The following is a 144179-nucleotide window of genomic DNA, read 5'->3' as shown; positions in this document are numbered from 1 at the left end:
GAGTGCCCATGTGGGCTCCAGTACGTGGGCAGGACGGTGAGGAAGCTGAAAGTTAGGATACAAGAACACCTACGGAACATCAAAAAAGGCCTGATGACCCATAGCGTATCAGCTCATTTCAAGCTTATGCATGGAAAGAATCCGCGGGGCTTGAAATTTGCTGGAGTTGAAACTGTCAAGCCACACTGGCGAGGAGGGGATTCGCTGGCACAGATTAATAGAAAAGAGGTAGAGTGGATCTATCAGCTAGGGACCCTACAACCAGGTGGGCTGAACATAGAATTTGATTTGAAGCCATGTATATTGTAAAGTGTTCTCACCAGTAGCGTCGTTCGGTTTTTCTTTACCTGGCTTCTTGAGGACCTTTGAGCTACGTCATGTTAGCCTGACCGTTTAATTGGGCGGCGGTGCTTCGTGATGTGGGTGTCAGAGGGAGGAGGCGGGGTCGAGAATACCTGAATGACGCTTCAGGAGTGGGTGGAGAATACCTGAATGACGCTTCAGGAGTGGGTGGAGAATACCTGAATGACGCTTCAGGAGTGGGTGGAGAATACCTGAATGACGCTTCAGGAGTGGGTGGAGAATACCTGAATGACGCTTCAGGAGTGGGTGGAGAATACCTGAATGACGCTCCAGGAGTGGGCGGAGCCTAGGTGACGGCATTATGAATACTGTAGATAAAGTTTGAGGGATCTAGGATATTAGATGTTACAGTTATGAAGTGGGATAGTAATGCTGGAAAGTAGGCTGGAAATATGTACTGATTGAATAGAATTGCGGTAACCCGAAAGGGTGTATATGTGAATGAGTTCACTCTTCTCTTTTTATTTTTATTTTTGTTTTGTTTTAAATGTGAATGTATAAAAGATCACTAATTGTAATTTTAATATGTATGATTTGTAACGGTTGTTGGAAAATTTGATATATGTTCCGGAATCATACCGGCTCATGTAATGAGATAAGCTGGGCTATTTAAAGGGCCCCACTGCGAACATGCGCAGTCATCGCCCCTGAAGAAGCGAGGCAGCGAAACCCGGGTCGGGCAGGAACGTGACGATTGTTTTGTACTATATGCCTTTTGTCTACCGACTCTTGTGAGTAGAATAAAACCTTTTATAAAAAAGATTGCAAAGGGTGCTTCACTATTCTGCCAATCTTCTTTAACCCTGTAGAGGAGGAGGTCTGGTGAAGATCGGATCCTTTGGGTGAAGAGGAGAGGGGCTGGTGCCCTATGCTATCCACTGTTGACCGAGAGACATAGTCTCTAGCAGCGCGGTTCCAAAACCTCTTTATTTGTATAAACCAGTGTGAACGACCTACCACACTATTCCGGGACCAGCAGCAGCGCAAGTAACTGTCCGTGTTGAGACACAGGACTGACTTTCATTTTTGTATTTTGGGTATACAGTATGTCTGGGCCCCAGACTTCGCTGCCATACAGGAGGATTGGGGCGATGATGGTGTCAAGGATTTTAAGCCAGACGGTCACTGGTGCTTTAAGGTGATACAGACGCCTTCTGATGGCATAGAAGGTTTTGCTCGCCTTGTCTTTCAGTGTTTCCATGGCTTTCTTAAAACTCCCTGATTGGCTGATTTCTAGGCCCAGGTAGGTGTAGCTGTCGGTTTCTGAAATTGGACAGTTGTTTAGCAGGAAGGGAGGACGCCCGGCTGCTTTTCGATTTCTTTTCTGGAACACCATGATGTTGGTTTTCTTTGGATTGATGGGCAGTGCCCACGTGTTACTGAACTCCTCTAGGATTTTCATGTTATCTTGGAGACCTTTCTCAGTTGGCGATAGTAGCAGAAGATCATCTGCATAAAGGAGAAATTTCACCTCGGTGTCATGGAGGGTGAGACCAGGTGCAGAGGAGGACTCCAGAGCCGCTGCCAGCTCATTGATGTAGATGTTAAACAGGGTTGGACTGAGGCTGCAGCCCTGTCTGACTCCTCGGCTCTGCCAGAAATAAGCCGCTCTCCTCCCATTTACCTTCACGCTGCATCTGTTCTCAGTGTAGGAACTTTTGATGACATCATATGTTTTTCCTCCCATTCCGCTTCCAAGAAGTTTCAGGAATAGGCCCGGATGCCACACTGAGTCAAAGGCCTTCTTAAAGTCCACAAAGCAGGCATAGATCTTTCCATGCTTTGTATTGTGGACATGGCTCTTCATGAGGCTCTGCAGGGTGTAGATGTGGTCCGTGGTGCGGTGGTTTGGTATGAAGCCTTCTTGGCTTCTGCTGAGGATGTTGTGCTGGGTGAGGAAGCTGAGGATCCTCTTATTCAGGATACTGCTGAGGAGTTTTCCCAGGTTGCTGTTGACACATATCCCTCTATAGTTGACTGGGTCGTACCTGTCTCCGCCCTTGTGTATGGGGGTGATGATGCCTTGGTTCCAGCTTTGGGGGAAGTAGCCGGCACTAAGCACAACATTGTAGAGTTTTACTAATGCGGCCTGGATACCTGGCGGTCTGTATTTGATCATTTCTGGAAGGATCCCATCTGGGCCGCTGGCTTTTTAACTCTATCACTGAGATCCTCTCTGTTATCTCCTGCAGCGTGATCGGTGTGTCTAGAGGGTTTTGGAAATCTTAGATTTTTTCCTCCATATCCTTCAGCTTTTTCTTGATTTCTTTTTGTTCTGGGTTTTGGTCCTCCCTCGAGATGGCTTTGTAAAGATCCTTGAAGTACTGGAGCCAGATGTTGCCGTTTTGGATGTGGAGGTTGGTGTTCTTGCTGGTTTTGTCCATCTGCTTCAATAGTTCCCAGAAGCAGTTGTCCTGGAGAGCATCTTGGAGTTGGAGGAGCTTGGTTGAGATGTTGCCTTGCTTTTTCTTTCTGATGGTATTTTTGTATTGCCTTTGTACGTTGTTGTAGGCTTCCCTCAGACTGGGGTTGTTCGGATCTTGGTGTTTCCTATTTGAGGCCATTCTTAGCGCCTTCCTTATATCTTTACACTCCGGGTCGAACCAACTGTTGGGTTGTTGCTTTTTTGGCCTTTTGTTGCATCTTTTGAGGTCAGACATTTCCGCCATGGTGCAAAGTATATTATTAAAGTCCCTTACCGCGAGATTTACTCCTTCTGGATTCAGCTCATACACTTTCCTATGGAAGTTATGGAACATCTCCTGGATCTCTGCGCTGTTTATGGTCTCCATATACTTTGGGGTTGACATCTTGGACTATTTAAAAGATGGAGGTAGGTTATAGAGGCCGGTCTGCTGAGATGTTTATGCCGGTAGTTTACTTGTGGATTTTATGTATAGGAGCAGTTGGTTGTGGTCTGACAGGTGTGTCTGTTGGGGGACTATGAAGCCACCAACATTTTTGGGGTCCATATCTGTGATGGCATAGTCTACCACACTGGTGTATATTATACAAGGCACAGAAAAGAAATCAGCGGCACTGCTATTGCTTGCCCCACAAACACTCCGTATTGCCAGACGCAGCAACCACGGCTCAGTCGATGCAGGCAGATTCGCCTGGTGCTCAGCAAAGGCTGGTTCAAAGCAGACACATAATATGGATACAATGGTAGATGAAAAGATTTGCGGGACTCACCACTGTCTTGAAATTATTTCAATGCTTTATTTCACGCATACATAGAAAAGTTCGCAGGCTGGGGAGCGGAATAGCCCTTCAGTGTTGATTGACGGTGACGGCCGTTTCGCGCTTAGTTTGCGCTTCCTCGGAACGCTATAACACACACATGCACAGCCGTGCTGTATATGGGCATTCACCTGACCAGCACTCAGGTAACAGGGAGGTGCTCCCACAGGTGCGCAACATGTGCAATTAAAATCAAGCACTTACACACAGCGCAGCAAAGTATATGAGCAACAAAGTAACATAGTGACATTAGTGACATGGTGTCATCATCACGGCAAAAAGTTACAAATACATAAAACGGGTATAAACAGATATGGAAGCGCATAAATCAGCAAGGTAGTCATAAAAATACTGCCATGTCATTTTTATCATTTAAGCCGTGCGGACCCATGGCGCTGGTTCTGATGATCCACCGGGCCTCCTGTTGCAGCAAGAGGCGGTGGCGATCACCACCCCTAGGGATGGGTCCCACGGCCGCAATGCCTGCAAATGAGAGGCTCGATGGATCGCCACCGTGGACCGCACGGACATGGTCGATCAGGCGGGGGGAACCCCGTCCCGTTCTAATGGAGCTCAAGTGCTCCCGGACCCGTTCAAATAGCGGTCTGATAGTTTTACCAATGTAAAACCGATGACATCTGCATGTAACAACGTACACTACAAAAGACGTACGGCAGGTGATGAAATCTTTTACTTTATATATCACCTCCCCAATATTTAGCATTTTACTCTGTGAGTTATGGGAACAAAATGAACAATTTCCACACTTGAAGTTTCCCTGCGGTTTTCTACTCTGCAACCAATTAGTTTGTTTGGGTTGTCTCACCAAACTATGGACCAATTTGTCTCTGAGAGTGTGACATTTCCTAAACGTTATTAATGTTTTTTTTGAGGCCAAGTCCCCCAAAGCAGAATTAACCTTTAGTAGGTCCCAATTGCTTAACACGGCCTGTCTCACTATGCTAGCAGCGGGACTGAACTTAAACGCAAGAGTGAATCTATCAGTGTCCCTTTGTTTAATCCTGTCACTAAGGAGGTTGTGACGTGTGTAATGGCTGGCGCGATGTAGGGCTTCAACAACGCCCCTCCGTGGGTAACCCCTCTCTAAGAGTCTCTCCTTAAGCTGGTGGGCCTGACTAAAATAGCCCTGATCCGTGCTATTAATTCTACGGAGACGGATGAATTGCCCGAACGGGACCGCATCCTTCACCGCAGATGGATGAAAGCTGGTCTGGTGGAGCAGCGAGTTGGTCGCAGTGGGTTTATGGAAGCCTGTGGTACACAGGGTATCATTTTCTGTGGTGATCCTCACATCTAAAAAATCCAAGGAATCACCACCGAAATTGAGAGTAAATCTCATGTTCATTTTGTTAGTACTGTTTAAATGGTGTACAAACTGCTGACAAACCTCTTCGCTGCCCGACCAGACCAGAAATACATCATCTACATAGCGTAAGTAGAGATGAATATGTCTCAGAAAGGGGTTCCCTGATGAGAAGACGTATGTGTCACGAGGGTATCAAGAGCCACGTCTGACTCCGTTATACCCGGGGTCAGGAAGTCGCAGCGGGTGGCTGCGCGCTCTATATCTAAAGATCACGGTGTTTCTTAGTGATTGTTTTCTGTGTTTGCCTTGCTATCCTTTTTGTCTCTCTCAGGGATCCGTAGCTTCTCCTCCTCAGCTGTTTCTTGTCTGCCACTCCCTACCTCCTTATATTCTCCCCTCACACTTCTCTAGTTGCCAGTTATAGAGCTTCCTGCCTGGACATCTATACTGACCCACTGGAGTGGTTAATCCTGGTTGTCGTTCCTGAGTGCTACCCTCCGGATCCCTGTTTGGCTTATTGTTGTCTCCTGTTGTCGCCCACCTGGGAATATATGTTGAGTCTGTGTTGTCTGTCCTCCCCTTGGTGTTTTCCCTTAGAGTTAGTGGTGCGGACTAGTGTTCCCATCGCCCTGTTCACTACCTAGGGTAGGGAAAGCCAGGGCTTTAGGCACGTGATCGGCGTACGGGTGAGGAACCCGTCTAGGGACGTCAGGGCAGCCAGGTGCCAGCCGCCAGGTGAGTCAGGGGTCACCATCTTCCCTCTCACTTGGGCAGGGCCTTCCTCGTTCCCTCCCTCTGTGTCACGTATGTGATAGCCACGCCGACCGTGATATTATAACTGGCCCTTACTTTTTGAGAAAAAAAATAAAAATAAAATTTAGATAATTTTTTGTTTGTTGTTTTTTTTTTTCTCTCTCTACTTAGAATCCAATATGGATCCTATTGATGCCTTGGCAGAACAGCTTCAAGGCCTGTCTTTGGAGGTGGCAGGATTGAAGGCGTCTGTTCTCCAACAACAGCAGCAAATGCAGCAGACCGCACCCCCAGCGGTTGCTATGGGTAACCAGGTTGTCACTGAACCCAAGGTTGCTCTTCCCGACAGATTTTCTGGGGGAAGGGACAAATTTGCGACGTTCCGTGAGGCCTGCAAATTATATTTTAAGTTGCGCCCTTACTCCTCAGGTCATGAAGAACAGCGGGTAGGGATTGTCATTTCCCTGCTTCAGGGGGATCCGCAATCCTGGGCGTTCTCGTTACCCCCTGGTTCTCAGGCTCTTCGGTCAGTGGAGGGATTTTTTGGGGCTTTGGGTCTCATATATGATGACCCTGACCGAGTCGCCCTGGCTGAGTCGAAGTTACGGAGACTCCTACAGGGAGATCGGTCAGCAGAGGAATATTGCTCAGAGTTCCGTAGGTGGGCTACGGATACTCAGTGGAACGACCCGGCTCTCAGGAGTCAGTTCTGCTCTGGGTTATCTGAAAGGGTTAAGGATGCACTGGCGCTGTATGAGACCCCCCTTTCCCTTGATGCTGTTATGTCCCTCTCTATCAGAATAGATAGACGTCTTAGGGAGAGATCGAAAATTCCGGAGCAATTGGTTACCTCTCCCAAGCAACAGTCAGCCTGTACTGACTTAGATGAGCCTATGCAGCTAGGCGGAACTTCTCGTCAGGTCCGTCCTCCCGAGGTTCGCCGTAGGGGGGGGGGCTTGTTTTTTCTGTGGGGGGAGGGGTCATTTCATTAATGTCTGTCCCTCCTTTCTCAAAAACAAAAGACCGTCGGAAAACTACTAACCCCGGGCTGTGCGGAGGATGTCAGCCGGGGGGTATACGTTTCCTCCATACGAACATCTCAATTTGTGTTACCAGCGGTCATTGTTTTTGGTGTTAAGACGGAGTCTATTTCTGTTTTTCTAGACAGTGGAGCAGGGGTAAACTTGATTGATGCCCATTTTGCCCGCACTATGGGTTTGTCTCTCTGTACGCTGCAGAGACCTATTCCCGTATTCGCTATAGACTCGGCTCCTCTGTCTCAGAGAAACCTCACCCACATTGTTCGTAATTTACACCTTCGGGTAGGGGACCACCATAATGAGTGTCTTTCAGGTTACGTTCTGGAGGGCCTTCCCTCTCCGGTGGTATTGGGTCTTCCCTGGTTGGTAGCGCACAATCCAGTGGTGGATTGGCAGGCCAGGGAGATATTGGAGTGGAGTGAGCATTGCAGAGAGAATTGCTTAAATAACAATTGCTTAATCGCCTCCATAGCTTCCCTACCTACATTTATTTCGGACTTTGAGGACGTTTTTTCTGAAAAGGGTTGTCAGAAACTACCACCTCATCGTCCTTATGATTGCCCAGTTAACCTGATTCCCGGGGCAAAATTACCCAAGTCCAGGTTGTATAATCTTTCGGGTCCCGAGAGACAAGCCATGAAAGATTATATCTCCGAGAGTCTGGCTAAGGGACACATCAGACCCTCTTCTTCACCCGTGGCTGCAGGGTTTTTCTTTGTTAAAAAGAAAGATGGGGGCCTGCGTCCTTGCTTAGATTTCCGTGAGTTAAACCAGATAACCATCCGTGACCCATACCCTCTTCCTCTCATTCCTGACCTTTTTAATCAGATTGCGGGTGCTAAGTGGTTCTCCAAACTTGATCTTAGGGGGGCCTACAATCTGATTCGTATCAGGGAAGGGGATGAGTGGAAGACAGCTTTTAACACCCCTGAGGGGCATTATGAAAATCTTGTTATGCCTTTCGGTCTGACCAATGCCCCTGCTGTCTTCCAACATTTCGTTAATGATATTTTTAGTCATCTCATCGGCAGGTTTGTAGTCATATACCTAGATATCTTAATTTATTCGGCTGATCTGAAAACACATGAGGTGCATGTCAGGCAAGTACTGCAGGTCCTACGGACGAATAAATTATATGCGAAAATTGAAAAATGTGTCTTTGCTGTTCAGGAATTACAGTTCCTGGGATATCTATTATCTGCTTCAGGTTTCCGCATGGATCCTGGGAAGGTCCAGGCAATTTTAGATTGGGATCTTCCTGAGAACCTTAAAGCCCTACAACGGTTTTTGGGTTTCGCTAATTTCTATAGAAAGTTCATTAAAAATTATTCAGTGATCGTTAAACCCCTTACCGACATGACTAGGAAGGGGACGGATTTTTCCAAATGGTCTGACGCCGCTAAAGATGCATTTTCCTCTCTAAAGGAGAGGTTTACCTCGGCACCTGTTCTAATTCAACCTGATGTCTCCCAGCCTTTTATTGTCGAGGTAGATGCGTCAGAGGTGGGAGTGGGAGCTGTATTGTCTCAGGGTCCGTCTCCTGGCAAATGGCGTCCTTGCGCTTTCTTTTCCAAAAAATTATCTTCTGCGGAGAAGAATTATGATATTGGAAATAGGGAACTGTTGGCGATTAAACTGGCGCTTGAAGAGTGGCGTCACTTCTTAGAGGGAGCAATCCACCCCGTCACGGTGATTACGGATCACAAGAACCTTCTGTACCTAGAATCGGCTAAGCGTCTCACCCCTAGACAAGCTAGGTGGTCGCTATTCTTTACCAGATTTAACTTTGTAATCACCTATCGTCCTGGGGCAAAAAATACCAAGGCAGACGCATTATCTCGTAGTTTCCCTGGAGGGGGTAATGTTTGTGATCCGGTACCTATTTTACAAAGAGGAGTGGTTGTCTCTGCTGTACACTCTGTTCTAGAGGGAAAGGTGTTAGAGGCTCAGGGGGACGCCCCGGCCTCTTGCCCCTCAGAGAAATTGTTTGTACCGTTAAACCTGCGTCTTGAATTATTAAAAGAACATCATAATTCGGCACTTGCTGGACACCCGGGTAGTAAAGCAACCTTGGAGCTTTTATCTCGTCGTTTTTGGTGGCCAAGGTTGCGTCAGGATGTAATGGATTTCGTGTCTACTTGTTCTACTTGTGCACGCGCGAAAGTCTCTCATACACGTCCAGCAGGGTCTTTATTGCCACTTTTCATCCCCAATAGGCCATGGACACATCTGTCAATGGATTTCATCACTGACTTACCGTTGTCGGCGGGTAAAACAGTTATCTTGGTAGTAGTAGACAGGTTTAGCAAAATGGTACACTTTATTGCGCTACCCGCACTTCCTAATGCTAAAACTCTCGCTCAGGTGTTTATCAGTGAAATCGTGAAGCTTCACGGGGTCCCTTCCGATGTGGTTTCGGATCGGGGAACCCAGTTTATTTCTAAGTTTTGGAAAGCTTTTTGTTCCCGTTTGGGGGTTCACTTGTCCTTTTCCTCAGCTTTCCATCCTCAGTCGAATGGACAGACTGAGCGTACCAACCAAAACCTAGAAACATATTTAAGGTGTTTTGTGTCTGAAAACCAAGAGTTGTGGTCATCATATTTACCGTTAGCTGAGTTTGCCATAAATAATCATTATCAGGAGTCCACTGGCAAGTCACCATTCCTTGGTGCATACGGTTTTCATCCCCAGTTTTGTACTTTCAAAGAGGGGGGGTCTTCTGGGGTTCCCGAAGAGGAAAGGTTTTCTTCATCTCTTTCATCGGTATGGCAGAAGGTGCAAGTTAACTTGAAAAAGATAAGTGGGAAATATAAATGCATGGCCGATAAGAAACGGTCGCCAGGTCCGGACCTAGGAGTGAATGACTATGTGTGGTTGTCTACTAGGAATATTAAGTTGAAAGTTCCTTCTTGGAAACTGGGTCCTAGGTTCATTGGTCCCTATAAAATAGTAGCCGTCATTAACCCTGTGGCTTTTCGCCTGGAGCTACCTCAGACTTTTAAGATCCATAACGTCTTCCATAAATCGTTACTCAAGAAGTATGTTCCACCTCTAGAACCATCGCCGCTGCCACCTCCTCCTGTTATTGTGGATGGTAATCTGGAGTTTCAAATAGCCAGAATTGTTGATTCTCGTCGGGTCCGCCGCTCTCTTCAGTATCTGGTGCATTGGAGGGGTTACGGTCCCGAGGAAAGAATATGGGTTCCAGCGTCAGAGGTAAACGCCAACAGGTTAATTCAGACTTTCCATGCCTCTCATCCGGAGAGACCTGGTCCTGAGTGTCCGGAGGCCCCTCGTGAAAGGGGGGGTACTGTCACGAGGGTATCAAGAGCCACGTCTGACTCCGTTATACCCGGGGTCAGGAAGTCGCAGCGGGTGGCTGCGCGCTCTATATCTAAAGATCACGGTGTTTCTTAGTGATTGTTTTCTGTGTTTGCCTTGCTATCCTTTTTGTCTCTCTCAGGGATCCGTAGCTTCTCCTCCTCAGCTGTTTCTTGTCTGCCACTCCCTACCTCCTTATATTCTCCCCTCACACTTCTCTAGTTGCCAGTTATAGAGCTTCCTGCCTGGACATCTATACTGACCCACTGGAGTGGTTAATCCTGGTTGTCGTTCCTGAGTGCTACCCTCCGGATCCCTGTTTGGCTTATTGTTGTCTCCTGTTGTCGCCCACCTGGGAATATATGTTGAGTCTGTGTTGTCTGTCCTCCCCTTGGTGTTTTCCCTTAGAGTTAGTGGTGCGGACTAGTGTTCCCATTGCCCTGTTCACTACCTAGGGCTCAGCTCAGGGAAAGCCAGGGCTTTAGGCACGTGATCGGCGTACGGGTGAGGAACCCGTCTAGGGACGTCAGGGCAGCCAGGTGCCAGCCGCCAGGTGAGTCAGGGGTCACCATCTTCCCTCTCACTTGGGCAGGGCCTTCCTCGTTCCCTCCCTCTGTGTCACGTATGTGATAGCCACGCCGACCGTGATAGTATGTCTCCTCAAATACGGCCAGATACAGGTTCGCGAAAGTGTGCCCATCGCTGTACCTAGTATCTGGCGGTACCACTGCCGGTCAAATTGGAACACATTATTAGTGAGTATCAAGTCCAAAGATTCCTGTATAAATTTGGAGAACATAGGGACTTTGTCGGAACGACTCAAAGCCATACTTATGGCTTTTAATCCCAGATCATGCAGGATTCTGGTATACAGACTTTCCACATCTAAGGACACAAGGCGGAATTCCTCCCGCCACTCAAAATTATTGAGGGTGCGGAGGAAGTCTCCGGTGTCCTTAAGGTATGTGGGGGTGCCCCTAAGTAAAGGCCTCATCAACCAATCAATGTACCCGGAGAGGGGTTCAGTCGCTGACCCGATCCCGGCAACGATAGGTCGCCCAGGGGGTCGGGACAGTGACTTGTGTATCTTGGGAACAAAGTACCAAGCAGGATTCTTTGGAAACTTTGGGCTCAATTTTTTCAGGATGTTTTTGGGCAAAAACTGCATATCTATATATTTGTCAAGGAGCGAATGCAGCTTGACAAGTATGGAAGGGACTGGGTTTTCGCCTAATTTCTCATAAACATTTCTGTCATCAAGCTGCCTAGCTGCCTCCTCCAAGTAGTAATCCCTGGTCATCAGGACCACATTTCCTCCCTTGTCGGCGGGCTTTATGACCACGTCATCTAAACCGCTGAGCCACTTCAGGGCTAACCATTCCTCACGAGTAATATTGGGAGGTGCCACTGGGTAAATCAGTGCACGTACATCCCTAAGTACTCTTTTGTAGAAGAGGTCAATGGCAGAGCCCACCGGCATGGGAGGGAGAAAAGTGGACCTGATGCTGCCCAAAAACTCCGTACAGTTGTCGGATATGGTATCAGATATGCTCTCAATGTCAGCAAGGAACCTTACACATTCAATCTCCTCGTGACTAAAACGCTGTTTTAAGTGGAAATCGGCACATGTCATACGTGCAGGGACCTCACCAGGGAAAGGTGGGGGACGTGTTGGATTGCTCTCAGCAAACATTTTTTTGAGAAATAATTTACGTATAGCTCGATATAAATCTATTTCAAAGTCCACCACATTGAATTGTTCCACTAAGCTGTATCCCAGCCCTCGACGGAGGAGTGAGAGACAGCTCGGGGGCAATTCATGTGGGGTGAGATTAATTACAACATTGGGAGAGTCCTGTGGGGAAGAGTCAGGAAGGAGGGTCTCTACTGTTTCCATGAGACCTGCCTCCTCCTTCTCATAGACTTGCGAATCTGGTTGCCTTTTTCTTTTGCAGCACCCTCGCCCCCTTCGCTTTCTTTTCCTAAAGGGGGGCCGCTGCTGGCCAGAATATTAGCACCACTCTCTGATTGACTCGAATCCGAGTCCGTTGTCCAAAAGTCACTCCAGGTTCAGCGTAAATTCCGTCTGGAGCGGCCTCTCTTTTTGTTCCAGTCAAAGACTTTATCATTTTCATACTCGTTTTTATCTCTCAGGAATTTGTCCCTTTTGCATTCTTTAATTTCCATTTGAGTCACAGTAAGTTTTTTGCTCATTCTTTTTTCAAAGTTGGTGTATTGTGTTTCAGTTGACCTCATTTTACGTTCAGCCTGCGCTTTCTCTAAATCCTGTTCAACCACGGTGTACTCTTTTTCATCCCGTGATAGGACCAGGGTCAGTACTTGCTTAGAAAAGTCCAAATGCATGTTTTTCCACATTTCTGCAAAATTGTCATCCTCCTCATATTGGTGCATTTCTTTATAGACTCTCAATCCACGGGGGACGCTATTGCATTCCTTATATGAGGTCAAAGATTTAATAGTCCAAAATAGGCGTACTTCCCTGTCCGCTAGTTGGAAGATTTTTGCCTCCAAAGACTTGGTGCTCATAGAGTAAACATAGTCCTTTTCATTGCAAACAGTGAAAAAGGCATCCGCTCCCTCTCTGCCTCTGTGTAGACTGGAAGCTGCTTCTTCGGTTGCGTTAAACGGGGGTGGCGATTCTGCATTAGCGTGCTCGGCTGTTGTAGACATATTGGTGTATATTATACAAGGCACAGAAAAGAAATCAGCGGCACTGCTGTTGCTTGCCCCACAAACACTCCGTATTGCCAGACGCAGCAACCACGGCTCAGTCTACCACACTGTTGCCTACATGGGAGTTTAGGGTATATCTACCAAGAGAGTCTCCCTTGGTGCGGCCATTGAGAATATGAAGTCCTAGGCTTCGACATAAGTTCAGCAATGTTCTGCCACTTTTGTTTACTGTGCTGTCATAGCTGTTCCTCTCGGTGTGCACTGAGCTGTCACAGTCAGTGTCTGCTCCGAATATATAGACATTTCCGTCAGTTGTCAGGTAGTCTCTCTCCCTCCCTGTTCTTGCATTGAGGTCTCCAAAGATGAGAACATTGCCCAGGGCCTGGAAATGGACGGCTTCCCTCTGTAGGATCTCAAAGCTGTCGGGATTGTAGTATGGAGACTCTGGTGGAGCTATGTATGCTGCACAGAGGTAGACGTCAGCCCGAGAGGTGAGGATGGAGTGGCCTATCCTTACCCAGATGTGGCGTTCTCCTCTCTTTACTGGTCTGATCTGCTCATGGAGCTCCTCTTTATACCAGACTAATATTCCTCCTGAGCTCCGGCCCAGCTTGACGCTTTGGTTTTTCAGAGCAGGGACAGAGATCTCCCTGTATCCGGTGGGCACCAGGGATTTATTCTCTGTCTTAGTCCATGTTTCTAGGAGGATCTGTATGTCAATGTTTTTTAGTCTTTGGGTAAAGTCTGGATCGTGCGTCTTACATCCGAAGGCTGAAGCGTTCAGGCCCTGAATGTTCCAGCTGCTGACAATAAGAGATGTCATTGTTTGTCCGTATACCTTATAATGAGCTGTCCTGTGTAGGACAAGCTGGATTATAGACTGGTGGCCATATTCTAGCAGTTTGGTCCAGTCAGTGCTCTGCGCAGAGTACTGAGCAGGGTCTTTATCTCCTCAATGTCTCTGCTCTGCATTACTCTGTGTGAGGCAGGTGGATTCCTCCATGGTTTGTGCCTCTGATGGCCATATTTTGGGTAAAGGTCACCATTTCCAGTTTGTTGAGGAGGGTATGAGGTTTCAGGTCTATTTGTTGTTGGTGACTTTTCCATTGGCTTTTGTCTTGTGTAGGGTCTGGGCCGGGGGTCTCTGTTGAGCACTATGTCTTTGAATTCTTTGGCTGGAAGGCTGACTCCTTGGTTATTGAGGTGTTTGTTGTCATATAGGTGATGATGGTTTATGGAGGGGTGTTGTGCCAGGGAGATCTCTAGCATGGCACTGATTTTAGCTGCCAGCTCTGTGTTGATGCTCTGGATGATGTGTTCAGGGATGTCCTTTCTTGGGAGCAGAGATGACAGGATGATTTTACAGCCGGGGAACTTCTGCTGTGCCGTCCCTGCTAGCTGGCTCAGTTGCCCTGCTATCTGCTGGTGCTGGTCCTGGAGGTTATTGGTGCCCGTGTGTATGATAATGTGGTTGGGTTTGATGAAATATGGATTATTGATGATGGCTGCTGCTTGTTCGATAGTATAGCAGCGAATTTTACTGACTCTTTTTCCTGGGAAAAGTCGCTTTGTGTTCAAGTATTTACCATTGGAGTCTATAATCAGAACAGTATCAGGGGACTGTGTCTTACTGCTCATGACCGTGCCCTGCCTGCTGCTTGGACTTCTTGTAGGAAGCTGCTGTGTTGGGGTTCTGGGCCGGCTCTGTTGTTGGGGTCTGTTGTGGTTGTGTTTTGGGGGTTGTCAGCTGTGGCCCCCCTTTTATTACTCTGCTGTCCTTTGCTTTGCTCTCATCTTCTGTTAATTCCATTTGGCAGTTCATTGATGTATACAAATCAATGCAGTATAATACAGGATATAACTCTGGATCAGTACAGGATAAGTAATGTAATGTATGTACACAGTGACTCTACGAGCAGAATAGTGAGTGCAGCTCTGGAGTATAATACAGGATATAACTCTGGATCAGTACAGGATAAGTAATGTAATGTATGTACACAGTGACTCTACGAGCAGAATAGTGAGTGCAGCTCTGGAGTATAATACAGGATATAACTCTGGATCAGTACAGGATAAGTAATGTAATGTATGTACACAGTGACTCTACGAGCAGAATAGTGAGTGCAGCTCTGGAGTATAATACAAATTGTAACTCAGGATCAGCTTGAGATAAAACATTTGTAAGCCACTGTGCGCAAACTAGAATGTTCTCATTCACTGACAGTAATCATAGATCTTGGAAATGGTGCAGATTTGAAACATAGTATAAACATTTATTTTATTCTACAATGATTAGACTTTATTAACATCAGTATATTATGTCTGTCACATCAGAAGAAAGAAGCTACATAATGAAAGCTTCAAAGACATACTGTACTTGTGAAACCTCTCAAATCTGTGCCCCCCCCCCCCCCCGGCAATTCTACAGATGAGTCACTGCTGACAGAAACTGTAGAATATAATGTATAGAATGCTAGAAATGGTACAATTCTCACAAAAGGCTTTGCTTGATTTAAAGGGCTTGTAAGAATTCTCTGCATTCTTTAAATGCGTGGACTCTGAACTCTGTGTACACGACGAGGTTTCCTTAGGTTCATTGTTAATCTGGGAGGTGACACTTGGTCACATAGATCTGTGGACATAATAAAGCATGCATGAGGCGCTCAGAGGCTACATGGTAAAACTGACTTACTGCCCCTTATGAAGATATTGAATGTTTCAGGGAACTCACAATCACAAGACTCAAAAATGAACCCCACCCAAAATGTACACATATAAAAACATAGCATTTTATTTTTTTCAGAAACAGTGCCACACTTGTTAGGGGGTGGCATCTGTTATTACAGCCCAGCCTCATTCACTGTTGAGGAGCAATACCAGACACAGCCCATGGAGAATGTGGCATGCTGTTGCATTTAGAACTAAACTTGACCTATATTTGTTTTCACGGTCAGACAAAAAGATTTGTGGACATAATTGTCCAAGGCTATGTCATACTGGGACCCAAGGAAAATGTAGCTGCCTCATTAGCTTGATGTCCTCATGTATGGTCTTGCTGATCTCCATATGGACTTCCTTTCCTCTACTAATCTGGCTACACCACCAGCTATAACTACTGAATCCATAGGGATGAAAGCTAAACCGCTGGATCACCTGAAATGGCAGCTTAACCACAGGAACAGTGGGGATGAAGGATCAACCACTGGAGCACCAGGAATTGAGATGTACACCACTGGATTCTGAGGGATGGAGGCTAAAACACAGAATCACCAGGTATGGAGGCTAAGCTACAGGATCCCCAGGGCTGGGGTCTAAAACCCAGGATCACCAGGAATGGAGACTAAATCACTTGATCACCAGAAATGGAGGCTTAAACTGCTGGGTTATCATGGATGGAGGCTAAACCGTAGGATCACCTGATATGGAGGTTAAACCAAAGGGTCACCAGAGTCAGGGACTAAACCAAGGCATCACTTGTGATAAAGGCTAAAACACAGGATCACCAGGGATGGAAGTTATACCCCTGGATCACCAGGGGTAGAAGCTAAACGCAGGATCGCCAGACATGGAGGCTAAAACACAGGATGACTTGATATGGAAACTAAACCACAGGATCACCAGTCAGGAAGGCTAAAACACAAGATCATCTCATATGGAGACTAAACCACAGGATCACCAGTCAGGAAGGCTAAAACACAAGATCATGTCATATGGATACTAAACCACAGGATCACCAGTCAGGAAGGCTAAAACACAAGATCATCTCATATGGAGACTAAACCACAGGATCACCAGTCAGGAAGGCTAAAACACAAGATCATGTCATATGGAGACTAAACCACAGGATCAACAAGGACAGAGACTAAAACACAGGACAGGATCAACTGATATGGAGTGGAAACCACAGGATTACATCGGATGGAGAGTTAAACCGCTAGATCACCTGGAATGAAGGTTAAACCACAAGATCACCAGTGATGGATGCTAAACCACAGAATCAACTTACCATATATGGAGGCTAAACCAAATGTTCACCAGGGATAGAGGCTAAAACACAGTATCAACTAGTATGGAGGTTAAAATACAGGATTACGAGAGATGGAGACTAAAACCAGTAGATCAACAGGGATGGAGGTCAAACCACAAGATCTCCAAGGATGCAGGCTAAACCACAGGATCAACTGATATGGAGGCTAAATCACAGAATCACCATGGATGGAGGCTAAACCACAAGATCACTTGATATGGAGGTTAAACCACTGGATTAAAACCGATAAATCGCAGGACCACCAGAATTGGACACCAAATCACCTTTGATGCACTGCCAAAATTTAGAAGTATTTCCCGGAAATTAAACTACTGGAAACTAAACCAGTGGATCATCATGGATCCATCACTGGACCAATGAATGAACTTCATGGACCTGTACTGCTACATGTAACCAGAGCTGTGACTGTATGACTGTCACCTGAGCGCCCACAAAGCACTGCTCTACAGTTAGCTTTGGCTAATAAAGAAGGGACCTTGGCCCTCTTACTACTGCCAAAATATAACCAAATTGGACATATGGAAAAGAGCTGCAAGTGTTGCTCGTAACTTCTGTGAATGCCTCCTTCCTCCATAGTGTTCTAAATAGTGCACAAGTAGCACAATCAGTGTGAGTGCAATCTCTGGGTAATTTGGGACTAATGATACCTCCTTTAGTAGTGACTGGTGATGCACAACACCCTAAAGCCAGCCTCTCACAGATTTATCAAAGAATAGAGAAGCAACTAATAAAATTCCAGCACTAATTTTTCCAAAACCCTGTACAATGTGAAATCCCCAGTGATCAGCCAGGGAAGCTCCATGTGGCTGTACAATTTCTTTGTGGTGACCTCAAATGAATTTCAGACCATGTAATCCAGTGAGTCCTCCAACCAGGCCAGACTTGGAATTTAAAGTGGCCCTGGAAAAAAATTAATGGATAAAAGTGGCCCCAATTTGTAGGTGGGTTAATATTGACAGAAAGTGGGGCCAACAGGAGTCAACTCAAGTAGGTGAGGCCCGCAATACCATAGAGACACAGCACAATATACTTCCCCAGCAGACCATACTATTCTGCCACCAATGTACACGAGAAGTCTCTGCTGAGTATGAGAGGCAATCTCTTGCATAATCAATGGAAGACAGTGAACTTGCCATACACATTTCCCAAGTGACACCAGTTGCGTGTAGAATTAGTGAGTAAGATGCAGAAGATATGCCTTTACTTAATTTATAGAATTTACCTTGAGATATGATGATAGAGGTCAAAAGAAAATCCTCTCTCCAGCTCTGTGATGCATGTCTGACAAACAGGAAAAGACTGTAGAACACAGGATATGAGCTCACAGAAAAGGAGGCGTTACAAGATGAAGTATAGCCATAGATAACTTATATAAACAAAATATAACAATGACCATTAGATAGCAGCATCTGGGACAGTACACATACCTCTCACGTAGCGCTTTGGGGCAAAGATTTTTAACACTAAGCTACACTTCTAACTCTACCCAATGTCTTTCTATACACCCCACAATCCTGCCCAGGCCCCTTTGTGCCCCCACCCAGTTGACAGTAGAGAGGGAAATGCCACAGCTCGTGACAGCCGCCAGGTCCGGGATGGTTGGAATGTATCCGAAATACCACATTGAGGCACAATATACTGCCAGGGGAGTGTAATGAAATTGCCACCTGTGTCTGAATGATGGACAACAAAACTGTGAAGCTGCTCACGCTTGTCGGCGGATTAAACAATCCTCTCTACTAGTGGTCTGTCTGGAGCCTGTTAGCTGTGTGTCCCAACACCGTCTAACACTTAGGTCAGAATGGCCTACATGATGGGCAATTCATCTAAATGACCATACTGCTTCTCGCAGTCCAATGATGACCTCCTCTCAAAGTCTATCAACTGTGCAAAATGTATTCAAGTGCAGCTCAGAGGCATGTCTAGCAGTAAATGTTCTCTCACCAAGAGGTACACGACCCAAAAGTAGCCTCTGAGCGACTTTTTATAGGGCAGTGGGGGAAACACTTTTATGCAATCTTGTGTCAAAACCAAGTGTCTAATCAGACCTCACCTGTAATCATTGACATATCTACCTGAGACATAACTGCATGCCGAGTTTGCAGCAATCCAACCTTTCCGGGTTCCTCTTTTCTTTCTTTTTTTTTCAATGAGTGTATTAAAATGCCTCTGATAATACCCTTATAGTGTCCCCAGTATTAAAATTCCCCCATAGTGCCTCCAGTTAGTAATGCCCCCTATAGTGCTACCAATAATGCCCCCAGTGACTAATGCCCTTTAGTGCTGCCAGCAATGCCCCTTATATTGCCCTAGTAATGAACCCTATAGTTCCCCCTCTGAGGAGCATTGCCCCCTATAGTGCTGCCTTTAATGGCCAAGTTGACCGTCATGGTGACATCATTGGACCACCTTGGACCCAGCACAGGCAGTTGCGATGATGTCATTGCTTTGCAACTGTCTGAACCGATACAATGCCACATTGGCCTCTGGCAAAGTAATCTACTGTAGGTCTGAGGCCTGTGAGTGTGAATGGTGTTGCATCCATGTCCCATGACCCTTCTTCAAACCCCTTTCGAAATTCAACTGCATCGCCCTCCTGATGGCAATACTGTAGAATCCAGGAGGTGGACATTTGGCTGCCAGAATTTTCCTTGAGGGGTCTATGGCCAATCCACCCCTTCCTCCAACAGAAAACCACCGTCACAGAGTCCAGAGGGTGAATTCAACCAGGGGCAACATCCACACGGAGATGTCTGCTTTCCATATGAGTTTCTCAGGTTTCTTTCTACACTCCCATCAAAGATCTAATGACTTTCATGAATTTATCCTTCAGGTCACAGAAATGGTTCAGCGCTTGGCGATGCTGCTGCTATGTAGATAATAGTGATTATATCATGACATACATGTTATTACAGTACTGCCACATGTTTACTCCTATATTGTTGCGTGTTTGGTTTTTCCTGCAGACTGTGTCATGGGAATTTAGGAATCAAGTGGGTGTTTTTTTTTTTGCTCGTTTGTGAGACAAATCAGCCGTGACAAGCATTTGGCACGGGAAAGCTCTTGCCATACGTGAGTGGTTACTAAGAAGCCTCTGAGGGATTTGAAAGTTCCTGGCATCTATAGAAGTTTTATAAAATACAAGATGCTCCAGCGCCCTCAGCAGGTCACTGAGAGAATGACATCTGAGACTAGATAGCATTGGGGCAGATTTACTATTTTGAGCCTGCTATAGTAGTTCCCCTTTAAATCTGTACATGAAAACTACGTTTATTTATTTAGAGTCTGATCTGAGGTCAGATGGGGGTCTGAGCATCTGATATGGGGTCTGAGCATCGATATGGGGTCTGAGCATCGATATGGGGTCTGAGCATCTGATATGGGGTCTGAGCATCTGATATGGGGTCTGAGCATCGATATGGGGTCTGAGCATCGATATGGGGTCCTGAGCACTTTTATGCCCTCTTGCAGCAAGACTAAGTGCCTAATCAGACCTCACCTGTAATCACTGACATAACTGCATGCCGAGTTTGCAGCAATCCAACCTTTCTGGGTTCCTCTTTTTTTCTCTCAATGAGTGTATTAAAATTCCTCTGGTAATGCCCTTATAGTGTCCCCTCCCCTGTATTAAAATTCCACCATAGTGCCCCCAGTAAGTAATGCCACCTATAGTGCTGCCAATAATGCCCCCAGTGACTAATGCCTTTGCCCCCTTTAGTGCTGCCAGCAATGCCCCTTATATTGCCCCAATAATGACCGCTATAGTTCCCCCTCTGAGCAATGCCCCCTATAGTGCTGCCATTAATGGCCAAGTTAAAACATAAATAAAATAAAATAAATTATGTCATCATGCCTTGTGGGTCCCAACGCAGGCATTGGGCCGCCTGGGACCCAGCACAGGCAGTTATGGTGACATCATTGGGCCACCTTGGACCCAGCACAGGCAGTTATGGTGACATCATTGGGCCACCTTGGACCCAGCACAGGCACTTGCGATGATGTCATTGCTTTGCAACTGTCTGAACTGTTACGCTGCCACATTGGCCTCTGGCCAAGTAATCTAGGCCTGAAGCCTGGGAGGGCGAATGGTGTCGCATCCGTCTGCTGAGTCTGAGCAATGTCCAAGTTCCTGTAGTCCGTTCCTGAATTTGTTGTGTCCATGTAAGAAGACCATATGTCTGGGTTCCTGATCTATCCAGCCATGTTTTGTCTCATGCCTACAGCCATGTATGCCTTGGACTCGCCCGTATTCTACCTGGTTCTGAATTGGGCCATACCTGTGTCTCTGGTGCTTTGCTTTAGTGTTCTTGACCCCAGCAGGTCAGCTGTCAAGTATACCGGACCATCCCAGGAGGTAGCAATCTGTTTGTTAACCCACAGCAAAGTCCCCATCCCTGTACAGGGATTAAAGGATTAAAACCGGGGAGGCGCCAGAATAACTCCCTTAGTTGGGCCAAAGTGGTTACTTGGCACAGTGGTTCCACAACCATTGTCTGTACACATGTCCGTAAAAACTATAATTGGTGTAATATGGTGTCTGATTCTCATTTTTTATATTAACACAGGATATAGCCTTTAAATCCATGTTTGATACAGCAAGTGTACTGTGCCTTTTAGCTGATGTGAGACACCAGCAAGGTATTGTAGTAATATGGGTCTGGTACCACTGAGGAATGCCAGTGAGTTGCTTTCAAAAGGTATTGCACTAGGTGGGTAATGCTTTTCAATTTTATGACAGAATTGCACTTTAAGCAAAGAATAGTGCCTCTGTAAAGAAAAGTAATAGCAAAGCATAGTGCCTCTGCTATTACACTTCTTTACAGTCACTATGCTTTGCTATTACACCTCTTTACAGAGGCACTATGCTTTGCTATTACACTTCTTCACAGAGGCACTATTCTTTGCTATTACACTTCTTCACAAAGGATAGTGCCTCTGTAAAGAGGTGTAATAGCAAAGCATAGTGCCTCTGTAAAGAAGTGTAATAGCAAAGCATAGTGCCTCTGTAAAGAGGTGTAATAGCAAAGCATAGTGCCTCTGTAAAGAAGTGTAATAGCAAAGCATAGTGCCTCTGTGAAGAAGTGTAATAGCAAAGCATAGTTCCTCTGTAAACAAATGTGTCAGTCAGTAAGCCAGCATCGAGAGAGGCCCCAAAGTTAATGGCCCATACAACAAATTCATACTGACTGATTTCTTCTACCTCTATACATACAGAGTGTGCCACAATTTTTTTGTCAAATTCCCCACCTCTATATGAAATTGGAGGCATGCGTTGAGGGCTCATGAAACCACTATGGCAGTTCTTTTGGTAATACAGCCATGTGCATAATCCTTAAAGGGGATGACTAATGTAAGTAATTAAAATCAGACATCGTATAGCACATGACAATCTATAACAAAGCTAGAACCAGCCCTGAACCTCACATGGATCCAGAGATTGCCACATTTATTATTCTGGTAGATTTATATCAAGCTGGCAGCTCAAGGGGAGTGTCTTTTCTGCTGTAGTTAAGGGGGCGTGTCTCAGCTCTCCCTATCACAGCTCAGGAAGCAGCTGAAGGATAAAACTGAGCATGTGCGTCCATCTCAGTGAGCAGGACAAAGATTTGATTGAATAACTCAGAGGCTATACAAAATTTCTAATTTTATTTCAAGACACGGAGGCTCCTATTGAGTAATCTCTCTTTACTGACAACCACAGCAGCAAAGAAAAACTCTTCTGAGATTAACATATCTCCATAGCAACAGGCCCTCCCGTCTAGAGCCCCTATATAGTGTCCATGAACCAGGAAATCCTCCTCTTTCTTTGCTGCTGCCACAGATAAGTAACCATCTCTTACTGTTTAACTTTACTGTGTCATGGAGTGAATTTTGTGTTTCTTGCTCACTGTACTCCCGATTTTTGTGTTCTGGGCTTTTATGCCCTTGTTGCCTGTCTGCATTTAGATATTCTTGGGTTTTTCCTTCCCCTCAGGTTTTTTCCTCTTCCCCTCTGGGCTCTCCTTCCTATTCTGTGGCCAGTTGCCCCCCCCCCCCTTTTTTGTTCCGCCTTCTACCTTTTTCCTCTTGTTCTCTTCGCCTCTGTTGCCTCTCCTCGCGTCCCCGTCGCACCGTTGTTCCGGCCCGCCCGTTCTCCATTGCGACCTCCATTTTGGCGGCCATCTTGTCCGGCGCATTCGCCGGCTATTCGGCTCTCTCTTCTCTCCCTGCAGTTTTCTTTCGCGCGCTTTGCGCTCCCTCTTGGCCACGCCCCTTCCGCTTCCCCTCCGACCTGGATTCGGTCAGCGGTCCCTTGTGCGCACTCCGGTCCGTTAGTCAGGGTAACTCACCCTAAATTAACCCCTTGCCCTCCTGTCTATCGTCCCCTGTTACCAGGCTCCCCCTTTTTGCCAAAGGCTTTAGTGTTACTCAGGCTAGATACCATGTCCCACCTGCAAAGATCCCCCAGTCCTCAGGCTGAGGACTCAGATTTGGGCACCCGCTCTCCCCATCTACCCCCTCTTTCTGAGGATAGAGGTGCTTTGTCCCTCCCAGACATGTCCCAAGCGGAGGCCTTTCAGCGCTCCGTCTCGGACGCCATTCTTGCGGCCATGGGATCCATGTCCCAGTCCCTATCTAAGTCTATTTCAGAGGCCCTAAGAGCTCAGCCTTCCACATCCAGGGACCCGGCACAATCCCTTCCAGCAACACTACCGGTCCCTCATGCCTCCAGAAACCCAATGATTGGTGTGTCTTTTGCCACCCGTGATGGCGCGCCTGAGCTTCAAGAGGTAGTCACCTGAAATGGTCTTCCAACAGTCTTGAAGGAGTTCCCAGAGATGCTTAGCACTTGTTGGCCCTTTTGCCTTCACTCTGCGGTCCAGCTCACCCCAAACCATTAGGCTCAGGTCCGGTGACTGTGGAGGCCAGGTCATCTGGCGCAGCACCCCATCACTCTCCTTCATGGCCCTTACTTTCAAAGTTTTCCCAATTTTTCGGCTGACTGACTGACCTTCATTTCTTAAAGTAATGATGGCCACTCGTTTTTCTTTACTTAGCTGCTTTTTTCTTGCCATAATACCAATTCTAACAGTCTATTCAGTAGGACTATCAGCTGTGTATCCACCTGACTTCTCCTCAACGCAACTGATGGTCCCAACCCCATTTTTACAAGAAATTCCACTTATTAAACCTGACAGGGCACACCTGTGAAGTGAAAACCATTTCAGGGGACTACCTCATGAAGCTCATCAAGAGAATGCCAAGAGTGTGCAAAGCAGTAATCAAAGCAAAAGGTGGCTACTTTGAAGAACCTAGAATATGACATATTTTCAGTTGTTTCACACTTGTTTGTTATGTATATAATTCCACATGTGTTAATTCATAGTTTTGATGCCTTCAGTGTGAATCTACAATTTTCATAGTCATGAAAATAAAGAAAACTCTTTGAATGAGAAGGTGTGTCCAAACTTTTGGTCTGTACTGTATGTCCCCCTGATCGTCCCACCCCTATCCCTCCAGGTACCGCTGCAGGAACCTCCGGTTCTGAGGCCATGTCGGTCCCATCAATCCCTTTAACAGACCCATCAGGTGAGCCTCTCTTTGACCTGGACGTCCTTCACCACCCCAGGTCTGCCGAGTGGCTCCCTATGGACCATGTGGCCCAATATCTAGAAGCTCAAGTACGCTGCCCTCTCAGCAAAGAGGCATGTAATAAATTAAGGGCGGAATGCCCTAGGCCCCTTGTAGCCAACAAGGTCTGTGAGACTCCGGTCGTTGACCCCAAGATGGCCCACTTTTTATCAAAATCTGTCTGGAATCCCCGCAAGGGCTTGGAATCAGCCCTCAAGGCGTGTCAGGATAAGCTCCTGGACGTCTTCTGCCCCTTAGCAAAAATATTTGAATTAGCCGAAACCGCTAGGGCGGCGGATGAGTTGGTGGATCCGGAGGAGCTCCGGGGTAGGATCCAACGCGCTATATGCATTACCAGCAATGTGAACACGTCACTCTCTATTGAGAGACGTAAGGCCATATTGTTCAAAATAGCACCCAAGTTGGCCAATTTGGCGCTCTCTGAGGCTGGACGGAACGCACAGGGCCTTTTATTTGGGGATTCTTTCAAGGATTTAAGCCAATTTGTGGGCGCTTTCACGGCCTTGGATAAGGCCCAATCCTCGATGAAGAGGGTGTTCCAGGGTAGGGTTTCCACCAGGGTCGGCAGTTCTAGGGGCCGTCTGTCCGGGGTTCTGGTCGAGGCACCTACGCCCATCGCTCATTTGTCCAGGGATCCGCCTTTCAAGAGGCCAGGCAACCGGCGAACTTCTTCCCCTCCCGTGGAGCTCCAAGCCGGAGAGGGTACAGAGGGTACTCTGGCTCACGCCGACCATTTGGTAAGTGTCAGTCCTCTTCCTTTTTCTCAGGTTTGTGTAGGGGGCAGACTCCGACATTTTTCTCATGCTTGGGCCGACATCACCACGGATCGTTGGGTCCTGTCCACGGTCCTCGGGTTCCACGTAGAGTTGGTGTATTCCCCTCTCCACTTACCCTTTCCTCACCCTCAGGTCCTGTCGGTGGCCGCTCAGAGCTGCATCAACAGAGAACTGTCGGACCTCTACAGGAAGGAGGCGATCGAACGTGCTCCAGTTACGCACGCTGGCGTTCTCAGCAACATCTTCTTGGTTCGGAAGAAGGGCGGACAAATGCGCTCTGTCATCAATCTTCGTACTTTGAACAGTTTTGTCCGCTATCGACATTTCAAGATGGAGGGCATCCACCTCCTCAGAGACCTCCTACTTCGGGGAGACTGGATGGTGAAACTCGACCTCAGTGACGCGTACCTCACTGTTCCTGTAGCGGAGTCCTCCAGAGACCTCCTTCGCTTCCGGTGGAAAGGGGAGATTTGACGTTTCACTTGCCAGCCCTTCGGCCTTTCTTCAGCCCCGTGGTGCTTCACCAAACTGATGCGTCCGGCGATGGCTTGGCTCCGCAGCCGAGGAGTTCGGTTGATTATCTACCTGGACGACATCCTCCTGTTAGCACAGGACCCTGCTACCCTTCTCCAGCATCTGGACTCGACCATGTCTTTACTGTCCCGCCTAGGTTTCCTCATCAATCAGGAGAAGTCGGTCCTGGTTCCGGCCCGTACCATGGAGTTCCTCGGTTTCTCTGTGGATTCCGCGACGGAGACTCTCAGTCTACCGCCAACGAAGATTCTTGCGATACGCAAGGAATTACGCAAGACGCTGGCCATGCCCCGGTTTTCCCTTCGGCACCTGGTCCGGATCATCGGTCTTCTTTCTTCATCCATACAAGCGGTGTTCCCGGCCCCGCTCCATTACCGAGATCTACAACGCCTGAAGACCGCCCATCTCCACGGGGGGCCTCTTACGCAGACCTGATCTCTTTGGATTCGGAGACCAGGGACGAACTAAGTTGGTGGATCCACAATCTCGCGGCATGGAACGGGAAGGCTATCTGCGGCCCCCGGCCGGATTTCACAGTGGATTCGGACGCCAGCCTACACGGCTGGGGAGCGCACTGCGAGGGGGTGTCCACCGGAGGCCGTTGGTCGGATCAGGAGTCCTCTCTCCACATCAATGCACTGGAGCTTCTTGCAGGCTCTTTTGCCATTCGCAGTTTTACGAAGGGCATTGCCAGAGCTTGCATCAGGTTACGTATGGACAACGTCTCTGCTGTCCGTTATGTGAGTTTCATGGGGGGTACTCACTCAGCCATGCTTTCACATTTGGCCAAGGAGTTTTGGTCTTTTTGTCTGTCTCAAGACATTACAGTGATCGCGGAGTATCTTCCGGGCCTGCACAACACCCAGGCGGATTGGAGCTCTCGCTATCTCACGGATGGCAGCGACTGGAGATTGGATGTGCAGGTGTTCTCCACCATCTCGTGGCTCTGGGGTCCCTTCTCTATCGACCTCTTTGCTTCCTGCCTGAATACACAGCTTCCCCGATTTTTCAGTTGGCGTCCAGCACCGGACGCAGAGGCGGTCGACGCTTTTCTCCAGGACTGGTATGGTCCTCTGCTTTATGCTTTTCCCCCCTTCTCGATGATTCCTCGGGTCCTGTATCAAGTTCGTCATCAGCTAGCCGAGCTGGTCCTGATCGTTCCCCTTTGGAGCTCCCAGTCTTGGTTCCCTCTTCTTTTGGAACTAATGGTCCTTCCGTCCTTGCTTCTACCAGGGGGTCCAATTCTCCTCCGGGTCCAGGGGGGCGTCTGCACCCGCTTCTCCTGGAAGGCTCCCTTCGTCTGTTAGCATGCAGAATCTCGGGTGTTCCGGAGTCGGTGGAGAATTTTCGGAGGCAACTAGACGACTTCTGGAGGACGCATGGGCTCCCGGCACAAGACAGGCCTATAGAGCAGCCTGGAGATCTTGGGCTAGCTGGTGCTTGGCTCGGGGTTTGGATCCCGTTTCAGCGCCTGTAGCGGAGATCTTACACTTTTTGACATCCTTATTCGAGGACGGTAAGGCCTACCGAACCATTAACCTCTTCAGATCCGCCATTTCCTCTCTTCATCAGGGGTTCGAAGGGGCGTCCAGCAGGCCAACATCCATTGGTTTGTTGCCTGCTTAAGGGTTCTCGGTTGTCCCGGCCGCCTAGACCTAATTTTTCCTCTACATGGGACGTCTCGTCCGTTCTATCTTTGTTCTCCTCATGGCCCACTAATTCTGATCTCTCTCTGCGTCAGTTGTCGGCCAAGCTTGTTACCCTGTTCTGCCTTATCTGTTGGAAGAGAGTGTCCGACGTCCGGGCGCTAGATTATGACGCCAGATCCTTTACCCCTTGAGGGAGTTGTCTTCAACATCACTCGCCGGACCAAGACTCAGATTCGCTCTGTCACTTACCCGAGTTTCCCTGCTGTTCTGGCGCTTTGCCCAGTGGCTTGCCTGCAGGAATATGAGACTAGAACTCTTCAGTATCGTTTGAGGGACTCTCCCCAATTATTCCTTTCTTTTCGTCAGGCGTTTGCTCCGGTCACTAGCACCACGTTAGCACGTTGGGTTAAGTGGGTCATGACCTTGGCAGGAAGGGATACGTCAGTTTTTACAGCCCACTCTACTCGAGGTGCATCTTCCACTTCTATGGTTATTTCGGGTGCCCGTTTGGAAGATATCATGAAGATAGCGGATTGGTCCAGGGTTTCCACTTTTAGGGAGTTCTATTTTCGTCCGCCACAACACGCTTTTTCATCGATCATTACCAGCTTTGAACCTGCAATAGGAGCCTCCGTGTCTTGAAATAAAATTGCATGATTTTCCTAGTCTATGATGTAAAGTCGTGATTATATGAAAGACACGGAGGCGAGTATTGCCCACCACTCTTTCTGGGCTCCCTCCCTTTTGTATAATTGCTTTTGTTATTAATTTATGCTATTGTTATTACTGTTATCTATTGCTACTACTGGTCATATGTGTATACTTCCTTATTGCCTTGGTAGAGTCTTTGACCCCAGTAGGACTATAACATCCTCTTTGTGTCCTTTATGTTTTCGCAGGATGAGTAGCCGATTTTTCCTATTTCTGAAGAACCTCCCTGCGGTTGTCCGTTTTTCAATTCCAGTGTGATTCTCCGAGTTTTTCCTTCTTCAGTTCAGTTGGAGTTTCCGTGTTCAAGCAGAAGTTATGGATGGCATCCGCCAAGAAAGAGGAGGATTTCCTGGTTCATGGACACTATATAGGGGCTCTAGAGGGGAGGGCCTGTTGCTATGGAGATATGTTAATCTCAGAACAGTTTTTCTTTGCTGCTGTGGTTGTCAGTAAAGAGAGATTACGCAATAGGAGCCTCCGTGTCTTTCATAAAATCATGACTTTACGTCATAGACTAGGAAAATCATGCAATTACAAACATATTCAGATCCAGGTGCTTGTTTGAAAACTGTAGAATATTTTTCGTGGGACAGGGACAACCCCTTTATGCGTATTATAGTGGCAGGTTTAAAATGTGTTATGTGTATTATAGTAGCAGGTTTAAAATGTGTTATGTGTATTATAGTGGCAGGTTTATAATGCACAATGCGTGTTATAGTGGTAGGTTTATAAAGTGTTATGTGTATTATAGTGGAAGCTTTCTAATGTGTTATGTGTATTATAGTAACAGATTTATAATGTGCAATGTGTATGATAGTGGCAGGTTTATAATGTGTTATGTGTATTATAGTGGAAGGCTTATAATGTGTATTATAGTAACAGATTTATAATGTGCAATGTGTATGATAGTGGCAGGTTTATAATGTGTTATGTGTATTATAGTAACAGATTTATAATGTGCAATGTGTATTGTTGTGGCAGGTTTATAATTTGCAGATTCTATACTGACAGGGAATGTCCCACAGGATTGGCGCATGGCAAATGTGGTGCCAATATTCAAAAAGGGTCCAAAAACAGAGCCTGGAAACTATAGGCCGGTAAGTTTAACATCTGTTGTGGGTAAACTGTTTGAAGGTTTTCTGAGAGATGCTATGTTAGAGCATCTTAACGGAAATAAGCAAATAACGCCATATCAGCATGGCTTCGTGAGGGATCGGTCATGTCAAACTAATTTAATCAGTTTCTATGAGGAGGTAAGTTCTAGACTTGACAGCGGCGAATCAATGGATGTCGTATATCTGGACTTCTCCAAAGCATTTGACACTGTACCACATAAAAGGTTAGTATATAAAATGAGAATGCTCGGACTGGGAGAAAACGTCTGTATGTGGGTAAGTAACTGGCTCAATGATAGAAAACAGAGGGTGGTTATTAACGGTACACACTCAGATTGGGTCACTGTCACTAGTGGAGTACCTCAGGGGTCAGTATTGGGCCCTATTCTCTTCAATATATTTATTAATGATCTTGTAGAAGGCTTGCATAGTAAAATATCAATTTTCGCAGATGACACTAAACTGTGTAAAGTAATTAACACTGAAGAGGACAGTATACTACTACAGAGGGATCTGGATAGACTGGAGGCTTGGGCAGATAAGTGGCAGATGAGGTTTAACACTGACAAATGTAAAGTTTTGCACATGGGAAGGAATAATGCAAGTCACCCGTACATACTGGAATGGGGCAACTACAGTACCCTGAAAGATTATCAAAATTAGGGTTATTCACGTTAGAAAAAAGACGACTGAGGGGAGATCTAATTACTATGTATAAATATATCAGGGGTCAGTACAGAGATCTATCCCATCATCTATTTATCCCCAGGACTGTGACTGTGACGAGGGGACATCCTCTGCGTCTGGAGGAAAGAAAGTTTGTACACAAACATAGAAAAGGATTCTTTGCGGTAAGAGCAGTGAGACTATGGAGCTCTCTGCCTGAGGAGGTGGTGATGGTGAGTACAATAAAGGAATTCAAGAGGGGCCTGGATGTATTTCTGGAACATAATAATATTACAGGCTATAGCTACTAGAGAGGGGTCGTTGATCCAGGGAGTTATTTTGATTGCCTGATTGGAGTCGGGAAGTAATTTTTATTCCCCTAAAGTGAGGAAAATTGGCTTCTACCTCACAGGTTTTTTTTGCCTTCCTCTGGATCAACTTGCAGGATGACAGGCCGAACTGGATGGACGGATGTCTTTTTTCGGCCTTATGTACTATGTTACTATGTTACTATGTAATATTATATAACCGTTTTAAATACCTATTTTGGCCTCTCTGCTTCCATAAAACACAGCTCTTAGTGGAGTGAATGTCTGTTCAGCTCCTCTCTCTGGTGTAATAAATCTAGCAGCTTCTGCTAGAGGGATTTCCCACACAGGCTGTGTGTGAGGCTGGCTGTTATTGGTCAAAACTCCTGCTGTGTGTGAGGCTGGCTGTGATTGGTCTAGACTCCTGCCCAGCAACAACAGTTTAACTCTATGCTTTCTGTTGTTTCTGCTGTGTCATTGAGCTTACCTCACATTCATATAATGAATCTTAAAGGCATACTATCTTTTCTGCTTCTGTGAACACAAAATAACAGTTATATGACATCCAAACATGAAGTCACTGTAAATAACTTTGCTTTTGTCTTTAACACACAAACATAGGAACTGTATTAAGGTTATTGGCAGGTCTAGCTGTATAAACACACAAGCTATATTAGCAACCTAGGACAGGTCTTAGCTGGCCAGCTACAGGCAATTAAGCCTAATCTCCCCCAAAAGTCTCTTATAAAGTAGTAGAACTTTTCATTATAGAACTGTATTTATAGAAAATAATTTTAAAGGGGAAATGAGCCCTATATGCCCTATATAGACACTATGAGATGCATATGCCATGCTTGGACCCCCTTTTAGTTAGCCATAGCAGAAAACCTCTAGTAAAGATCGGCTCCCTTTCTGGTAAACTCAGCCTTCCCATGTATTACATGGTCTCCCATATAATATACAATATATTAAATATGTGCCTTGCTGCAATATCAGCTGTATGATTACTCTGACTTGGTAACGCCTTCCAATATGTCCTTTTAGGGTATATGTAAATCAGAGGGCGGGTGCCCAGTGTAGGACCGCCCCCGAAGAGCCATAGCAGAGAGACCTTAACTAGGAGACCTCATTAATGGTTGTAGTGTGACCACCTCTTTAAGGTTTTACAATGCAATTTCTACTCATACAGAAAGTTTGGTGCTTACTGTCCCTTTAAATGTATCGGGTAGTAGCAGACGTTCCTCACCTCCCCTCAGGAGATGAATGAAGAGTAGTAGGTTTTGTACATCTCCCTTGAGCAGGATTTCCAGATATTCTGGGCAGATCTAGATTTTTTTTTTTCTCTTTCCAATGCTGTACAAAGACCAAGAATGTAAATGACCTTTTTATGGTAATTGGAGCAGCGCTAGGAAATAGGTAAGGGGTTCCCTGTCCCCTGCCCTCCTGGCATCACCAGCGTATCTCATACTGTGGCTATCACACAGCTTTTCTAGGCTCTTGAATGACAAAGTGCACCGCCTAGTTGTGCAAAAGGTGTCGTTCTGCTCCTTGTTTGCTACATAAATAGGTAGATTTGCAAAAATAAAATTCTAATAAAACTCTGAGACAATCAACGCCAACATTATGGCTTGGTATATCATCGCTGGAAAAGCTGGGTCGCTATCGGTGGTGTGGCTAGCAGCTGACACCAGTTGCCTATGCCCTTGGTCTTTGCTTCTTGGCACTAGTGACCACCACATTCAGTTATACCAATATATCCCCACCCCACTTCTGCCTGTGCTCCAGCCCCCAGGTATCCTCAGTCATGTGTGTGTGAGCTGTATGAGACACAATGTAGGATGTATGCATTTGGCAAGTTGGTAAAAATGGCGTCAAATTTAGCAGAATGATACCAATGGCATGATTCCGGTTTGCACAACTTGCTTTGTTAAGCCATATCACGACTGTTGTTGGGCCCTATAGCAAATTTTTGAAAGCCCCCCCTCCCCCACCTAAGCAACTTCATCACTTCATCTTGAGAATAAAAGGTTCATGCAGTTGGAACCTAACTGCACAATTCTTATTCTCCCCCCCCCCCCCCCCCCCCCCGCCAACTGTCTTCAATTGAGGATTGGGCCTCCCATATACATTGATTGACATACAATTTTTTTTTTTCTTAACTTTTTTTGGGGGAAAAAGTATATGATAGTGTTTTTTTTGTTTTTGTTTCTTTACAAAAATTTGCTGGAAAAGAGATGGAGGTTGGTTGTGATGAAATCCCACATGGTTATACCATGTACACATTAATCCTGTAATGCCCACGTGGCCGGACTGCACAAATCAAGATGTCCATAAAAATTCCAATTTACAGTCAGCTGTTGATTCTGCAGACAGAACAATGGTTCCAAAGTTCAGGGTGGATATTTTATTACTGCAAAACCAACAACTGTGTGTCACATACTACCAGGGACAGGAGATTTATCACCTGTCATGTCAAGAATCTTGAACTTTTGAAAGTTCTTCATAGAAACATAGAAACATAGAATGTGTCGGCAGATAAGAACCATTTGGCCCATCTAGTCTGCCCAATATATTTGAATCCTATTAATAGTCCCTGGCCCTATCTTATATGAAGGATAGCCTTATGCCTATCCCATGCATGCTTAAACCCCTTCACTGTATTTGCAGCTGCCACTTCTGCAGGAAGGCTATTCCATGCATCCACTACTCTCTCAGTAAAGTAATACTTCCTTATATTACTTTTAAACCTTTGCCCCTCTAATTTAAAACTGTGTCCTCTTGTGGTAGTTTTTCTTCTTTTAAATATGCTCTCCTCCTTTACCGAGTTGATTCCCTTTATGTATTTAAAAGTTTCTATCATATCCCCTCTGTCTCTTCTTTCTTCCAAGCTATACATGTTAAGGTCCTTTAACCTTTCCTGGTAAGTTTTATCCTGCAATCCATGTACTAGTTTAGTAGCTCTTCTCTGAACTCTCTCTAGAGTATCTATATCCTTCTGGAGATATGGCCTCCAGTACTGCGCACAATACTCCAAGTGAGGTCTCACCAGTGTTCTGTACAGCGGCATAAGCACTTCACTCTTTCTACTGATTATACCTCTCCCTATACATCCAAGCATTCTGCTGGCATTTCGTGCTGCTCTATTACATTGTCTTCCCACCTTTAAGTCTTCTGAAATAATTACTCCTAAATCCCTTTCCTCAGATACTCAGGTCAGGACTGTGTCAAATATTCTATATTCTGCCCTTGGGTTTTTACGCCCCAGGTGCATTATCTTGCACTTATCCACATTAAATTTCAGTTGCCAGAGTTCTGACCATTCTTCTAGTTTTCCTAAATCCTTTTCCATTTGGCGTTTCCCTCCAGGAACATCAACCCTGTTACATATCTTTGTGTCATCAGCAAAAAGACAAACCTTACCATCGAGGCCTTTTGCAATATCACTTATGAAGATATTAAACAAAATTGGTCCCAGTACAGATCCCTGTGGAACCCCACTGGTAACATGACCTTGTTTTGAATGTTCTCCATTGACTACAACCCTCTGCTGTCTCTCACTCAGCCACTGCCTAATCCACTCAACAATATGAGAGTCCATGCTCAATGGCTGCAGTTTATTGATAAGTCTTCTATGTGGGACAGTGTCAAAAGCCTTACTAAAATCTAGATATGCGATGTCTACTGCACCTCCACCGTCTATTATTTTAGTCACCCAGTCAAAAAAATCTATAAGATTTGTTTGACATGATCTCCCTGAAGTAAACCCATGTTGTTTTTCATCTTGCAATCCATGGGATTTTAGATGTTTCACAATCCTATCCTTTAATAGGGTTTCCATTAATTTGCCTACTATTGATGTCAGACTCACTGGTCTATAGTTGCTCGATTCCTCCCTACTACCTTTCTTGTGAATGGGCACGACATTTGCCAATTTCCAATCTTCCGGGACGACTCCTGTTACTAATGATTGGTTAAATAAATCTGTTAGCGGTTTTGCCAGCTCACCACTAAGCTCTTTTAATAATTTTGGGTGTATCTCATCAGGCCCCTGTGACTTATTTGTCTTCACCTTAGACAGCAAACTTAGAACATCTTCCTCTGTAAAGATACATGCATCAAATGATTTATTAGTCATCCTTTCTAGTGGAGGTCCTTCTCCTTCTTTTTCTTTTGTAAAAACTGAACAGAAGTATTCATTAAGGCAGTCGGCTAGCCCTTTATTCTCTTCTACATACCTTCCGTCCTTTGTTTTTAATTTAGTTATTCCCTGTTTTAATTTCCTTTTTTCATTTATATATCTGAAGAATGTCTTATCCCCTTTTTTCATAGACTGAGCTAGTTTTTCTTCTGCCTGCGCTTTAGAAGTTCTTATAACTTGCTTGGCCTCTCTCTGCCTAATCTTGTAGATTTCCTTATCTTCATTGCTCTGGGTTTTTTTTATAATTACAAAATGCTAGCTTTTTATTTTTAATGATTTGGGCCACTTCTGCTGAGTACCACAGTGGTCTCTTCCTTTTTTTGCTTTTACTGACAAGTCTAATGCAATTTTCTGTTGCCTTCAATAATGCACCTTTTAAGTAGTCCCATTTCTCCTGGACTCCATGTAATCCGTTCCAGTCTGATAAGGACTCATTTATGACTAATTTCATTTTTGAAAAGTCTGTTTTTCTAAAATCTAAAACTTTTGTTTTTGTGTGGTGGGACTCTTTCACAGTTCTTATATTAAACCACACTGACTGATGATCACTAGATCCCAAGGTTTCGCCTACAATGACATCATATACCGAATCCCCATTTGTGAATACCAAATCCAAAATGGCCTCCCTCCGGGTTGGCTCCTCAACCACTTGTTGTAGAGATAACCCCAGTAGGGAATTTAGAATATCTGTACTCCTGGTAGAACTTGCTATTTTGGTTTTCCAGTTTATATCTGGAAGATTGAAATCTCCCATAATGATAACTTCTCCTTTCATTGTCATTTTAGCTATTTCTTCAACTAGTAGATCATCTAGTTCTTTAACTTGACCAGGTGGTCTATATATCACACCTACACGAGTTACTGCATGGTTAGCAAACTGCAACGTAACCCAAACTGACTCTATGTTGGCCTCACCAACTTGTATTAGGTTAGATTTAATGCTATCTTTCACATACAGGGCCACTCCTCCTCCTTTCTTGCCTTCTCTGTCTCTTCTGTATAAAGAGTACCCTGGTATGGTTATGTCCCAGTCATTTCTTTCATTAAACCATGTCTCCGTAACAGCCACTAAATCTACATTCTCAGATGCCATTATTGACCCAAGTTCATTGATTTTTTTACCTAAACTGCGAGCATTTGTAGACAGGACTCTGAGCTTATCATTTCTTAACCTCTGTGCTTGTGACCTGTTCTGGCATTGTTTCGGGGGGCAATTGGACTCTTTTATTTTCACTCTTTTGCCCCCCCCTTCCTAGTTTAAATACTCTTTCGCAAATTCTTGGAGTTGTTCACTGAGTACATTTGTTCCTTTGAGAGAAAGATGCAAACCATCTTTTTTGTACAGTTCCTTTCTATTCCAAGTAGAGCTATCATGAGAAACAAAGCCAAATCCTTGCTCTTGACACCATTTACCAAGCCATATGTTGAACTCCTTTATGCGCCTCTGCCTATCATTCTGAACATTATGCACAGGCAGAACTTCAGAAAATGAAATGGTGGATGCAAAATCCTGTACGTCATTACCAAGTGTGATAAAAGATTTTTTCACCTCTGACACTTCATTGCAAGCCAGGTCATTTGTCCCTAGATGGACAAGAACATCCACGTCCCCTTCCTGCTTTGCTTGCTTAACAATATTAATAATACGTCTTCTATCTCTTCTTGCAGTAGCCCCAGGGAGACATCTCACAAAACCATTTTCTTTAAGCTCCACACTTCTTATGATTGAATCACCCAGCAACAGCTGCTTCCTTTGAGACTTCACTTTATCCTTTTTGTTGCATACATTAGACATAGGAGTCGATGGTTTCACACCCTCTGTGCTTGAGTCCATATCCATGTTGTCCTTACATTCTGAGAGTGCTGCAAATGAATTATGGAGAACCACCGACTGTGGGACATGTCTTCTATCCACCACTCTAAGTCTTCCAGAACCTACATTAACCCATCTGCCATTTCTGGGGGTCCTCTGTGGCAGTGGCATTGCAGCAGTCCTAGCTGGAGTTTGTTTAACAGATAATTTAAATATTTCAGATTTCAAAAATGAAATTTCCTGCTGCAGTAAGGAGAACTGTCTACAGATCTGACAGCATCCGAATCTCCAAAGAGTGGAACATGAAATAAATGCACAACAATTCCTGCACTGAACCAAGTCTGCCATTTTTAAAGAGAAAAAAAAAAAAAAAAAGAAATTAGTAAGTTTAAATCAAACAAATCTTACCTTTTTTCTTTTTTTGTATTGTTTCCACCTTCCAGCCTACCTCCTGACTATCTCCTGCAATATCTCTTTACTGTACTTAATGTAGTAATTGAAGGTAGTACTTCAGAGGTGCCATTAAGGAGTGGTTGAACTTGTGATGGAAGAATCTTTTGTCCTGAGGGAAGAAAGGGCCATATGGTCCAGTTAATTGTTTTTATGAAAGGGTTTTCTCCTGTTCCAGAGCCCAACATTGATCACTTGTGGAGATACAGAAGGTTTAGTTGGATTTTACCTGGCTTGGAAGATGAAGGTTTGAAGGCTTATGCACAACCAATCATTTGCATATCATAGTGACAGGCTTATAATGTGTTATGTGTATTATGGTGGCAGGCTTATAATGTGTTATGTGTATTATGGTGGCAGGCTTATAATGTGTTATGTGTATTATGGTGGCAGGCTTATAATGTGTTACGTGTATTATGGTGGCAGGTTTATAATGTGTTATGTGTATTATGGTGGCAGCACTGGCAGGCTTATAATGTGTTATGTGTATTATGGTGGCAGGCTTATAAAGTGCACCGCACATCCAGTGCCCCTGACACTAATAGTGTAAACATAACGTCCCCCAAAAATTATTGTGGTAAGCTGATACTGTGCCAAGGTGCCCCCACAGTAATAGTGCTCCCAAAACTCCCACCAATAGGAATAATTCTCTGCTAGAGCACACATGGTGGTAATAGTGCTCCTACAGTGCCCCAACATGTCCCCATTGTGACCCAGAAGTCATAATGCTCCCATAGTGCCCATACTAGTAACCATTTTCCCCATAGACCCCCAGTAGTAATAAAGCCCATCATAATGCCCCCAGTAGTAATAATTATTCTTGTAATGTGCCAGTGCAAAAAATACCCCCTTTAAATGCCGCCAGTTGATCTAATGTCCTCATAGTACTCCTCTCCCCCCTTCTTCCTAGTGCCCCCCATAATGTACCAGTATAAAATGCCCCTATACAGAGCCCCCCCATATAAAATACCGCTTCTTTGTGGCCTCAGTAGAAGCCCCCATAGTGTTCCTCTCACCCCTTCCCCCATATATAATCCCCCTTCTTTGTGGCCTCAGTAGATGCCCCTATAGTGCCCCCAAAAATGTGCCAGTAAGAAGTGCCCCCATAGATGTCCCCATAGTGCCACCTAATAATGTGCCAGTAAAAAGTGCCAGCAATAATGTGCCAGTAAGATGTGCCCCCATAGATGCCCCCCAATAATGTGCCAGTAACAAGTGCCCCCATAGATGCCCCCCAATCATGTGCTAGTGCTAGTAACAAGTGCCCCCATAGATGCCCCCCAATCATGTGCCAGTAACAAGTGCCCCCATAAATGCCCCCCAATCATGTTCCAGTAACAGGTGCCCAAATAGATGTCCCCCAATCATGTGCAAGTAACAAGTACCCCCATAGATGCCCCCCAATCATGTGCCAGTAAGTAGTAACATATAAAAAAATGAACACTTATACTTACCTCCATTAGGCTGGCAGGGATGTGATGCAGGCCTCTTCCGGCCTGTGTCGTGTGCTGTACGGCTCAGGCGGCACGATGACGTCATCGCACCGCCTGCACTGGCCTCTCCCTTCCCTGCCCCGCCGCAGCATCCATCTGTATCGCTGTCTTGAGAACGGCGATATAGATGACTATGGAAGCACTCATCTCCCTGTGCCCTGCCGCCGCCCCCCACTTGTCACCAGGGCCTGGGGCCATTGCCTCACTTTGCCTAATTGGCGATGGGGCCCTGCTAGCGCCCCCTTGAATTTTGCGCCCGGGGAAACAGCCCCACCCCCCCTCACGCTACGCCACTGGCCAGCGGGGCTCAAGAGGCCGCTGCCTTGGGCCCCCCAAGAGCAACTAGGCCTGGGGCAGCTGCCCCTTTTGCCCCGCATTAAAGACGGCCCTGGGACCCCTGCCCTAGTAATCGTGGAAGGAGAGGGGGCGAGGGTTCCAGCGATCAGATGTTTATCACCTATCCTGTGGAAAGTTGCAGAACTTTTTGTTATACAGTGATTACGCTTGATAAACCCCAAAAATGTTCTTTTTTTTTGGTGCGATGTGCTGCAGACTATCCAGCCCCCGCAAGGTTAATCACTACATCTCCGGTTCTTTCTCTACCTTGATCTTTTTAGGTCATGAAGTCGGCAATCGAAAAGATGATTTACTAATTGGAAATTTTCTTGCACGATTTGACAGGTGCCTCCGTATTGAGAGGCCTCCGTGTAGATATCAACCAGCCGTGGTTAAGAGGTGGACAACGTTCAACGACATGTACCATGATGCTCTTAAAGTGAAGTTCCTACCCCTGTCATATTGAAACCCAACATTCACCACTGATCTATTTCTCTATAGCTTTATAGTGGGTCAGAGCTACTTTTTATCTATTACACAGCTACAAATCCTCTGCATAGGTATAGAGATAAAATTCTGGCTCCCGTAGTAACCACTTGACGGAGACACCTACATACTAGTTATTATTGAGTTTAAAAGCCCAGACGGCTTACCCTCCCTCCTGGCCTAATTTAGGAAATCTGACTTGTCATTTTATGTGGTAATAACTTTGGAATGCTTTTACTTATTAAACGATTTTGAGAATTTTTTTTTTATAACACATCATGCTTCATGTTAGTGGTAAACTTGGGTCCATATATTTTGGCATTATTTATAAATAAAATCCCAAATTTACAGATAATTTAGCAAAATTCGTTTTTTTTTTAAATCCCAATTTCTCTGCTTTTAAGACAGATAGTGATACTTTATAAAATAGTTATTCATTAACATTCACTGTATATCTACTTTATCATGATATCATTTTGTAACTGTCATTTAAATAATTTAGGACATTAGAATAGAAGGCTTAGGGGGTGATTTATTAAGATCGACGTTTTAGACGCTGGTCTAATACCACTTGTGCTGGCGGTGGGTTCGCCGAACTTATGTAGAGGCACCACCCTCTACATAACTTCAGCTCATCCACCGCTGGTATAAATCCACGATAGCTCCCTCGCTGGCATAGATTTAGAAAATGATACATGAGATGGCCCTGCCAGCCTGCCCCCTTCCCTGCCCACACCATGCCACCTTTTTTAGACCTCACGTGAGGGGTAAAAAGTCTCAGATTGCGGCACAAAGGTTATAGAAAACTGCCGTATATCTGATAGTAAATTTAGAAACAATTTTTCACATTTTCAGGAAAATTTCAGAAACCAACTTTTTTTTAAGGACCAGCTCAGTTCTGAAATCACTTTGAGGGGATTGCATCATATTAACCCGCCTATAAATGACCACATTTTATAATTTACACCCTTCAAATTATTCAAAGCTAATTTTGGAAACTTTGTTAACCCTTTAGGTGTTCCATTAAAATTGAGGTGAACGTTAAAAAAAAATTTTTTTTGCATTTTCTATTCTAATCCATTTTTCCTGTAACACAGCAAGGGTTAACAGCAAAACAAATCTCAGATTCATTACCCTGATTCTGCAATTTACAGAAACATTCCATATGTGGTCATAAACTGCTGTATGGGCACACCCCAGGACTCAGAGAGGAAGGAGCACCATATGGATTTTGGAGGACAGATTTTGCTGGAATAGTTTTTGGTGCTATGTCACATTTGAAGAGACCCTGGGGTGCCCCTACACTGGAAACCCCCAAAAAGTGAACCCATTTTGGAAACTACAGCCCTCGAGGAAATTATCGAGGGGTGTAGTGAGCGCTTTGACTCCATTGGTGATCTATAGAATTTAGACACTTGGCTGTGAAAATTAAAAATACATTTTTTTCCCATAAAATGTTGAATCAGCCCCAGATTTAGCATTTTCGCAAACAGGAGAAAATGCAACCCACCCTTTCATTTTCTGAGACCTATATTTTTTTTCTGGTGATGGTATTGTGTGGGGGCTCATTTTTTGTGGGATGAAATTACGTTTTTATTGGTACAATTTTAGGGTGCTTACAACTTTTTGATTGCTTGATATTATGTTTTTTTGGGAGGTGACAATAAAGCTGTTCTGGCATAGTTTTTATCTCTTTTTATGGTGTTCATCTGATGGGGTACATCATGTGACAATTTTTTTTAGAGCTGGTTGTTACAAAAGCAACAGTACCAAATATGGTGTATCTAATCTTGTCATGTGTAATACTGTCTGCTGAGCAGTTATATCCATTCCTGTCATGTGTGATACTGTCTGCTGAGTGGTGTATTTATTCCTATCATGCGTGATACTCTCTGCTGAGCTGTGTACTTAATCCTGTTATATGTCATCCTGTCTGCTGAGCTGCTTAGTCCAATACTATGAAGTGTGATACTGTCTGTTTTACATATAGAATATCATGGATGGGGTCTTCACTCCTTTAGACTATAAGTTCTTATTTTAAAAAAAAAACTTTTCTACGCTGACAGCAAGCAGAGTTCTTACAAGTGATGAGGAATTTAACCACCAAACACATAGGACAGTTGCAGACTTTTGTATCGAACAATGGTTTAGCTTTAATATGTGGACTGGCCCTTTAACAGCCACTGCGAAGATTTAAAGGGGTTCTAAAACATCCGCGTACAGTGTAACCAGTGTGGCGTGACATGTCCTGGGGTCTGGGAAAATCGCAGATGATGGCGGAGGAACAGGTGCAGTTCACCACTACTGGTACTACACAAAGAGGGAGAGGGGGAAGCATTATCATCTACTGGGGGCACAGGGAGGGAAAAAGGGGAGCATTATTATCGGCCCAGTCTGAGGTCCAGTGTGCTCTGAATGAGGTTTTCATTAACAATATCTCTGTACTTTTGTAATACGCTAACTTATGTCATCCAAATGTATTTTATGTCATCCCTGTATAATGTGCATATTTATTCTTGTGTAACTGTTCATGCAGTGTGCCTCGTTCACCAGCAGGTGGCAGCAACATTGGCAGTGTGATAGTTTCCCTGGAGAGGAACCTTCCTGTTCCTTCCAGCCCTCTCTAGAGAGGGAGGAGTTTAGTGTTAGTGAGTCAGTGTCTAGCATACCCTCCTAAGGGAGAGGTTGTGCTGGCCAGCAGAGCACTGTCTGCTCTGCTGGGCCTGCAGGCCCTGCCTGCAAGAAGTCATCCATGGTTGCTTGTCCCCTCCTGGGCTTGCAATGCCTATAACCCCAAGCCAAGTAAGCTTGATGCCAGGAAGAAGTTCCTAGGATTAAAGTAAGAGACAGACTATAGCTAAGTTAAGTTCCAGCAGAAGAGGAAAAGTTCCTATTTACTCCAGCTAGCATGGCAGAGCTGAGATTGTTGCAGAAGTGTTTGCCTGCCAGAGTTAAGCCAATACCTGCTGATGACCAAGATACCGTTTGGATTACCGTTTATGACAAGTAAAGTTGTGTTGTACGCTAATACAAAGCCTGGACTCCGTTTATTCTACTCCCTTCATCATCCAAGTTATTTATCCCTTTTTGCACTGCTTCGGACTGTGGGGGCACAGACCCCTTGCTCTAATTTATGCTGAGTTCCAAATCATTATTGTCCATAAATTGAGTACTCATGGAGCATTGATTGACCGACACTCAGTGATCAAACAAGTCTCTCTTTAATCAAACAAATAATATTATACTGTCTTGGCGATGGGGGATGGAAAAGGCAGCCACACACGTCTCATGAAGGTCATGACCATATTTGTACATATATATATGCTTAAAGAAAATATAAATGTCAATTAACAGCAGATGCATTCAATTCAGAATACAGGAAATAAGTGTTACAGCTAACAGTTTCCATCTTTTGAAAATAGCAAAGGTGGGGGCTAAGTTACTTCCTGCAGAAACTTTGACATGCAAAAAGTCCCTGATCTATTAACTTCAAAAAGGTCATACAATGTAAAATGGCTGCTGCAGACACAAAGATGGAGTCTCATCCCTCACACGGACCACCACGTCTGGGATCCAAGGATTTACAGGTAGGAGCACCATGACACGCACTTATAACATCTACAGAGACACTGTAGGGCACTCTACACCCCTCTGGCAATCCTAATCTGGGTACCAACACTACCATCTACAAAGGAGGCGCCATGTCCTTGTTGCTTAACTGCAACTGGCGTCATAATTACTTGCTCTATAAGAGGGACATATTTCGTAGAAACCTCCTAAGGGGCAAGGGATACCCCAGACGCCCCCGGTGGGCCAGTTGCACTTTGCTCCATTCAGTTTTTCCTCAACCCTGACCAGTCTCACTGTCCCCCTAGCATAATGCCGCCACCATGCTTCCCTGTAGGGATGGTATTGGACAGGTTATGAGCAGTGCCTGAATCAGGGCCGAGAGAAGGTTTCTTGGTGCCCTAAGAGGAGCAGGCAAATTGCACCTACCAAAAAAAATCTATTTAAATTGACCTTACTTCCTAGTAAAAATATTAAAACACATTTGAAAAGAAGCAGTCAAAGGCCGATGCAGTGACTTACATGTGATGTCTCCACAGATTTCAGTTCTTCCCTTCCCTTCTCCATTTGATCCAGACTATCACAGGCAGGCATCTTTGGTCAGGGTTGTACAGCAACTTCTGCCACATAAGAAGACTCCTTTGTGCCCCTAATAGATGATGCCCCGCTCTTTAGGGCCAGTTATAAATAATGCACCCCCCTTGGTGCCCCCGGTAGATGATGACCCCCTCTTTAGCACCAGTTAAATATAATGCTCCCCCTCCTTGGTGCCCTGATCTTTAGTGCCAGTTATATATGATGTTTCCCCCTCTGACCCTTGGTGCTCCCAGTCGTGGTGACTTTTAGTGTAAAAAAACAAACAAACACCTCACTCCCGTTGGCCTTTGTGCCACGTCTCGGTGCAGACAGTCCTGATGACATCACCACTCCTTCGCTGGGTCTCACGCAATGACGTGATCACTAGATACCCGGCACAGGAGGTCACGGTGATATCATGGTGATCTCTTGCGCCCATCTACTGCTTCATAGGCTTCATTTCCAAATGCAGCTGTGATTGCACCCCCCATCATGGGTAGCGAGTTGGCACCCTAGGGAGGCATGATGCTTAGAATTGAGTTTAAAACAAAATCAATCTTGGTCTCATCAGACCACAAAATCTTGTTTCTCACAGTATGAGGGTCCTTTAGGTGCTTTTTTGGAAACTCCAGGCGGACTTTCATGTGTCTTTTACTGAGGAGAAGTTTCTTTGTGGCCACTCTGCTATAAAGCCCAGATTGGTGAAGTGCTGCAGTGATCGTTGACCTTCTTGAAGTTTCTCCAATCTACAGGGTGGGCCATTTATATGGATACACCTTAATAAAATGTGAATGGTTGGTGATATTAACTTCCTGTTTGTGGAACATTAGTATATGTGAGGGGGGAAACTTTTCAAGATGGGTGGTGACCATGGCGGCCATTTTGAAGTCGGCCATTTTGAATCCAACTTTTGTTTTTTCAATAGGAAGAGGGTCATGTGACACATCAAACTTATTGGGAATTTCACACGAAAAACAATGGTCTGCTTGGTTTTAACGTAACTTTATTCTTTCATGAGTTATTTACAAGATTCTCTTTGTTTACAGCCATTGACATGTCGCCGAGGTTAACATGTAAGGAGCGGATAGAAATTGTGTTGATGTCTGGTGAACGCAGTAACCGGGTCATTGCAGCAGATTTCAATGCAAGACACCCTACGAGACCACCCATCTCCCATGCTACAGTTAGCAAATTGCTTGCTAAGTTTCGTGAAACTGGTTCAGTGTTGGATTTGCCAAAATGTGGACGCATGAAATCTGTCTCTAATGAAGAAACATCAGTGGCTGTCCTAGCTTCATTCAGCAAGAGCCCACAGCGTAGCACTCGCCGCATGTCACTGGAGAGTGGCATTAGTCGAACATCCCTTCGACGGATATTAGCTACTCACAAATGGCACCCTTACAAACTCCAGCTACTGCAGCATCTCAACGAGGATGACCCAGATCGGCGCACTGAATTTGCAGAATGGGCAAAACAAAAATTGGAACAGGACCCTCAGTTTACGCAGAAGATTTTGTTCAGTGATGAGGCAAAGTTTTATGTGAATGGTGAAGTTAACAAACAAAACCACCGCTATTGGTCTGACACTAACCCACATTCGATAGATCCCTCCAAGACTGTTGGAACAAAAAAATTGAAGGTATGGTGTGATATATGGGGTACAAAGATAGTGGGGCCATTCTTCATCAATGGAAACCTCAAGGCCACTGGATATGCGAAATTGCTACATGATGATGTGTTTCCCTCTTTATGCACTGAAGCTGGCACGTTCCCTGAGTTTTTCCAGCAAGATGGTGCACCACTACATTATGGGTGTCAGGTCCGAGCATTCCTAGATGAACAGTTTCCTGGAAAGTGGATTGGTCGTCGTGGGCCAGTTGAATGGCCCCCAAGGTCTCCCGATCTGACCCCCTTAGACTTTTATCTTTGGGGTCATCTGAAGGCAATTGTCTATGCTGTGAAGATACGAGATGTGCAGCACCTGAAACTACGGATGCTGGAAGCCTGTGCTAGCATTTCTCCTGCGGTGTTGCTATCAGTGTGTGAAGAGTGGGAGAAGAGGGTTGCATTGACAATCCAACACAATGGGCAGCACATTGAACACATTTTATAAGTGGAAACTTGTAAATAACTCATGAAAGAATAAAGTTATGTTAAAACCAAGCACACCATTGTTTTTCTTGTGTAATTCCCAATAAGTTTGATGTGACTCTCTTCCTATTGAAAAAACAAAAGTTGGATTTAAAATGGCCGACTTCAAAATGGCCGCCATGGTCACCACCTATCTTGAAAAGTTTCCCCCCTCACATATACTAATGTGCCACAAACAGGAAGTTAATATCACCAACCATTCCCATTTTATTAAGGTGTATCCATATAAATGGCCCACCCTGTATACACAGGATCTTTGGAGATCAGCCAGAGTGACCATTGGGTTTATGGTCACCTCTCTTACCAAGGCCCTTCTCCCCTAATTACGTCTTAGAGGCGGCCAGTTCTAGGAAGAGTCCTAGTCGTTCCAAACTTCTTCCATGCAAGAATTATGGAGGTCACTGTGCGCTTGGTTTTTGCTCTGATATGTATTGTCAGCTGCGAGATCTTATATAGACAGGGCTGTCTTTCCAAATCATGTCCAATCAACTGAATTTACCACTCCAATCAAGGTGTAGAAACGGAGGCCCTTACAGTGAAATTTCAAGTGCCATAGCAAAGGGTCTGTACCTGACTCCAGCGCTCTTCTGAATAAGACTGATGCATGAAATAAAAATCTTAAAGGGTTATTCCCATTTGGGACACTTATTGCACACCACTAGGATTTTAATGTCTGATAGGTGTGGGAACTACCTCCATCTCCAAAACAGGGCCCCAAAATAAAGAGACAGCAGCCATGCATGCACAGCCACCCTCCTATGGGACTTCTGATAAAATCTGAGTGCACTCACTTGATTTTTGTCAGAAGTCCCATAGCAGTAAATGAAGTGGAGACTGCACATGCGCGGTGTGCTCTCCATCCACTTTAAATCCTGTCTGTTATGTACACCCTTAGGACACCTATAGAAAACAGGGGCCCAGGACAAATTGCACAATTTGATATTTAAGAAAAAAAACACAACATCCGTTTGTTTTTTTAAGAAAGACACACACAAAACTTTATTTATTATAAAATGTTCTTGGATTTCTGTGGCTCTGGCCCTTTAAAGGTGGTGACAGCTCATTCTTCGCTTTCTCCTGGATTCTTCAGAGGATGTCAAGCGTGGCTCCTCAGGCAGATTTTCAGGGGATGGAGAGGGTCACACCATGTTCCTCACGTTATTTTGAATACAACAAAAATCCAGATCAGCAAAAATTCCAAAGTCCATGAGGAGAGAAGGGGTCAAACTTACCGGATCTAGTGGGAGCCAGCCAGAGAGATTGAGGCCGGGGTCAGTATGTCACTCTAGTTTATACAGCCGGACCCCACCCCCAATTATTACATCATAAGTGGATTAGTGGGTCCCGATTATGATGCATTCAAATTGTCTAGCTGATGACATTAGAAAAGTTTTTCTAAGGAAACCATGGATCCCAGATGATAACATCACAAGATGTGTGACTCTGCCAAGATACTAATGATGACATCACAAGCAGCTCTTTGACAGAGGCCATATTGGATGTAATAAGGTATTACTTTATAAAATCAGCTCAGAGAATTCAAATGCACTCAATTCTGGTAACTTTACAAATTTTGAAAAGTGCTAATAAAACATGAAATCCACATTTACATACGTGATCAGATAGTATTAGAAAATCTACCCACTTTCAAATAAGCAAAACCCCTTGTTGGGTGGAGCAGAAAAAATGTCTAAAGCTCATGATAAATATGATTCACGACGTGTGCACCAGAAGTCTGGCTCGGTAGTAATTCTCCCCATTAAAAGTTTTTTTGGGGTAGGCTCACCACAGAAAACACTGGCTTAGCCAGTATTTGTGGCAGGAGGCCAGTGTCAGTATTTTATTTCTACTGGCTCATTGAGATGCTGGTAATTTCCCTGAAATGCGAAGAAGTCCCTGCTTTGCTTTCTGGGAGTCCTATGCTTTCACTCTTCTATGGAGTTAGTAGTATCTCCAAGCATTCTGACCTAGTGATACCGCTGTATATTTAAATGCTATTCTGTTTCCTCTTTTAGATTGTTGTTGTCAGGTCTTGAACCCAGGACTTTCTGTAGGGTAGGCAGACCCTGTAAGCTGAGAACCGCAGAGCCCACTTTTGTTAACAGGAGGATTTTCTCTGACTAAAAACCTCAATAGTATTCTTCCCATGTACTGCTATCAACACATACATTTCTATGCACACCAGTATATTGTATGGGTGGTTTTCTTACAGGATAAAAACAAAAGTATAATTTTCTTAGTAACTGCAAAAAATGTAATGGCTCAAAATAAGTGACAATATTCACAAAACTGATGGTTATAGAAGGAGAACAATTAAAATAATTAAAATAATGAAAGTGCCATCTCCATCAAATGACGGATATGAACGCCTCCTGACAGACTGCACTGACTATAGGATGAACGCCTCCTGACAGACTGCACTGACTATAAGATAAACACCTCCTGACAGACTGCACTGACTATAAGATGAACGCCTCCTGACAGACTGCACTGACTATAAGATGAACGCCTCCTGACAGTCTGCACTGACTATAAGATGAACGCCTCCTGACAGACTGCACTGACTATAAGATGAACACCTCCTGACAGACTGCACTGACTATAAGATAAACACCTCCTGACAGACTGCACTGACTATAAGATGAACGCCCTCTGACAGACTGCACTGACTATAAGATGAACGCCTCCTGACAGACTGCACTGACTATAAGATGAACACCTCCTGACAGACTGCACTGACTATAAGATGAACGCCTCCTGACAGACTGCACTGACTATAAGATGAACGCCTCCTGACAGACTGCACTGACTATAAGATGAACGCCTCCTGACAGACTGCACTGACTATAAGATGAACGCTTCCTGACAGTCTGCACTGACTATAATATGAATGCCTTCTGACAGACTGCACTGACTATAAGATGAACGCCTCCTGACAGACTGCACTGACTATAAGATGAACGCCTCCTGACAGACTGCACTGACTATAAGATGAACGCCTCCTGACAGACTGCACTGACTATAACATGAACGCCTCCTCAAAGTCTGCACTGACTATAAGATGAACGCCTCCCGACAGACTGCACTGACTATAAGATGAACGCCCCCTGACAGACTGCACTGACTATAAAATGAAGGCCTCCTGACAGACTGCACTGAATATAAGATGAACGCCTCCTGACAGACTGCACTGACTATAAGATGAACACCTCCTGACAGACTGCACTGACTATAAGATGAACACCTCCTGACAGACTGCACTGACTATAAGATGAACGCCTCCTGACAGACTGCACTGACTATAAGATGAACACCTCCTGACAGACTGCACTGACTATAAGATGAACACCTCCTGACAGACTGCACTGACTATAAGATGAACGCTTCCTGATAGACTGCACTGACTATAACATGAACGCCTCCTCACAGTCTGCACTGACTATAAGATGAACACCTCCTGACAGACTGCACTGACTATAAGATGAACGCCTCCTGACAGACTGCACTGACTATAAGATGAACACCTCCTGACAGACTGCACTGACTATAAGATGAACGCCTCCTGACAGACTGCACTGACTATAAGATGAACGCCTCCTGACAGACTGCACTGACTATAACATGAACGCCTCCTCACAGTCTGCACTGACTATAAGATGAACGCCTCCTGACAGACTGCACTGACTATAAGATGAACGCCTCCTGACAGACTGCACTGACTATAATATGAACGCTTCCTGACAGACTGCACTGACTATAAGATGAACGCCTCCTGACAGACTGCACTGACTATAAGATGAACGCCTCCTGACAGACTGCACTGACTATAAGATGAACGCCTCCTGACAGACTGCACTGACTATAAGATGAACGTCTCCTGACAGACTGCACTGACTATAAGATGAACACCTCCTGACAGACTGCACTGACTATAAGATGAACGCCTCCTGACAGACTGCACTGACTATAAGATGAACGCTTCCTGACAGACTGCACTGACTATAAGATGAACACCTCCTGACAGACTGCACTGACTATAAGATGAACGCCTCCTGACAGACTGCACTGACTATAAGATGAACACCTTCTTACAGACTGCACTGACTATAATATGAACGCTTCCTGACAGACTGCACTGACTATAAGATGAACGCCTCCTGACAGACTGCACTGACTATAAGATGAACGCCTCCTGACAGACTGCACTGACTATAAGATGAACGCCTCCTGACAGACTGCACTGACTATAAGATGAACACCTCCTGACAGACTGCACTGACTATAAGATGAACACCTCCTGACAGACTGCACTGAATATAAGATGAATGCCTCCTGACAGACTGCACTGACTATAAGATGAACGCCTCCTGACAGACTGCACTGACTATAAGATGAACGCCTCCTGACAGACTGCACTGACTATAAGATGAACGTCTCCTGACAGACTGCACTGACTATAAGATGAACGCCTTCTGACAGACTGCACTGACTATAAGATGAACGCCTCCTGACAGACTGCACTGACTATAAGATGAACGCCTCCTGACAGACTGCACTGACTATAAGATGAACACCTTCTTACAGACTGCACTGACTATAAGATGAACGCCTCCTGACAGACTGCACTGACTATAAGATGAACGCCTCCTGACAGTCTGCACTGACTATAAGATGAACACCTTCTTACAGACTGCACTGACTATAAGATGAACACCTCCTGACAGACTGCACTGACTATAAGATGAACGCCTCCTGACAGACTGCACTGAATATAAGATGAACGCCTCCTGACAGACTGCACTGACTATAAGATGAACACCTCCTGACAGACTGCACTGACTATAAGATGAACACCTCCTGACAGACTGCACTGACTATAAGATGAACGCCTCCTGACAGACTGCACTGACTATAAGATGAACACCTCCTGACAGACTGCACTGACTATAAGATGAACGCTTCCTGACAGACTGCACTGACTATAACATGAACGCCTCCTCATAGTCTGCACTGACTATAAGATGAACACCTCCTGACAGACTGCACTGACTATAAGATGAACGCCTCCTGACAGACTGCACTGACTATAAGATGAACGCCTTCTAAAAGACTGCACTGACTATAAGATGAACACCTCCTGACAGACTGCACTGACTATAAGATGAACGCCTCCTGACAGACTGCACTGACTATAAGATGAACGCCTCCTGACAGACTGCACTGACTATAAGATGAACGCCTCCTCACAGTCTGCACTGACTATAAGATGAACGCCTCCCGACAGACTGCACTGACTATAAGATGAACGCCCCCTGACAGACTGCACTGACTATAAAATGAAGGCCTCCTGACAGACTGCACTGACTATAAGATGAACGCCTCCTGACAGACTGCACTGACTATAAGATGAACACCTCCTGACAGACTGCACTGACTATAAGATGAACGCTTCCTGACAGACTGCACTGACTATAACATGAACGCCTCCTCATAGTCTGCACTGACTATAAGATGAACACCTCCTGACAGACTGCACTGACTATAAGATGAACGCCTCCTGACAGACTGCACTGACTATAAGATGAACGCCTTCTAAAAGACTGCACTGACTATAAGATGAACACCTCCTGACAGACTGCACTGACTATAAGATGAACGCCTCCTGACAGACTGCACTGACTATAAGATGAACGCCTCCTGACAGACTGCACTGACTATAAGATGAACGCCTCCTCACAGTCTGCACTGACTATAAGATGAACGCCTCCCGACAGACTGCACTGACTATAAGATGAACGCCCCCTGACAGACTGCACTGACTATAAAATGAAGGCCTCCTGACAGACTGCACTGAATATAAGATGAACGCCTCCTGACAGACTGCACTGACTATAAGATGAACACCTCCTGACAGACTGCACTGACTATAAGATGAACGCCTCCTGACAGACTGCACTGACTATAAGATGAACACCTCCTGACAGACTGCACTGACTATAAGATGAACACCTCCTGACAGACTGCACTGACTATAAGATGAACGCTTCCTGACAGACTGCACTGACTATAACATGAACGCCTCCTCACAGTCTGCACTGACTATAAGATGAACACCTCCTGACAGACTGCACTGACTATAAGATGAACGCCTCCTGACAGACTGCACTGACTATAAGATGAACACCTCCTGACAGACTGCACTGACTATAAGATGAACGCCTCCTGACAGACTGCACTGACTATAAGATGAACGCCTCCTGACAGACTGCACTGACTATAACATGAACGCCTCCTCACAGTCTGCACTGACTATAAGATGAACGCCTCCTGACAGACTGCACTGACTATAAGATGAACGCCTCCTGACAGACTGCACTGACTATAAGATGAACACCTCCTGACAGACTGCACTGACTATAAGATGAATGCCTCCTGACAGTCTGCACTGACTATAAGATGAACACCTTCTTACAGACTGCACTGACTATAAGATGAACACCTCCTGACAGACTGCACTGACTATAAGATGAACGCCTCCTGACAGACTGCACTGAATATAAGATGAACGCCTCCTGACAGACTGCACTGACTATAAGATGAACACCTCCTGACAGACTGCACTGACTATAAGATGAACACCTCCTGACAGACTGCACTGACTATAAGATGAACGCCTCCTGACAGACTGCACTGACTATAAGATGAACACCTCCTGACAGACTGCACTGACTATAAGATGAACGCTTCCTGACAGACTGCACTGACTATAACATGAACGCCTCCTCATAGTCTGCACTGACTATAAGATGAACGCCTCCTGACAGACTGCACTGACTATAAGATGAACACCTCCTGACAGACTGCACTGACTATAAGATGAACGCCTCCTGACAGACTGCACTGACTATAAGATGAACGCCTTCTAAAAGACTGCACTGACTATAAGATGAACACCTCCTGACAGACTGCACTGACTATAAGATGAACGCCTCCTGACAGACTGCACTGACTATAAGATGAACGCCTCCTGACAGACTGCACTGACTATAACATGAACGCCTCCTCACAGTCTGCACTGACTATAAGATGAACGCCTCCCGACAGACTGCACTGACTATAAGATGAACGCCCCCTGACAGACTGCACTGACTATAAAATGAAGGCCTCCTGACAGACTGCACTGAATATAAGATGAACGCCTCCTGACAGACTGCACTGACTATAAGATGAACACCTCCTGACAGACTGCACTGACTATAAGATGAACACCTCCTGACAGACTGCACTGACTATAAGATGAACGCCTCCTGACAGACTGCACTGACTATAAGATGAACGCCTCCTCACAGTCTGCACTGACTATAAGATGAACACCTCCTGACAGACTGCACTGACTATAAGATGAACGCCTCCTGACAGACTGCACTGACTATAAGATGAACGCCTCCTGACAGACTGCACTGACTATAAGATGAACACCTCCTGACAGACTGCACTGACTATAAGATGAACGTCTCCTGACAGACTGCACTGACTATAAGATGAACGCCTCCTGACAGACTGCACTGACTATAAGATGAACACCTCCTGACAGACTGCACTGACTATAAGATGAATGCCTCCTGACAGACTGCACTGACTATAAGATGAACGCCTCCTGACAGACTGCACTGACTATAAGATGAACGCCTCCTGACAGACTGCACTGACTATAAGATGAACGCCTCCTGACAGACTGCACTGACTATAAGATGAACGCCTCCTGACAGACTGCACTGACTATAAGATGAACACCTCCTGACAGTCTGCACTGACTATAAGATGAACGCCTCCTGACAGACTGCACTGACTATAAGATGAACACCTCCTGACAGACTGCACTGACTATAAGATGAACGTCTCCTGACAGACTGCACTGACTATAAGATGAACGCCTCCTGACAGACTGCACTGACTATAAGATGAACACCTCCTGACAGACTGCACTGACTAAGATGAACGTCTCCTGACAGACTGCACTGACTATAATATGAATGCCTCCTGACAGACTGCACTGACTATAAGATGAACGCCTCCTGACAGACTGCACTGACTATAAGATGAACGCCTCCTGACAGACTGCACTGACTATAAGATGAACACCTCCTGACAGACTGCACTGACTATAAGATGAACGCTTCCTGACAGACTGCACTGACTATAACATGAACGCCTCCTCATAGTCTGCACTGACTATAAGATGAACGCCTCCTGACAGACTGCACTGACTATAAGATGAACACCTCCTGACAGACTGCACTGACTATAAGATGAACGCCTCCTGACAGACTGCACTGACTATAAGATGAACGCCTTCTAAAAGACTGCACTGACTATAAGATGAACACCTCCTGACAGACTGCACTGACTATAAGATGAACGCCTCCTGACAGACTGCACTGACTATAAGATGAACGCCTCCTGACAGACTGCACTGACTATAACATGAACGCCTCCTCACAGTCTGCACTGACTATAAGATGAACGCCTCCCGACAGACTGCACTGACTATAAGATGAACGCCCCCTGACAGACTGCACTGACTATAAAATGAAGGCCTCCTGACAGACTGCACTGACTATAAGATGAACGCCTCCTGACAGACTGCACTGACTATAAGATGAACACCTCCTGACAGACTGCACTGACTATAAGATGAACACCTCCTGACAGACTGCACTGACTATAAGATGAACGCCTCCTGACAGACTGCACTGACTATAAGATGAACGCTTCCTCACAGTCTGCACTGACTATAAGATGAACACCTCCTGACAGACTGCACTGACTATAAGATGAACGCCTCCTGACAGACTGCACTGACTATAAGATGAACACCTCCTGACAGACTGCACTGACTATAAGATGAACGCCTCCTGACAGACTGCACTGACTATAAGATGAACGTCTCCTGACAGACTGCACTGACTATAAGATGAACGCCTCCTGACAGACTGCACTGACTATAAGATGAACACCTCCTGACAGACTGCACTGACTATAAGATGAACGCCTCCTGACAGACTGCACTGACTATAAGATGAACGCCTCCTGACAGACTGCACTGACTATAAGATGAACGCCTCCTGACAGACTGCACTGACTATAAGATGAACGCCTCCTGACAGACTGCACTGACTATAAGATGAACGCCTCCTGACAGACTGCACTGACTATAAGATGAACACCTCCTGACAGACTGCACTGACTATAAGATGAACGCCTCCTGACAGACTGCACTGACTATAAGATGAACACCTCCTGACAGACTGCACTGACTATAAGATGAACGTCTCCTGACAGACTGCACTGACTATAAGATGAACGCCTCCTGACAGACTGCACTGACTATAAGATGAACACCTCCTGACAGACTGCACTGACTAAGATGAACGTCTCCTGACAGACTGCACTGACTATAATATGAATGCCTCCTGACAGACTGCACTGACTATAAGATGAACGCCTCCTGACAGACTGCACTGACTATAAGATGAACGCCTTCTGACAGACTGCACTGACTATAAGATGAATGCCTCCTGACAGACTGCACTGACTATAAGATGAACACCTCCTGACAGACTGCACTGACTATAAGATGAACCCCTCCTGACAGACTGCACTGACTATAAGATGAACGCCTCCTGACAGACTGCACTGACTATAAGATGAACGTCTCCTGACAGACTGCACTGACTATAATATGAATGCCTCCTGACAGACTGCACTGACTATAAGATGAACGCCTCCTGACAGACTGCACTGACTATAAGATGAACACCTCCTGACAGACTGCACTGACTATAAGATGAACACCTCCTGACAGACTGCACTGACTATAAGATGAACGCCTCCTGACAGACTGCACTGACTATAAGATGAACGCCTCCTGACAGACTGCACTGACTATAAGATGAACGTCTCCTGACAGACTGCACTGACTATAATATGAATGCCTCCTGACAGACTGCACTGACTATAAGATGAACGCCTCCTGACAGACTGCACTGACTATAAGATGAACACCTCCTGACAGACTGCACTGACTATAAGATGAACACCTCCTGACAGACTGCACTGACTATAAGATGAACACCTCCTGACAGACTGCACTGACTATAAGATGAACGCCTTCTGACAGACTGCACTGACTATAAGATGAACACCTCCTGACAGTCTGCACTGACTATAAGATGAACGCCTCCTGACAGACTGCACTGACTATAAGATGAACGCCTCCTGACAGACTGCACTGACTATAAGATGAACGCCTCCTGACAGACTGCACTGACTATAAGATGAACGCCTCCTGACAGACTGCACTGACTATAAGATGAACGTCTCCTGACAGACTGCACTGACTATAAGATGAACGTCTCCTGACAGACTGCACTGACTATAAGATGAACGCCTCCTGACAGACTGCACTGACTATAAGATGAACGTCTCCTGACAGACTGCACTGACTATAAGATGAACGCCTCCTGACAGACTGCACTGACTATAAGATGAACGCCTCCTGACAGACTGCACTGACTATAAGATGAACACCTCCTGACAGTCTGCACTGACTATAAGATGAACGCCTCCTGACAGACTGCACTGACTATAAGATAAACACCTCCTGACAGACTGCACTGACTATAAGATGAACGTCTCCTGACAGACTGCACTGACTATAAGATGAACGTCTCCTGACAGACTGCACTGACTATAAGATGAACACCTCCTGACAGACTGCACTGACTATAAGATGAACGTCTCCTGACAGACTGCACTGACTATAATATGAATGCCTCCTGACAGACTGCACTGACTATAAGATGAACGCCTCCTGACAGACTGCACTGACTATAAGATGAACGCCTCCTGACAGACTGCACTGACTATAAGATGAACGCCTCCTGACAGACTGCACTGACTATAAGATGAACGCCTCCTGACAGACTGCACTGACTATAAGATGAACACCTCCTGACAGACTGCACTGACTATAAGATGAACGCCTTCTGACAGACTGCACTGACTATAAGATGAACACCTCCTGACAGACTGCACTGACTATAAGATGAACACCTCCTGACAGTCTGCACTGACTATAAGATGAACGCCTCCCGACAGACTGCACTGACTATAAGATGAACGCCCCCTGACAGACTGCACTGACTATAAGATGAAGGCCTCCTGACAGACTGCACTGAATATAAGATGAACGCCTCCTGACAGACTGCACTGACTATAAGATGAACGCCTCCTGACAGACTGCACTGACTATAAGATGAACGCCTCCTGACAGACTGCACTGACTATAAGATGAACGCCTCCTGACAGACTGCACTGACTATAAGATGAACACCTCCTGACAGACTGCACTGACTATAAGATGAACGCTTCCTGATAGACTGCACTGACTATAACATGAACGCCTCCTCACAGTCTGCACTGACTATAAGATGAACACCTCCTGACAGACTGCACTGACTATAAGATGAACGCCTCCTGACAGACTGCACTGACTATAAGATGAACACCTCCTGACAGACTGCACTGACTATAAGATGAACGCCTCCTGACAGACTGCACTGACTATAAGATGAACGCCTCCTGACAGACTGCACTGACTATAACATGAACGCCTCCTCACAGTCTGCACTGACTATAAGATGAACGCCTCCTGACAGACTGCACTGAATATAAGATGAATGCCTCCTGACAGACTGCACTGACTATAAGATGAACGCCTCCTGACAGACTGCACTGACTATAATATGAACGCTTCCTGACAGACTGCACTGACTATAAGATGAACGCCTCCTGACAGACTGCACTGACTATAAGATGAACGCCTCCTGACAGACTGCACTGACTATAAGATGAACGCCTCCTGACAGACTGCACTGACTATAAGATGAACGCCTCCTGACAGACTGCACTGACTATAAGATGAACACCTCCTGACAGACTGCACTGACTATAAGATGAACGCCTCCTGACAGACTGCACTGACTATAAGATGAACGCTTCCTGACAGACTGCACTGACTATAAGATGAACACCTCCTGACAGACTGCACTGACTATAAGATGAACGCCTCCTGACAGACTGCACTGACTATAAGATGAACACCTTCTTACAGACTGCACTGACTATAATATGAACGCTTCCTGACAGACTGCACTGACTATAAGATGAACACCTCCTGACAGACTGCACTGACTATAAGATGAACGCCTCCTGACAGACTGCACTGACTATAAGATGAACGCCTCCTGACAGACTGCACTGACTATAAGATGAACACCTCCTGACAGACTGCACTGACTATAAGATGAACACCTCCTGACAGACTGCACTGAATATAAGATGAATGCCTCCTGACAGACTGCACTGACTATAAGATGAACGCCTCCTGACAGACTGCACTGACTATAAGATGAACGCCTCCTGACAGACTGCACTGACTATAAGATGAACGCCTCCTGACAGACTGCACTGACTATAAGATGAACGCCTCCTGACAGACTGCACTGACTATAAGATGAACGCCTCCTGACAGACTGCACTGACTATAAGATGAACGCCTCCTGACAGACTGCACTGACTATAAGATGAACACCTTCTTACAGACTGCACTGACTATAAGATGAACGCCTCCTGACAGACTGCACTGACTATAAGATGAACGCCTCCTGACAGACTGCACTGACTATAAGATGAACACCTTCTTACAGACTGCACTGACTATAAGATGAACACCTCCTGACAGACTGCACTGACTATAAGATGAACGCCTCCTGACAGACTGCACTGAATATAAGATGAACGCCTCCTGACAGACTGCACTGACTATAAGATGAACACCTCCTGACAGACTGCACTGACTATAAGATGAACGCCTTCTGACAGACTGCACTGACTATAAGATGAATGCCTCCTGACAGTCTGCACTGACTATAAGATGAACACCTCCTGACAGACTGCACTGACTATAAGATGAACGCCTCCTGACAGACTGCACTGACTATAAGATGATCGCCTCCTGACAGACTGCACTGACTATAAGATGAACGTCTCCTGACAGACTGCACTGACTATAATATGAATGCCTCCTGACAGACTGCACTGACTATAAGATGAACGCCTCCTGACAGACTGCACTGACTATAAGATGAACACCTCCTGACAGACTGCACTGACTATAAGATGAACACCTCCTGACAGACTGCACTGACTATAAGATGAACGCCTCCTGACAGACTGCACTGACTATAAGATGAACGCCTCCTGACAGACTGCACTGACTATAAGATGAACACCTCCTGACAGACTGCACTGACTATAAGATGAACACCTCCTGACAGACTGCACTGACTATAAGATGAACACCTCCTGACAGACTGCACTGACTATAAGATGAACACCTCCTGACAGACTGCACTGACTATAAGATGAACGCCTTCTGACAGACTGCACTGACTATAAGATGAACGCCTCCTGACAGTCTGCACTGACTATAAGATGAACGCCTCCTGACAGACTGCACTGACTATAAGATGAACGCCTCCTGACAGACTGCACTGACTATAAGATGAACGCCTCCTGACAGACTGCACTGACTATAAGATGAACGCCTCCTGACAGACTGCACTGACTATAAGATGAACGCCTCCTGACAGACTGCACTGACTATAAGATGAACGTCTCCTGACAGACTGCACTGACTATAAGATGAACACCTCCTGACAGACTGCACTGACTATAAGATGAACGTCTCCTGACAGACTGCACTGACTATAAGATGAACGCCTCCTGACAGACTGCACTGACTATAAGATGAACGCCTCCTGACAGACTGCACTGACTATAAGATGAACACCTCCTGACAGTCTGCACTGACTATAAGATGAACGCCTCCTGACAGACTGCACTGACTATAAGATAAACACCTCCTGACAGACTGCACTGACTATAAGATGAACGTCTCCTGACAGACTGCACTGACTATAAGATGAACGTCTCCTGACAGACTGCACTGACTATAAGATGAACACCTCCTGACAGACTGCACTGACTATAAGATGAACGTCTCCTGACAGACTGCACTGACTATAATATGAATGCCTCCTGACAGACTGCACTGACTATAAGATGAACGCCTCCTGACAGACTGCACTGACTATAAGATGAACGCCTTCTGACAGACTGCACTGACTATAAGATGAACGCCTCCTGACAGACTGCACTGACTATAAGATGAACACCTCCTGACAGACTGCACTGACTATAAGATGAACACCTCCTGACAGACTGCACTGACTATAAGATGAACGCCTTCTGACAGACTGCACTGACTATAAGATGAACACCTCCTGACAGACTGCACTGACTATAAGATGAACACCTCCTGACAGTCTGCACTGACTATAAGATGAACGCCTCCCGACAGACTGCACTGACTATAAGATGAACGCCCCCTGACAGACTGCACTGACTATAAAATGAAGGCCTCCTGACAGACTGCACTGAATATAAGATGAACGCCTCCTGACAGACTGCACTGACTATAAGATGAACACCTCCTGACAGACTGCACTGACTATAAGATGAACGCCTCCTGACAGACTGCACTGACTATAAGATGAACGCCTCCTGACAAACTGCACTGACTATAAGATGAACACCTCCTGACAGACTGCACTGACTATAAGATGAACGCTTCCTGATAGACTGCACTGACTATAACATGAACGCCTCCTCACAGTCTGCACTGACTATAAGATGAACACCTCCTGACAGACTGCACTGACTATAAGATGAACGCCTCCTGACAGACTGCACTGACTATAAGATGAACACCTCCTGACAGACTGCACTGACTATAAGATGAACGCCTCCTGACAGACTGCACTGACTATAAGATGAACGCCTCCTGACAGACTGCACTGACTATAACATGAACGCCTCCTCACAGTCTGCACTGACTATAAGATGAACGCCTCCTGACAGACTGCACTGAATATAAGATGAATGCCTCCTGACAGACTGCACTGACTATAAGATGAACGCCTCCTGACAGACTGCACTGACTATAAGATGAACGCCTTCTAAAAGACTGCACTGACTATAAGATGAACACCTCCTGACAGACTGCACTGACTATAAGATGAACGCCTCCTGACAGACTGCACTGACTATAAGATGAACGCCTCCTGACAGACTGCACTGACTATAACATGAACGCCTCCTCACAGTCTGCACTGACTATAAGATGAACGCCTCCCGACAGACTGCACTGACTATAAGATGAACGCCCCCTGACAGACTGCACTGACTATAAAATGAAGGCCTCCTGACAGACTGCACTGAATATAAGATGAACGCCTCCTGACAGACTGCACTGACTATAAGATGAACACCTCCTGACAGACTGCACTGACTATAAGATGAACACCTCCTGACAGACTGCACTGACTATAAGATGAACGCCTCCTGACAGACTGCACTGACTATAAGATGAACGCTTCCTCACAGTCTGCACTGACTATAAGATGAACACCTCCTGACAGACTGCACTGACTATAAGATGAACGCCTCCTGACAGACTGCACTGACTATAAGATGAACACCTCCTGACAGACTGCACTGACTATAAGATGAACACCTCCTGACAGACTGCACTGACTATAAGATGAACGCCTCCTGACAGACTGCACTGACTATAAGATGAACGCCTCCTGACAGACTGCACTGACTATAAGATGAACACCTCCTGACAGACTGCACTGACTATAAGATGAATGCCTCCTGACAGACTGCACTGACTATAAGATGAACGCCTCCTGACAGACTGCACTGACTATAAGATGAACGCCTCCTGACAGACTGCACTGACTATAAGATGAACGCCTCCTGACAGACTGCACTGACTATAAGATGAACGCCTCCTGACAGACTGCACTGACTATAAGATGAACACCTCCTGACAGTCTGCACTGACTATAAGATGAACGCCTCCTGACAGACTGCACTGACTATAAGATGAACGCCTCCTGACAGACTGCACTGACTATAAGATGAACGTCTCCTGACAGACTGCACTGACTATAAGATGAACGTCTCCTGACAGACTGCACTGACTATAAGATGAACACCTCCTGACAGACTGCACTGACTAAGATGAACGTCTCCTGACAGACTGCACTGACTATAATATGAATGCCTCCTGACAGACTGCACTGACTATAAGATGAACGCCTCCTGACAGACTGCACTGACTATAAGATGAACGCCTCCTGACAGACTGCACTGACTATAAGATGAACACCTCCTGACAGACTGCACTGACTATAAGATGAACGCTTCCTGACAGACTGCACTGACTATAACATGAACGCCTCCTCACAGTCTGCACTGACTATAAGATGAACGCCTCCTGACAGACTGCACTGACTATAAGATGAACACCTCCTGACAGACTGCACTGACTATAAGATGAACGCCTCCTGACAGACTGCACTGACTATAAGATGAACGCCTTCTAAAAGACTGCACTGACTATAAGATGAACACCTCCTGACAGACTGCACTGACTATAAGATGAACGCCTCCTGACAGACTGCACTGACTATAAGATGAACGCCTCCTGACAGACTGCACTGACTATAACATGAACGCCTCCTCACAGTCTGCACTGACTATAAGATGAACGCCTCCCGACAGACTGCACTGACTATAAGATGAACGCCCCCTGACAGACTGCACTGACTATAAAATGAAGGCCTCCTGACAGACTGCACTGAATATAAGATGAACGCCTCCTGACAGACTGCACTGACTATAAGATGAACACCTCCTGACAGACTGCACTGACTATAAGATGAACACCTCCTGACAGACTGCACTGACTATAAGATGAACGCCTCCTGACAGACTGCACTGACTATAAGATGAACGCCTCCTCACAGTCTGCACTGACTATAAGATGAACACCTCCTGACAGACTGCACTGACTATAAGATGAACGCCTCCTGACAGACTGCACTGACTATAAGATGAACACCTCCTGACAGACTGCACTGACTATAAGATGAACACCTCCTGACAGACTGCACTGACTATAAGATGAACGTCTCCTGACAGACTGCACTGACTATAAGATGAACGCCTCCTGACAGACTGCACTGACTATAAGATGAACACCTCCTGACAGACTGCACTGACTATAAGATGAATGCCTCCTGACAGACTGCACTGACTATAAGATGAACGCCTCCTGACAGACTGCACTGACTATAAGATGAACGCCTCCTGACAGACTGCACTGACTATAAGATGAACGCCTCCTGACAGACTGCACTGACTATAAGATGAACGCCTCCTGACAGACTGCACTGACTATAAGATGAACACCTCCTGACAGTCTGCACTGACTATAAGATGAACGCCTCCTGACAGACTGCACTGACTATAAGATAAACACCTCCTGACAGACTGCACTGACTATAAGATGAACGTCTCCTGACAGACTGCACTGACTATAAGATGAACGTCTCCTGACAGACTGCACTGACTATAAGATGAACACCTCCTGACAGACTGCACTGACTAAGATGAACGTCTCCTGACAGACTGCACTGACTATAATATGAATGCCTCCTGACAGACTGCACTGACTATAAGATGAACGCCTCCTGACAGACTGCACTGACTATAAGATGAACGCCTTCTGACAGACTGCACTGACTATAAGATGAATGCCTCCTGACAGTCTGCACTGACTATAAGATGAACACCTCCTGACAGACTGCACTGACTATAAGATGAACGCCTCCTGACAGACTGCACTGACTATAAGATGAACGCCTCCTGACAGACTGCACTGACTATAAGATGAACGTCTCCTGACAGACTGCACTGACTATAATATGAATGCCTCCTGACAGACTGCACTGACTATAAGATGAACGCCTCCTGACAGACTGCACTGACTATAAGATGAACACCTCCTGACAGACTGCACTGACTATAAGATGAACACCTCCTGACAGACTGCACTGACTATAAGATGAACGCCTCCTGACAGACTGCACTGACTATAAGATGAACGCCTCCTGACAGACTGCACTGACTATAAGATGAACGTCTCCTGACAGACTGCACTGACTATAATATGAATGCCTCCTGACAGACTGCACTGACTATAAGATGAACGCCTCCTGACAGACTGCACTGACTATAAGATGAACACCTCCTGACAGACTGCACTGACTATAAGATGAACACCTCCTGACAGACTGCACTGACTATAAGATGAACACCTCCTGACAGACTGCACTGACTATAAGATGAACGCCTCCTGACAGACTGCACTGACTATAAGATGAACACCTCCTGACAGTCTGCACTGACTATAAGATGAACGCCTCCTGACAGACTGCACTGACTATAAGATGAACGCCTCCTGACAGACTGCACTGACTATAAGATGAACGCCTCCTGACAGACTGCACTGACTATAAGATGAACGCCTCCTGACAGACTGCACTGACTATAAGATGAACGTCTCCTGACAGACTGCACTGACTATAAGATGAACGTCTCCTGACAGACTGCACTGACTATAAGATGAACACCTCCTGACAGACTGCACTGACTATAAGATGAACGTCTCCTGACAGACTGCACTGACTATAAGATGAACGCCTCCTGACAGACTGCACTGACTATAAGATGAACGCCTCCTGACAGACTGCACTGACTATAAGATGAACACCTCCTGACAGACTGCACTGACTATAAGATGAACGCCTCCTGACAGACTGCACTGACTATAAGATAAACACCTCCTGACAGACTGCACTGACTATAAGATGAACGTCTCCTGACAGACTGCACTGACTATAAGATGAACGTCTCCTGACAGACTGCACTGACTATAAGATGAACACCTCCTGACAGACTGCACTGACTATAAGATGAACGTCTCCTGACAGACTGCACTGACTATAATATGAATGCCTCCTGACAGACTGCACTGACTATAAGATGAACGCCTCCTGACAGACTGCACTGACTATAAGATGAACGCCTCCTGACAGACTGCACTGACTATAAGATGAACGCCTCCTGACAGACTGCACTGACTATAAGATGAACACCTCCTGACAGACTGCACTGACTATAAGATGAACACCTCCTGACAGACTGCACTGACTATAAGATGAACGCCTTCTGACAGACTGCACTGACTATAAGATGAACACCTCCTGACAGACTGCACTGACTATAAGATGAACACCTCCTCACAGTCTGCACTGACTATAAGATGAACGCCTCCCGACAGACTGCACTGACTATAAGATGAACGCCCCCTGACAGACTGCACTGACTATAAAATGAAGGCCTCCTGACAGACTGCACTGACTATAAGATGAACGCCTCCTGACAGACTGCACTGACTATAAGATGAACACCTCCTGACAGACTGCACTGACTATAAGATGAACGCCTCCTGACAGACTGCACTGACTATAAGATGAACGCCTCCTGACAGACTGCACTGACTATAAGATGAACACCTCCTGACAGACTGCACTGACTATAAGATGAACGCTTCCTGATAGACTGCACTGACTATAACATGAACGCCTCCTCACAGTCTGCACTGACTATAAGATGAACACCTCCTGACAGACTGCACTGACTATAAGATGAACGCCTCCTGACAGACTGCACTGACTATAAGATGAACACCTCCTGACAGACTGCACTGACTATAAGATGAACGCCTCCTGACAGACTGCACTGACTATAAGATGAACGCCTCCTGACAGACTGCACTGACTATAACATGAACGCCTCCTCACAGTCTGCACTGACTATAAGATGAACGCCTCCTGACAGACTGCACTGAATATAAGATGAATGCCTCCTGACAGACTGCACTGACTATAAGATGAACGCCTCCTGACAGACTGCACTGACTATAATATGAACGCTTCCTGACAGACTGCACTGACTATAAGATGAACGCCTCCTGACAGACTGCACTGACTATAAGATGAACGCCTCCTGACAGACTGCACTGACTATAAGATGAACGCCTCCTGACAGACTGCACTGACTATAAGATGAACGTCTCCTGACAGACTGCACTGACTATAAGATGAACACCTCCTGACAGACTGCACTGACTATAAGATGAACGCCTCCTGACAGACTGCACTGACTATAAGATGAACGCTTCCTGACAGACTGCACTGACTATAAGATGAACACCTCCTGACAGACTGCACTGACTATAAGATGAACGCCTCCTGACAGACTGCACTGACTATAAGATGAACACCTTCTTACAGACTGCACTGACTATAAGATGAACGCCTCCTGACAGACTGCACTGACTATAAGATGAACGCCTCCTGACAGACTGCACTGACTATAAGATGAACGCCTCCTGACAGACTGCACTGACTATAAGATGAACGCCTCCTGACAGACTGCACTGACTATAAGATGAACACCTCCTGACAGACTGCACTGACTATAAGATGAACACCTCCTGACAGACTGCACTGAATATAAGATGAATGCCTCCTGACAGACTGCACTGACTATAAGATGAACGCCTCCTGACAGACTGCACTGACTATAAGATGAACGCCTCCTGACAGACTGCACTGACTATAAGATGAACGCCTCCTGACAGACTGCACTGACTATAAGATGAACGCCTCCTGACAGACTGCACTGACTATAAGATGAACGCCTCCTGACAGACTGCACTGACTATAAGATGAACGCCTCCTGACAGACTGCACTGACTATAAGATGAACACCTTCTTACAGACTGCACTGACTATAAGATGAACGCCTCCTGACAGACTGCACTGACTATAAGATGAACGCCTCCTGACAGTCTGCACTGACTATAAGATGAACACCTTCTTACAGACTGCACTGACTATAAGATGAACACCTCCTGACAGACTGCACTGACTATAAGATGAACGCCTCCTGACAGACTGCACTGAATATAAGATGAACGCCTCCTGACAGACTGCACTGACTATAAGATGAACACCTCCTGACAGACTGCACTGACTATAAGATGAACGCCTTCTGACAGACTGCACTGACTATAAGATGAATGCCTCCTGACAGTCTGCACTGACTATAAGATGAACACCTCCTGACAGACTGCACTGACTATAAGATGAACGCCTCCTGACAGACTGCACTGACTATAAGATGATCGCCTCCTGACAGACTGCACTGACTATAAGATGAACGCCTCCTGACAGACTGCACTGACTATAATATGAATGCCTCCTGACAGACTGCACTGACTATAAGATGAACGCCTCCTGACAGACTGCACTGACTATAAGATGAACACCTCCTGACAGACTGCACTGACTATAAGATGAACACCTCCTGACAGACTGCACTGACTATAAGATGAACGCCTCCTGACAGACTGCACTGACTATAAGATGAACGCCTCCTGACAGACTGCACTGACTATAAGATGAACACCTCCTGACAGACTGCACTGACTATAAGATGAACACCTCCTGACAGACTGCACTGACTATAAGATGAACACCTCCTGACAGACTGCACTGACTATAAGATGAACACCTCCTGACAGACTGCACTGACTATAAGATGAACGCCTTCTGACAGACTGCACTGACTATAAGATGAACACCTCCTGACAGACTGCACTGACTATAAGATGAACGCCTCCTGACAGACTGCACTGACTATAAGATGAACGCCTCCTGACAGACTGCACTGACTATAAGATGAACGCCTCCTGACAGACTGCACTGACTATAAGATGAACGCCTCCTGACAGACTGCACTGACTATAAGATGAACGTCTCCTGACAGACTGCACTGACTATAAGATGAACGTCTCCTGACAGACTGCACTGACTATAAGATGAACACCTCCTGACAGACTGCACTGACTATAAGATGAACGTCTCCTGACAGACTGCACTGACTATAAGATGAACGCCTCCTGACAGACTGCACTGACTATAAGATGAACGCCTCCTGACAGACTGCACTGACTATAAGATGAACACCTCCTGACAGTCTGCACTGACTATAAGATGAACGCCTCCTGACAGACTGCACTGACTATAAGATAAACACCTCCTGACAGACTGCACTGACTATAAGATGAACGTCTCCTGACAGACTGCACTGACTATAAGATGAACGTCTCCTGACAGACTGCACTGACTATAAGATGAACACCTCCTGACAGACTGCACTGACTATAAGATGAACGTCTCCTGACAGACTGCACTGACTATAATATGAATGCCTCCTGACAGACTGCACTGACTATAAGATGAACGCCTCCTGACAGACTGCACTGACTATAAGATGAACGCCTTCTGACAGACTGCACTGACTATAAGATGAACGCCTCCTGACAGACTGCACTGACTATAAGATGAACACCTCCTGACAGACTGCACTGACTATAAGATGAACACCTCCTGACAGACTGCACTGACTATAAGATGAACGCCTTCTGACAGACTGCACTGACTATAAGATGAACACCTCCTGACAGACTGCACTGACTATAAGATGAACACCTCCTGACAGTCTGCACTGACTATAAGATGAACGCCTCCCGACAGACTGCACTGACTATAAGATGAACGCCCCCTGACAGACTGCACTGACTATAAAATGAAGGCCTCCTGACAGACTGCACTGAATATAAGATGAACGCCTCCTGACAGACTGCACTGACTATAAGATGAACACCTCCTGACAGACTGCACTGACTATAAGATGAACGCCTCCTGACAGACTGCACTGACTATAAGATGAACGCCTCCTGACAGACTGCACTGACTATAAGATGAACACCTCCTGACAGACTGCACTGACTATAAGATGAACGCTTCCTGATAGACTGCACTGACTATAACATGAACGCCTCCTCACAGTCTGCACTGACTATAAGATGAACACCTCCTGACAGACTGCACTGACTATAAGATGAACGCCTCCTGACAGACTGCACTGACTATAAGATGAACACCTCCTGACAGACTGCACTGACTATAAGATGAACGCCTCCTGACAGACTGCACTGACTATAAGATGAACGCCTCCTGACAGACTGCACTGACTATAACATGAACGCCTCCTCACAGTCTGCACTGACTATAAGATGAACGCCTCCTGACAGACTGCACTGAATATAAGATGAACGCCTCCTGACAGACTGCACTGACTATAAGATGAACGCCTCCTGACAGACTGCACTGACTATAATATGAACGCTTCCTGACAGACTGCACTGACTATAAGATGAACGCCTCCTGACAGACTGCACTGACTATAAGATGAACGCCTCCTGACAGACTGCACTGACTATAAGATGAACGCCTCCTGACAGACTGCACTGACTATAAGATGAACGTCTCCTGACAGACTGCACTGACTATAAGATGAACGCCTCCTGACAGACTGCACTGACTATAAGATGAACGCTTCCTGACAGACTGCACTGACTATAAGATGAACACCTCCTGACAGACTGCACTGACTATAAGATGAACGCCTCCTGACAGACTGCACTGACTATAAGATGAACACCTTCTTACAGACTGCACTGACTATAATATGAACGCTTCCTGACAGACTGCACTGACTATAAGATGAACGCCTCCTGACAGACTGCACTGACTATAAGATGAACGCCTCCTGACAGACTGCACTGACTATAAGATGAACGCCTCCTGACAGACTGCACTGACTATAAGATGAACACCTCCTGACAGACTGCACTGACTATAAGATGAACACCTCCTGACAGACTGCACTGAATATAAGATGAATGCCTCCTGACAGACTGCACTGACTATAAGATGAACGCCTCCTGACAGACTGCACTGACTATAAGATGAACGCCTCCTGACAGACTGCACTGACTATAAGATGAACGTCTCCTGACAGACTGCACTGACTATAAGATGAACGCCTTCTGACAGACTGCACTGACTATAAGATGAACGCCTCCTGACAGACTGCACTGACTATAAGATGAACGCCTCCTGACAGACTGCACTGACTATAAGATGAACACCTTCTTACAGACTGCACTGACTATAAGATGAACGCCTCCTGACAGACTGCACTGACTATAAGATGAACGCCTCCTGACAGTCTGCACTGACTATAAGATGAACACCTTCTTACAGACTGCACTGACTATAAGATGAACGCCTCCTGACAGACTGCACTGACTATAAGATGAACGCCTCCTGACAGACTGCACTGAATATAAGATGAACGCCTCCTGACAGACTGCACTGACTATAAGATGAACACCTCCTGACAGACTGCACTGACTATAAGATGAACACCTCCTGACAGACTGCACTGACTATAAGATGAACGCCTCCTGACAGACTGCACTGACTATAAGATGAACACCTCCTGACAGACTGCACTGACTATAAGATGAACGCTTCCTGACAGACTGCACTGACTATAACATGAACGCCTCCTCATAGTCTGCACTGACTATAAGATGAACGCCTCCTGACAGACTGCACTGACTATAAGATGAACACCTCCTGACAGACTGCACTGACTATAAGATGAACGCCTCCTGACAGACTGCACTGACTATAAGATGAACGCCTTCTAAAAGACTGCACTGACTATAAGATGAACACCTCCTGACAGACTGCACTGACTATAAGATGAACGCCTCCTGACAGACTGCACTGACTATAAGATGAACGCCTCCTGACAGACTGCACTGACTATAACATGAACGCCTCCTCACAGTCTGCACTGACTATAAGATGAACGCCTCCCGACAGACTGCACTGACTATAAGATGAACGCCCCCTGACAGACTGCACTGACTATAAAATGAAGGCCTCCTGACAGACTGCACTGAATATAAGATGAACGCCTCCTGACAGACTGCACTGACTATAAGATGAACACCTCCTGACAGACTGCACTGACTATAAGATGAACACCTCCTGACAGACTGCACTGACTATAAGATGAACGCCTCCTGACAGACTGCACTGACTATAAGATGAACGCTTCCTCACAGTCTGCACTGACTATAAGATGAACACCTCCTGACAGACTGCACTGACTATAAGATGAACGCCTCCTGACAGACTGCACTGACTATAAGATGAACACCTCCTGACAGACTGCACTGACTATAAGATGAACACCTCCTGACAGACTGCACTGACTATAAGATGAACGCTTCCTGACAGACTGCACTGACTATAACATGAACGCCTCCTCACAGTCTGCACTGACTATAAGATGAACACCTCCTGACAGACTGCACTGACTATAAGATGAACGCCTCCTGACAGACTGCACTGACTATAAGATGAACACCTCCTGACAGACTGCACTGACTATAAGATGAACGCCTCCTGACAGACTGCACTGACTATAAGATGAACGCCTCCTGACAGACTGCACTGACTATAACATGAACGCCTCCTGACAGACTGCACTGACTATAACATGAACGCCTCCTCACAGTCTGCACTGACTATAAGATGAACGCCTCCTGACAGACTGCACTGACTATAAGATGAACGCCTCCTGACAGACTGCACTGACTATAAGATGAACACCTCCTGACAGACTGCACTGACTATAAGATGAATGCCTCCTGACAGTCTGCACTGACTATAAGATGAACACCTTCTTACAGACTGCACTGACTATAAGATGAACACCTCCTGACAGACTGCACTGACTATAAGATGAACGCCTCCTGACAGACTGCACTGAATATAAGATGAACGCCTCCTGACAGACTGCACTGACTTTAAGATGAACACCTCCTGACAGACTGCACTGACTATAAGATGAACACCTCCTGACAGACTGCACTGACTATAAGATGAACGCCTCCTGACAGACTGCACTGACTATAAGATGAACACCTCCTGACAGACTGCACTGACTATAAGATGAACGCTTCCTGACAGACTGCACTGACTATAACATGAACGCCTCCTCATAGTCTGCTCTGACTATAAGATGAACGCCTCCTGACAGACTGCACTGACTATAAGATGAACACCTCCTGACAGACTGCACTGACTATAAGATGAACGCCTCCTGACAGACTGCACTGACTATAAGATGAACAACTTCTAAAAGACTGCACTGACTATAAGATGAACACCTCCTGACAGACTGCACTGACTATAAGATGAACGCCTCCTGACAGACTGCACTGACTATAACATGAACGCCTCCTCACAGTCTGCACTGACTATAAGATGAACGCCTCCCGACAGACTGCACTGACTATAAGATGAACGCCCCCTGACAGACTGCACTGACTATAAAATGAAGGCCTCCTGACAGACTGCACTGAATATAAGATGAACGCCTCCTGACAGACTGCACTGACTATAAGATGAACACCTCCTGACAGACTGCACTGACTATAAGATGAACACCTCCTGACAGACTGCACTGACTATAAGATGAACGCCTCCTGACAGACTGCACTGACTATAAGATGAACGCTTCCTCACAGTCTGCACTGACTATAAGATGAACACCTCCTGACAGACTGCACTGACTATAAGATGAACGCCTCCTGACAGACTGCACTGACTATAAGATGAACACCTCCTGACAGACTGCACTGACTATAAGATGAACACCTCCTGACAGACTGCACTGATTATAAGATGAACGCTTCCTGACAGACTGCACTGACTATAACATGAACGCCTCCTCACAGTCTGCACTGACTATAAGATGAACACCTCCTGACAGACTGCACTGACTATAAGATGAACGCCTCCTGACAGACTGCACTGACTATAAGATGAACACCTCCTGACAGACTGCACTGACTATAAAATGAACGCCTCCTGACAGACTGCACTGACTATAAGATGAACGCCTCCTGACAGACTGCACTGACTATAACATGAACGCCTCCTCACAGTCTGCACTGACTATAAGATGAACGCCTCCTGACAGACGGCACTGACTATAAGATGAACGCCTCCTGACAGACTGCACTGACTATAAGATGAACACCTCCTGACAGACTGCACTGACTATAAGATGAATGCCTCCTGACAGACTGCACTGACTATAAGATGAACGCCTCCTGACAGACTGCACTGACTATAAGATGAACGCCTCCTGACAGACTGCACTGACTATAAGATGAACGCCTCCTGACAGACTGCACTGACTATAAGATGAACACCTCCTGACAGTCTGCACTGACTATAAGATGAACACCTCCTGACAGTCTGCACTGACTATAAGATGAACGCCTTCTGACAGACTGCACTGACTATAAGATAAACACCTCCTGACAGACTGCACTGACTATAAGATGAACGTCTCCTGACAGACTGCACTGACTATAAGATGAACGTCTCCTGACAGACTGCACTGACTATAAGATGAACACCTCCTGACAGACTGCACTGACTAAGATGAACGTCTCCTGACAGACTGCACTGACTATAATATGAATGCCTCCTGACAGACTGCACTGACTATAAGATGAACGCCTCCTGACAGACTGCACTGACTATAAGATGAACGCCTTCTGACAGACTGCACTGACTATAAGATGAATGCCTCCTGACAGTCTGCACTGACTATAAGATGAACACCTCCTGACAGACTGCACTGACTATAAGATGAACGCCTCCTGACAGACTGCACTGACTATAAGATGAACGCCTCCTGACAGACTGCACTGACTATAAGATGAACGTCTCCTGACAGACTGCACTGACTATAATATGAATGCCTCCTGACAGACTGCACTGACTATAAGATGAACGCCTCCTGACAGACTGCACTGACTATAAGATGAACACCTCCTGACAGACTGCACTGACTATAAGATGAACACCTCCTGACAGACTGCACTGACTATAAGATGAACGCCTCCTGACAGACTGCACTGACTATAAGATGAACGCCTCCTGACAGACTGCACTGACTATAAGATGAACACCTCCTGACAGACTGCACTGACTATAAGATGAACACCTCCTGACAGACTGCACTGACTATAAGATGAACACCTCCTGACAGACTGCACTGACTATAAGATGAACACCTCCTGACAGACTGCACTGACTATAAGATGAACGCCTTCTGACAGACTGCACTGACTATAAGATGAACACCTCCTGACAGTCTGCACTGACTATAAGATGAACGCCTCCTGACAGACTGCACTGACTATAAGATGAACGCCTCCTGACAGACTGCACTGACTATAAGATGAACGCCTCCTGACAGACTGCACTGACTATAAGATGAACGCCTCCTGACAGACTGCACTGACTATAAGATGAACGTCTCCTGACAGACTGCACTGACTATAAGATGAACGTCTCCTGACAGACTGCACTGACTATAAGATGAACACCTCCTGACAGACTGCACTGACTATAAGATGAACGTCTCCTGACAGACTGCACTGACTATAAGATGAACGCCTCCTGACAGACTGCACTGACTATAAGATGAACGCCTCCTGACAGACTGCACTGACTATAAGATGAACACCTCCTGACAGTCTGCACTGACTATAAGATGAACGCCTCCTGACAGACTGCACTGACTATAAGATAAACACCTCCTGACAGACTGCACTGACTATAAGATGAACGTCTCCTGACAGACTGCACTGACTATAAGATGAACGTCTCCTGACAGACTGCACTGACTATAAGATGAACACCTCCTGACAGACTGCACTGACTATAAGATGAACGTCTCCTGACAGACTGCACTGACTATAATATGAATGCCTCCTGACAGACTGCACTGACTCTAAGATGAACGCCTCCTGACAGACTGCACTGACTATAAGATGAACGCCTTCTGACAGACTGCACTGACTATAAGATGAACGCCTCCTGACAGACTGCACTGACTATAAGATGAACACCTCCTGACAGACTGCACTGACTATAAGATGAACACCTCCTGACAGACTGCACTGACTATAAGATGAACGCCTTCTGACAGACTGCACTGACTATAAGATGAACACCTCCTGACAGACTGCACTGACTATAAGATGAACACCTCCTGACAGTCTGCACTGACTATAAGATGAACGCCTCCTGACAGACTGCACTGACTATAAGATGAACGTCTCCTGACAGACTGCACTGACTATAAGATGAACGTCTCCTGACAGACTGCACTGACTATAAGATGAACACCTCCTGACAGACTGCACTGACTATAAGATGAACGTCTCCTGACAGACTGCACTGACTATAATATGAATGCCTCCTGACAGACTGCACTGACTATAAGATGAACGCCTCCTGTCAGACTGCACTGACTATAAGATGAACGTCTCCTGACAGACTGCACTGACTATAAGATGAACACCTCCTGACAGACTGCACTGACTATAAGATGAACACCTCCTGACAGACTGCACTGACTATAAGATGAACACCTCCTGACAGACTGCACTGACTATAAGATGAACGCCTTCTGACAGACTGCACTGACTATAAGATGAACGTCTCCTGACAGACTGCACTGACTATAAGATGAACACCTCCTGACAGACTGCACTGACTATAAGATGAACGCCTCCTGACGCACTACACAGACCGTAATGGGATCTGGTTTCCAATAGAAAACCAAACTTTATGAGGTAATCTCTTCACCAGCGCCATCTCTAGCAATTCATTTGCATAGACAAATAGCAGTGGTTCTCTTGATTCAAACACTGGTTCTCTTTTGTTGATCAAAGGCTCAGTTCCTGAGTTATGATACTTTTTGTTAATATGCAATTTTTGGTGCAATGAGGGCGTCATCCTCTTGTTGCACCCAAGCTCCACTCCTTTCTGTGGCCAGCCCCTCCCTCGCTACTTCGCCACTGCCTGGCGCTTTCAGTCAAGGCAGCCAGGCAGGTGCTGCCCACAGAAAGGAGTGGCGCTTGGGTGCAACAAGAGCAAGGATGACACCCTCATTGCACCAAAGGCCTAATTTGCATGTTAAGAAAATGTATCCTAACTTGGGAACGGAGCATTGGATGAAAAAAACAAAACAGAGTTTGAGGTGAACCACAGCTACTTGTCTATGCAAACAGTTTGATAGGGAGGTCACTGGAGACATATTCGCTTTTAAGGGGTATTCTAGTAGGCACAAGTTATCCCCTAGGCACAGTAAGGGGTATTCTAGTAGGCACAAGTTAGGGGATAACTATCAGATAGGGTGGGGTCCTACCTGCACCCCTGCAGGCCCTTTGCACAGCCGCTCCATTCGTTTCTATGGGAGTTCCGGAGTTAGCCGAGTACATTGCTTTCGCTAGGAGATAACTTGTACCTACCGGAATACCCCTTTAACCTGACAAGAAAACGCAGCTTCTGATGGATTACGAGCTGCAGTAATGGCGCCTATCACTACAGAGGAAGATCTGATACATTTCTTACAGATGGAGAAGGTTTCTGTCAGGACAGACATTTCTTTCACTGACTGTGGCCATAAACCATCATCTTCCATTAGGTTTTACAGAAAAAAAACAGTGAGACAAACCAGAGCAAACTGGGCACTGATGTGCTATATTTTCTCTGAACAGCAGGTGTCGCTAGAACACAGCCAGCAGCACAGATACAAATGTATCCAGTCAGGTGTTGCTATGACAACAGAATGTTGTAGATTGCGGATCAGGCGGCTGTTGCAAGGACTTGTAAGATCCAGGAACAGTTTTCCTCATTTGCTGAGTACAGGTGGGTGACTGGACATTATTATATTTACAACCCAAGAGCTGACACTCAGGGGAATGAGGTCTGTCCTGGGCAGTGTGTACAGCTCTGATCACAGTATCACTCAGGAGAAGGTCTCAGTAAGGCCTCTCCTGTCTTTCTTTAATGTATATATTCTAAATTAAGGCCGGTTTCGAGGGTGGCAAACTAGGCAGTTGCCCAGGGTCCTGTTTGCTGGAGGACCACTGAGAATAAGAACCCCATGTAAAAAGTAAAACCACCCAGTATTATTTAAGCTGTGTATGGCGGTATTATTTGGAGTTTTAACTATAATGTTTTGTAGGGATAATATGGCAAGGAAGGTGATACTTCATTTTTATGTTGGCTCACGACACCTATTTCTATAGTTTTTGGATTAGGAATCTGTTTGTGTTTCTCATGTTTGTAGATAGGTTTGATAGTTTATGTAGTAAATTGTGTTTTTAGAGCATTAGAGAAACCTTGAATTAGGGGACAGTCTGTGGCTGATAGGACCTGGAAAATCTGTGTCATTGGGGACACATGGCTAGCACTACTGGCTAGGAAGATGGATCTATGAAAAGTCCTTTATCGAGGTGTTTTGTGCTGCTAAAGAGAGTGAAAATGTGCTGCAAAGTGAGGGCTCAAAGATGTCTGGGCAACAAATACAAATGCAAAAAAATGTTAATACCCTGTTGTTTATGCTGTTTGTCAGGGTATGATGATATTACACTGCATCTGCATTCTACACTTATATAAGATCTGTAAACATGCACTCAGTGACTATGTGGTGGTAATATTTATCATAGTATACAGTTATATTTCAGTCCCTTCAAAAATATAAATAAAATAAAAATATAAATATATATCACAACTATAATAGTGCCCTCTATGTACTAAAAAATAAGTAATATAATACTACTCCTGTGTACAGGAATATAACCACTATAATATTGTTCCTATGTACAAGACTATAACTACTACAATACTGCCTCCTATGTACAAGAATATAACTACTATAATACTGCTCCTATGTACAAGAATATAACTACTATAATACTGCTCCTATGTACAAGAATATAACTACTATAATACTGCTCCTATGTACAAGAATATAACTACTATAATACTGCTCCTATGTACAAGAATATAACTACTATAATACTGCTCCTATGTACAAGAATATAACTACTATAATACTGCTCCTATGTACAAGAATATAACTACTATAATACTGCCTCCTATGTACAAGAATATAACTACTATAATACTGCTCCTATGTACAAGAATATAACTACTATAATACTGCTCCTATGTACAAGAATATAAGTACTATAACACTGCTCCTATGTACAAGAATATAACTACTATAATACTGCTCCTATGTACAAGAATATAACTACTATAATACTGCTCCTATGTACAAGAATGTAACTACTATAATGCTGCCTCCTATGTACAAGAATATAACTACTATAATACTGCTCCTATGTACAAGAATATAACTACTATAATACTGCTCCTATGTACAAGAATATAACTACTATAATACTGCTCCTATGTACAAGAATATAACTACTAATATTCTTGTACATAGGAGGCAGTATTATAGTAGTTATATTCTTGTACATAGGAGCAGTATTATAGTAGTTATATTCTTGTACATAGGAGCAGTATTATAGTAGTTATATTCTTGTACATAGGAGCAGTATTATAGTAGTTATATTCTTGTACATAGGAGGCAGTATTATAGTAGTTATATTCTTGTACATAGGAGGCAGTATTAAACTACTATAATACTGCTCCTATGTACAAGAATATAACTACTATAATACTGCTCCTATGTACAAGAATATAAGTACTATAACACTGCTCCTATGTACAAGAATATAACTACTATAATACTGCTCCTATGTACAAGAATATAACTACTATAATACTGCTCCTATGTACAAGAATGTAACTACTATAATGCTGCCTCCTATGTACAAGAATATAACTACTATAATACTGCTTCTATGTACAAGAATATAACTACTATAATACTACCTCCTATGTACAGGAATATAACTACTATAATACTGCCTGCTATGTACAAGAATATAATTACTATACTACTGCTCCTATGTACAAGAATATAACTACTATAATACTGCTCCTATGTACAAGAATATAACTACTATAATACTGCTCCTATGTACAAGAATATAACTACTATAATACTGCCTCCTATGTACAAGAATATAACTACTATAATACTGCCTCCTATGTACAAGAATATAACTACTATAATACTGCTCCTATGTACAAGAATATAACTACTATAATACTGCTCCTATGTACAAGAATATAACTACTATAATACTGCTCCTATGTACAAGAATATAACTACTATAATACTGCTCCTATGTACAGGAATATAACTACTATAATACTGCTCCTATGTACAAGAATATAACTACTATAATACTGCCTCCTATGTACAAGAATATAACTACTATAATCCTGCCTCCTATGTACAAGAATATAACTACTATAATAGTGCTCCTATGTACAAGAATATAACTACTATTATACTGCTCCTATGTACAAGAATATAACTACTATTATACTGCTCCTATGTACAAGAATATAACTACTATAATACTGCTCCTATGTACAAGAATATAACTACTATAATACTGCTCCTATGTACAAGAATATAACTACTATAATACTGCTCCTATGTACAAGAATATAACTACTATAATACTGCTCCTATGTACAAGAATATAACTACTATAATCCTGCCTCCTATGTACAAGAATATAACTACTATAATCCTGCCTCCTATGTACAAGAATATAACTACTATAATACTGCCTTCTATGTACAAGAATATAACTACTATAATACTGCTCCTATGTACAAGAATATAACTACTATAATACTGCTCCTATGTACAAGAATATAACTACTATAATACTGCTCCTATGTACAAGAATATAACTACTGGGGCGGAGCTTGAGCTCCTCCAGCATTCCGGCTCATTTGCCCTATTTAAGCTCATAAATTGCCTTATTATGGGGAAACCTGGCAAAGACAAGGTTAGAGGAAGTGCAGAGACGACTCCGCGACATACCAAGCAGCCAGAGATGGAGAAATATCTCCGGAAAACACTGAGGCTTGTGGCGCAGAAAGGCCCTAATATGGCGGAATCTGCTGCTCATGACTCTGATATAGGAGACCTCTCCGATGCATGCAGCGGCTCCGATGTTTCAGACAGGAGACCCAGAGATCCCCCTATTTCAGAGAGGACTCTCCGACGTGTCCTGGAGTCTGCTCTCTCGCCTATTAAACAAGATCTATCTGATATAAAAGATGACCTGAGACATCTGGGTCAGAGAGTGGTTGCATTAGAAGCAGCACAAGAATCAATTATGGCCTATGAAGGGAAAGCATCGGAGGTGCTGGCGACTCACAAGACCTTACTGAATGAGGCTTTTTTAAAGCTTGAAGATCAAGAAAACCGTAGTCGCAGGCGCAACATACGTATCCGCGGCCTACCTGAATCGATTGCGGCTGAGGCCTTACCGACAGTGACGCGCAAAATTTTCACCATGTTGCTGGATCCTGACAGAGCGGCAGGATTTGTGGTGGAACGGATACACAGGGCGCTGCGCCCCAGGCCTAAACCACAGGAACCTCCACGCGACGTCTTCTGCGGCCTGTTAAGTTACGTGGACACTGCGGCCCTCCTGAAGAAACAGAGAGAGATGGAGGTACTGGAGTATGAAGGCACACCATTTCAGATGTACCAAGATCTGGCGCCATCCACCTTGGCGAAGCGGCGCTTGCTGAAGCCCCTCCTGGATGTCCTGAGGAACACATCCACGCCATTTCGGTGGCTATATCCATTCGGGCTCGCTGTCTCCAGAAACGGTAAATTGCTTACCATACGATCTCCTGCGGATCTCGCTTCGGTTTGGAACTCACTGGATGTCCCCCCTGTGGATATCCCCTCATGGTTGCCGGCCGATCAAGATGGCCCCCTACCTGTTCCACCGCGGGTCTCGGCATGGCAAAAGGCCTCATCAGGTAGGCCGGAGCGCCCGGGAAAAGGCAAGATGGAGAGAGCTCCCACCTGATTTATGGGACTTATGTTATTTTCAGCTAAGTTTGTAGGCTCCTGTTGCCGCTACCCTCTATAAGTTGGAGATACCTGTTTTTTCAGCCTTCAGTTTATAGTTTTGCTAAAGGCAGATCTGGCTTCTTTTCCTGTTTGTTTTGGGGCCTGTCTGATCTTTACATGCTCACTATTTGAAATATGGCGTCACAACAGAAGTGTAACGCTTCTTTATCCTTTGCTGGACATTATCTCTGAACTGAGAGCTTGGTTCCCCACCTGAAGGGTAATGACCGGTCGGATACCGGAGCTGGTCGTATTTTTTTGTTGTTGGTCTTTTTTGTTATAGACCCTAAGGTGCTTTACTTGCCCCCTCACCAGCCCAACCCTGTCTTGGATGGTGATAGGTGAAGCACTCATTTTTCAAATGAATACTATGACTGAACTGGGTTATTGCCAGTTTAACCTGTTAATTGTTTCTTTCCTTACTTTATTTTTTGTGTTTCCCTTCCCCCTTTTTCCTTATTTTCCCCACTCTGCTCATATATACTATATGCTTTTTAGCATTCTCATGGGTACATCATGCCACTTCTCCCTTGAACATATATTAATATGTCTTCAATTGTGGTCGCCTCGCTAAATGCACATGGGCTGAACGAGCCATGCAAAAGGTCTCAAATCATCTCTCTTCTCCTGAGGGATAAAGTCTCAGCGGCCTTCTTACAGGAGACTCATTTTAGAACAGGTAAAATCCCCAACCTCCCTCCTAAGAAATTTGTCCAGTGGTTTCATGGTACGCATGACTCAACCAGTAGAGGGATTAGTGTTGCCGTGCACAAAAATCTCCCTTTTAAGCACACCGCTATTTCTGCTGATCCTGAGGGTAGGTACATTTTTGTAAAGGGGGCACTGGGGGATTCACCAGTCACATTTGCCAATCTCTATGCACCTAACAGAGGCCAAGTACCATGGCTCGTTCAGACCCTTGTTTTACTGTCATCTTTCTCTGATGGATTGTTAGTTTTAGGGGGCGACTTCAATGTGGCCCTAGAGCCGGCAGTAGACACCTCAGAGGGTAGACCGTCTGTTTCTTATAGGCTTTTGAAAAGGCTTAAAACTTCCCTGAGAAAATTGAAGGTACTGGATATCTGGCGAACTTTGAATCCCAATGGCCGAGATTATACATTTTATTCGCATGCCAAGATGTCATTTCATAGATTAGATTATTTGTTCTTGTCTGACTCGCACATACGTAATGTCTCTGGGGCCCGGATTGGTAGTATCACGCTATCCGATCATGCTCCTGTTATTATTAACTTCTCCTTATCTGGTTCACAGAAAAAAGAACGCTTATGGCGTCTAAACGACACCTTGATTTTGGATCCTACCCACGTTTGCAAAATCAGGGCCTCGATTTCCGAATTTTTTGAGCTTAACGACACATCAGACTCCCCCCCTTCTCCCTCCATATTATGGGAATCCCATAAGGTAGTAATAAGGGGAGAACTTATTGCATTAGGGGCCTATGTGAAGAAGCAGAGGACGCAGGCCTTAGATGGTCTACTAGCAGAGATTGCTCGCCTTGAATCCTCTCACAAGGAGTCACAGGCCAAGCGCATCCTGACGGAGCTTACTGAAGCTAGAGTACGCTTAAAAAATCTATTAAATGTCACTTCTGCTAAACTGGTCCTACGCTCACGATTTAAAGCCTATGCGCACGGGGATAGAGGAAACAGACTGATGTCGGCGATTGCCAAGAAGCAGTTCTCTGACTCCTTTGTTTCCTCTATTAAAGACCCCAAAGGTAAAATGCACAAATCTACCCCAGATATTGCCAAGGCATTCTGCACCTTTTATGAAGCCTTATACAACTTACCTTCCCCTACAGGAGCTACGGCTGGTGATCTTTCAGAGGCCACAGACAAGTTTTTGCAGACTCTAGATCTTCCTTCAGTATCCTCGATCAAGGCATCCCAGCTAACTAGACCCATAACTGACTCGGAGATTCATAAGGTGCTCATGTCCATCCCCTCAGGCAAAAGCCCGGGTCCAGATGGTTTCTCTATTGCGTATTACAAGTCCTTTAAGGACGTTTTAATTCCCCGCTTCAGAAATTTGTGCAATTACCTTCTTGGCTCCCTGGCCCCACACTCCTTATTGGCGCACATTACTGTCCTACATAAGGAAAATAAAGATCCGACTTGCTGCAGTAACTATAGGCCGATCTCTTTGCTTAATAATGATGTAAAGTGGTGGGCAAAGATCTTGGCCACTAGGCTCCAGGATGTTCTACCTGACATTGTGCATGAAGAACAAGTTGGCTTTGTCCATGGCAGACAGGGGTCGGAAAATACTGTACGGCTTCTACATCTTGTAAATTGGGCCAAAAAATCATCTAAGCCCTTGGTGTTGGTTAGTACTGATGCGGAAAAGGCCTTCGACAGGGTCAGCTGGCATTTTATGTCGCGGACCCTGTCAAGGTTTGGCCTTCCAGACCAATTCATTACAGCTATTCATACTTTATATTCGTCCCCCTCTGCCAGGGTCAAAGTTAACGGCACGTTGTCACCACCATTTTGCATCACTAATGGGACGAGGCAGGGGTGCCCCCTTTCTCCTGCACTATTCATTTTAGTGATGGAGACACTCTTGTGTAAAATTAGGGCAGACCCGGATATTAAAGGCCTTCAGGTAGGTTCTGACACACATGTTACTGCAGCATTCGCGGATGATCTTTTAGTCTTGACCTCCAACCCTAGAGAGGCTTTGCCCAAATTGCTGAACGTATTTGAAGACTTTGGGTTTATATCCAATTTTAAAATTAACTATCGGAAATCCATGGCACTCAATATCTCCTGCCCACAAGCTGTAATTAATGCTCTTAAGCGTGCAACTCCATTCACTTGGGCCTCCAGAGACATTACGTATTTGGGGACTCATATATCGGCTAATGTTCAGGATTTGGCCTCCCTTAACTATATACCGCTCCTGAAAACTGTTCGTACACATCTACAAAATCTGAAACTTCCGTTTGTCTCCTGGGTAGGGAGAAAGAATTACATTAAGACCTTTATCCTTCCCAAATTTCTGTACCTGCTGCAATCCCTCCCTATTTGGTTACCGAACTCATACTTCACTGAAATCCGTAGGGTATTCACACGCTTTCTCTGGAATGGCAAATCACCCCGTATTGCTTATTCTGTTCTCACAAGAGACAGGAGGTTCGGAGGCTTTGGGATGCCAGATGTGAAGCTTTATTATACTGCTGTACAACTATGTAGATGCGTAGCTACTATGTCTCGCCATTCTGACTCCCTTTGCGCCCGTCTTGAAAATGCACTTTTTACCAACCAAGAACTACTTACTATGTGGGGCATTAGACCTATTTCAGCTAATCACAACTACTCATCCCCGGTTTGGAAAGGTATGTTGGTGGAGTGGTCCAAAATGGTCCCAAATTTTCAATTTCCCTAATCCTTCTATGCCACTTAAATTACTACAAAGCCACATTCATCCTTCTGTGTTAAACCCCTCCGGGATTTGGTCTAAGCTCGCTGACATTCCTCTGCGAGATGTCCTTCTTCCGGATGGTAGTTTGAACTGGGATTCAGTATTAGGTCTCCCTGAGGTTAAAGCTGCACCTTTTTTCCATCTGGCAAATTTCCAAAGGGATACTAGAAAGTGTATTGGACCCTTCACGGGTAATAGCTCCCCCTCTTGGCTGGAAAAGAGGGTTTTAGCTGCCAAACCTCCCCTTAGACCATTATCTCAGATGTACAAAGAAATACTTTCCTCCGTACCCCCAGAGCTACGTTATGTGATCTCCTGGGAACGGGAACTATCTTTGTCCCTTACGGAGCCGGAGAGGGCGTTTATCCTGGCTCATTCACATGGCTTCACTCGTTGTGCGAGGATACAGGAGAACTCCTTTAAGCTTCTCAGTAGGTGGTACAAGACACCTGAGTTCTTGCATAAACTGAACCCAGAAGTCCCTGAAGCGTGTTGGAGATGCAGCACAGATACTGGTTCTCTGTCACATATTTGGTGGCTCTGTCGGAAGATCCAACCATTTTGGAAATGAATCGAGACATTAGTCAACCAGATATGTAATACTAAGATATCTCTGGATGCTAAGCTCGTCCTATTGTGGTGCCCCAATAGTTCTTTCACTCCCACCAAACATGACCTTCCAACGATGCTGCTTACGGCGGCTAAATTACTTATTCCCTTTCTGTGGAAGAATGATTCCCCACCGACTCTTCCAATGTGGTCTGATAAAGTAGACCAGATATATCGTTTTGAGGAGCTGGCGCATTGGGAAAATAACTCACGCTCTCGCTTCTTAAAATTGTGGTCCCCATGGAAAGCTTATAGGAATTTTACATAGAAGAGCAGATATTTTTCATTCCCTTGTTTCCCTCCCCCCCGTTCCCTCCTGACTGTTCTTTTCCCCCCTTTACTTTTCCTTTCTCTTGAATACCAGCCTCTGATCAATGAGAATTATAACTTGTAATGCTTTTACGTGATATGCAGGCTTGATAACTATTTTGCAATCTAATGTCATCTTTGCAATGTCATATGTGGGCCTTGGCCTTGATTTTTCTTTCAATAAAAAGAAATATGGTTAAGAATATAACTACTATAATACTGCCCCTATGTACAAGAATATAACTACTATAATACTGCCTCCTATGTACAAGAATATAACTACTATAATACTGCTCCTATGTACAAGAATATAACTACTATAATACTGCTACTATGTACAAGAATATAACTACTATAATACTGCTCCTATGTACAAGAATATAACTACTATAATACTGCTCCTATGTACAAGAATATAACTACTATAATACTGCCTCCTATGTACAAGAATATAACTACTATAATACTGCCTCCTATGTACAAGAATATAACTACTATAATACTCCTCCTATGTACAAGAATATTACTACTATAATACTGCTCCTATGTACAAGAATATAACTACTATAGGGGGGCGGAGCCTGACCTTGGAGCTGAATGGTTGCTTGTTCCTGAGCTCCTCTCCCTGGCAGCTATTATAGCCCCTTTTATTAGCTATTTACTCAGTGCCAATGGGGAAACCAGGCAAGGATCGACACCCTGAGACACCAGAGCCGACAGGGGCCCGTTCCAGGCAACCGGAGATGGATAAATACCTCAAGAAACAGTCCAGGACTCCTGCTGCTGTTGAAACAACCAGGAGGGCGCGGCAGCTCTCAGAGGCAGAGGAAGGCTCTGAGGCAGGAAGCACTTCTGATGTATCAGATTGCAGACCACTGCAAACAAACTCCTCACTCTCCAAAACAGATCTCAGGGACATCCTGGAATCTGCTCTTGCACCTCTTAAAAAGGACTTGGAGGAGATAAAAGGAGACCTGCGGCAGATTGGGAATCGTGTGGAGTCCCTGGAGCTAGCACAGGAAGCCATCCTGGTGCATGAGGGTAAGACCCGTGCAGCCCTGCAAACCCACAGAGACTTGCTAAACGACGCGCTGATGCGCATAGAGGATCAGGAGAACCGGAGCCGGCGGCGAAATATTCGCATCCGCGGCCTACCCGAAAATATTGCGATTGACGCGCTTCATTCAGTCGCATGCAAAATTTTCTCCTCCCTGCTGGGAGCTGAGAGAGCAGCTCCGATTGTGATCGAGCGCATCCACAGGGCCTTAAGGCCCAAGCCAAAACCTGGTGAGCCACCGCGGGATGTTGTTTGCGGCATATTAAGCTATGTGGACACTGCTGCACTGCTCAAGGCGGGAAGGGAGGCCGACCGCATCATGTACGGCGAGACCCCAGTCCTATTCTTTCAGGATCTGGCCCCCTCCACCTTAGCCAAGAGGCGCATCGTGAAGCCGCTCCTAGAGGCCCTTAAAGCCACAGCTACGCCATTCCGATGGCTCTATCCCTTCGGTCTGACCATCTTGAAAAACGGGAGGCAGTATACGGTGCGGACCCCGGGTGACCTGAAAGCTATTTGGGGCCCTCTTGGGATTGAACCCATCACAGTTCCCTCGTGGATGCCGGCTGATCAAGGGGATCCCCTGCCTACCCCTCCGGGTATAGATTCGTGGCAGCAAGTTTCACCTTCCAGAGCTGGGAAACAAGGAAAAGGCCGGTCGCAAGCACCTGTTACCTGACTCTGTTCCGGGAGGCGCTGAAGGCGCTTTTGTTCACTCTTCACTGAGTTCAATGTTCTGTGACTTTGCTGGGTCCCAGGACGTAGGAACTCTGTCTGGCTCTGTCTGAGCTGAATTTTCATCGTTTGTCCATAGGTTTTGGACTTATTTTAGGTCTTGGCCCACTGCCCCGTTCTCATGGGTTTTGGGCCTGACCCTATGCTTTACTACCTTGCCTGCATGAGATGCGGGTTACGAGCTGTGCATTAGAGCACTGAATGCACTGTTAGTTATGCGGGGGTTATATGTCTGCACTGTTGTCAGTTATGTTACTGATTATGTCCTCTCCCTCACCCCCGGTGGCCCCACAGGAGCCCCCCTCTGATAGATCCCGGCTGTCCGCCGCTATGAAAAAGGATCTCCATCATATCAGATGCTGGGTGGGGTCACGTGCTCCCTGTCCATGGGGAGACATTCTTTGTTATTTGGGTTGTGTTACTGTCTCATCTGTTATGTCTTTTATTTTTATTTTGACTTTCCCTTCCTCCTCATTCCTCCCTTTCTTCTCCTTACTCCGTCCGTGGCTTTCCAGACTGGATGTCCTCTTGCTCTGGGCCGACAGGCCTCCTCTGTCTTCACTATGGCCTCTGTTGTAGTTGCCTCACTGAATGCCAAGGGTCTGAACGAGCCATGTAAGCGGTCTCAGGTGCTCTCCTTGTTACTGAAGGATGAAGCCTCCGTTGTATTCCTCCAAGAAACTCATTTTAAATCAGGGAAGATCCCGAAGTTGTCCCAAAACGCATTCTCACAATGGTTCCATAGCTCTTTTGCCTCGGCTAGCAGGGGTGTCAGCGTGGCCGTCCACAAGCGCCTACCCTTCAAACACTCCGCTGTCCTTGCGGACACTGATGGTCGCTTCTTATTCGTTAAGGGGCACATCGCTGACGCGCCTGTTACCCTGGCTAATTTATATGCCCCCAATAGGGGTCAGATCCCCTGGCTTGTTCGGACTCTTGAGCAATTACAGGCTTTTAGTGAGGGCATGCTTATATTAGGAGGTGACTTTAATGTGACCCTGGAGCCTGACCTTGACTCGTCCTCTCAGAGGTCTGAGTTGTCCCACAAACTTCTGCGACGTCTGAAGACTGCGCTGAAGAAGTTGCGGGTTATTGATGTGTGGCGCACTATGCATCCCTCTGGTAGGGATTATACATTTTATTCAAACGCTAAAAAATCCTTCCATAGGTTGGACTACTTGTTTTTATCCTCCCCCCATATTTCTCAGGTGGTAGACACGAGGATTGGGAACATTACGCTTTCTGATCACGCCCCAGTATTTCTCCGAGTGTCTATGACAGCTCTTCCTAAACGAGAGAGAATATGGCGTCTTAATGACACATTGATCTCCGACCCTACCAATGCAGCTAGAATCTCCCGGATTATGTCTGAATTCTTCTCTCTTAATGCAGTGGGCGACCCTCCTCCCTCCCCCTCCATCTTGTGGGAGACTCATAAGGCAGTGGGTAGAGGAGAATTAATTTCCCTGGGCTCGCATGTTAAAAAGTTGCGCTCCAAGGCTGTAGATGACCTGCTGTCCCGCATAGCGAGTCTTGAACTGACCCATAAGCAAACCCAGGCTCAGGCTGTGGCTGCTGAATTAGCGGAGGCCAGGACGGGACTGAAAAACTTGCTCAACGCCAAATCAGCGAAACTTATATTCCGCTCCAGGTTTAAAGCTTATGCTCATGGGAACAAAGGGAGTAAACTGATGTCTGCCATGGCTAAGCAACGCCACGCGGATTCATTTATCCCTGCTATTCTAGATGCGAAAGGCAATAAGCACAAGTCGACTCACGATATAGCGAAAGCGTTTAGTGCTTTTTATGCGGATCTATATAACCTCCCCACTCCAGACCGTCCTGGTTCAGCCTCTATTGAGCAAGCCACAGATGAGTTCCTGTCCACTCTGAAGCTGCCCTCTGTTAGTCCCCTACAAGCTTCCCAACTAGTCGCCCCTGTATCAGGAGAGGAAATTGGCAAGGTCCTTTCCTCCATTCCTTCAGGTAAAAGTCCAGGCCCGGATGGACTCCCTATATCGTATTACAAGACCTTCAAAGACGTTTTGACTCCTCACTTTCAGGCACTCTGTAATTTCCTCCTGTCTGGAGGCTCTCTACCCCCCCAAACGTTAGAGGCCCACATAACTATAATCCATAAAGAAAACAAAGACCCCCTCCACTGTGGCAGTTATCGCCCGATTTCACTGCTAAATGCGGATGTCAAGTGGTGGGCCAAGATTCTGGCGCAGCGAATACAGCTGATCCTGCCGGATCTTATTGATAGCGAGCAAGTGGGGTTTGTGCGTGGCAGACAGGGCTGTGAAAACACGATACGTTTGCTCCACCTTATGGATTGGGCTAGAAGCTCCTCTACGCCTCTGGCTTTGCTGAGCACGGACGCGGAGAAGGCCTTCGACAGGGTCGGTTGGCATTATATGTCGCGGGCCCTGTCGAGGTTTGGTTTCCCAGATTCGTTTATATCTGCGATCTTCACTCTGTACTCAGCCCCGTCTGCCAAACTCAAAATAAATGGTACGCTTTCTCCCTCCTTTTCCATATCTAATGGGACGAGGCAGGGGTGCCCTCTCTCCCCATCTCTGTTTGTCATAGTGATGGAGACTTTGCTGTGTAAGATCCGGCAGGATCCTGCGGTTAGGGGCTTGACCATTGATTCTCGGACCCACTTGACAGCCGCATTTGCAGATGACCTACTTATCATGACCTCCAATCCCGAAACATCCTTCCCTAGGCTTTTATCTCTTTTTGAGGAGTTTGGCTATGTGTCAAACTTTAAAATCAACTATAGCAAGTCAATGGCCCTAAATGTTACTTGTCCAGAATCGGTTAAAGAGGCCCTTCAGAATACTACCCCCTTTCACTGGGCTACAAAAGACATAGTATTTTTGGGAGTGCACGTCCCGGCTCAGGCGAAGGACTTATTTGCTCTGAATTATGCCCCCTTATTGTCCTCAGTTAGGAAGCAGCTGCACTCTATTAGACTGCCGTTTATTTCCTGGTGTGGCAAGAGGAACTACCTCAAGACCTTTATAGCTCCTAAATTTTTGTACCTTCTGCAGGTGTTGCCTATCTGGCTGCCGCACTCATTTTTTGTAGACATCCGCAGAGTTTTTTTCCCTCTTTTTGTGGGGAAGTAAACCCTCCAGAATTGCTTATTCGGTGCTGACCAGAGAGAGGAGGTTTGGCGGCTTTGGTCTGCCCGACATACGTTCCTACTATGTGGCCTTTCAACTATTTAGAGGTCTATCCCTCCTCAATAGCACTTATAGTGCTCCATATGTGTGTCTTGAGCGCTCTCTGCTCTCCACTAGAATGAAGCGGATTCTCTGGGGGCTGTCCCCTTGTTCTCCGGGTGGTTCCTCTTTGCCACTCCTATGGAAGGGTATGTTTGTTGAGTGGGCCAAGCAGTTTAAGGATAGAACACTTGAGTTTCCCATACCGGGTACTCCGCTTTCCTCTTTACAGTTTTATGTCCATCCGGAAGCCGAAAAGCCCTCAGGTATCTGGCCTCTTTTGGCCGAGATCCCTTTAAGTGAGATTAGGTCCCTGGATGGGTCCCTGGATTGGTCCACGGTCTTGAATAACCCTATAGTCAAAAAAGCTTCCTTCCTACAGAGTTTTGCCCTGCAGAAGGAGATTAAGATGATTAAGCTACCACCCCCCACCACCTCTGGAACCCCCTCTTGGCTGTCTAAGAGACTATCAGATGCCCGTAGGATCCCTAAACCGCTGTCTACCCTTTATAAGGAGTTACTCTCAGCCTCCCCTCCTGAGCTACATTTCCTTTCTTCATGGGAAAGGGAATTGTCCATCCACCTTACAGACCCGGAAAGGGCTTTTGTCCTTACACACTCTCACGGCTTTAGCCGCTGTATTAAGGTACAAGAAAACTCGTATAAGCTGCTCACGAGATGGTACAAGTCCCCGGAGTTCTTGCATAGGCTTAATGCAGATTTCCCAAGTGAGTGCTGGAGGTGTAGAAAAGACGTAGGCTCTCTGTCACACATTTGGTGGCACTGTGAAAAGATTAAAGCATTCTGGACCAGTATAGAAGCTCTGATAAATGAGGTGTGTGCTAAGCAGGTTAAGCTGGATCCTAAACTGATTCTGCTTTGGTGCCCTAATGACTCGCTTTACCCCTGTAGATCTGATCTTCCTACTATGCTCATCACGGCGGCGAGACTGCTCATCCCGCTGCTTTGGAAGGATACTGAACCTCCCACTGTTTCGATGTGGAGGGATAAGGTGGATCAGATCTACAGGTTTGAAGAGCTGGCCCACTGGGAATCTTGCACGCGTTCCCGCTTTCTGAAAATCTGGTCGCCCTGGAAGACATATAGAAAGTTCCCCTGACGGAGTTGGGGAAAACTCCCCTACCCCCCCCCCCTTTCCTTTCCCTCTCTTTTCCTCTTATTTGTGTTATATTTGATTTTTTTTGTCTGTCACATTTGATGTATCATTTTGTACAACATGTGTTGCACTGACATGCCTTTGTGGTCACTTCCATGACCGATTTGTGACTATGCCTTACCAGTGATGCTACGATGGTTTGTGATCGATTGATATGCCTTACTTACTTTGAATAAAAATACATTTGGTTAAGAATATAACTACTATAATACTGCTCCTATGTACAAGAATATAACTACTATAATACTGCTCCTATGTACAAGAATATAACTACTATAATACTGCCTCCTATGTACAAGAATATAACTACTATAATACTGCTCCTATGTACAAGAATATAACTACTATAATACTGCCTCCTATGCACAACAATATAACTAGTATAATACTGCCTCCTATGTACAAGAATATAACTACTATAATACTGCTCCTATGTACAAGAATATAACTACTATAATACTGCCTCCTATGTACAAGAATATAACTACTATGATACTGCTCCTATGTACACGAATATATCTACTATAATACTGCTCCTATGTACAAGAATATAACTACTATTATACTGCTCCTATGTACAAGTATATAACTACTATAATACTGCTCCTATGTACAAGAATATAACTAGTATAATACTGCCTCCTATGTACAAGAATATATCTACTATAATACTGCTCCTATGTACAAGAATATAACTACTATAATACTGCTCCTATGTACAAGTATATAACTACTATAATACTGCTCCTATGTACAAGAATATAACTAGTATAATACTGCCTCCTATGTACAAGAATATAACTACTATAATACTGCTCCTATGTACAAGAATATAACTACTATAATACTGCCCCCTATATACAAGTGTATAATTACTATTAAAAAAAAGTAGTAAATGAGGCGCACAGGAACACACAAAGACCAAGCAGAGGTGCACTCAGTAAAGTGGACACACCCAGTCCACTAAAAATAACGTGCAACTTGTGATAAATGAACTGGGCACTCTCAGGATACAGGGATCACACAGATATTTATTAATATATAAGGCAAAAAACGACAATAAAAGAGAGAATATGGCCCTCCTGTAGGAAAGCTATGTATAAAACAACACTTGCTCACTATAACCGGCACTCTGACTCTAGATGGATATTATAAACTACACATGGCATATTCTAACATTAAAACGACAATAAAAAGGTACATCATAGATTATTCACACAATAAAAGAATCGCACAATTAAAACGCATATATATCGCAAATGCTGAATTTTTACTGGGAAAACTACAATTGCGAGTTGTTCCCCAACTCACTGGCAAAGTTCTGAAGCTCCAAGGTAACAGTTAGAGGCACCGTGACGTGATAGTCCCACAACAAAACAGGTATAGCGGCGTCCCGCTCTATATTCAACCAGTAGCGTCCCACTGGGCTAATAGCATTTGAGTCTTGTTAAATCTCTTGTCAGCAAATATTTGATGAAAAAGATAGTCTTACCGGAAAGGTTCTCCTCACCACTTCGCTGCACACCGTCGCTCTGCTGGGTCGTGTTTTTAATTACCTCCAGGCTTTTTTGAGCGGTCAGGTTGTTAAAATCCCACGTAGGTAAAAGTTTGGCATGTGCAGCCCGGTCTCTGCTGTAGGCTGTCACGGATTCTTTATACTTGAACCTTATCGTGGTGTTTAGCAGTATGGTGCGAGGTTCCGGCACTATCTATTGGTCCTCACTCCTTAAAAATTCGGGGTCCTGTTAGCTCTAACAGGACCCCGAATTTTTAAGGAGTGAGGACCAATAGATAGTGCCGGAACCTCGCACCATACTGCTAAACACCACGATAAGGTTCAAGTATAAAGAATCCGTGACAGCCTACAGCAGAGACCGGGCTGCACATGCCAAACTTTTACCTACGTGGGATTTTAACAACCTGACCGCTCAAAAAAGCCTGGAGGTAATTAAAAACACGACCCAGCAGAGCGACGGTGTGCAGCGAAGTGGTGAGGAGAACCTTTCCGGTAAGACTATCTTTTTCATCAAATATTTGCTGACAAGAGATTTAACAAGACTCAAATGCTATTAGCCCAGTGGGACGCTACTGGTTGAATATAGAGCGGGACGCCGCTATACCTGTTTTGTTGTGGGACTATCACGTCACGGTGCCTCTAACTGTTACCTTGGAGCTTCAGAACTTTGCCAGTGAGTTGGGGAACAACTCGCAATTGTAGTTTTCCCAGTAAAAATTCAGCATTTGCGATATATATGCGTTTTAATTGTGCGATTCTTTTATTGTGTGAATAATCTATGATGTACCTTTTTATTGTCGTTTTAATGTTAGAATATGCCATGTGTAGTTTATAATATCCATCTAGAGTCAGAGTGCCGGTTATAGTGAGCAAGTGTTGTTTTATACATAGCTTTCCTACAGGAGGGCCATATTCTCTCTTTTATTGTCGTTTTTTGCCTTATATATTAATAAATATCTGTGTGATCCCTGTATCCTGAGAGTGCCCAGTTCATTTATCACAAGTATAATTACTATTACTTTGATACCTGCGTACAATAATATGTATGTGCACTGGCCTTGATGTTGTTATGCAGCTCTGTATGTGTAGTCTTGGCTCGGGCAGTGAGAACAGATGTATGGTATATAATTGTGCAGCTGATCATACGTCTCGCTCGGTCTATGTCGCTGACATTGAGTCATAGATGTAGTAGTGAATTGCGCCAGTTTCCTTTCATCCTGATTTGGTGTACTTAGGCTTCTATGAATAGGCCTATTTGATGCAGAGTTTCCCGTATGACATACTATACCCCCAGTAATTCAGGGATCGGTTACAAGGCTTCGCTTTCAGGCCGAGTGTAAAATCTGAGGATAATGAATTTTTGTTGGCCGAGGACTTCCCTTCCTGTCTGCTCAGCTGTTCTTCATCCACAACAAACAAGAACCCATTCCTAGCTCAGCTCATAAATGAAGTGATTCTTCCTCAGATGACGACACATTTTCCTCCCGGGCCAGGAGCCAGGAGAAGGTCTTCATCAGAAGAACCTGTTCCTCAAGTCAAGATTAAATGAAAACCCACATCCAGCTGTTTACTCTGTCTATAGTCCCGGCCAAGATGTAGACTCTGCGCTGAATAGTCTTTTTTTTCCCATTTCCTTTTACCTTTCTCTTGTAATATTATATAATCTACACCCATATCATCTAGTTATAATGACTAGCAGAACATGGGCACACTGCAGAGACAACGTTTTGGTTAGGACATAAATTAAGGGATTATCCAGGTATTAATAAAAAATAAAAAAATTAGCCCTAACTAATAAAATAATTTTTTTTAGAGAATTGTCCAATTTTAGATAAAAGGGTCTGCTTTTTCATCCAGAAACAGCAACACTATTGTCCTCATCCCCCGAACCAAGATAACATTACACTATCAAAATATATATAAATATTCTTGTACATAGGAGCAGTATTATAGTAGTTATATTCTTGTACATAGGAGCAGTATTATAGTAGTTATTCTTGTACATAGGAGCAGTATTATACTAGTTATATTCTTGTACATAGGAGCAGTATTATAGTAGTTATATTCTTGTACATAGGAGCAGTATTATAGTAGTTATATTATTGTACATAGGAGCAGTATTATAGTAGTTATATTCTTGTACATAGGGGCAGTATTATAGTAGTTATATTCTTGTACATAGGAGCAGTATTATAGTAGTTATATTCTTGTACATAGGGGCAGTATTATAGTAGTTATATTCTTGTACATAGGAGGCAGTATTATAGTAGTTATATTCTTGTACATAAGGGCAGTATTGTAGTAGTTATATTCTTGTACATAGGAGCAGTATTATAGTAGTTATATTCTTGTACATAGGAGCAGTATTATAGTAGTTATATTCTTGTACATAGGAGCAGTATTATAGTAGTTATATTCTTGTACATAAGAGCAGTATTATAGTAGTTATATTCTTGTACATAGGAGCAGTATTATAGTAGTTATATTCTTGTACATAGGAGCAGTATTATAGTAGTTATATTCTTGTACATAGGAGCAGTATTATAGTAGTTATATTCTTGTACATAGGAGGCAGTATTATGGTAGTTATATTCTTGTACATAAGAGCAGTATTATAGTAGTTATATTCTTGTACATCGGAGCAGTATTATAGTAGTTATATTCTTGTACATAGGAGGCAGTATTATAGTAGTTATATTCTTGTACATAGGAGGCAGTATTACGGTAGTTATATTCTTGTACATAGGAGGTAGTATTATAGTAGTTATATTCTTGTACATAGGAGGCAGTATTATAGTAGTTATATTCTTGTACATAGGAGGCAGTATTATAGTAGTTATATTCTTGTACATAGGAGCAGTATTATAGTAGTTATATTCTTGTACATAGGAGGCAGTATTATAGTAGTTATATTCTTAACCAAATTTCTTTTTATTAAAAGAATAAAGTACACCATACAATCACATACCATCATACTTTGATGAAAGGCAGTATGACAAGCATTTCATGGAAGTGAAGTGACAAATAATGCAAATCAAAGCTGTACATGGTGTCTAAAATAAAACCATTAATGGCAAAATAATAACAGTAGGGAATAACGGGAAAGGAAAGGAATGGTAAGGGGGGGGGGGGTTGGGGGGAATCAAGAGATATCTAACTCCGTCAAGTAAACTTTCTAAAGTTTTTCCATGGTGTCCAGATTTTAAGAAATCGAAGGCGGGTGAAGGATTCCCAATGGGCCAGCTCTTCAAATCTATAAATCTGATCCACCTTGTCTCTCCACATCATTACAGTAGGAGGTTCAGCATTCTTCCAAAGCAGCGGTATCAGCAATCTCGCCGACGTGATGAGCATAGTGGGAAGATCAGATCTACAGGGGGAAAGCAAGTCATTGGGGCACCAAAGTAAGATCAGTTTGGGATCTAGTTTGACCTGCGTAGCACAAACCTCATTGATCAATGCTTCTATGCTTAACCAGAACGCTTTGATCCTCTCACAATACCACCAAATGTGTGATAGGGAACCTATATCCTTCCCACACCTCCAACACTCACTTGAGATGTCTGCGTTGAGCTTGTGTAGAAATTCCGGGGATTTGTACCGTGAGAGGATAAAAGCCCTTTCCGGATCTGAGAGCCGAATAGAGAGCTCCTTTCCCAAGAATTGAGGAAGTGTAGCTCAGGAGGGGAGGGTGAGAGTAATTCTTTATATATGGTAGACAGCGGTTTAGGAATCTTACATGTGTCTGAAATCCGTTTTTCTAACCAAGAAGGGGAGCTAGTGGTAGTTGAAGGTGGAAGTTTAATTAATTGAATATCTTTCTGCAGGGCGAATACCTGAAGAAAGTGGGCATTTTTAATTTTGAGGTCATTCAAGACTGGAGTCCAATCTAGGTTCCCATCTGGAGTCTGTTACTCACTAATGGGAGTCTCAACCAGGAGAGGCCAGATGCCTGAAGGCGTCTTAGCTTCCGGGTGAACGTGGAACTGTAAGGAGGAGAGTGGTGTGCCTGGGATAGGAAATGTAAGCACTTTGGCTTTGTATTGCCTGGCCCATTCTACCAATAGGCTCTTCCATAGGGGCAAGAAGGAGGAGCTACCAGGTGAACAAGGGGATAGACCCCAGAGTATCCGTCTCATTTTAGTGGTAAGCAGAGAGCGCTCATATGGCGCATCATAGGAGTTATTAAGAAGAGACAGACCTCGGAATAGTTGATAAGCCGCATAGTAGGAGCGCATGTCAGGCAGACCAAAGCCGCCAAACCTTTTCTCTCTGGTCAGCACAGAATAAGCAATTCTGGCAGGTTTGTTGCCCCACAAAAAGAGTGAGAAAACTCGCCGAGTGTCGACAAAAAATGATATTATAGTAGTAATATTCTTGTACATAGGAGGAAGTATTATAGTAGTAATATTCTTTGTCAATTTTCTTTTTATTGAACAGTATACTGAAAAGTATACAAAGGCATTGGCATTGTTTACACAGGTATCAAATTGTTTCACATTGCATGTAACCATATACATAGATGTATGTAAAAACATTTTCAGTATAGTACATTGCGTAGAAAGGTATTTGTGTTTGCATATCATACAAATGTAAAAAACCATGTTATATTGCATATAACGTCCCTAGCGTACAACACACATCCCACCCTTGTGGATGATGCGCCACACGCCAAGGACATAGTAGTTATATTCCTTGTCATATTTCCTCTATTGAGATGACCATACATAACATGTAACATAGTATATAGTGCATTGTATACATGTTTATATAATGTTGTGTGGCATATAAGAATAATATATAGGAGACCTGTAAGCAGTATGGAAAGTCATATACTTGAGCAGTTGCAGTAAATGACATAACACAATTTATATGTGAACGGTATCGGGAGAGAAGGGGAAACCTGCCCTTCTAACTGGGCAGTGTGGTCGATGGAAAGTCCGAGGTGTCTGACTAGCTCCTTGGTGAACCCAATTCTGTTACTCCTATTAGTGTACTTATCCGACACCCAATCAGGTGTATAGGTGTTAATGTAGGTGTATAGGTGTATAGGTGTTTGGACCGGGAGAGTATTGGCCCCAAGTTATTGCCTGGAAGTCAACCAAGGGTTCCAGAGTATCCTGTGTTTCTCATGAGTTCTAGTGCCCCAACTAGCTAATTCTTCTAGCCTATGTAAGCAGTCAAGCTTTGATACCTAGTGAGAGAATGTTGGAGGCTCTGTACTAAGCCATCGTTGGGGGATGAGCAGTCGAGCTGCTTGTATTAGGTGTGTTGCAAGGTTGCCTTTTGGGGGTGATAGGGCCTTTGTGGGCAGCCATAGAAGCACCAACTCCGGTGATAGTGGTATACTAGTACCCAAAGTCAAGTCGATGGCCTTTGAGATTTGGTCCCAGTATGGTCGTATTTTGGGGCAGGTCCAAAATATGTGTAGTAGAGTCCCTCTACTTTCCTTGCACCTCCAACATTTGTCATTGTCACTAAGACCACTGAGAAATAAGTTTTTTGGTGTGCGATACCACTGTGTGAGAACTTTATATGAATGCTCCTGAACTTTCACGCAACGGGAGAACCCATGTGAGTGGGAATGAATGCGTAGCACGTCTGTTTCAGAAAATGTTGTGATCAAATCTGCAGCCCATGTCGGTATATATTGTGGTGTTGCTCCAGATTGAGGGGTGTTCAGGGCTAGGTACAGTAGAGAGATCAGTTTGCGTTGGGGCGTGGTGGGTGTTAGCAACTTCTCAAACCATGTTGGTGCCGTGCCAGGATTACATTTAGACAGAAGTGTCTTGCCCACGGATCTTAGTTCTATAAGGTCTAGAAAACTGGATTCATCCCAAACCTGTCTAAGAGGGTGCTGGTTTGGAAGTTCGCCTCTAGTACCTTTAATAAAATCTGCAATCACGTATTCCCTGAACCGGCTCCAGATCTGAGGTGTTCGTTCTACTTTGGGTCTAGCTGAGAATGGGGCTAAGTCTGCAGGCATCTTAGCTGATGGAGTAGAAAATAAATCATGCTCCTTATTGAGGTGTTTAATGACTGAGCTAGTGCCTTTAAGCAGCACTTTTGTGTAGAGATGTGGAGGTCAAGTCCCATAAAGCCGCCCTTTGACCCTGGGAAAGTTGTAAAATTTCTAGTTCGTTGCCCATGGTGCGGTGACAGGGGACGTGCAGTTGTAGCCATCTCTTCAGGTGGATGGCATGGTAGTATGTGTGAATATCAGGTAGGGCGAAGCCCCCTTGGTTGCATCTCAGTATTAACCTATTGTGAGCCAGTCTAGCGCCTTTTCCTCCCCAAAGATATGTGGAAAAGAGTCTCCTGAGAAGATCACTCCTAGGTAAGTGATGGACTCAGATTGCCAGTGGAAGGGAGTAGAAGCTTTAAGGGCCGCTATAGTTTGTTGGGGAGCTGTTATGTTCATTGCTTCCGACTTCGAGTAGTTCATCTTATAGTTTGACACTTTACCCTACCGCTCGAATAGGGACAGGAGATGCGGGAAGGCCTCGACAGGGTTGGACACCATTATCAGTAAATCGTCTGCATATGCTACATTGGTGTATTCAATGGAGTCATTGTTGGCTCTGACTCCCCGTATAGCGGGGTGATCTCTGATAGCCTGGAGAAGAGTCTCCATCACCAGGATGTAGAGAGCTGGAGACAGGGGGCAGCCCTGACACGTCCCGTTGCGTATGGGGAAGGATGGCGACAAAGTGCCATTAACTCTTATTCTCGCGCTCGGGTTACTATACAGTGTTATGACTGCGTCCTGAAACCGTTATGGGATGCCAAACCTGTGCAGAGTTTTTGTCATGAAGTCCCAGTTCACCCGGTCGAAGGCCTTCTCCGCATCAACACTGAGGATGGTCAGGGGAAGGTGGTGCTGTATAGACCATTGCATAGCTGTAACTATCCTGCAAGAGTTGTGATTCCCCTCTCTACTGGGCACAAAGCCTGCCTGGTCAGGGTGAATGATTTTTGGTAGTAGGAGGCTTAAGCGTGTGGCTAGGAGTTTTGCCCAGATTTTTATGTTCATATTTAACAGTGATATAGGCCTGTAGCTACCGCAGAGTGTGGTGTCTTTCCCAGGCTTGGGGAGAATGGTTACAGTGGCCTCCAGCGACTGTTTGTGTAACTGTTTGCCAGTAAGAAGTGCATTGCACCAGGCTGTTAGGTGGGGACCAGGGAGGTGGCAAATTTTTTGTAGTATCCTACTGGGAATCCATCCGGGCCAGGACTTTTGCCCAGTGGCATTGAAGTCAGTATATTTTAAATTTTGTTTTCTGTGACTGGGGCCAGAAGGGTCTCCCCTTCTTGTGATGTAATTTGGGGGAGATTGAGATGTTCCAGGAACTGGTCTATTGCTGTGTCTGACAGGGGGTTTATGGGGGCGTTATGATCCGCCAGTCCATAGAGTTGCTTATAGAATTTCTGAAATTTATTGGCTATGTCTGCCGTCTTATATAATGTGACTCCTTGTTCTGATTTTATTCTGGGGATGTACATGGAGTCTTTCCGCTGCTTAATGAGGGAGGACATAAGCTTCGTACCTTTATCTCCATGTGAGTAAAATCTGAACTGGGAGTATTGGTAGGCCTTCGCATGGCAAATATTAAGGTGGTCTTTAAGTTGAGTTCTAAGTTTGCTTAATTCCATCTGGGCATTTAGTGCTTTGGAGCGTTTATGGATGGACTCCTTCTCTGCAATTTGTTTAAGGAGAGAGTGCAGTGTTTTTTGCTGGTCCCTTTTAACTTTGCAGCCAAGTGCAATAAGTTCTCCCCTCATTACTGTTTTGTGTGTCTCCCACAATGTTGTGTGTGGCATCCCAGGTGTAGCGTTTTCAGAGAAGAACCATGCTAGCTTTTGCTCTAGAGATTTGACATCCGCGGGTCTGTCCAGTAGCGTTTCATTTAGCCGCCATTGTTTATATTGTGTAGGTAAGCTGGAAAAGTGTATTAGTGTTGAAGTCGGGGCATGGTCCGAGACCATGATAGGGTCTATGCTGGAGCTTTCTACCATATCTATGGAGTTGTTGGAGATGAATATATAGTCTAGTCCAGGGTGTGTTAGACGCCAGGTGTCAAGTAGGTTTACTTCAGAGAGGTAGGATTTCTGTACGTTAGGAACGTTGGACGCCTTTAAGTGTAGCTCCTGGAGGAAGCAAATTCCTGTGCGGGATTTCTTAAGGAGGCGTATAACCTGGGAGCGTTTTTGAGGGGTATTGAAGTGCAGGGTACTCAAGTTGTGTGCAGTAGGTGTTTCTGGGTGATGTAGTGCAATATACACTAACCTGGTACAGCTGACTCTCTGCAAGGGCAGGTATAGGTAGAAATAGTTCGTGACGCCAGTGCCAAGTAAACGGTGGCACGCCGTTTGCGGATGCAGGAATAAATTGAGGAAACGTAGTATTAAAACAGAACTCCAACTTTAGTAGTTTTCAAGCAGAGACAATATTGGAATCGCAGTTCCTTGGCATACAGTCGATTTTGCAATTCGGTCGATGCAGGCAATTCAGTTACAGCAAGGTGATTACAGAGTGTTGAACACAGGACTTGCAGCACAGGAGCTTGCACTCTAATTCTGTCTGATCCTGGAATATAGCATATCTTCACCAAGGCCCATTAACCTAGTTCTGGCTTTATATCCTTGGCTATAGCTTTAATAAGTACCTCCTCTGTCTTTCTGAGTACCTCTTGCTTTCCTGATCTTTGCTTCTCTGTCTCTCTGAACTTCTGGACACTTCCTCAGGCTCTAGAAACTTCTGAGCTGTGGTCTAGACTGCCTTTTGCTTCCCTGTCTGGCCTTATATAAACTAGGGCTCTCTAGCTCCCTCTAGCGACTAGAAGCTGGAATGACACCCCTGCAGGCCTGTACATGCAAGTTTCACAGCAACAGGGAAACACATAGCATTGCATTACATGACATTTTATAAAACTGACATATAACAACTTCCCCATAATTAGGAGGGACGACAGCACACCAAGTGACACTTTGGTAGTGACGGGTATTACAGTTCCCGTACACTACATACCCCACTGCTTTAAGCTGAGTACGACCTCGTACTCCATCATGGGTCGCCCAACTGGAATCTCTACCTGAAATAGAAAATAGAGACATGCAGGCATACATACATGTAATTCATCTGCATTTACATTACATCAGGTCCAATTGGCAAAAGTGAAGGGTAGTGACAAGGGGCGTCGTTCTCTTCTCTCAGGATAGTAAATGGAACGGGGGCGCTGACCTGGCACAGCGTAACATTATAACCAGGATAGTCCATGACAATGAATAAGTCCATGATAGAACAGCAAAATAACGGAACTACCCAGGAGTTTCCTGTGGGTGTATCACAGGCAAGGGCTCACGTGGGGGAGTCCATTCTTGCGCACAAATGTCCAACAAAGTATTACCAGTAGCAACGGTTTGGGAGGAGACACCACCAGAATAGTCAAAGTCTCCTAAACGGACTGGTGGGCGTCCCCTGGTCATCCGGGTAGACCTTCTCAACACAGGGGTCTCCTCTTCCCTTAGCAACGAGGTAGAAGGGAGAGGAGCAACAGGAGGGTCTCCATCCGTGAGACCTCGGTCAGGAACAACTGGAACAACAGGAACAACTGGAACAACAGGAACAACTGGAACAACAATATCCACGAGAGGGGGAACTGGATCCGGAGCATCTTGAACCGGCTCTTCTGGAGGTGTAGCTACAGTAGGTGCCAGAGCAGGCACCAGCAAGTTCAACCAAGGTGTCAGAAGCCAATGCATGGGATCCGCGTCATACCTCAGATTACTAACAGCCTGCATAGGATCCTCGGGCGGTATTGCTGACTCTGACACAGGATATTCAGATCCAGAACTCTCGGCACTAGGTTCTAGTGTCAGGCAGAGCTTTAACCGGTTTCGGTGTACAATTTGGGATCCCTTGTCTTCCCGGGTGATCTCATAAGTGTGAGTTCCAACATTTGGGATTGCCGTGACAACATAGGGACTTCGCTCCCATTTACTGTCCAATTTACTGGTACGGCGGTTATTCTTTAACCATACCACGGCCCCTATTGTCAAGGGTTCTGCATGGGCTGTCTGATCACGTTCCTGAACAATGGCTTTGGCTGCATCCAATCGCCTTTGGTGCTCAGCAACACAGTCGGTGTTAGGTAATGGGTTAATGCAATCAGGTACATGTATGTCCAATGAATGATCAGCAGGCAATGTCCCTTGGCGCCCAAACATCAAGTAAAAAGGGGTATACCCGGTGGAACAATGTATGGTATGATTGTATGTGAACATGAGCTGTGGCAACAGACTGGGCCAATCTCCTCTGTTCTCAGGAGGCACGGCCCTCAGCATCTCTATCAAGGTCTGATTCATTTTTTCACATAATCCGTTACCTTGAGGATGGTAGGCCGTTGTCCGGATCTTCTTACAGTTGTGTAAGCGGCACAGTTCATGGAACAGATGGGACTCAAAAGCAGGTCCTTGATCGGTGAGGATCTTTTCTGGACATCCATAGGGCAGGAGGAAGTGCTTCCAGAACATTTCGGCTGTAGTCTTGGCTGTCTGGTCTCTCACAGGTACTGCTACAACAAACTTTGTGAAATGATCAATAATAGTCATGGCATAAGCATACCCTGAGCGACTAGGCTCCAGTTTTACATGGTCGATGGCGACAAGTTCAAGAGGACGGGTACTTACAATGGGTCTCAGTGGTGCCCTCTGATCATGGTGCTCACTTTGTTTCAAGGCACAGGCTACACACTCTCGACACCACTTCTCCATGTCTTCTCTCATGCCTACCCAGTAAAACCGCTGGCGGATAGTAGCTTCAGTCTTTTGGACCCCAAAGTGACCGGATTGATTGTGGTACATCTCCAACACCATACCTGCATCTCGTCGGGGTATGAGAATCTGGTGCACTCTCTCGTTGGACACTGGGTCTAGGCTTCTCCGTAGCAATAGGCCCTTTTGTATGAAGAGTTGATGGCGCTGTCTCCACAGTTTGATGAGCTCAGGATCTGCACTCTTACGCCGAATCCTCTCAGGGGCTCTGCCACTAGTAATGAAGTCCAACAACTCACCCAGCACTCTACTTTCAGACTGTAGTTTCACCCACCTTTCTTCTTTAGGATCAGGCCTACTGGAGGGTGAAGGAACTGCAGCTCTGTTATTGGTAGCTCGAGCCTGATCCTGTTGAGCAAATTTGTTATAGAAAGCCGGCATCTCTACATCTTCCCAAGCATCTCGCACATCATCAGGAGCTGTCTCTGTGGGAAGCCTGGATAAAGCATCAGCATTATCATTAGTGCGTCCAGCACGATACTTTACAGAGAAATTATAGTTGGCAAGGCGAGAGGCCCATCTCTGCTCCAAGGCCCCCAATTTAGCTGTATTTAGATGCGCCAGAGGGTTATTGTCAGTGAATGCAATGAACGGGGTGGCGGCTAGATAATCCTTGAATTTTTCTGTCACCGCCCACACTAATGCCAGGAACTCTAGTTTGAAGGAACTATAATTCTGGTCATTTTTCTCAGCTCCTTTCAGGGAGCGGCTTGCATATGCTATCACTCTCTCTTTTCCCTCTTGGATCTGGGCTAACAAAGCTCCCAGGCCTCGCTTGCTAGCATCAGTATAGAGATGGAAGGGCTTGCTATAATCTGGATAACCTAACACTGGAGGCTCGGTCAGTTTCTTTTTTAGCAATTGGAACGCTATCTCTCTTTTCTCATTCCACTCAATGGGCACAGGAGTTCTAGGACTCTTTTTGGGTTGCCCCCTCAAGAGTTCCTGGATAGGATCAGCTATTTGAGCAAAATGGGGGATAAAACGTCTATAGTAGCCGGCAAAACCAAGAAAACTCCTCACCTCTTTGACGGTAGTAGGAACCGGCCAATTACGGACAGCTGCTAATTTATCAGGGTCAGGTTGCACTCCCTCTCCGCTTACTACATGCCCCAGGTATCTTACTGCAGGTTTGAGCAGGTGACACTTGGATGGCTTTACCTTCAAGCCATATTTGATAAGGATTTCAAATACTTCTGCCAAATGTTTCAGATGGTCTTCATATGTTTTTGAGTACACAATGACGTCATCTAGATACAGCAGCACTGTTTCGAAGTTTTTGTGACCCAAACACCGTTCCATTAGTCTCTGGAAAGTTCCTGGGGCATTACATAGCCCGAACGGCATACAATTGAATTCAAACAGGCCCATGGGAGTAGTGAAAGCAGTCTTTTCCCTATCCTCAGGGGCCATGGGTACTTGCCAGTAGCCGCTGGTCAAGTCCAATGTGGAGAAATAGGCAGAAGAGCCCAGAGCAGTTAGTGACTCCTCAATGCGGGGCAGTGGGTATGCATCTTTGTGGGTTATTTGATTAATTTTCCTATAATCCACACAGAAACGGATACTACCGTCCTTCTTCTTTACAAGAACCAGGGGTGCAGCCCACGGACTACGGCTGTCCCGGATCACATTAGAGTCTTTCATCTCTTGGATCATTTCCTTTACAGTCTGATATGAAGTAGGTGGTAAGGGTCTGTATCTCTCCTTGATAGGAGGATGAGAGCCAGTAGGTATGGTGTGTTGTATGACACTAACCTCTCCATAGTCAGTAGCATGCTTACTGAAGGCCTGGTGGTGCTCCTTGACAAGCTGTAGAATCCCTTCTTGTTGATGTTGGGGGGTAGTCTCGTCCCCTACATGGAGCTCTTCCCACCAGGGCACTTGTGGCTGGGTCACCGGCGAACATCCGCTGACTGCAGCTGGCGGCTTCTCTGTCGCTGGAAGACGAATGATGTCTTGGAAGGACACCTGGGACAGCTGGGCAACACGGCAATGCTTAGTAAGCGCAACAGGATGATCACTCAGGTTAATCAGACGGACAGGTACTTTACCTTGGGAGACGGTCACCAGGCACTTGGCAGCTCTCACATAAGGGTAATCCTCCATCTGGATTGGTTCCACCAGGGCTGGATAATCTCGGCCTTGGACTCCCAGGACAGCACGACACCATAAAAGAGTTTGAGAATTAGGAGGCAAGGTCACAGGCTTAATATCACTAATCCTGGCAGTACAAATTTCTCCTCTCCCATTAGCAAACCTCTGCTGGGCACTTAACACAGTAATAGTCTTTTGAATCACCCTCCTGGATGCAGAGGAAGCAGTGGGCAAAGTCTGATGTAATACAGCAAGTATTTCTGAATAACAGTTTTTGAAGACATTGGTGCCTAGAATGACAGGATGTCCTCCTCTGTCACCGGCCTGTACTACGATCACTCCCTGTTGAGGCAGGGTTACGTCTCCCACCTGCAGGGTGGGTTCCCAGTATCCATGAGTCTTTACTGGTTTGCCATTGCTGGCGATAATTTCCACCCAGGATTCAGGCGGCTGGGTCAACTGGTTGGTGTCCCAGAACTTTTCAAATGCAGGCAGCTGAATAGTAGTGACCTGAGACCCAGTATCTAATAGGGCTTCAAAGGGGATCCCGTTGATCTCTATATTGATTTTAGGATGGGATCCTACATAACGTGGCATCCAATTTGGATCCTCTGGACCTAGTGTTCTACCTCCCGAGGGGTGGTCCTCAGCCTCAGGGGTTGCCCGTTTAACTGCCAGCACGTGGATTCTGTGTGTCCCAGCTTTTTGCAGTATGTACACACGGGCTTCTTGCGACCTCTATTACGCCTCCCAGGATCCCTGGGGTGAGTCTCTTGGTAAGGAGGTGGGAACGGCCTAGGAGGTGACAGGAATTCTTCATCTAGCATTATGGGTTTTTCCCATTCCTCTATTTTTCTGCACACTTTCTCTAAACTTTTAGTGAGGTGATTTACTTGCTCGGTCAGCATGGCAATAGTATCAGTAGCTGACACTTGAACAGCTTGGCCGGCCTCAGCTCGGTTAGTGACAAGCGGTTTTGGCTTGCAGGCTGGTGACTCAGGTGGGGTGCTCAACTCAGGAGATACTGCGGACCCCAGAATTTTTATAGCCAGTTCTTTAAAGTCCAGAAAGGCACTGTTAGGGTGCTGGGCGGACAGCATCTTTAACTGGGTCCTTATTTGTTCACTAGACACCCCGTTGATAAATTGTTCCCTCAGGGTCTGGTCCCGGTTATCAGCCTCTTTGGGATCTATCTGGATTACAGCCCCTAAAGCCTCCTGAAGTGATAGGGCAAAGTCACGGAGGGACTCACCGGACTTCTGTTTCTTGCCAAAGAAGTGCATCTTTATCTCTGAGGCAGTCCTAGTTTCAAAAGTGGCTCTGAGGCGGGTGAAGATCTGTTCTAGAGTACTCCGCTCAGTAGCAGGCCATGATAACACTTCCCTGCGGGCAGCTCCCTCCAGTTGCGCCAGCATGATTTCCATTTGCTGGTCGGCATTTATAGGGTACAATCGGAATAGTGCCAGCAACTTTTCTTTAAAGTCCCTTAGGGTATGGGTCTCTCCCCTGTAGCGGGGGAACCATGGGGCCCCGAAATAGTAAGGCATGGTAAAGGGCATCATGCTGGGGGCTGTAGGATGATTAGGAGCCGCAAGCTCTCCCGGGGCCGGCTGCTCAGGCACTCCTGGCTCTGACATGGTAGTCTATTGAGAGGTGGCCGCTGGCGACTAAAGGGGCCGGAACAATCCCCTTCCCTCCGGTTACAAGTGCTTACCGGTATCGCTGGTCTTGCGCAGGCCAAGTCTCGCGAGGTTCCGGACGTCCTGAGACCGCGGTGACGCAGGAGAAGCAGGGCCGCGGCGGTGCGATGATGAAGAGGGGCGGGACTCTCTGTGTCTTTGCAGGGATCCGCCCACGAATGTCCTCAGCGGCGCGGGAAACTTTACTCCAGGCAGCCGGTGGCCATCTTTAGCAAAACGCTGTCCATTCACTGACAGCAAGCAGGATTGTAAAAAGTCCACAAAACCACACTCCAATGCGGCGATTTTCTTCCTCTGGGTAGCGCAACACTGCACAGCGCTTTTTAGAGGTTTTTGGTACACTTTGGGTATGATTTTCAGTCCACAAAGTCCACTTGAATAAAACAGGAAAATTGTCACTTTGGTCACAGGGCAACTGTATAAGGCACAAAGTTCACGCTTCTTGCACTAGAAAGCGTGCGTATCCTGTTCGTGGAACGCCAAAAGAGAAGTGCAGGGTACTCAAGTTGTGTGCAGTAGGTGTTTCTGGGTGATGTAGTGCAATATACACTAACCTGGTACAGCTGACTCTCTGCAAGGGCAGGTATAGGTAGAAATAGTTCGTGACGCCAGTGCCAAGTAAACGGTGGCACGCCGTTTGCGAATGCAGGAATAAATTGAGGAAACGTAGTATTAAAACAGAACTCCAACTTTAGTAGTTTTCAAGCAGAGACAATATTGGAATCGCAGTTCCTTGGCATACAGTCGATTTTGCAATTCGGTCGATGCAGGCAATTCAGTTACAGCAAGGTGATTACAGAGTGTTGAACACAGGACTTGCAGCACAGGAGCTTGCACTCTAATTCTGTCTGATCCTGGAATATAGCATATCTTCACCAAGGCCCATTAACCTAGTTCTGGCTTTATATCCTTGGCTATAGCTTTAATAAGTACCTCCTCTGTCTTTCTGAGTACCTCGTGCTTTCCTGATCTTTGCTTCTCTGTCTCTCTGAACTTCTGGACACTTCCTCAGGCTCTAGAAACTTCTGAGCTGTGGTCTAGACTGCCTTTTGCTTCCCTGTCTGGCCTTATATAAACTAGGGCTCTCTAGCTCCCTCTAGCGACTAGAAGCTGGAATGACACCCCTGCAGGCCTGTACATGCAAGTTTCACAGCAACAGGGAAACACATAGCATTGCATTACATGACATTTTATAAAACTGACATATAACAACTTCCCCATAATTAGGAGGGACGACAGCACACCAAGTGACACTTTGGTAGTGACGGGTATTACAGTTCCCGTACACTACAGAAGCCCCTCACATTAAAAGAGGTGCACTTAATTTGGGACATCTGGCATGACATTTAGGGTGCACAATGCATAGGTGCACTCAGGCAAAATCATCGACCAGGGAGGTGAACAGTAAACAAAAATAACATCCAACATAACAGAAGGTAAGATAACTGAGAGCATAAGGTGGTGGATCCTATGCCATGTTCAATTAGATATGGCGGAGCAGGCATGGAAGGCCACCTATGTTGGCGCGCGCACCAGGTCTGCGCTACTGTAATCCTGGTGGGGATTGGGGGGTCGGTGTGCGTCTGGTCCATCGATGTAGTAAACCAGCGCGCCCCGCATACCTGGCGCGATAATAACAATGGTAGTTGTGAATCGGTCTAACGGGAGAATAGATCTCGGTAGGAGCCCCACTAGGACTAGGGTCCTCCGGTGTCTGCTGGAATATACAGAAGGGGGGAGCAACATATATTTAGCAGATTGCTAATACTTGCATGTACGGCAGAAGTGAGGTGATCGGGTAAGTCCTCTAGGGGGTTTCTGCTACCGAAAGGTGCCTCTGACTGGGTCACTCGGCTATAGCTCCATAGATGTTCAGTCAGTTAAGTGAGTTAACTGTCTTGAGACCTGTGCATATTCCTCTTCTTTGATGTTGCCTTTGTCCACCCCTGTGCCTCCGGAAGGTCTGGTAGTGGGACACTAACTCCTGCAGACGGTAACCACGAGGGGATATCCAGTGGGGTGGTTTGGAGAAGCTCCCACGCCGCTTGTAGGTCCGTTGGCTGCAATGATTATGATGCTGGTTCTCGGCAACCACTTAGGACTAGGGATCCCTTCCGACAAAATATACACTGGTAGTGTACCTTTAAAATGTTTTTTTCTTATCTCATTCCAGTTAATCTCCACCATGGGGAAAGGCGAGAAAAAGGGCAAGAAAGGAACCAAGAAAAAGAAGGGAAGTAAAAAGTCTCAGAAAGACAAGATGACATTTGCAGAAGCTCTTCTGGCTTATCAGTAAGTATCAGGGGCAAAGCTAAAGGGGGTGCAGAGGTAACAGTCACGTCTGGGCCTGGTGCCTAAGGGGGCCCAAAACCCTATGTAAGAAGACACTGTTATTGTAAAAAGGTATTTTGCATTTGCCTAAATATTGGATACATAGTTGCCAACAAAATTAGGGACTCCACTCCTGTGACCGCTCTAAAATGCCAAGGAAGTGTTGGCCATATAAACCCTTTAAAGGGATGCTCAGACTACATGTATTTTTACTAAAAATCTTCAAAGTACTTTATTCTGAGATTGAGAGTGAAATGCCTCCTCAGGGCATAAGTCAAAGACCTTACAAATCTGAGGCAGACTGGTTACTAGGTGCACATTACCCGACAATCGTATATAAGAGGTTCCATCTGTCAGACAGTGTATCCTAGCAACTAGTCGGTCTTAACGGTTTAGGACAAAGCTGACTCTGTGCTCACAGTACAGGAAAGGTGTCAGGGCAGCAGGCAAGAGAAAACATATTTTTGTTATTCACTATGCAGCACGTGCCCATCGTAGTAACATTATATTGACTTTATAGATTATTTTAGATGACTCTTGGTCCAGAAAGCCGCTTTGTTACCCTAGTCATTCAGTCACAGAGTCACCCAGGCTTCGTAGAGATGCTTATTCCCTGCTCTCTGACTCATCCTCTCTCCTCTCTATGTGGCTCCTCCTGGAACCAGTGCAGTGCTTTACCTATCACATCATCAGCCATTTATGGTCCATTTCTTTTTACCCCAAGTGTAGTTTTTTTCATTCAGCTCCTTCAAAAATTGCCAAAAAGGGTGCCAAAGGTAGATACATATCACAGGCAGAGCCAGTTTGATGATCAAGGCGATATAGGACTGAGGAAGGGCTTGTGGCAATCAGGAGAGCTCATTGGGACACTCACATACTATGGGTACCAAGTGTGGGCAGATGTCAACCAACAGAAGATGTGGAGCCATTTGTGGGCATCTTTAGGAGTCCAGAGTTTAAGGGGGGAACTACACGATGACATGTCCATGGTGTCGCACTGCGACACGACAGTCGCACAAAGACCCGGACATATCCCCGTTTTCACCTGCAATCGTGCAGGGTAAAGGCTTTTTTGGAGATCCAGTGACATACCGGGTTCTCCATGGGGAAAGCTAGGCGGAGGCTTCCGCCTTGCAGTGAGCCTGGTGATGTCACCAGCACTAATGGGCGGGCTTTAGTGCTGCCCAAGCCTGTAAAACGGCTAGGGCAGTGTAAAGCCCGCCCATTAGTGGCGGCGACATCACCGGGAACACTGCTAGGCGGAAGACTATGCCTAGCAGTGTAAAAAATAAAAACAAACAGCACTTGCCCTGCGCTGTATCGGCAAGCATGAAATGTCTGATGCTGATATCAGAGGGGCTGCCTGGGTGAAAACGGGGATATGTCCGGATTCAGCTCTGAACCCGGATAATGACCGCTCAGCTCTTCAGTATTGTTGAAAAGGGCTCACGGAGCAAATTTCCACCACCTTGACTTCTGGAGTCCATGAGGTTAGTTCCATCGCACTTGTAGCAACCCAATGTGTGCACAGTGGTTTCATCCAAATACAACACTAATTAAAAATTTTAATTCCAGAATTCAGATGAAGGAGAGTCGGATCGAAGAGCTGCTCACCGAGCTGAAGCAAATGGAGGAAAAGAATGTGAGATATAAAGAAAGGGTAAGTTCAGTCATTCCTAAACACATGGGAGAACTTTGAGGTGCTCAAATGTAGTTGACTAGGGCTGTAGATAAGGGTCAGTTTCATCGAGTTGACCTAGAAGCGATCCGGCTTCTCTAGATGCCATCTCCACGCCTCAGTTTATACCGCTGAGAAAGGTCCTGTTGGACTGAAATGTCCGGTGACCTATGCTGTGGATAAATTTACTATATATTTGCATACGTGTCTGGATCAGAACTTTTTGATGTCTTCTGTTAAATAAAATGACCCCTTATTGCATCATACCATTGGAGTGCAGTGATTTCTCTTTAACTACTGAATTGACTACCAAGTCTTTTCGCTTGCACCAACGCATCTGGAAGAGTAGGGCAGACTCCACTCATAAAATATTCCACTGGATGCTGGAGAATTGGAAAGTTTTTAAGACAGAAAAGTGATATAACATTAGTGTAAAAGTTATTCATTTTATACATACAGCCCCTGTGCAGACCTATGTGTGTCTCCATGGTTACAGACTACAAACAATCCCAGTGTAGTCTGATTCTGTAGTCATACTCTCTTCCGTATTTCCCCTACTTTATACTAACATGCATTTGGTAGGTTATCAAGAAGTATGTTCCTCGCTGGCTCTCAAATAACCACCATCTTTGTGCCATACCTAGAACGAGCGCTTAAAAACCGAGCAATCCGTGCATGTTAAGGAGCTGCTGAGCGAGGCAAAGGCCCAGGAAAAAGAAGTGGAAAAGAAAGAAGTCGTCAACAGAGAACAAGTAGATGAAGTGATAAAAGAGAAGTGGCAATATATCCGACAGCAGGAAATTCTGTTTGAAGGTAAGAGGCCAAATATAATATTGTAGTACAGTAGCCTGTATTAACTGGACTGTATTGGATATCCTTAAAGGGGTATTCCAGCTGAAAAAAATGTTTCCCTCAGGCTTCACATACTGTAAAAAATAACAGAATTTATACTTACCTTGCCCATCCCCCACCTCTGCAATTATGAGGGCGCCAGAGTCAGCACTGCGCTCCACTTCCTGCTTGTGTCTTGACATACCGCTATACCAACAAAGCTGAGGTCAGCTTTCATTTTAAACAGCAGTTTAAGAAATGAAAGCTGAGCTCTGATTGGTCGCTGTGGACGACAGTTTTGATAAACGAGGCCTACAGAGTTCAACGATAAAATACTTGCTGTCTGCAGCCACCACTAGGGGGAGCTAATTGCATTGTGTTTAGATGCAGATCAGATAAGGAGCAAGGGGGTCAGAGTTCATGTAATGTGTCAGTCTGGCTGCCATTTTGCAGGTGTCATTACAGGTTTATCTGTAAAATATACATTGTTCATACGTCCTAATGTCGCTGATATGACAAAATGGAAAAGTGGCTTAAAGAGGTTGCCCCAGAAAGATGTCTCATCTCCTATCCACAGGATCGGTGAGGCTCTGACTACTCCACTAATCAGTAGAATGAGGTGGTGGTTAAGCTACTCCCATCCTGTAGACCAGGGGTGGCCAACCTTACAGACACAAAGAGCCAGAAAAAAAAATCGTATGACTGCCAAGAGCCACAAGCTATCCGTTTACACAAATATGCGTGCACACGACAGTATTACTGCAATTAAGTTATCAAACATTTAAAAGCGCATTTAAACCACCTTTAATAAAAAATTTGTAGGACACCCACTATCACGGCATTATAGTGAAAAACATAAGGGCAAATTTACGGGTTCAAGTTTTGGAGGAGTTGAACAAATAAGGCAGGACCCCAGAGGAGGAGATTTTATCAAAGTCATGTCGCGCAAGGAGAGCGAATGGATCTATAATTTAAACACTCTGGCTCCTACTGGCCTTAATCAAGAAATAGAGCTATTCGCCTTCTTGTAGCTAGCAATTTGTGATAACTGATAACTAAGTGTAAAATCACGGGCCTATAAAAGGAAAATGACTATAAAAGGAAAATGACTAAAAATAGATATGTTATTAAAATATATACGATATTAAGTAAAATAAATTAAAATGATGAAGAACAAATGCTGACTGATTATTGGAAAATTTATTCATGATGGACATAGATAATAGAACAAATATTTGAAAACCCTGTAAGGAAACCACCATGAGTGATAAACGCTCCATCGATCCTCCCTTTTGAGCCATAAAGTGCTTTTTTCTGCTTCAGCGCGGCCCTATAAACAATTGGCTGTTTCCATGGAAACCAACATGCATATAAACTAACGCAGCAGGATCCACAATTATCCCTGAGGAAGGAATACGATTATTCCGAAACGCGTTGGAGGTATTGTGGACCAGTGAAGCTTCCGTAGCTTCATGTGTGACGTCACACGTTAGGTTTCCAGGACAACAAACCAAGCACTGCTTCCAAGTGGACGCGCGAACTACCGGCCGGGGTTACGCGCACACCACGAGGAAAGCCGAAGACAGGACCAGGATAGACGCTGACACTGAAAGGAAATCAGCCGCAAGAACTTCATCGGGCAAAAAACGGGGAATCAACAAAGCAGTAGTAAAGACATCCAACTTCAAACTTGCAAATCAGTAAGTAACTACTGACTTCTTTTTATATTTATCCCGTTTTTTCTTTCTTTTCTGTTTAAGTCCAATGATTTATAGCCTTTGGAACGGACTTGAAACACGGATACTATTACAGTGTATGTGAAATAGCCCAGTTTCTACATTCCTACTTTATATAAGGTCTCCCCCCCCCCCTTTTTCTGATACACTCCGGGGCTCTAAACGGAAACAAAGTCAGCGCGGGTTCATTTATATCTCTCTAGCTTGTTCTATCATTCGGGGTTTTTTGGCAATTATCCCCTCACCAGAACCCTGCAGCGACACACCTCTCTGTATCTGTATTACAGTATTGGTGACTTTCTACAGCTCCCTAAACAATCAGACGGCAGCGCGAGTATCCGTACTAAGACTGTTTTTATACAAACAAATTGCCTTTTGATACTCAGCGGCATACCGTCATTACCTTAAATCATCTCCACACATTTGGAATATGAGTGACCTTTGGTTGGATAGAAAGGACCGTATCAAGTTTGTACAAAAATTTTTCTTTAACCCCCAAAGTAATGGATCTTTGAATAATTTGGATTTTGCACATAAAAAAATAGAAGATGCTTTAGGTAGGATGAAAAAATTAGAAAGACTCTTGATCAGTGAAATGCGTGATCTATGGGAAGTGGCCTCATTAGAGAAATATTTAGATTGGGACACCATTCCGAAAGGACTAAAAATATACAAAACCCTAGCGGGGGACGTAGGGGATAATCATACACAAAATGAATGGGATGAGATGTTCCACAATTTTTCTAGACAAACAATGAATTTCATTATAGAGAAAAGAAAAAATGGACTTATTAAAATAAACAGGGAAATTGTGGAAATATTTGAGAGCCTAAAACCATTCAAAGATCATCCAGATATTATTCAACTACAAGGATCTATCAAAAATAGAATAAGGATGAAAGAAGAAGAGATTGTAAATAAAAAGACACACAAATTTGATAGAGACTGTATTCCGCGTATTACATCATTAGGTACAACTGGTATAATTGCAGACAGATCCACTCTAAATACTATAGACGAAACGAATTGCGACTATACAAATAGGAGCGACTTCACACTTCATAATGTGAGCTCAGCAACATCTATAGAAGATGACGATATCACAACCTCGATCACCCCAGTAACCCAAACATCAAGAAAAAAATACACGAAGGAAGATCGTATTATGGAGGAAAGAACCACCACTCTGACCTCAATAGCTCCACCACCTCAAATACCTAAAAAGAAACAACATATAGAGGATGATCGAATGATACAGGATAGAATCATCTCACTAACCCCGACAATACATATCCGAAATAGGAACGGGCCAATAGTGACTCCAAATAGCCCCTTGGAACTATCAAACAGATTCAGTCCCCTTGAAAAAACAACAATAGATATCTCAAATCAATATGAAAACATCTCTAACATAGAGATGCCGACATCGTTAAGCTATAGTGCAATAGTCCAAAAAAACGATGGTCATTCAACCCATTTAAATCCACCAGAGCATAATAAAGAGAAACTCAATAAAGTGAAAAGAACTGTGAGGAAGGATTTTTTCCAACCAAGGCCAACAAGAGAAAAATACAAACAAAGAGAGGAAAGAGGGGCAAGAAATCCTCCAAAAAAGAAATCGATATAGTTAGTCAGAAGATCTTTAACCTCAGTAAATACATATTAACTAATGGCGATACAAAGCTACTTCAAAGGGGATTGAAATTCGCACCTTCAGCCCAGTTCCGCCCCTTTGACGCATTTATAGGTTTAAAAATTTTTTTGCGCAACCTGGCTTTAAAAAAATATTTTTTGAAAAAAGATTTTAAGAGGAATGAGGCCCAATTGGAAGAAATAAGAAGAAAACCAACAAATAAAACGATAAATAAAATCACGAATAAAACCACTGACCAATCCACCATGGTAGAAAAGGGGGGTGATCCTAGTAAAATCGAGTATCTCCACACCAATCTAAAAACCAGGTCTTATTTCAATCCCCTAAACGAGTACTCCGAATCCTTCAAGACCTTTGAAACTCTAGTTATAAGGGATGTAAGGAAAATTAACCAAAAGAATAGGAATAAAATATACAATCATAATTTGAGTAAATTAGAACAGATGAGCATTAAGAAGCTTCAGATGAAGAATGATATCATTATTCGACCAGCGGATAAGGGGGGGGGGATAGTAATCTTGGACTACACTGATTATCAAATAGAATCCAATAGATTACTGAATGACAACAGAACGTACAAAAAACTTAAAAACGACCCCACTCAAAAATACAAATTAAGCCTGAATAAATTAACAATAAAAGGGCATAAATTAGGCATTCTAAATAAAGAAGAAGCTGCTTTTATAAATATTAAACATCCCCGAATTCCCTGCTTTTATTATTTACCTAAGGTCCACAAGTCCGAGCACCAACCACCTGGACGCCCTATAATTTCCGGCATTGGCAGCCTTACAAGTAATTTATCTAAATATGTGGACACTATCTTACAAAAGCACGTTCTTAAACTACCGGCGTACCTCAAGGATACACAACATATCCTACAAATCCTGGAAACCATTGATTGGGAACCAAATTACATTCTGGGAACTCTTGACGTTACCTCGCTTTATACAGTTATAGAGAATGTTAAGGGGAAGGAAGCTACACAATTTTTTCTACATAAAGAGGGCATTGTACCTCCTGAACAAATTGAATACCTCGGGGAATGTATTCTATTTATTTTAAACCATAATTATTTTAAATTTGAGGATACTTTTTTCCTCCAGACATGGGGGACCGCTATGGGGACCAGATTCGCGCCTAGTTTTGCTAATTTATATATGGGGAGGTGGGAGGAGTCCACCATTTTCCCCGATGGCATGCTCCGCGCGAATCTGGTCCTCTGGCGTCGGTTTATCGACGACATCGTTTTTATATGGAAGGGGGGTGAACCATCATTAATCCAATTTTTAGAAAATATTAATAAAAATGAATTTTATCTCCAATTCACGCCCACTTTTAGCACCCAAGAAGTTAATTTTTTAGACCTAACGATCAAAATTCAAGGGAATAAAATAGTCACCCAAACATATACTAAGCCCACAGACAGCAATAGCTATATCTCCCTGGATAGCTGCCACCTTCCAGTTTGGCTCACTAACATTCCACGTAGCCAATATATTCGCTTAAGAAGGAACTGCACGTTAAGTGAGCAATTTGAACATGAGGCAAAGAATTTACATAAAAAATTTGAAGAAAAGGGATACAATGTCACTGAACTGGATAAAATCAAACATGAGGTCTCTAAAATGGAGCGAAATTCACTCATACATAAGAATAAAGAGGGTGAATTAAACACTAAAAATCAAGATTGTTCTGACTTTAATATACCTATAATTACCCAATATAACGGTAAAACACTCCAATTTAGGCAAATCATCAGAAAACATTGGGAGATCCTTAAACATGACAAAATCATTGGGGAAAGACTACCCATGATGCCCAAATTTATTTTTAGAAAATCAAAAAATCTAGGGAATATGATAGCCCCATCAATCAGAAGTAAAAATGATGAAATTGGGAAGAAACTAAATATGCCTGAAGAGAGTAGGGGTTTCTTTCCATGTAGAAGATGCAAGGCCTGCTTAGCCTCCAAAAAGCAGGATATTATAAAAGAAATCACTAATGAGAATAATACTTATAAAATAAAAAAATATTTAACATGCAACTCCAAGGGGGTCATTTACCACATAAAATGTCCATGTGGGAAGATTTATATTGGAAGAACAAAGCGTACACTTAAGATTAGAATATGGGAGCATATCAAAAATATTAATAAAAAATTTGTAGGACACCCACTATCACGGCATTATAGTGAAAAACATAAGGGCAAATTTACGGGTTCAAGTTTTGGAGGAGTTGAACAAATAAGGCAGGACCCCAGAGGAGGAGATTTTATCAAAGTCATGTCGCGCAAGGAGAGCGAATGGATCTATAATTTAAACACTCTGGCTCCTACTGGCCTTAATCAAGAAATAGAGCTATTCGCCTTCTTGTAGCTAGCAATTTGTGATAACTGATAACTAAGTGTAAAATCACGGGCCTATAAAAGGAAAATGACTATAAAAGGAAAATGACTAAAAATAGATATGTTATTAAAATATATACGATATTAAGTAAAATAAATTAAAATGATGAAGAACAAATGCTGACTGATTATTGGAAAATTTATTCATGATGGACATAGATAATAGAACAAATATTTGAAAACCCTGTAAGGAAACCACCATGAGTGATAAACGCTCCATCGATCCTCCCTTTTGAGCCATAAAGTGCTTTTTTCTGCTTCAGCGCGGCCCTATAAACAATTGGCTGTTTCCATGGAAACCAACATGCATATAAACTAACGCAGCAGGATCCACAATTATCCCTGAGGAAGGAATACGATTATTCCGAAACGCGTTGGAGGTATTGTGGACCAGTGAAGCTTCCGTAGCTTCATGTGTGACGTCACACGTTAGGTTTCCAGGACAACAAACCAAGCACTGCTTCCAAGTGGACGCGCGAACTACCGGCCGGGGTTACGCGCACACCACGAGGAAAGCCGAAGACAGGACCAGGATAGACGCTGACACTGAAAGGAAATCAGCCGCAAGAACTTCATCGGGCAAAAAACGGGGAATCAACAAAGCAGTAGTAAAGACATCCAACTTCAAACTTGCAAATCAGTAAGTAACTACTGACTTCTTTTTATATTTATCCCGTTTTTTCTTTCTTTTCTGTTTAAGTCCAATGATTTATAGCCTTTGGAACGGACTTGAAACACGGATACTATTACAGTGTATGTGAAATAGCCCAGTTTCTACATTCCTACTTTATATAAGGTCTCCCCCCCCCCCTTTTTCTGATACACTCCGGGGCTCTAAACGGAAACAAAGTCAGCGCGGGTTCATTTATATCTCTCTAGCTTGCATTTAAACCACCTTTCCTACCTGTAATGTAGACAGCTTTAGTGAGAATTCTGGCAATCTTTGTTTTTCACAATGTGTTTCAAGATTTCTCAGATGACACCCTCATGCTCAGATGACCGCCCATGCTCAGATGACCACCCCATGCTCAGATGACCGCCCCATGCACAGATGACCGCCCCATGCTCAGATGACCGCCCCATGCACAGATGTCCGCCCCATGCTCAGATGACAGCCCCATGCTCAGATGACCGCCCCATGCTCAGATGACAGCCCCATGCTCAGATGACAGCCCCATGCTCAGATGACCGCCTTATGCTCAGATGACCGCCCCATGCTCAGATGACCGCCCATGCTCAGATGACCGCCCCATGCACAGATGTCCGCCCCATGCTCAGATGACAGCCTCATGCTCAGATGACCGCCCATGCTCAGATGACCGCCCATGCTCAGATGACCGCCCCATGCTCAGATGACCGCCCCATGCTCAGATGACCGCCCCATGCTCAGATGACCGCCCCATGCACAGATGACCGCCCCATGCTCAGATGACCGCCCCATGCTCAGATGACCGCCCCATGCACAGATGTCCGCCCCATGCTCAGATGACAGCCCCATGCTCAGATGACCGCCCCATGCTCAGATGACAGCCCCATGCTCAGATGACAGCCCATGCTCAGATGACCGCCTTATGCTCAGATGACCGCCCCATGCTCAGATGACACCCTTATTATCAGATGACGCCCCATGCTCAGATGACACCCTTATTATCAGATGACGCCCCATGTTCAGATGACATCCTTATGCACAGATGACCGCCCCATGCTCAGATGACCGCCCCATGCTCAGATGACCGCCCCATGCTCAGATGACCGCCCCATGCTCAGATGACCGCCCCATGCTCAGATGACCGCCCCATGCTCAGATGACAGCCCATGCTCAGATGACCGCCTTATGCTCAGATGACCGCCTTATGCTCAGATGACAGCCCTTATTATCAGATGACGCCCCATGCTCAGATGACACCCTTATTATCAGATGACGCCCCATGTTCAGATGACACCCTTATGCTCAGATGACCGCCTTATGCTCAGATGACAGCCCTTATTATCAGATGACGCCCCATGCTCAGATGACACCCTTATTATCAGATGACGCCCCATGTTCAGATGACACCCTTATGCACAGATGACCGCCCATGCTCAGATGACACCCCATGCACAGATGACACCCTTATGCACAGATGACGCCCCATGCTCAGATGACCGCCTTATTATCAGATCAGATGACGCCCCATGCTCAGATGACACCCCATGCTCAGATGACGCCCCATGCTCAGATGACGCCCCATGCTCAGATGACGCCCCATGCTCAGATGACACCCCATGCTCAGATGACCGCCCTATGCTCAGATGACCGCCTTATTATCAGATGACACCCCATGCTCAGATGACACCCCATGCTCAGATGACGCCCCATGCTCAGATGACGCCCCATGCTCAGATGACACCCCATGCTCAGATGACACCCCATGCTCAGATGACGCCCCATGCTCAGATGACGCCCCATGCTCAGATGACGCCCCATGCTCAGATGACCGCCCTATGCTCAGATGACCGCCTTATTATCAGATGACACCCCATGCTCAGATGACACCCCATGCTCAGATGACGCCCCATGCTCAGATGACGCCCCATGCTCCGATGACTCCCCATGCTCAGATGACGCCCCATGCTCAGATGACGCCCCATGCTCAGATGACGCCCCATGCTCAGATGACGCCCCATGCTCAGATGACGCCCCATGCTCAGATGATCGCCCATGCTCAGATGACCGCCTTATTATCAGATGACCGCTCAGATGCTCAGGGGTGATTTGACATAGGGGAGATGTGAGCATGGGGTGTCTGATTTTTAGTGTCTTATGTGAGCACTGGGGAGACTTATTTTGTGGGTCTGATGAGGATTTGGGGGTCTTATCTGAGCTCATACTACCCCCATGTCAGATAAGAACCCCAGATCAGTACTTTAATAAAATAAAACTTTGTAGGAGGCTTATCCTACCTCTGCTGTCTCTGCTCTGAAGACTGGCGACCTCTCCACAGTGACCTGACGTGCACAGCGTCAGGTCAGAGCGCGGGCCTGCTTGTATTAAGGGGGGGGGTGCACTGCGCCACCAATGACAACCTTTAATACAGATACAGGGGGCGGGTGCCGGCAGAATCACATAGCCGACACCTGGCCTCTATGCTGCGTTCCCCGGCACTTAACCCCTCAGGTGCGGGCTATATGATTCTGCAGCCAGAACCCGCCTCCTGTATTTGAATAAATGAGTGAGTTAACTTAATTGGTAGCAGTGAAAACAGCCCCTCCCCTCCTCTTCCCCTCTGCATTCTCATTGGTGGCAGCGGCAGCAGCACAGGGGGGAGGAGGGGACTGCTTTCTTCTTCCTTCTCCCCTGTGCTGCTAATATTTTGAAACCTGCGATATCCCTGGCCCGCTCCTCTCTGCGAGCCGCATATGTAGAGGAGACCGCGCTCCTCTGAGAGCCGCAAGTGAAGGTCCGAGGAGCCGCATGCGGCTCACGAGCCGCGGGTTGGCCACCCCTGCTGTAGACAGACGATAAGTGGTCATTTTGGACAACCCGTTTGACACTCTGTTCACACTGTACTTGAGTTTTCGATTAGCGGTAAATATCGGCAGATAAGAACCATGTGGCCCATCTAGTCTGCCCTAGTATTCAGATATATTGGGCAGACTAGATGGGCCACATGGTTCTTATCTGCCGACGCATTCTATGTTTCTATGTTTCTCTGATTTCCCAACGTGTATATCTCTGATGGAGGGCTGTGGCCTACATTAATATATTGGAAAACACTGACATAAGTCATCGGTGGGTTGCCATGTTTAAAAAATGTATACCGGCTGGTACTGAGCCAATGGATGCCAAACTAGAGTCCTATGGCTATATATGGTGTATGTACCAAGAGCCTTTCTGGTGCATGCACCAAACCTAGGGATATGAGATGAGTCAAAAACTGCTGTTCTCACACTACAACCAGGGGTGCACCACCAATGAGGCCAGGTGAGGCGATCACCTCAGGCAGCACCAGGTAGGGGCAAGAGGGGAGCAGCGGAAGGGCCATGGGCAATGCTTTCATTGTGGCAAAGGGGTTGGGGGGGGGGGCGTTTCAGTTTTCGCCTGTATTCTACTGTCACAGTTTTTCTAAATCCCACTCATATCATGATTTCCATCCTCTTCCTTTTAAGTTTTCTATTATGCCCAAAATAGACCTAAAAGTTTAGTAGCTGCCACTATACGTATCCCAGGAGTCATGCATGTTATCTTCCCCTCCTTTTCTTTTGCTATCTGGGAGGCAGCTTGCTGTAGTAGTAATCTTCCCCTCTTTCTGTAAGGCAAGATAAGTTCCACCAATGGCCCTCGCTGAAGATGCTTGGTTTATTACAAGGTCTTGTAGGAAGACTTGAAGACATATATAAGTTCTTTACTTATGTTCTTCCTTGTTTTATCTAGATGCACTGTCCCTTTAAGTACTGGCACAGACTTTTCTCTGTGATATTTCCAGTGAAATTCTCCTGGGGATGCGGCTATTTTTAATTTTTTTTTTTTATCCCGGGGCTACTGTAATACTTAACATTTATCTCTCTAGAGGACTGATCTCCCGTGATCCTCCTCCAAGTCTATTAGTTTAAGTGTTCCAGGCTGCCTTTGGCTCAAAAGCCAAAATATCTGCTTAGTGGAATCAGAGGAGAACGAAGGATTTCAACAGGAGAGGAAAGAAAATAACGAGAATAACAAGAATATTCCTTGTGAGGATCCTCCAGGGGGATGTTCTTGCTCTTCTAGACTAAGATGACCTTGAAATCCAAGAGGCAAAGTAAAATAAAAAATGCCTCTTTCAGTATCAAGCAGTGACATGGAGCCTGCAAGACCAGTGCCGCAGGGTGCCGTCAGGAGAAATATATGTTCTTAGGAGAAAATGGCATCTTCGTCACCTTCCAAGAACCTGAAGTTCCTCTTTTATTGCTTGCAGGATCTTCATAAATGTTCACAAACCTGCTCAGTCATCCAAAATGCCTCTAGAGTAACATGGTAAATTGAGGATGGGGAGGTGGGATAGGAGGGGGATGCAGCTACTGTATGTATGTGTCAGACCTCATGCCTGGAAGGAGTACAAAGGCAGTCTGTGACTTGTAAGAACTGGTGTGGCTTTTCATAGGTTTCCATATTAGGGCTTTGCAGCGCCTTTCTTACTTTCTAGCAGCCTATAGCGCCCTTCCTCTCCCTATAGGTTGTCTACCATTTTTCAGAAACCATCTAGAATAGTATAGCAATTAGAAGTCAGGGAGTTGGGGAGAGGAGGGGGAAGCAGCTGCAGTAAATCTCAGTGTGTGTCTGTGCATGAGACAGCATGCTGTGAGAGGGGAAGAGGGAGATGCAGGAGGAAGGAAAGAGATGAAAAAAATACACACACTGACTTTCTTTCTACTCCCAGAAGTGCTTGGGTGTATCTCTTCACATACTTGACAATACTGGATTTTCACACGTGTGCAGCGACCCTATTGTGTCACTCACCAACCTCAACCTCATTTGCTAAGCCTCAAGATTTGGCAGTTTCAGCAAAGACAACTTAATTATTTTACAATGAAGTCATGCAATTGTCTAAGGAAAACTTTGTTGCGGTGGTTTTCAAGATCTCTGCTTGTTGTCATGGACTGGGAACCATCATTCTTGACAGAGAGAATCAATGTCCATCAGATGTGCTGTGATTGTCCAACATAAAAAAGCGATTTTTTCCACCTTGACTGCGACAGTGAATAAGCCCTTATAGGCTTTGAACATCTTCGGGGGCAATTTTTTTTAAGATTGCATATTTACTCATTTTGGGCTAAAAGCATTTTTTCTATTGTTTTTTAGCAGTTTTTGTCATAAAGGGTTAAGTTTTAGCCTAGCTGTGAACATCTTTCACTTACACTTTGACTTACTTAAGCTATATTCTTAGATAAGATTTGAGTTTTAATGAGCGTTTATGAGCTGTCAGGAATCAGAGATAAGGTTTCACAGGAGCCGTCAGTCTACAGTCGTGGCCAAAAGTTTTGAGAATTACATAAATATTGGAAATTGGAAAAGTTGCTGCTTAAGTTTTTCTAATAGCAATTTGCATATACTCCAGAATGTTATGAAGAGTGATCAGATGAATTGCATAGTCCTTCTTTGCCATGAAAATTAATTTAATCCCAAAAAAACCTTTCCACTGCATTTCATTGTTGTCATTAAAGGACCTGCTGAGATCATTTCAGTAATCGTCTTGTTAACTCAGGTGAGAATGTTGACGAGCACAAGGCTGGAGATCATTATGTCAGGCTGATTGGGTTAAAATGGCAGACTTGACATGTTAAAAGGAGGGTGATGCTTGAAATCATTGTTCTTCCATTGTTAACCATGGTGACCTGCAAAGAAACGCGTGCAGCCATCATTGCGTTGCATAAAAATGGCTTCACAGGCAAGGATATTGTGGCTACTAAGATTGCACCTCAATCAACAATTTATAGGATCATCAAGAACTTCAAGGAAAGAGGTTCAATTCTTGTTAAGAAGGCTTCAGGGCGTCCAAGAAAGTCCAGCAAGCACCAGGATCGTCTCCTAAAGAGGATTCAGCTGCGGGATCGGAGTGCCACCAGTGCAGAGCTTGCTCAGGAATGGCAGCAGGCAGGTGTGAGCGCATCTGCACGCACAGTGAGGCGAAGACTTTTGGAAGATGGCCTGGTGTCAAGAAGGGCAGCAAAGAAGCCACTTCTCTCCAAAAAAAACATCAGGGACAGATTGATCTTCTGCAGAAAGTATGGTGAATGGACCTCTGAGGACTGGGGCAAAGTCATATTCTCCGATGAAGCCACTTTCCAATTGTTTGGGGCATCTGGAAAAAGGCTTGTCCGGAGAAGAAAAGGTGAGCGCTACCATCAGTCCTGTGTCATGCCAACAGTATAGCATCCTGAGACCATTCATGTGTGGGGTTGCTTCTCATCCAAGGGAGTGGGCTCACTCACAATTTTGCCCAAAAACACAGCCATGAATAAAGAATGGTACCAAAACACCCTCCAACAGCAACTTCTTCCAACAATCCAACAACAGTTTGGTGAAGAACAATGCATTTTCCAGCACGATGGAGCACCGTGCCATAAGGCAAATGTGATAACTAAGTGGCTCGGGGACCAAAACGTTGACATTTTGGGTCCATGGCATGGAAACTCCCCAGATCTTAATCCCATTGAGAACTTGTGGTCAATCCTCAAGAGGCGGGTGGACAAACAAAAACCCACTAATTCTGACAAACTCCAAGAAGTGATTATGAAAGAATGGGTTGCTATCAGTCAGGAATTGGCCCAGAAGTTGATTGAGAGCATGTCCAGTCGAATTGCAGAGGTCCTGAAAAAGAAGGGCCAACACTGCAAATACTGACTCTTTGCATAAATGTCATGTAATTGTCGATAAAAGCCTTTGAAACGTATGAAGTGCGTGTAATTATATTTCACTACATCACAGAAACAACTGAAACAAAGATCTAAAAGCAGTTTAGCAGCAAACTTTGTGAAAACTAATATTTGTGTCATTCTCAAAACTTTTGGCCACGACTGAAAACATGCATCCTGGTACTAGAGAATCTCAAGGCTGTACAGAGAAAGGGGTTGAACATTTTGAATAAAGACCAATTAAAGAAAAAAGATTTTTAGCTCAAAATGAGTACAATGCAATAATAAATAAAAAAAATTCCCCTAAAGGTGTCCATAGCCTTTAAGGAGTCTTGAAGGCTACCAAATTAATAATTACAATGTCAACCTCTAAAATATACAATGAAACAACTTTGCAAATAGTTTTAATCAATAAAATTCCCAACCGTTTTGTGTCTACAGATTTATGCTAACCAATGTATCTCCATGGTAACAGACTACAAACAAACCCTGTGTGGTCTGATCCTGCAGTCCCTTCCACCTGTCCCCTGCTTCATACTAACACATCAAATGTATCTTACCAAGAACTAGGAGGCAGATAGAAGGAAATGTGGCTGCAAGATCAGACTACACAGGGTTGGTATGTAGTCTGTAACCATGGAAACATATAAGTGCATAGGAGCTGTACACACAAAGTAGCAGGATATTTTTAACCAAAACTATTTGCAACATTGCTTTATTTTTTTTACAGTTACTACTCGATGCTCTCGATAAGCGATGCATACATGGTTAAAGGTTCTCATCTCTCCTGGCATGTGGTGGAGTTGACTATATTTAGAGAGAATGTTACCTGCAGCACGCGTCCACATGGAAAACACGGCGTCTTTCATTTCTGACTTTTAAATCTTTATTTTTAGAGCTTCGCAGTGAGATAAATGGTCTGGAGCAGAAGATTATGTTAGCAGAAGCAGAGAAGAATTACTGGCTGCAGTATAAGAATGTGGGAAGCTGGGAACATGCCAGACAGATCCAACACTTACAGGAAGAAATCAGCAACATTAAACAGAACTTCACTGAAATAGACGGTCAGTCGGGTGGGATTTATTGCAGCAGTACATGGCGTACGCTCACTCAAGTGTTAAGGATTTCTGAGTTTTTCTATAAACACCTCAGTGGTGGAAAAAGTGATTCTGTTAGAGAACATAGATGTTTCCAGCAGAACTGAATTTCAGAAATTTTTTGCACAACATATGTTTCTGTAGGTTTGACCATGACCATTGCAGGGCAAAGCTCTTTCCATGCCCAAATGACTATTTGCATTTCTAGTAGTTTGTTGCGCCATCCAGTTCTTGTCTGTAGTTTGGTGCTCCAGTCTGTTCATAGAATCTAATATTTTGGTGACCCAGATAATCCATGATGTCTAATTATATGGTGCTTCAAACTGTTCTTGGTGTCCAGGATCATGGTTCTCTAGAGGCCCATATATCCCGTGATCTTTTTTGGTGCCCAATAGTTTGATGCTTTAGTGAGTCCTTGTTGTGTAGTAACTCCTGACAACCCATTGTGTTCAGTAGTTTAGTTTCCCAGAGAGTTGTTGACATACAAGTTTGGTGCTCTAGACAGTCCCTGGTCCTAGTTTGCTGCTCAAGACATTTAATAGTATCCTTGTTCTCCAGTAATTTGGTGCCTCAGGCAATCCTTTGTCTCCATTAGTTTTGTTCTTCAGGTAGTCCTTGGTCTCTAGCAGTTTGGTGCTTCAGGGAGTCCTTGGTTTCCAGTAGTTTGGTCCTTCAGGCAGCCTTTGGTCTCTAGTAGTTTGGTGTTTCAGGCAGTCCTTGGTCCCACAATCATGCCTGATCTTTGAGTGCAGTCCTGTTCTTTCTTCACCTGTCCTCATGAAGCAGTTGTGGACCTTCTTAAAACTGCTGGAGTCTCATAGATAACTCTACAGCAGTGGTCATCTGTGATAGGATGAAGCTTAGTGTCCCAGTCCAGTCTATTTGAGCACCATGAACATATAGCTCTGAGATCTGAGAACCAGCAGCCCCTCTGTTCTTTCATCATGGACCCCCAAGTGATTAAACTTTTGCTCGTTCTGATGTCTCATTGACAGAGATCTTTAATTTAATTTTTATTTTTCATCTCACAAAGAATATTTCAAAAGAAACCTGGAGAAGACAAGACTTGACATAGATAGAGAAACAGAGATGAAAATGGATCAAACCAGAGAGATGGCGACACAGGTAACATGTATATGAAGCATAAAACCTTAAATAAATTCCAGTCCTTGGTTTCCAGTAGTTTGGTGCTTCAGGCAGTCTTTGGTCTCCAGTAGTTTGATGCTTCAGGCAGTCCTTGGTCTCCAGTAGTTTAGTTCTTCAGGCAATCCTCGGTCTTTAGTAGTTTATGTCTTCAGGCCGTATTTGGTCTCTAGTAGTCTGAAGCTACAGACTTACCTTGGTCTCCAGTAGTGTGATGCGTCAGGCAGTCCTTGGTCTCCAGTAGTGTGATGCTTCAGACTGTCCTCAGGCTGTCCTTGGTTTCCAGTAATGTGATGCTTCAGACTGTCCTTGGTCTCCAGTAGCCTGATTCTTCAGGCTCTTCTTGATCTCCAGTAGTTTGATGCTTCAGGGAGTCCTCTAGTAGTTTGGTGCTTCAAGAAGTCCTTGGTCTCCAGTAGCTTGGTCCTTTAGGCAGTTATTGGTCTCCAGTAGTTTGGTTCTTCAGGCAGTCCTTGGTCTTTAGTAGTCTGATACTTCAAGCTTTCCTTGGTCTCCAGTGGTTTGGTTCTTCAGGCTGCCCTTGATCTTCAGAATTTAGATGCTTCAGGCCGTCCTTAGTCTCTAGTAGTTTGGTGCATCGAGAAGCCCTTGGTCTCCCATAGTTTGGTGCTTCAGGCAGTCCTTGGTTTCCTGTAGTTTGGTTCTTCAGGCAGTCTTTGGTTTTCAGTAGTTTGGTTCTTCAGACGGTCCTTGGTTTCCAATAGTTTTGTTCTTTAGGCAGTCCTTGATCTCCAGTAGTCTGATACTTGGGGTTGTCCTTGGTCTTCAGTGATTCGGTTTTTCATGCAATCTTTGGTTTCCAGTAGTTTGGTTCTTCAGGCAGTCCTTGGTCTCCTGTAGTCTAATACTGTCCTTGGTCTCCAGTGGTTTGGTTCTACAGGCAGATCTTGGTTTCGAGTAGTCTGATGCTTCAGGCAGTCTTTGTGTCCTGTAATGTGATGCTTCAGGCAGTCCTTGGTCTCCAGTTGTGAGATGCATTAGGCTGTCCTTGATCTCCAGTAGTTTGGTGCTTCAGGCTTTCCTTGGTCTCTAATAGTTTAGTGCTTTGAGAAGTTGTGTATGGTATTTCAGAGCAGCCCAATTTACTTCAATGGTGCTGAGCTGCAATTCCAAACACAACCTGTGTACATATGTGGCACTGTTTCTGGAAGTAATCCGCCATGATTTTCGAAATTTGTATAATCTCTGAAAACTACAAGATTTTATTGTAAGATTTGATGTTATGTCTTCTCTACCCTTAAAATGAAATTTCACACAAGTTTTATGACTGTCCGATAATCCAGAACATTCGATAATCTGGCACATTTTGGTCCTCTCTGAGATTGGGTTAAAAACTTTTCACTGTAAATACAGTGTATAATGAATATCCTTTAATCAGGAATTCATTGTCTGAACATCCGACAGATTCCTGAAGAGTTCTGAAATATTATATGAACGTTCATGAGCAGAAGTAACTAATATGGAAACTACTGGGATTCAGATAACAGTATTTACTGTTCTATTGCCATCCAATAATCCAGCACCTATCAGCTCCCAATGATGCTGGATTAAAGGAATGTTTTCGTATATCAGTATGGAGACATTATTGGTGGGAATACCTCTTTAATTTTTTCATCTTACCCCTGACCACAGAAGGCCGGTTTGGGGATTATAGCAAATGGCACACCATAGATTATATGTAAAATATAGGACATTGTAGGGAAAATAAATATATATTTTTGTATTTTCCAGGACGCAGTAAACAACATTGATGATGAGAGTCGGAGGGAGATTAAGGAGAACGAATGGTTAAAGCGAGAGGTAATTCACAGATACTGATCAAACCCATAGCTGGACAGTGTCCATAGTGTCACAATAGGGAAGCATTGTAAACCTTACTGTATGCATTTATATACTAAACTCAAGAATAACTTCGTGTGCAGGTAGCTCCCTCTAGTGGTGGCTGAAAGCAGCTACAATGTTATCATTAGCTCTATGTCTTTCTATGCGGCGGATTTGGAGCTCTGTATCAGCAAAACAGGGCTTTGACTAAATATAAAGATATCATAAGGAATCCGCCCAGAATGTTGGACCTTAAAATGACATGGACCGCCACGGGACGAGTCTCTGAACGTTGTGCTTTTCTCGTCCACGCCAGGTTGATATCTACAGCAAAGACATTCGCGATCTGGAGGCGTCTGTCCTTAAAACCGAGCAAGAAAATTTGCAATTAATAAATCATCTTTTTGATTGCCGACTTGATGACCTAAAAAAATCAAGGTACAGAAATGATCGGAGTTGTAGTGATTAACCCTGCAAGGGTAGCGGGTTTTTTCTGGGTCTGTGCTGCAGTACAGTCCACATGCTGTGAAGATTTCTAAGCTCTTGTGAAAGTTCATGACCCCTGTAGATATATCCATATTGTAATAAGAGGATTAGATTATTATAATGCTTATTATTATTATTCCCATCCCAGATTACATTTACCGCCCACAGCGCGCCATGACTCACGGAGGACAGTATGAACTTTTACCACCGTGTACATATGTATCACTCGGTGTCCTGCTGTCTCCTTCCCTGTTTGAATCCAGTCTTGAAATGGGCGGAGACAGAAACATTGTAACCACGGTAACATTGTGGTTAAATTGTAACAATGTAACCGCTGATCAGATGAATAACACAGAGGACAGCAGCAGGAGAGAAGTGTGCTGATCTTGCGGGGGACAGTGACCTGTCAATTTATATGTATATCTGAGGACAGGGCTGCATGTAGCTAGTGTCATGATTATGGGAGAGGAATGGAGACAAGTGGATTAGAGGAAGGAGCAGGGTCTTTGCAGGAGAACAGAGTATTTTCGGAAACAGGGCGTGCTGATTTTGCGGCAGGCAGTGACCTGTCCTTTTATGTGTATGTATGAGGATGGCACTTAAGGCAACCGAGCAGCGTCTTGATTGTTGGAGAGGAATGCAAACAAGTGGATTAGAGGAAGGGGCATACTCTTTGCAGAAGCACACAGTATTTCATGAATGGTGTGTGCTGATTTTGTGGGAGGCAGTGACCTGTCCATACATGTGTATTTATGAGGACAGGGCTGCACGTAACAGGAGCAGCGTCAGGATTGTTGGAAAGGAATGGAGACAAGTGTATCAGAGGAAGGGGCAGGGGCCTTGCAGAAGCAGAGTATTTCGGGAACAGAGTTTGCTGATTTTGCGGCAGGCAGTGACCTTTCCATTTATATGTACAGTAAGGACTCCATGTAACAGGACCAGCATAATAACTGGTGGAGAGGAATGGAGACGGTTGGATTAGAGGTAGGGGTAGGAACTTTGCAGGGGCACAGAGTATTTCAGGATTGGTGTGTACCAATTTTTCAGCAGGCAGTGATCTGTCTACTCGCCTACTGATGTTAGGGCTGCACTTTATAGGCACAATGTCTAAGGTCCCTGGCAGCAAAGAGAATTTTTGTTGTCCTGATCTTGTAAGAAGTAGTGACCTGTAAACTCAAGGACAATGGAAGACTGGATTGGGGGGGAGTGGGAGAAGAGACAAAGTATATCAGGAGAGATGTGTGCTAGTCTCGTGAGAGGCAGAGTATTGTCCATTCCTGATGATATTCGTGAAAAGAGGACTGCAGGGCACACAGAAATATTATAAAGGGAGAATAGGAATCGACACTCCTGGGAGATCACATACAGTCAGGTCCATAAATATTGGGACATCGACACAATCCTAACATTTTTGGCTCTATACACCACCACAATGGATTTGAATTGAAATGAACAAGATGTGCTTTACCTGCAGACTGTCAGCTTTAATTTGAGGGTATTTACATCCAAATCAGGTGAACGGTGTAGGAATTACAGCAGTTTGCATATGTGCTTCCCACTTGTTAAGGGACCAAAAGTAATGGGACAATTGGCTTCTCAGCTGTCCCATGGCCAGGTCTGTGTTATTCCCTCATTATCCCAATTACAATGAGCAGATAAAAGGTCCAGAGGTCATTTCCAGTCTGCTATTTGCATTTGGAATCTGTTGCTGTCAACTCTCAAGATGAGATCCAAAGAGCTGTCACTATCAGTGAAGCAAGCCATCATTAGGCTGAAAAAACACAACAAATCCATCAGAGAGATAGCAAAAACATTAGGCCTGGCCAAAACAACATTATGGAACATTCTTAAAAATAAGGAACGCACCGGTGAGCTCAGCAACACCAAAAAGACCCGGAAGACCACGGAAAACACCTGTGTGAATTATTTCCCTGGTGAAAAAAACCCCCTTCACAACAGTTGGCCAGATCAAGAACACTCTCCAGGAGGTAGGTGTATGTGTGTTAAAGTCAACAATCAAGAGAAGACTTCACCAGTGAATACAGAGGGTTCACCACAAGATGTAAACCATTGGTGAGCCTCAAAAACAGGAAGGCCAGATTAGAGTTTGCCAAACGACATCTAAAAAAGCCTTCACAGTTCTGGAACAACATCCTATGGACAGATGAGACCAAGATCAACTTGTACCAGAGTGATGGGAAGAGAAGAGTATGGAGAAGGAAAGGAACTGCTCATGATCCTAAGCATACCACCTCATCAGTGAAGCATGGTGGTGGTAGTGTCATGGCGTGGGCATGTATGGCTGCTAATGGAACTTCTTCTCTTGTATTTATTGATGATGTGACTGCTGACAAAAGCAGCAGGATGAATTCTGAAGTGTTTCGGGCAATATTATCTGCTCATATTCAGCCAAATGCTTCAGAACTCATTGGACGGCGCTTCACAGTGCAGATGGACAATGACCCAAAGCATACTGCAAAAGCAACCAAAGAGTTTTTTAAGGGAAAGAAGTGGAATGTTCTGCAATGGCCAAGTCAATCACCTGACCTGAATCCGATTGAGCATGCATTTCACTTGCTGAAGACAAAACTGGAGGGAAAATGCCCCAAGAACAAGCAGGAACTGAAGACAGTTGCAGTAGAGGCCTGGCAGAGCATCACCAGGGATGAAACCCAGCGTCTGGTGATGTCTATGCGTTCCAGACTTCAGGCTGTAATTGACTGCAAAGGATTTGCAACCAAGTATTAAAAAGTGAAAGTTTGATTTATGATTATTATTCTGTCCAATTACTTTTGGTTCCTTAACAAGTGGGAGGCACAGATGGAAACTGCTGTAATTCCTGCACCGTTCACCTGATTTGGATGTAAATACCCTCAAATTAAAGCTGACAGTCTGCAGGTAAAGTACATCTTGTTTGTTTCATTTCAAATCCATTGTGGTGGTGTATAGAGCCAAAAATGTTAGAATTGTGTCGATGTCTCAATATTTATGGACCTGACTGTACAGACCTAGAGTAGAACAGCTGTCCTTCCCAGCAGCACAGAGTATTTCAGGAGATGTGTTGATCTTGTAATAGGCAGTGACCTGTCCACTTATTTGATGGTGTTAGGGATGATAGGGCTGTATAGGGATGGAGGCAGTGTCATGGAGGAAAGTTTAAAATTACAAAAGAGAATTAATAAAGATTTTGGAAGGAGCAGAGTCTTTTCCAGCAGCACAGAGAATTTCAGGAGATGTGTGTGCTGCTGATCTGGTGAAAGGCATTGTTTTGGAAGGATCCAGGTTCTCCAGGGAGGTGAAGCTCTTATTAAATGTGTTCAGCAACATTATCAGATGACGAGTTTGCATCGTCATATCGATTTTCTTCTTTTGCAGGAACACATTCTTGACTCAGGTGGTCAGCCTGGATCTCCTGGCGGACGGCTTACTAGGAGAAGACTTTGCCAAACTAGACTTGGACACGACTTCAGGTCCTGAAGCTTCTTGAGAAACCTTGTATTTACAATAAGCCATAGTCTACAGACAGGTCTGGGTAGACCTAGGAAGAACCCATAGTGATCATCCATCATCATCAGGGCATTTCTGGGGCTCCAAGGAAACTTATATCTAGGGGCCCCTCTAACTCTGCTAAGCTCCGTCTCATCAGACATAATATGGTGACCTCTTATGTGCCCCCCAACACAGAAGAAAGCCCCCCCCCCCATGTGCCTTCCAACACAATATAGTGACCCCTTAGTTGCCCCTTTAGTGGGTGAACACTCACCTATCTCATGTTTCCACTAGGGACCAATCAGATCCCAGTCTGTCTGGCGGTCAGGTGCACCATGGGGCAATGATGCCACCACCACACCGCCAGTTGCAGGGTGAATGGTGGAGCAAGGAGCTGACGGGTAATTGCTTCACCGCTGTATTCAACTGTCCTCTACACAGGAAGGCTGTTGAAATAGGTGCCACTGATCTATGGGGGCCCCATGCAATTGTGTGGTCCTATGGGAGAATACGTCGTCTTTATTCATGATATAATGACCATATCTGCAACGAACACACTTTATTTTAATTGTCCGCCATTTTCAAGATGAAGGAATCCCGGCAACCGTATCTTACTTCAAAGTACATTGCTTTATTCTTAATCATTCAATATATGATAAAGACGCGTTTCGGCACAAAGCCTTTCTCAGTTGGTATGTAATCAAAGTAGTACGTCGCCTTTATATAGATAACATAACGGATCCCACGCAGGTGACGTAACGCGCCCAGCAGTAGGCGCCGATTACCACAACACAAAACATGAACATATCACTAACAAGGTTTCACTTTCATATGTAGCAATGATGAAAAAGCATACCGCATTCTCATTCATAGAGGTATTCAGCGCGACGATAAGGTCTATGGAGAAAGTGAGCTAGAAACATCAACAGAGGAGATTTATGTGTTCTCTCATAATCCTGGTTAAGACCCCTGGGATGTATCGTACGTAAAGGGAACCTGTCACCTGGATTTTGGGTATAGAGCTGAGGACATGGTCTGCTAGATGGCCGCTAGCACATCTGCAATATCCAGTCCCCATAGCTCTGTGTGCTTTTATCGTGTAAAAAAATAATTATTTGATACATATGCAAATTAACCTGAGATGAGTCCTGTCCCTGACTCATCTCATGTACAGGACTCATCTCAGGTTAATTTGCATATGTATCAAATATTTTTTTTTTTACACAATAAAAGCACACAGAGCTATGGGGACTGGATATTGCGGATGTTCTAGCGGCCATCTAGCAACCCATGTCCTCAGCTCTATACACAAAATCCCAGTGACAGATTCCCTAGCACATCCGCAATACCCAGTCCCCATAGCTCTGTGTGCTTTTATTGTGTAAAAAAAACAACTATTTTATAGATATGTAAATGAACCGTAGATAAGTCCTGTCTCCTCCGTGCTTCAGAGATGAGTCCAGCGTTCCGACTCTGAGCCCAGCCACGTCCACTGTGAAGGAGCCCAGCGCCGCCCGCATCCTCCGAATCTCCTCCTTGCTCCCCGACGTCACAAAGCTAAAGTGCCGTAATCTCGCAATGCGCGAGCTAGGGCATGCGCAGTTCGTTACCTGCGGCTGATGCCAGCACAGGGAAGGAACACTATGCCGACACTGCGCATGCGCGAGCTCAGGCATCGCGAGATTACGGCGTATAGGGGGCGGTGCTGGGCTCCTTCACAGTAAGAAAACTTACCATCTGCCTATCAAAAGTGATGGTAAATTCAAGACCTTCACCTACGGTATTCAAATAGTCAAAAAAGGAAAGGAGGGACTCCTGTGGCCCCGCCCACACCCAAAAAATGTCATCAATAAACCTCTTCCACATCAGGATATTTTTCTGATATGGCGCAGTGTTATATACATGTGACTCCTCAAAAGATGACATAAATGCCTTAGCGTAGGGCGGGGCCAGATTAGAACCCATCGCGGTCCCGCGCCGCTGCAAATAATAAGTATCCTCAAACATGGAATAATTCTCAAACAAAACCAAATGCAGCATTTGTAGAAAAAATTATTGTTGCGTGCAGCGTGCCTGAGTAGATATTGACACCATGAACTAAGAACACGAGATCCTTCTTATTGGATACATCCCATTTCTTGGCGGATCTCCGCTCGATCCCTCCTGAAAGCTGGTTGGTAACCATAGCGGTTGTAAGTCGATAGAACATAAGAGTGCAATGCAGGCAGCGGCTGATTCATTGCGAACTAGTGACTACTCCGGCAAACCACAAGAATTTTTTCTACAAATGCTGCATTTGGTTTTGTTTGAGAATTATTTCATGTTTGAGGATACTTCTTATTTGCAGCGGCGCGGGACCGCGATGGGTTCTAATGTGGCCCCGCCCTACGCTAAGGCATTTATGTCATCTATTGAGGAGTCACATGTATATAACACTGCGCCATATCAGAAAAATATCCTGATGTGGAAGAGGTTTATTGATGACATTTTTGGGTGTGGGCGGGGCCACAGGAGTCCCTCCTTTCCTTTTTTGACTATTTGAAGGTCTTAAATTTACCATCACTTTTGACAAGCAGATGGTAAGTTTTCTGGACATCACTGTAATGAAAAACGGACATGGTCATCTTTCAACTGATCTGTTCAGAAAGGAGATTGATAGGAACAGATTCCTCCATTAGACTAGTGCTCACCCGTACGATACATCCCCAGGGTCTTAACCGGGATTATGAGATAAGGCTACTTTCACACTGGCGTTTTGGCTTTCCGTTTGCAAGATCCGTTCAGGGCTCTCACAAGCGGTCCAAAACGGATCAGTTTCGCCCTAATGCATTCTGAATGGAAAAGGATCCGCTCAGAATGCATCAGTTTGCCTCCCATCAGTCTCCATTCCGCTCTGGAAGCGGAAACCTGCAACGTTTTGCTGTCCGCTTGACGAAACTGAGCCAAACGGATCCGTCCTGGCACACAATGTAAGTCAATGGGGAACGGATACGTCTACCATTGACTTTCAATGGAGTTCATGACGGATCCGTCTTGGCCATGTTACAGATAATACAAACGGATCCGTTCTGAACGGATGCATGCGGTTGTATTATTGTAATGGATCTGTTTTTGCAGATCCATGACGGATCCGCCCAAAGCGCGAGTGTGAACACGTTTATAAATCTCCTCTGTTGATGTTTCTAGCTCACTGTCTCTCTAGTGACTTGTTCACTTTCTCCATAGACCTTATCGTCGCGCTGAATACCTCTATGAATGAGAATGCGGTATGCTTTTTCATCATTGCTACATATGAAAGTGAAACCTTGTTGCCGATTTGTTCATGTTTTGCGTTGTGGTAATCGCCGCCTACTGCAGGGCGCGTTACGTCACCTGCGTGGGATCCGTTATGTTATCTATATAAAGGGGACGCACTACTTTGATTACATACCTACTGAGAAAGGCTTTGTGCAGAAACGCGTCTTATATTGAACGATTAAGAATAAAGCAATGTACTTTGACGTAAGATACGGTTGCCGGGATTCCTTTACGTATTCCAAGTGGGGCTCGCTCCTTCCCGCTGCAACGTGAACGAACGATCGAGTGCCGACTGGATTCTGTGTCAGTGAGTAAAAACATCCATTGTTTACATCCAAAGGCTGACTGTCCGAGTCTTGTTTTCACTGACACCGGTGCACAGCTAAACAAAACAAAAATGTGTCCATTCATTGAGAGCAAGCAGACATACTGAAAATGGTGAGGATGTGAGAAATCTTTATTTAAGTAAAACTAGAACATCCCCTAAGATTTAACTTTCCTCTCCTAGACTTCGCACCCGCCCCATCCTGTAGTTACAAGCACCTGTCCAGCCACATGGAGCATAGGATTTCTATAGGAGAGTGTTGTGGGCATGCTCTGTGACCCGTACTGGGGTCATGGTGCAGGGAGGGGGAGGAGGTGAGCTCCAACCCATTATCTATTGTGAATGGTCGTTCCTGTGTGACCCATCAGTGTTATCCTGGTGATAATGAGATGACTGCTGAGAAGTGAGCTTAGTGATGGTGGTGCAGGCGTCCAACGTGTGAACTGATGCAGTAGGTTTCACCAGGTTCGATAGTTGTATAATAACAGAAGATGGATGAATGTAATATGTCTACCTCTAGGAGCAGATGAAAGATGTAATAATGAGACGCTCACAGAGGCGGGGGACAACCTAATCTATGCAAACAGAAAGGAGATGAACCCCCCTACAATTCTGGGGCTCAATCATCCACTACACGAGGAGGAGGAGGAAGGCTTCAAGGTGAGACAACTGGGACAATGTACAGATGCAAGTGTTCTTTAAAGAGGGGTTTTCCCGCCAAATTTGTCACCTAGGTAATGACTGTTTGATTGCCAGAGCCCCACAGATCATTACAAGTGCCCCCCCCCCCCCATATCCCCTCGCCCATGCAGCGGTTTTGAGGATTTTGAATCAAAGAACCTAGAAGCACGTCCCCTTATAACATCTGCAGTTACACAAAAATCGCGCTTGCTCTGGGGTTGCCAGAGTAGCATCTACACAGACTGCATGGACATCCTGTCATGTTACCTCGACTCATAAGAACACAGTCACAAGAGCGCACGTCACATGACAGGGTCTGTGGATTCTACCATGGCAACCCCAGAGCAGGCACGACACTGACATTACCGCTGCCGTTATGAGAGTGAAACAAAATAAGGTACTTTACAAAAAGACATTCGCTTCCGTATAAAGCGAGGGAGCCACCTTTACGCCCTCAAAGGAGGTGAGATGATGTAAAAAGCTAGAACCAGCCCTGTACCTCACATGGATCCAGAGATCTCCACATTCATTGCTTCAATTGCTCTGCCAGATTTATTTCAGACTGGCAGCTTGGGGGACATGGCCTTTCTGCTGCAGCTCTCTCATTATCAGCTCAGGGGTGTGTCTTTTCTGCTGTAGCTCTCCCCCGATCAAGGCTCAGTGGGTGCGTCCTTTCTGCTGCAGCTCTCTCATTATCAGCTCAGGGGTGTGTCTTTTCTGCTGTAGCTCTCCCCCGATCAAGGCTCAGTGGGTGTGTCCTTTCTGCCGCAGCTCTCTCATTATCAGCTCAGGGGTGTGTCTGTTCTGCTGTAGCTCTCCCCCAATTAAGGCTCAGTGGGTGTGTCCTTTCTGCTGCAGCTCTCTCATCAGCTCAGGGGTGTGTCTTTTCTGCTGTAGCTCTCCCCAATCAAGGCTCAGTGAGTGTGTCCTTTCTGCTGCAGCGCCCCCCCCCCCCCCCTCAAAAAATAAATAAAATAAAATAAATAAATCACAGCTCTCTCCCTTTCACAGTTCATGGGTGTGTGCCCTTAGTCAGTGGGCATGTCCTTTCTGCTATAGATCTAACCCTATAACTCTCAGCTTTTGCACTATACACTTTTAGTAACAGCAAAAACACAAATCTGATTGTTTGTTACAATGTATCAGTCTGTTTTCAAGAATGTTGTCTAAGACTGGATACAATTGTAGCAAACCCTCTTCAGTGAAAACGATAAGGCTCTATTCACATCCCAAAACAACACATCAGGCCGGAACCCAATGGACACGATTATAAACGAGTGGGGTCTGTTGGGCACTGGTGTTATCCGTTATAGGATGCCTCCAGCGTAGCGCTAAGACTTCAGTGGTGAACGCAACTGTGACTATAGGCTTAATACCTAGATGTGTAAAAAAAAAAAAAAAAAAAAAAAAGGTTTACGGAGAGCAAGCAGAGATCTTACAAGGTTGAAGACAAAGAATGCACCAAAACTTCTAATTCAAAACGTATTCATTGTATATAGTGAAAAGTTATACAGGTCACTAATACTTTGGATATAGTTTCCTAATGGATTTCAAGAGCTCTGCTTGCAGTCACTGGAAGTAAATACTTGTTCAGGTGATGGGAGGCGGCTGTCCGATCATCACATGACCCGTCCAACCGCTGTACATAAAACAATAAGCTTGGCCCCATTCACTTACTACAAGCAGAGATTTTGAAAACAGCACAGATTTTGTGCAGAAAGTATATTCAAAACTGTGATAACTTTATTTATAATCTGGCTGACATTTCCTCTACGTTTTATAGGAGTCATCACAAGCGGGCCCCCTGGAGCTGAAGTTGTTAAGCGTTATGGGACAAACCAAGCCGATACACAAGCAGAGCGCGGACACAAAACTTCCAGAGCAGTCAGACAGCAGAGTTAAGTGGCCGCTAACACAGAGGATGATAAAATCCACCTTCCCGTAACCAGCTAAACATAAAGTAATAGTACCGCCATCATTCATCAGACACTGGTATATGGATGCTGGGACAACCACAGGAAGGAACGTGACCGCTGCACTATTCCAATATAGAAGCCTGCATGATGACTGTTTCCAAGGATTGCATGAACGCTTACAGGCTGACCAAAGAGGAAGCGCCCGAGGATTATGTGACGGTATAGAATTTACTGGCAGAGATGACCCATGGGTGACTGATACTGCATGGCTGTGATGTGCATTCTGCAGGGCGTGGTACTTCCACAAGGCGACCATCTTTTAAAGGGGTGACACAAGACTAGAAAAACAAGGCTGAACTCCACTGAAGGGAACGTTGTGGAGTTGCGGATCCCACAATGGGGCACAGAGCGGGCGTAGCACCACATCACTCTTCATTGATTTTTTTTCCTTGTACAGCGATGCTCTGGTCCAGTGTTTCCCAACCAGTGTGCCTCCAGCTGTTGCAAAACTACAACTCCCAGCATGCCTGCACAGCCAAAGGCTGTCCGGGCATGCTGGGAGTTGTAGTTTTGCAACAGCTGGAGGCACACTGGTTGGGAAACACTGCTGAAGTCTGGTCAACTGCTGAGCTGGGAAAAAGCAGAAGGCGACGCGAAGCTAAACCAGCTCTGCTTCATCCTCGTTCTCAGGATCATTGGTGTTGCAGCGTTCAGACCAACAGATGACAAGTTGATGGGTTATTATCCTAGGGACATGGCATTGCTTTATCAGATTGGAATACTCCTTTAAGTGCAGCCACGTTTCAGAAAAGCTGCAACGTTTCCCCTACAGGGCAAATAATGTACTACACAGAGCCATTCAAATGAACGGCCATCTTTGAGATACATCGACAACTGTGTCCAGCAGAGCTTCTCTGCGGTAGCGGGCGTGGATCTATGCTCTGCTTGAGGGGGTCCCAAGGGCAGGTCAAATTCTCTATGATGTCCATATGGTGACGAAACCTTTTTAAAGGGGCACATAAAAAATAAAAAAAAAATCACTTATAAAGACTATTCTGTGTATTTTTTTTAAATAAAATAAATTGGTGCATGCTTGTTTTTCTCTCCGTCCCCATGTACAAGGGTTTAGGCTTTAGGCCCGCAGGGGTGGGAGACCTGCGGAACTCCGACTGTTGTAAAACTACAATTCCCAGCATGCTCCATTTATTTTCATGAGAGTTCCTAGATGAGCGGAGCAAGTATGCATGCTGGGAGTTGTAGTTTCACAATAGCTGGAGTGCCGTAGGCTGCCCACCCCTGTAGGGCTTGCAACAAGTATAATGCTTTGGTTTTATCTTATATGTATTACCTCCAGGATCAGCAACCTCCAGTCCTCCTGAAACTACAACTCCCAGAATTGTCCTTTCACTTCTGAGAGTTACAAGAACAGCCGAGCAAGTATGCATGCTGGGAGTTGTAGTTTCACAATAGCTAGAGTGCCGTAGGCTGCCCACCCCTGTAGGGTTTGCTTTGGTTTTATCTTATATGTATTACCTCCAGTCCTCCTGAAACTACAACTCCCAAAATTGTCCTTTCACTTCTGAGAGTTACAAGAACAGCCGAGCAAGTGTGCATGTTGGGAGTTGTAGTTTCACAGAAGCTGGAGTGGCAAAGGTTTCTGATCCCTGTGTTAAAAGGGGTTGTGCAGCCTGTTTGTATTGATGACCTGTCCTCAGTATCAGATTGTGGGGGTCCTATCAGCTGCTTGAAGAGAACGCAGCGCTGCCTTCACCGTTTACCTGCTCTACGTTGATATTGCATCATCAGGTGTAATTCCATCCATCACCATTCACTTCTATGGGACGGCTCTGTAATATTCACCTGAATAGGAAGTAGCCATCCCATAGGAGTGAATGGGGACAGCGGAGATGTAATCGCACTGCTCGCCGCTGCCATGTCAATGGCGAGCAGGTAGTGAGGAGAAGGCAGCGCTGGTACAAGCTCTGCATTCTCTTCAAACAGCTGACCGGCAGGAGTACCGGGAGTCAGACCCCCGCACATCTGATATACAGTCAGGTGCATAAATATTGGGACATCGACACAATTGTAACACTTTTGGCTCTATACACCACCACAATGGATTTGAAATAAAACGAACAAGATGTGCTTTACCTGCAGACTGTCAGCTTCAATTTGAGAGTATTTACATCCAAATCAGGTGAACGGTGCAGGAATTACAGCAGTTTGCATATGTGCCTCCAACTTGTTAAGGGACCAAAAGTAATGGGACAATGGGCTTCTCGGCTGTTCCACGGCCAGGTGTGTGTTATTCCCTCATTATCCCAATTACAATGAGCAGATAAAAGGTCCACAGTTCATTTCACGTCTGCTATTTGCATTTGGAATCTGTTTCTGTCAACTCTCAAGATGAGATCCAAAGAGCTGTCACCATCAGTGAAGCAAGCCATCATTAGGCTGAAAAAACAAAACAAACCCATCGGAGAGGTAGCAAAAACATTAGTCCTGGCCAAAACAACTGTTTGGAACATTCTTACAAAGAAGGAACGCACCGGTGAGCTCAGCAACACCAAAAGACCCGGAAGACCACGGAAAACACCTGTGCTGGATGACCGAAGAATTCTTTCCCTGGTGAAGAAAACACCCTTCACAACAGTTGGCCAGATCAAGAACACTCTCCAGGAGGTAGGTGTATGTGTGTCAAAGTCAACAATCAAGAGAAGACTTCACCAGAGTGAATACAGAGGGTTCACCACAAGATGTAAACCATTGGTGAGCCTCAAAAACAGGAAGGCCAGATTAGAGTTTGCCAAACGACATCTAAAAAAGCCTTCACAGTTCTGGAACAACATCCTATGGACAGATGAGACCAAGATCGACTTGTACCAGAGTGATGGGAAGAGAAGAGTATGGAGAAGGAAAGGAACTGCTCATGATCCTGAGCATACCACCTCATCAGTGAAGCATGGTGGTGGTAGTGTCATGGCGTGGGCATGTATGGCTGCTAATGGAACTTCTTCTCTTGTATTTATTGATGATGTGACTGCTGACAAAAGCAGCAGGATGAATTCTGAAGTGTTTCGGGCAATATTATCTGCTCATATTCAGCCAAATGCTTCAGAACTCATTGGACGGCGCTTCACAGTGCAGATGGACAATGACCCAAAGCATACTGCAAAAGCAACCAAGGAGTTTTTTAAAGGGAGTCTGTCACCACAATTTGCCCTTATAGACCACTTACATAGCACTGTAGCATAACTATAGATCAGTCAAATGGTACCTTTGTCTTTTTGTTTGGATGTTTACCAGGGCCAAAAACTGAGTTTTATTCATATGTAAATGAGGGCTCGCAAGTGCCCAGGCCGCTCTTACTTCTTCTCACATAACCCCTCCTCAGCCTGTTGCTTGGTCCGCCCTGTAAGCATCTTACGTCATTCAGTGTACTGGCCGATATCCCGACCGCGCATGCGCACTGCATGGAATGATGCTGCTGCCCACAATGGTCATCACAGTACGCATGCGGGATATCGGCCAGTACACTGGATGACTTAAGATGCTTACAGGGCGGGCCAAGCAACAGGCTGAGGAGGGGTTATGTGAGAAGAAGTAAGAGCGGCCTGGGCACTTGCGAGCCCTCATTTACATATGAATAAAACTCAGTTTTTGGCCCTGGTGAACATCCAAACAAAAAAACAAAGGTACCATCGACTGATCTATAGTTATGCTATAGTGCTATGTAAGTGGTCTATAAAGGCAAATTGTGGTGACAGACTCCCTTTAAGGGAAAGAAGTGGAATGTTATGCAATGGCCGAGTCAATCACCTGACCTGAATCCGATTGAGCATGCATTTCACTTGCTGAAGACAAAACTGAAGGGAAAATGCCCCAAGAACAAGCAGGAACTGAAGACAGTTGCAGTAGAGGCCTGGCAGAGCATCACCAGGGATGAAACCCAGCTTCTGGTGATGTCTATGCGTTCCAGACTTCAGGCTGTAATTGACTGCAAAGGATTTGCAACCAAGTATTAAAAAGTGAAAGTTTGATTTATGATTATTATGTCCCATTACTTTTGGTCCCTTAACAAGTGGGAGGCACATATGGAAACTGTTGTAATTCCTACACCGTTCACCTGATTTGGATGTAAATATCCTCAAATTAAAGCTGACAGTCTGCAGGTAAAGCGCATCTTGTACGTTTCATTTCAAATCCATTGTGGTGGTGTATAGAGCCAAAAATGTTAGAATTGTGTCGATGTCCCAATATTTATGGACCCGACTGTAGATGACCTATTCTGGAGGATAGGTTATCAATATATAAAAAAAAAAAAAAAAAGCGGACAACCCCTGTAAGGCTACATTTACACGAATGTGAAATACGTCTGTCACACGGCCATTTTTTAGAACTAATTGATGTCAGTGGCAGTTACAGACCATGAATAGTGGCCGTCGAAAACAAGGACAGGTCCTATTTTCGGCAGTTTTCATGGACGATTGAGGCCCATTGAAAACAATGGGTCAGTTTTTCTGCCCTATAGACAGGAGTCTATATGTGGGGGCACAACTGGGGCCATATTATATGTATGAGGGCACAGCAGAGGGCTAATATCTACACTGGGGCACAACTATTATAACTACTGGGAGGCACTAAGGGGGCATTCCCTATACTGAGGCAGAAAGGGGAGCATTATATACTGAGGGCACTGCAAGGGTAGGGATTTTATCCTAAAAGCCCAATGAAATTCATCCATCTTTAATGCACAAATGGTTGAAAAATAGCCATGAATAACTGACCGTGTCCATTTTCCCTCCCACTATCACCTTACATTACTTTGCTCTCCGAGTCAGGACTTGTAGCACCTGCTAAAGAAGAACAAGATTTTGCTTCTAATTTTTAATAGCATCCTATTCTGGGAATAAAAAAAGTCCCCCTTTCTGATAGGG

At 45.0% G+C, this 144179-nt stretch overlaps 1 protein-coding gene across 1 annotated transcript; it reads left to right on the top strand.

Moving 5' to 3' along the window:
* The first annotated feature begins 76026 nt into the window (after positions 1-76026).
* CCDC83 (coiled-coil domain containing 83) lies at positions 76027-139693 on the top strand. The gene is made up of 11 exons (XM_040426388.1): positions 76027-76086; positions 109132-109250; positions 110865-110949; positions 111612-111780; positions 125863-126030; positions 127097-127188; positions 128959-129027; positions 129365-129486; positions 132910-133004; positions 137166-137305; positions 139110-139693. Exons 2-11 carry the CDS (start codon positions 109144-109146, stop codon positions 139269-139271), a joined length of 1209 nt encoding a protein of 402 aa, XP_040282322.1. The 5' UTR covers positions 76027-76086; positions 109132-109143; the 3' UTR covers positions 139272-139693.
* The last annotated feature ends 4486 nt before the right edge of the window (positions 139694-144179 follow it).

The sequence above is a fragment of the Bufo bufo genome, chromosome 3 (genome assembly GCF_905171765.1).
Source record: "Bufo bufo chromosome 3, aBufBuf1.1, whole genome shotgun sequence".
Lineage (NCBI taxonomy): Eukaryota > Metazoa > Chordata > Amphibia > Anura > Bufonidae > Bufo > Bufo bufo.
Note: the sequence above shows the minus strand (reverse complement) of the source record. Positions and strands in the feature narration are given on the sequence as shown.

Excerpts from the sequence above, each read along its gene's own strand:
- CCDC83 (XM_040426388.1), top strand. The coding sequence starts at position 109,144 with ATGGGGAAAGGCGAGAAAAAGGGCAAGAAAGGAACCAAGAAAAAGAAG. Across the intron at positions 110,950-111,611 it reads ATGTGAGATATAAAGAAAGG|AACGAGCGCTTAAAAACCGA; the intron begins GTAAGTTCAGTC and ends TGCCATACCTAG. Across the intron at positions 129,028-129,364 it reads ACGAATGGTTAAAGCGAGAG|GTTGATATCTACAGCAAAGA; the intron begins GTAATTCACAGA and ends CGTCCACGCCAG.